The 130,758-nt window shown below is 25.2% G+C and overlaps 17 protein-coding genes across 17 annotated transcripts; 6 read left to right on the top strand and 11 right to left on the bottom strand.

Annotated features, from left to right (window-relative positions):
• Positions 1 to 4,819: 4,819 nt before the first annotated feature.
• Positions 4,820 to 10,203, bottom strand: OCT59_007945 (uncharacterized protein; the record flags this gene model as incomplete). The annotated part of the gene is made up of 24 exons (XM_025322664.2): positions 4,820 to 5,244; positions 5,317 to 5,449; positions 5,560 to 5,676; positions 5,758 to 5,952; positions 6,031 to 6,279; positions 6,360 to 6,519; positions 6,610 to 6,719; positions 6,789 to 6,897; positions 6,964 to 7,037; positions 7,113 to 7,201; positions 7,283 to 7,532; positions 7,597 to 7,658; positions 7,722 to 7,933; positions 8,020 to 8,094; positions 8,181 to 8,278; positions 8,348 to 8,446; positions 8,529 to 8,644; positions 8,729 to 8,837; positions 8,946 to 9,161; positions 9,235 to 9,343; positions 9,433 to 9,619; positions 9,720 to 9,880; positions 9,962 to 10,103; positions 10,197 to 10,203. The coding sequence occupies 24 exons, from the start codon at positions 10,201 to 10,203 to the stop codon at positions 5,126 to 5,128; spliced, it is 3,198 nt and encodes a 1,065-aa protein (XP_025165769.1). The 3' UTR covers positions 4,820 to 5,125.
• A 4,477-nt stretch (positions 10,204 to 14,680) lies between these two features.
• On the top strand, positions 14,681 to 17,295 carry OCT59_007944 (uncharacterized protein; the record flags this gene model as incomplete). Its single annotated transcript, XM_066142132.1, has 7 exons — positions 14,681 to 15,082; positions 15,144 to 15,620; positions 15,683 to 15,815; positions 16,050 to 16,189; positions 16,563 to 16,736; positions 16,801 to 16,963; positions 17,123 to 17,295. 7 exons carry the CDS (start codon positions 14,681 to 14,683, stop codon positions 17,293 to 17,295), a joined length of 1,662 nt encoding a protein of 553 aa, XP_065999040.1.
• Positions 17,296 to 21,639: 4,344 nt separating this feature from the next.
• Positions 21,640 to 22,416, top strand: OCT59_007943 (uncharacterized protein; the record flags this gene model as incomplete). The annotated part of the gene is made up of 1 exon (XM_025308724.2): positions 21,640 to 22,416. The coding sequence occupies one exon, from the start codon at positions 21,640 to 21,642 to the stop codon at positions 22,414 to 22,416; it is 777 nt and encodes a 258-aa protein (XP_025165768.2).
• A 24,104-nt stretch (positions 22,417 to 46,520) lies between these two features.
• On the bottom strand, positions 46,521 to 47,614 carry OCT59_007942 (uncharacterized protein; the record flags this gene model as incomplete). Its single annotated transcript, XM_066142131.1, has 2 exons — positions 46,521 to 46,543; positions 46,657 to 47,614. 2 exons carry the CDS (start codon positions 47,612 to 47,614, stop codon positions 46,521 to 46,523), a joined length of 981 nt encoding a protein of 326 aa, XP_065999039.1.
• Positions 47,615 to 54,478: 6,864 nt separating this feature from the next.
• Positions 54,479 to 54,718, top strand: OCT59_007941 (uncharacterized protein; the record flags this gene model as incomplete). The annotated part of the gene is made up of 1 exon (XM_066142130.1): positions 54,479 to 54,718. The coding sequence occupies one exon, from the start codon at positions 54,479 to 54,481 to the stop codon at positions 54,716 to 54,718; it is 240 nt and encodes a 79-aa protein (XP_065999038.1).
• Positions 54,719 to 56,390: 1,672 nt separating this feature from the next.
• Positions 56,391 to 62,192, bottom strand: OCT59_007940 (uncharacterized protein; the record flags this gene model as incomplete). Its single annotated transcript, XM_066142129.1, has 13 exons — positions 56,391 to 57,287; positions 57,370 to 57,864; positions 57,928 to 58,043; positions 58,245 to 58,386; positions 58,454 to 58,918; positions 58,992 to 59,465; positions 59,543 to 60,022; positions 60,101 to 60,252; positions 60,469 to 60,601; positions 60,670 to 61,143; positions 61,220 to 61,350; positions 61,591 to 61,681; positions 61,758 to 62,192. The coding sequence occupies 13 exons, from the start codon at positions 62,190 to 62,192 to the stop codon at positions 56,391 to 56,393; spliced, it is 4,485 nt and encodes a 1,494-aa protein (XP_065999037.1).
• Positions 62,193 to 63,417: 1,225 nt separating this feature from the next.
• On the bottom strand, positions 63,418 to 63,985 carry OCT59_007939 (uncharacterized protein; the record flags this gene model as incomplete). Its single annotated transcript, XM_066142128.1, has 4 exons — positions 63,418 to 63,495; positions 63,571 to 63,719; positions 63,836 to 63,908; positions 63,977 to 63,985. 4 exons carry the CDS (start codon positions 63,983 to 63,985, stop codon positions 63,418 to 63,420), a joined length of 309 nt encoding a protein of 102 aa, XP_065999036.1.
• Positions 63,986 to 66,039: 2,054 nt separating this feature from the next.
• OCT59_007938 (uncharacterized protein) lies at positions 66,040 to 71,095 on the bottom strand (the record flags this gene model as incomplete). Its single annotated transcript, XM_025329858.2, has 24 exons — positions 66,040 to 66,134; positions 66,228 to 66,360; positions 66,455 to 66,571; positions 66,641 to 66,841; positions 66,918 to 67,175; positions 67,298 to 67,448; positions 67,532 to 67,641; positions 67,715 to 67,823; positions 67,910 to 67,983; positions 68,058 to 68,146; positions 68,215 to 68,443; positions 68,518 to 68,594; positions 68,663 to 68,832; positions 68,920 to 68,997; positions 69,087 to 69,184; positions 69,255 to 69,353; positions 69,438 to 69,553; positions 69,635 to 69,743; positions 69,832 to 70,038; positions 70,128 to 70,236; positions 70,342 to 70,528; positions 70,608 to 70,774; positions 70,849 to 70,990; positions 71,089 to 71,095. 24 exons carry the CDS (start codon positions 71,093 to 71,095, stop codon positions 66,040 to 66,042), a joined length of 3,132 nt encoding a protein of 1,043 aa, XP_025166151.1.
• Positions 71,096 to 77,610: 6,515 nt separating this feature from the next.
• On the bottom strand, positions 77,611 to 79,209 carry OCT59_007937 (uncharacterized protein; the record flags this gene model as incomplete). The annotated part of the gene is made up of 4 exons (XM_025323672.2): positions 77,611 to 77,618; positions 77,839 to 78,540; positions 78,613 to 78,964; positions 79,063 to 79,209. The coding sequence occupies 4 exons, from the start codon at positions 79,207 to 79,209 to the stop codon at positions 77,611 to 77,613; spliced, it is 1,209 nt and encodes a 402-aa protein (XP_025166150.2).
• A 9,636-nt stretch (positions 79,210 to 88,845) lies between these two features.
• OCT59_007936 (uncharacterized protein) lies at positions 88,846 to 89,540 on the bottom strand (the record flags this gene model as incomplete). The annotated part of the gene is made up of 2 exons (XM_066142127.1): positions 88,846 to 89,124; positions 89,502 to 89,540. 2 exons carry the CDS (start codon positions 89,538 to 89,540, stop codon positions 88,846 to 88,848), a joined length of 318 nt encoding a protein of 105 aa, XP_065999035.1.
• A 983-nt stretch (positions 89,541 to 90,523) lies between these two features.
• Positions 90,524 to 90,736, top strand: OCT59_007935 (uncharacterized protein; the record flags this gene model as incomplete). The annotated part of the gene is made up of 1 exon (XM_066142126.1): positions 90,524 to 90,736. One exon carries the CDS (start codon positions 90,524 to 90,526, stop codon positions 90,734 to 90,736), a length of 213 nt encoding a protein of 70 aa, XP_065999034.1.
• A 3,090-nt stretch (positions 90,737 to 93,826) lies between these two features.
• On the bottom strand, positions 93,827 to 95,333 carry OCT59_007934 (uncharacterized protein; the record flags this gene model as incomplete). The annotated part of the gene is made up of 6 exons (XM_066142125.1): positions 93,827 to 93,837; positions 93,918 to 94,046; positions 94,136 to 94,435; positions 94,739 to 94,982; positions 95,062 to 95,278; positions 95,329 to 95,333. 6 exons carry the CDS (start codon positions 95,331 to 95,333, stop codon positions 93,827 to 93,829), a joined length of 906 nt encoding a protein of 301 aa, XP_065999033.1.
• A 3,398-nt stretch (positions 95,334 to 98,731) lies between these two features.
• Positions 98,732 to 99,133, bottom strand: OCT59_007933 (uncharacterized protein; the record flags this gene model as incomplete). Its single annotated transcript, XM_066142124.1, has 3 exons — positions 98,732 to 98,748; positions 98,847 to 99,029; positions 99,112 to 99,133. The coding sequence occupies 3 exons, from the start codon at positions 99,131 to 99,133 to the stop codon at positions 98,732 to 98,734; spliced, it is 222 nt and encodes a 73-aa protein (XP_065999032.1).
• Positions 99,134 to 104,468: 5,335 nt separating this feature from the next.
• On the top strand, positions 104,469 to 106,340 carry OCT59_007932 (uncharacterized protein). The gene is made up of 2 exons (XM_025322486.2): positions 104,469 to 105,574; positions 105,653 to 106,340. Exons 1-2 carry the CDS (start codon positions 104,522 to 104,524, stop codon positions 106,214 to 106,216), a joined length of 1,617 nt encoding a protein of 538 aa, XP_025166148.2. The 5' UTR covers positions 104,469 to 104,521; the 3' UTR covers positions 106,217 to 106,340.
• Positions 106,341 to 109,636: 3,296 nt separating this feature from the next.
• On the top strand, positions 109,637 to 112,213 carry OCT59_007931 (uncharacterized protein; the record flags this gene model as incomplete). Its single annotated transcript, XM_025332866.2, has 3 exons — positions 109,637 to 109,916; positions 109,993 to 110,022; positions 110,092 to 112,213. The coding sequence occupies 3 exons, from the start codon at positions 109,637 to 109,639 to the stop codon at positions 112,110 to 112,112; spliced, it is 2,331 nt and encodes a 776-aa protein (XP_025166147.2). The 3' UTR covers positions 112,113 to 112,213.
• Positions 112,214 to 118,340: 6,127 nt separating this feature from the next.
• Positions 118,341 to 120,660, bottom strand: OCT59_007930 (uncharacterized protein; the record flags this gene model as incomplete). Its single annotated transcript, XM_066142123.1, has 5 exons — positions 118,341 to 119,492; positions 119,565 to 119,916; positions 119,997 to 120,181; positions 120,257 to 120,320; positions 120,409 to 120,660. 5 exons carry the CDS (start codon positions 120,658 to 120,660, stop codon positions 118,540 to 118,542), a joined length of 1,806 nt encoding a protein of 601 aa, XP_065999031.1. The 3' UTR covers positions 118,341 to 118,539.
• Positions 120,661 to 124,181: 3,521 nt separating this feature from the next.
• OCT59_007929 (uncharacterized protein) lies at positions 124,182 to 126,053 on the bottom strand (the record flags this gene model as incomplete). Its single annotated transcript, XM_066142122.1, has 5 exons — positions 124,182 to 124,912; positions 124,993 to 125,344; positions 125,428 to 125,612; positions 125,686 to 125,749; positions 125,823 to 126,053. 5 exons carry the CDS (start codon positions 126,051 to 126,053, stop codon positions 124,182 to 124,184), a joined length of 1,563 nt encoding a protein of 520 aa, XP_065999030.1.
• Between the last annotated feature and the right edge of the window lie 4,705 nt (positions 126,054 to 130,758).

Genomic DNA, 130,758 nt, shown 5'->3' with positions numbered 1-130,758 from the left:
ATATGTTAATATTATATAAATAAGTAATAATAGAATTAAATAAATAGTAACTTACGAACTATATTAATAAATAAATTTTTAAATAAAAAATTTAGTTAGTTTAAAATATATAAATATTATATAATTAAGTAATATTAGAATTAAAATAAATAGCATATAACTTACCAACTAAACAAAATTACAAAATAATTTTTTAAACGAAAGAAGTTTAAATTATATGTAAACATTATATAAATAAGTAATAATAAAATACAATAAATAACTTATAACTTACAATCTATTAAATAAAGATGGAATTTAGTTAGTTTTAATTATGGATTTTATAAAAAATCGCCATAGCGATGTGTCGCAAGTGTCACGTGACTTTACATATGTGAATCATTTGTCACCCCGCGTCACATCCTCTAGTTTTCCATTTTTATTATTTATTCTGGGGACTTGAATTTTTTCAGTGCAAAAAATACTATTCGTCACTCCATATACATCACATGCTTAATCTCGGCCAAATTTTATAACGCTGGCCAAAATATCCTTTTTTGGAGATTTAGGTAACGTTACACAATCCAAAAAAGGCAATTTTATTTTTCAGCAAAATTCAAGTTTTTATTACACAAAACTTCCAAAAAAGGATATTTCTTTGACGATCTTTTAATTCCGGCCGGAATTATAAAATCACGTGACACTGGCGATGCATCGCCATGGCGATAAAAAACAAAACCCTTTAATTATATGTAAATATTATATAAATAATAAATAACATACTCCCTATATTATTAATTAAAAAAGAATTTAGTTAGTTCAAATTATATGTAAATATTATATAAACAAGTAATAATAGAATTAAATAAATAACTTACGAGCTATTATTGAATAAATATTTAAATAAAAAATTTAGTTAGTTTAAATTATATGCAAATATTATATAAATAAGTAATAATGGAATTAAATAAATAACTTACGAACTATATTATTAAATAATTTTTTAAATAAAGAATTTAGTTAGTTTAAATTATATGTAAATATTAAATATTATATAAATAAATATTAATAGAATCAAATAAATAACTTACGAGCTATATTATTGAATAGTTTTTTAAAGAATTTAGTTAGTTTAAATTATATGTAAATATTATATAAATAAGTAATAATGGAATTAGTAAATAAATAACTTACAAGCTATATTATTAAATAAGTTTTTAAATAAAGAACTTAGTTAGTTTAAATTGTATGTAAATATTATATAAATAATATAAATAAGTAATAATAGAATTAGTAGATAAATAACTTACGGGCTTTTTATTAAATAATTTTTTAAATAAAGAATTTAGTTAGTTTAAATTATATGTAAATATTATATAAACAAGTAATAATAGAATTAAATAAATAACTTACCAGCTATATTATTAAATAATTTTTAAATAAATAATTTAGTTAGTTTAAATTATATGTAAATATTATATAAATAAGTAATAATAAAATTAAATAAATAGCTTACAAACTATATTATTAAATAATTTTTTAATAAAGAATTAATTAATTTAAATTATATGTGAATATTATATAAAAGAGTAATAATAGAATTAAATAAATAACTTACAAACTACATTATTAAATAATTTTTAAATAAAGAATTTAGTTAGTTTAAATTAAATGTAATTATTATATAAATAAGAGTTAAATAAATAACTTACCATCTATAAAATAATTTTTAAGTAAACTCTTAGTTGGTTTAAATTATTATATTGATAGTAGAAATATAGATATAACTTACACCCTGTAGTATTATTAATTGTTAATTAATAAGATGTAACATAATACAGAAGTATTTACTGTAAATTAAATATATTACTTACAATCTAATTATTTAAATTAAGAATATAATTAATTGAATTATATAAAATTAATAATTAAATATTATGTTGTGACTTACCTACTGCAATATCATAATTAATTATTTAAATAAAGAATTTAGTTATTTGAATATTTTATAAAATAAGTAAAGTAAAGAACCAAAAATTTGAATAACTGATAACTTACCAACTACAGTATTGTTAAGCATTAAATGAATCATTTTGAAATATAATTAAAATAATAAGTAATCCCATTATTATTCAATTATAAGATAACTTTATATTATTAACTTACGAGCTAAATTATTTGATATAATTTCCATTTGTATAATATAGATAGTTTAAATCATATTTGTATATTATATAAAATATAATTATTATAGATAGTATTTAAGTGCATTTACAAATAAAATTTAATATTTTGGCTTGTTCAACATACCTTCAAATTCCTTGGTACTGTTTTCTTCAAATTTCTCAATACTTTCTTCAAATTCTTCAGAGGCACCTAGTTTTGTTATATTGAAAATTTGTTCATAATTTTAATTGTGTTAAATGTTTATGCTATATATATATGATTATTACCTTTTTTATTACTGTGAGCCATTATTATATAATTATATTTATATTAAAATTCTCTCTAACTGGAAAGATAATGTAAATATCTTTTTTTTTTATTAAACGCCTAGAAACCATTATAACGTTTATGTAAAAAAATCAAAAATAAATTTAGAAATTAAATTGTTAATCTGTATAAATCTGGAATTTAATTTGCTGATCATAATTTTGATCCCAATTTTTGGGTAATTTTTTCAAAATATGAGGTTGCTTTGTCATTATCAAATTATGGGAAAGATTTTTTAAATTTTCTTCCTGGGGAATTATATTAATATTCAATATGAAAATTAATATAAAAAAAAACTCTTTCACTAAATTTTTACAAAACATAATAATTCCGCAGTAAAATTTGTTAATGGGAGGACAAGAAGATTTAAATCCTTATCTCAAATACAGTAACTTACCTACATGAGACTTTTCCAGGTCCTTTCGAGACATCTTGCGCCTTATTCTGAATACCAATGATTTTCAATTATAAGCTCTAATTACTTTAAATTTATTATTGCAGTTTTCAGACGTTGTGATTACTGAGTGATTATAATTGCAGAAAATTTGTCCGGTTTATGTCCTGTAATGTGGTAATTTTATTTTATTAAGTGATTTGCACGGGTAACACGATTCTGAAAGCAGCGTTAATAAAGAAAAGAATTTTGGTGAAAACAAGACACATTTCTTTGAAACAATATGTCTTATGTCTTTTTATTACTTAATTGCGTAATATTTTAATCTTACCAAACTTGAAAGATAACACATAATTGTTGGCACATTAAAGAACGTTTAAAACTGTAGGGATAAATCATCAGAATCAAAAATTTATAATGGCTCCCTGGATTTTTTTGCCGATCCATTCGATGTGCTTCAACTTTGTTACCACCAGATCCATTTTGAACCATCCACAATATTACAAACACAATAGTATTATGTGTGCTTAAATTTATTGTGTTAAAAATACTTCTGGGTTATTTAATATTGCATTTCTATGCTTTCGGTATACATTAAGACATAGGCAGGATGTAATGATTTTTTTTATAAATAATTATTGGTTAAATGATTTATTTTCTTCCCGAAAATTAATTATTTTCCAATACTAAAATTTTGATTGTTTACTATGAAACATTTTTAAACCATTTTTATTAGAGAAAGTTCAATTACTAATTTAATTAATTTAAATAATTTTAATACGAAATTTATTCATATTATATGGAATAATCAGAAATTCACGATCTTTCAAAGTTGAATTACTTATTTATAGTATTTATATATAAGAATAAAAAAAAGAGTGAAAGAGCTTTCGCATTTAGGTTTCATAAAACGATATCTAATCATATCCTTTATTTATTTTCAAATAAGTTGTAAACTTGTTTTATAATAATATAATATTTTTTTAAATTTTAATAGATCAGAAAACATGATACTATTAATGTTTCTATTAAAATATATAAAATCTTGATTCAAAAGATTATATCTTAATATATGATAACAAATATTTTGAAAAATATTGTGCGAGAACTGTAATGAAGTGTATTATGTTATAAATAGTGTAAATTATGTCAATTAGAATATTTAAAAACAAATACTGTTAATTAAAAATTAGCAGCTCATTTGATATTATATTTTAATGGATACCATATGATCAGTTTAATGATATTAAAGAAATAGATAAAAGTGGTATTGCTAAAGTGTATTCAGAAATATATAAGGATGGTTCTTTATATTATAATACAAACGAAAAGACATTTTGATAAAAAAGCTGCTTTAAAATACTTACAGATTCTGGATATTTCATAAGTAGCAAATTTTAAACTCTTTTGTTATAACAGATAATATATCTAAAAGTATATTTTTAACATTTTAATTACAATATGGAAGAATTGTTTTAATGGTATAGGATTATGTGTCATACTTTTAATATGTTAGAAAAATGATTGTACAGTAGTATAACAACAAAATTATAAAATTTGGAATAGTTATTTTTGTTAAAATTTTACGATTAATAATAATTTTAAAAAGTAATTTGCTCAGTTACAAAATGATTATATTTTATATATTCTATAAAGAAAAAATTGCTACTTTATAATTAATGAAAACAAAAATATATCAAAAATTATATTATTATCTGTACATTAACACCTTATTTATTACTGGTTTGTAAATGAATATTTGAAGGTTTTGCGCTTCTAGATCGTATAATAATAAATTGACTTTAAATAATATTATATTAGAGCATTACGCCTTTCACTCAAAAAATAATATTTTGTTGTTTTAATAGATTTATTTAGGAGCTTTTATGGCAAATTGTTGATACAGTACTTTAATATAAAGAACACTTAAATCAATGAACAATTAAATAGAATTCTATAAGAAAATTTATTATAATTTTTACTACTATATATAATGTATTAATATAGTTTGACTTTATAAAGTATATTAATAATAATACGATACTTTATATATTCAATTTTTAATTTCTTAATTGCAAAAAAAAATTTCAATAATGATTTCAGATAATAAACTAAATAAATATATTAAATGCTAGTTATTATTATCATTATTATTAGTCCTATCCTTCTTGTAATAATATAAATATCATTCGTCTTACATTTAAATTAAAATAAAATGACTATAAAATATGTTCTCGATACAGTTAATTTAATAGTATATTAATTTCGAATATAAATGGCTTCTGAGCCTCTGATCCTCTCCACTTGACCTATACTATCTACATAATCAAGACCCAAATAATCTTTACTTGATAATTTAATTTCCGATATAATTATATCTAGTAAAATTAAATAAATATTAAAATTTATAACGATCGAACTAAAACATTTTAATATATATAATAACTTACTTTCATCAAATAAATACTCTGGTCTTGCATATAAGGTTCCAGGCATAATTGAAATTTTAACTTTTGAAAAATCATTTTCGCTCATACCAAGCCGTTGCCGAAGACGTACCCTAGTATCAATAAGTTTCTCACCCTAAGTTAAAAAAAAAAGAAAAAAGTACAAAATTATCAAATTTTAAATTTTTAAAATTCTTCTTGCAAATTATTCTACTTAATTAAATTTAGTAACAGTAAATAAATTACATTTTTAATAATAAATTTAAATGGAATTCCATGTAGGCTTATTGGATCCTCTTTAAAATGACATATTTGGATAATTCGATCATATTGATTTGCTACAATTTCATCCATAGGTACTTCCTTAAATTAAATGTATAATGCATATGAATAAATAATTTAATAAAAAAATAATTATTAATCCATATCATAAATATTTTCAACCTCTGCATATAATGTCGCAAATTCTTGTATACTTTCTATCGGTTCAGTTCCTGAATAATCCTTATTAATCTTATTGTGATGAACTTCAAACAATCTGATTCTAGAATTTGGTGATGATAGTGACACCTTTTTTAGAATTTCTTCTTTGAGATCGCTAATAATGGCATTCTTTTGAAGATAAATATCAATAATTTCCTGGATTTTTTTTTTAAATCAAATTTATAAATTAAAAAGTGCTTAGATAGATAGTAAATTATATTGAATGTAATAAACCTCTTCTCTAATTGTGCTTCCAAGCCAGGCGACCTTAAAGAATTTTTTTGTTTCTAGTTCTACGTCCAAAACCTCATAAAACAAAATATGAGTTGACGGTCTCAAATTTGCAGTTTGAAGCATCTCTGAAAGGATCAGAGCAGTGGTTCGTTTAATGATACTCTTTGGTGTATCAGACGTTGAAAATGCTGAGGTAAATCTTAACCTGAGAGGATCCGTACACAAGTGAGTGGCAACTGTTTTAGCCACCTATATTAGAATATTAAATGACATTAGGAATTATAAAAAAAATAAATATTATCTCAGAATTGTATGAGAATTTTATATACCATATCATACGTCCATTTTTTCCCTAAAATTAAATCAAATTCAGATTTTGGTTCTCGATCTTTAAATTTTGGCTTAAATGAGACAAGGATACGCAAAGTCAATGACTTATAAAATTGAGGAATATCATAACAACAGCCAGATGATATATATTCTCGGATTCTAAAAAAGAATATATATATATATATATAATGTTTTAATAATATAATAGAGTACAAAAAAGTGTAAATCTAGCAAAGCGTTAATACATACTCCTCTTCCGATAAATCCTTTTGTAAACAAATAATATCGCCATTTTGTATTTCTAATTGTTGGAAAGTGGATTCAAGATTCATCTTTTCAATCATAGTTGATTTAATTTCCTATATTGTTAAATAATATTTGTTAGAAGAATCGAATATATATTTTCTATAATACTTAAACATGCATACCTCATATATTTTCAAAGGAGTATCGTGTGGTAATCCCATCTTTTCGCAAAACACATGAGTATAATCACTCACTTTCTCTGAGTCATGTACATATAAGTGACCTAAACCCCTATATAATTAAATATGTTGATATTTTATTTATAATATATATACAAAGTGTAACAAATAATCTTACGCAAAAGCTTGTTTGTTAGGATCAAAATATTTAAGAAAAATCATTTTGTGATCATTTTCTTCTGGGAACCATGTCTACAAAAGTAAATTGCTATATAATATTAATAAATTTAATGAACGACCAATAATATATTAATTAAAAATATATACCTTGTCATCAATTGGTTTTTCCGCTACTTCCATATATAACATCATTTCATTCTGACGAGAAGTGAATTTTTTATGAATAACTTCCATACCTATTTATAAATGTAATAAAGTAAGAATTAATATAATTATAGTAAAGATATTAAATATAGAAAAATCAATTTATTATTTACCAATATCAAAACAAGATTCTGGTATTGGAGAATCAGGTCGAATCGTTTTATTTTGACGATTCACAAGAATCCATAATCGTATTTGTTCAGAAGGAATATTGAAATCCAGAGAGATGTTTTCTTTAAAATCGCCATATGTTTCACTTTTTAGAATACTATACGTTTGTACATCAGAAAGTGGATATTGACGATCATCAAAATTAGCAAGATCAAATCCTTGATGATTCCTGAATTTTTCAGTGGTCACAACCTATATGATATATAATATTAATAGCCTTTACTTTTTCTTTTTTATTTTTTTTTAAAAAGAATACCTTAACGGTAAGATTTTTTTTGATTTCTAATAAGGATATTAATTCCTTCAAACGTCTTTTACCTATAAATAATAATTATTAACATCCTTCAAACTAATTAATTTTAAACATATAAACATACATACATAAATGACTAGGTACATCCTCAGAGACCAAAGGAGATAACACCTCGTTAATATTTGATTTACGAATATATATTAATACATAAGCATTGGTATGCTTTATCAGAGTATGGCCAATTTTATTTGGATTATTATTTGGATTTTTACCACCATAATTATACTCTAGTACTTCATTCTCTGTAACTGGTATAACACGGTCATCATCAAATTTAAACCTATTTCATAATTTAAGAATTGTATATTATCTGTTATAGTATTTTTTTTTTTTTTTGGAAAAAAAATGAAATTATATGATATGAACCATTTGCCGTCTTTTTCAGGTTTTAGTAAAGCAAAATAATGACCTTTATGTAAATCACCACTATGAACGAGTACTCTGTTTAATAAAAAAAAGTAAATTTACTAAATTAAAAAGTTTAAAATAATTTGTCATTGCAATAGTTATAAAAGTTATAAACAAACCCGTGCAATAAATATTTATGGGAGTTTGATTTATCTGCATCCTTTGATAGAAATTCTTCTAAATCAATTTCCATTGGATATTCAAAACGATCATTAATCTAATATAATAAATTTTATAAGAAAGAGAGAAGACTTTTATCATAAAATACAAATTATAAAAATGTCACCTTAACAATCGCACCCTTTTGTATGTCATATTTGAATCTCTTAAGTTGTAAATGTAAAACTGGAGGAAAACTTTCAAATACAACACGTTTTTTAGCAACCTTTATAACATTAAAATTTGGTAAGATTATCTTTGATTAAAAGTATCTTTAATAAATAACAATAACATTACTTTCAACTTACTTGCAACCCGTAACCTACTGTTTGATACTTATTATCGCCTTCCAATATCTCCTCTTGAATATAATTCTTAAAAGAATCTCTTAAAGTCTTACAACCTTTCACATTTAGTTGAATATCTATACATAAATTGAAATCCAATATTTATTATCTCAAACAACTTTTAATGATGTATAATATTGCTATAAAGACTTTATTATTACCATAATAATTTTCAACACGAGAAGATTCATAACCCACATTAATACATTTGATGTAACTCTTCATTTTACCGACAAAAAGTTTAGTAAGTGCACCATCAGCCTTTGTACCCTAATAAGAAAATAACATATTAAATGATATAAATAATGACGTAATATAAATAAATTTACTAATAAACATGAAATAAAAAAGATTTAAATATAATTCTAAAGAAACTACCTTCATCTTTGTTTCAAGATTATCTTGCAACACCCTATTAAATTCTTGCACATCTCGATATATTAAAGTGTCAAATGAATTCCATCCAAAAGATTTTGTCAATTCTGTCGTACAAACCGTAATATTCGATGTCTGTAAATTGTGAAAAACTCGTTGCAACGCCAGAGGAACACTTTCTATTAGTTCATCATCTTCTGTGGGAATTTGGTAGACCGCCTATAATTAATAAATAAATATTAGACTTTATATAAATAGTACTTTTATATCAAATAATTTACATTAAACGAACCTTACGGAAAGAAGTTATACAATAAAGAGACTGCAGTAATGAATTTAAATAACCTGTAGCGCCTTGATTCTTCAATCCCACATATCCTGTCACCTTTTTTGAATCATAACTATATGAAAAGATTAAACACATGTACAAATTGAAGGTTAGCCATAACATAGAGAATATTCGTGATCAAATGAGGTAACGGAAATATACTTTATGAAATTATGCCATAAGACGCCTGTAGGATCTTTAAATACTCGTACAATTGCCGTGATATTAGCAGAATAATTTTCAATTATCGCACGTGTTCGGTTTTCACAAGGAACAAATAATTTATTTAATTCATAAAATCGTGTAAAGCCCCAGTCTGATTCTTCAGCAGTGAATCGATGATGAGTTTCTAAAATTCAAAATTTCAACCCGAAGGAAAATAACATTAAAAAAAAATAGTATAATAATGTGCGTATGTAGAGTGTTAAAAATTTAATCTTAATACGTACGATGCCAAATAAATTGTGTCGGATCTTCAGCATTACACAAGACTAAAGCGAATTGTACACATGAATGCCAGCCCGCTGGAGCACCCTTGGGATCAACAAAATCAAGATAAATAGAAACGGTATCTTGATTATTATTACCAAATGGGAATAATAAAATTCGCCTAAAAATTTTTATAATAATTAAATTAGTTTATTATTTATTATATTTTTTTCTTTTTTTTTTGAAAATCATTACAACACACCATTTCCAACCTCCAACTTCGAATTCTGGCCCTGTTATACTCTTATCCAAATGCTGCCAATTTTTAATATGCCATGTGTTATAATTAAATTCTTCGATTTCATAACCTAGTTCGGGCATAATTTCATATGACATAGCTTCATCTATAATATATGATTAATATTAGTAATATTTCAAATTTAATAAAAAATAACAAATGTAAATTAAACAATGATCTACTTGAATAATAAACATACAATCCATGATGGGGAATGATTTAATCGATTATTATTTTCGTCTTTTGATAAAAAAAACGTAATGATTCATTAATAGTCAAGAAGATTTTGTATAATCTTTATTATTTAAAGCTATAGTAAGTCAAATAAATCTTTTTGTCAGAAATTTGTCAAAAAAATTATAATCAGGCTATCAATTAAATTAACGAGAAAGAAAATTATATTACTGTTAATTTCGGGATTATATATAGATGATCACATGATTTGGCGCATCATGCTTTATTGAAAGATCAACATAATGCATGATGATTTACACGCGAGAAAACTAAATTAAGTTCATGTTCTTTCAATGTTTATTTGTTTATTTTCAAAAATAAGCCTCATCGTTTTTTCGTGCATTTAATTTTGGACTGCGTATGGCGTTTTTATTTTTTTTTAAAAAAAAAAAATTGGCTTAAATCCTATATTTCAATCTATTAATTTGTAAAAGCATTGAAACCTTAATAGATAACCATCATAAGAGAGATAAAATGTTAGAAATTTTCTATGTATAAATATATAAATATGACGCAAAAAGGTGTTGTACATTTATAATTAAAAAATACATCCCATTTCGAGTTTGCGCTAATTACATATTTACGATGAAATGTATCAACTATCAAGTCCTTGTATTTATAATTACCGTATTTGGATGTAAAAAAGGAATTTCATTATGTAATATTGATTGTAAAATATCACGATCTTCGGTTCTTGCCAAACCTGGTTAAATTATCATGCAGAAATCGTTACGAATTTATTCATTAAAAAAATAAATAAATAAATAAATAAAAAATAAACCAAATAATTGGTTATAATTTTGACATAATTCATATAATTAATTCACTTTAAGTATTCGTAAAAATTAAATAAAAGCCTTTTATATGCGACATAATTATATTATACTCATTTTAAAATATAAATATAAAAATATTATCAATTACTTTAAAAATTCTGCAATTTATCATTTGTTTCAAAGGTTTTTTTCAAAAAATATTTCTAATTCCTAGGGATACATAAACTTGTGGTCCATATTTCATGATATTCTGAAAAATAATTAATTATAAATTATGCTATAGGTATTCTTACAAGGCTGTACACACTTGTTGAGTTCACCTTAGTATCAAATCTCTTGTGAATAAACAATTATTTTTAAATGGAACTTGATAATTAATGGACTCAGATCAACATAAAATAAATCAAGTAATACTTCATTTATAAAATTGCATTGTCATATTTTTCCAAAAGATTGAAAGTTATATTCAAATAACGGAAGAAAGCTCATAATTATCTCCTCTATCTAGAACATGTAATTAATTGTTGATATAAATATAGAAAAAAGAAATCTGCATATAAATTAAAACATAATCTTTTCTCCAGTTTGATTTCACTCTTGTTAATTCCTTTTCAACAAACAAGTATGGTAAGAATTAATCCTATATCTTGCTATTCTTTTTTTAATGTTGAGAAGTCCTTTGATAGTTGGGTTCAAAGTCTGTGGCACAAAAAAGATTTACTAAATAGTGAATAATAATGAAGTATAAAAAGAAATACAATAACTTTTTGAAGACGTAAATGATCAACATCAAGATCCAACAAGGTTACATTAATTTCATCTTCATTATGAGCCTGTAAGATGTAGTATTATAGTAGAGGTCAAAATGGGATAGAAATTTGTTTTGAAGAGCTATTTTGCTCTGTATGTTCATCCTAATTCCTAAATACTAAAATAAAATTATCTAGTTCTGCTGATTCTCAATTTATAGTTAAAAAAATATACATCCGAACCAATTTAATAGAATCCAGAGTTCTTTTGAATATTTTCTGTTTTTTTTTCAATTAACTAGTTAATACCTCATAGTGAAAATCATATTAACAAGATTATACTGTAAATAATCTTATAGTAAAAAAGAAAAATATGCCATAATTCATCTTGTTAATCATACTATCTATTAGGCGGTATTAGCTCACAGTCTTTTTATCCATAAACTTTGATGAGATTAATATATTTTTAAGGCAACTTCCCGTTTTATTGACTTCAAGCAGTATTTAAATAGGTTACAGAAGGAAAACTACTATCAACACCTTGAAGACAGTTTCCATGCATGCACACCTTGTTATTTGCCCATTGGACAGTTGAAAACTTGGCACGAGTGATTTTTGTAATTCTGGAACCAATTTGCGTCAAATCTTAATGTTATTAATACTATACAGTTGTCAACAAACTTGCTCATGCCACTAATTGTAATTATGAAATTTTCATCATCTTAACCTGATGAAAATTATTTGCAATATTACAGATGAATGCCTGATTTTCATCAGAACATTTTATGCTCTTTATTTGTGTTATCTATTTTTCAAATCTTTATCCATTAATAAATGTACTTTGTTTATATTTGGACGTTTAGTTATTTTATAATATGTTCTTCTTCATTACACTAATACATGTTCAGTATTTGCTTGTGCATTTCTTGCATAATCCAGTTATCAAATCAAAAATGAGCAGTCATTATCACATAATTATTTTGAGTCATAATTATTATTACCTGAATAGTCACAGTGTTAAAAAGATCATTATATAAAAAATAATTTTTTTTTGTAATGTAAAAGAATTTAATTATTCTAATAAATTTTCTTTACATAATTTTTTTCTGTTTGCATATATTTTAATTTTTCAGTTCTCTTAAAAATGAAGAGGAAAATAAAAAATAATTAAGGAGGGGAAAAGGAGGAAGTTTTTATAGCCGTCTAAACAATAAATGAATTTCTCTAACCCTTTGTAACTCATAATAGAAATAATGGATTAAAAATAGATATATCATCTGATCATAGTCAGAGAATGAAAAATTGTTGTTATAAATCAATAATATAATTATTCCCACAGGAGATGTTTTATTATATTAATCATGTGATTATGCATAAAATTTCACCAAATGCACCATTATATACAAATCTTACTAACTTGAATTTTAGTTATTTAGGTTTTTTTTAGGTTAAGTATTAAAATCTTTTTATTTATCCATTGCAATATGATTATATATCATGCCAAAAGTGGTTAAATTTGATTGATTTAATTTTTGTGTAAATATGGTAAATATGTAAATATGTCATATGGTATTTAATGTTTTTACAAAAATATTATAATGACTTCATTAAAATAATTTAAGTCTTAACTCTTAATATTATTATATTAATTATTTCACAACAAAACAAATTTATATTATTTAATTACACTACTAACTGCTTTAAATGAGGTGTATTTAGAATATATCCTAATAATAATTTCACATTTTATAACCACCATTTAATCTTTTTAATGGTTTTATAATCATTAATAAAATAAGTTGATGTGGAACAAGATCACGAGCAATAATAATCATGTGATACGATTTAGGTAACGACTACCGGCGAATATGTTTATTTATTTACGAAAAATCATGAATAGAATAGTGCTCAATTTATAAGTTTAATCAATTATACTAAAATGTAGAACTGGATATACAGTATATACTAAAACAAATTAAAAATACTGTACTTCGGACCTTCTAAGATATTCTCTTCATTAGCAAATATTAAATGTATTGTAAATCATTATAAATTTAACCGAAAATATTTATAATCAAATGAATTTATTTTACATATTAATATTACATTTGAACAAAATTTTCATGAATGATTCCTGGTTTGTTTTCTCGTAAAAATAATAATTTCATTTAAAATTTCTTTTGTAACGCAATAAAATCTTATAATGTATACTCTTCTCTCTCCGAAGAACAAACTTTGTCAATCTTTATAAGCTTTACGATAACTTAGTTGTTGTTATTTATTATGAAATTTAAATAATAAATTCTTTTTTTACCTTATAAGGAATGCTGACATTATTCTTATTCGCAGATTTTGTACGAAGTCTTTATTTCATCTTTCTGATTATTATATAACTATATCAAGAATCTTGATTGATCGACACTCATTAACTACTATATGTGGACAACCATTTGCATTTCTTGGTTCTAAATATTTGGCCTTAGCCGCGTCGTCAATGTTATACAATCATCATTGATGAAAATATTTCGCAATCTTTCTATAATCCTATTGGTATTTAGAACTTTCCTAATACGTTCACGCTGCGTCAAAAAAGCAGTGACAAGAAAAAAAGTAATTAGTCAAAAAGGACTGCTTGTACCTCGAATTAGAAAAAAAAAAATGAAAACCCTTCATAAAATTTTAGTTACGTGTTATGTGATGTGATAGAACTTTTGCAAGCACGTTTGGAAAAGTTTATGTCGAGGAAATTTTTATTAAAAATGCTGTTTATTCTAATGACGGTTGTGATACTCATAAGTGAAGGTGTGATAATTTGATAAATATTTGGGTCATGTATTTTTTTTGACATTCTTATGACCTGCATTTGGTATTCATTTAAATTTGAACAAAATATTCATTTCATTTTGAATTTTTTAAATTACGTTATGAGCAATCGAACTTTATCGCAAATCTTTAAACGTAAGCTGTGTGAAAAATGCGGTAGAAGTCATATGAATAACCTGCATGATTGGTGTATACTATGTCAAATACATCAAGAAAAAGATTGTTCCAGCGGAAATGAAAAAATTGACTATTTTATTCAAAATAGGCAATTAAACTCTAATAACGAACAGGGTTCAATATTTGAATGGGTACCATATAATCAATTGATTGATATTAAAAAAATTAAGAAATATGATTTTGCTACAATATATTCAGCAAAATGGAAAGATGGTCCATTATATTGGGATAAAGATAGTGGAAAACATTTAAGAAAATTAGATGTAGGAGTTATCTTGAAATGTTTGCATAATTTACAAAATAATATTGATCAGTTTTTAGATGTGGTAAGAAATTTTTCTTTAAATTGATCCTTTTTTATCTAATAATAATCCTTTATTTTAATAGATTAAACGAAGAGTTCATGTCACTAGTGATAAGTTTTATATTTATGGAATATCTCAAAATCCAGATACAAATGATTATTTTATGATTTTTAATGATGAATATTTACAATCATATTGCGTAACATGTGGTAATTCATATGACTATCATCGATTATGTAATCCATGCCTAATAAAAGATTTTAAATTAAATTTTATAAATCGGAGTGGCAATGAAAAGGTTGATAATTTCATTCAAGGAAGGTTATCAAAATCCATACTTGATCCGGTATATATATTTGAGTGGATACCATACAATCAGTTTAATGAAATTAAGGAAATAAATAAAGATGAATGTTTTGCATTTTATTCAGCAGAATGGAAGGACGGGCCAGTATATTTTGATATGAATTATAAGAAACATTTAAGAATGTCGGATGCAAAAGTTGTCTTAAAATATTTGCATGATTCACAAAATACTATTGATCAATTTTTAAATGAGGTATGAATTTCTAAACGGATTTAATTTCAAATATTTTTCTTTTAATATAATTTCTTTTTTAGGTTAAACAATATCTGAATTATATTGATAATATGTCTTTTGATAAAGAAATAGAATTTGATGAAATTTTTGAAGAATCACTATTATATGGAATATCTCAAAATCAAGATACAAAAAATTATTTTATGATTTTTGGTAATAATTACTTTGATGCACATTGTATAATTTGTTATAAATATACAGGTGGGCTTACTAAATTGTGCAAGCAATGCCAAATAATTTATTTGAAAAAAAATTTTGTAACTTGGACCAGCAAAAATGAAAAAATTGATAATTTTATTCAAGAAAAACAGTTAGAATTTCTACCATTTGAATGGATTCCATACAATCAGTTTTATGAAGTTAAAAAAGTGAATGAAAATAATTTAGCTATAGTATATTTAGCAAAATGGAAAGAATATTTATACTGGGATGGTCCTGATGGAAAATATTCAAAAAATTTAAACACATCGGTTACTTTAAAATGTTTCCATAACTCACAAAATAATATTGATCAATTATTAAATGAGGTAGTATGAAAGTTATTCTTAATTAAAATTACTTTTTTATATACAGTAACGATAATTTTTTATTTTTTAATAGGCTGAAAAATATCCCTTTCATTATTATCATTGTATTTTTGAATTCTATGGAATTTCTCAAAAACCAGATACGAAGGATTATCTTATGGTTTTAGATGATAAATATTTTGGAACATATTGTGTTATATGTGGTGAAAAATATTCGGGTTATAAATGGTGTAATTTATGCCAAATAAATCATTTAAAAGAAAATTTTACAAATTGGAGTGGAAATGAAAAAATTAATGAAATTATTCAAGAAACGCAATTAAAAATTAATAACCCTGAGGATATGATATTTGAATGGATACCATTTAGCCAGTTTAGTAATATTAAACAAATAATTAAAAGCACAATATATTCTGCTATATGGGAGAATGGTCCATTACATTGGAATACGCAGAAAGACAAGAAATATATTAGACAACCATCAAAGAAAGTTGTTTTAAAATATTTACATAATTCGCAAAATGTTATGGATGAATTTCTAAATGAGGTATTATATTAATTTAGCTTAAATCTTTTTTTATTTTAATATGATAATAATTTTTATTTTATAGATTAAACAATATACAATTAATTTTGAAGAACGTAAAATAGTAAGTATATATGGAATATCCCAAGATAAAAATACAAATAATTATCTTGTGGTTCTTAATGATGAATATTTTCGAATGTATTGTGAAATATGTGGTGAAAAATATCCGGATGATTATACATGGTGTAAATCGTGCCATATGAGAGACCTATTTAAAGATTGGACCAGTGGAAATAAAGTAATTGATAACTTAATTCAAGAAATGCAATTAAAAATTGATAGTTCTCATGATATACTATTTGAATGGATACCGTATAATCAATTTGATGAAATTAATGAAATAGGCAAAGGTGGCTTTGCTACAGTATACTCAGCAAAATGGAAAAGTGGCCCATTAAGATTTAATAGTTATAATATTAAAAAATATGTGAGACAGCAGCCAAATATGACAGTTGCTTTAAAGTGTTTACATGACTCACAAAATATTACTAATAAACTAGTGTACTTTTGGATATAGTGAGTGAGTTTATTTTTAAAAGTATACTAATAAATTAATAAAAGATTTTTTTATAACAATATGAACCTTATTAAATGTAATTATTGTTATAAAAATCTTTTATTATCATTACTTATTATTAATATTAGTGTTACTGTGAACTAAAAAAAAATCTTACTAAAAACAATTATTAACTTCAGTTAATAAGTTAATTGTCTATTACTGATATATTGTTATTAAAAAAAATCCTAGAAAATTATTTTATACCAAACAAGAGTCCATCATTCATGAGGAGCTGTGAAATTCATAGCATTCTGTTCATTTTAGTTGGTTTTCAAAATACAGTAGTTGACTCAGTAATTTCGGCATAATTTCAGGTTCAGTTTAGGACAGCAATTCCCGAAACTGAAACTCTGCCGAAAGTCAAAATTCAGGCCGAAATTGTCTGGCCAGCACTATACATTCTGGCTTGCATTGTGAATTTTGTAATGTTTGCTTGATCAATGATAACTTGTCAAGTGATGAACCGACTGATTGGTAATTAAAATATGGGTTTGTCACATGATTGCCGATCAATGTTGCGTTTTTTTAAATTAACATTTTTTTAATTCTTTATTTAAAAATTATTTAATAGCAAGTTATTTTTAATTCTATTATTACTTACTACAAATGTTATAAGTTATTTATTTAATTCTATAATTACTTTATTTATATAATGTTTACATATAATTTAAACTAACTAAATTCTTTATTTAATAGATCGTAAGTTATAAGTTATTTATTATTGCTTATTTATATAATATTTACATGTAATTTAACTAAATTCTTTATTTAAAAAATTATTTATTTATTATTTAATTCTATTATTACTTTATTATATAATATTTACATATAGTTTAAACTAACTAAAATTAACCATGATAAAAAACGTTATTTTAACGTTACTTTAATGTTTTTTTAAATTAACTATGATAATAAAAAATGGTATATAACGTTAAATAACGTTATTTTAACATGTTTTATAATAAAAAATGGTATATGACGTTAAATAACGTTATTTTAACATGTTTTATAATAAAAAATGGTATATGACGTTAAATAACGTTATTTAACATGTTTTATAATAAAAAATGTTATACAGTATGACGTTATTTTAACATGTTTTATGATAAAAGATGTTATATGACGTTAAATAACGTTATTTTAACATGTTTTATAATAAAAGATGTTATATGGCGTTAAATAACGTTATTTTAACATGTTTTATAATAAAAGATGTTATATGATGTTAAATAACGTTAATTTAACATGTTTTATAATAAAAAATGTTATATGACGTTAAATAACGTTATTTTAACATGTTTTATAATAAAAAATGGTATATGACGTTAAATAACGTTATTTTAACATGTTTTATAATAAAAAATGGTATATGACGTTAAATAACGTTATTTTAACATGTTTTATAATAAAAAATGTTATATGACGTTAAATAACGTTATTTTAACATGTTTTATAATAAAAAATGGTATATAACGTTAAAATAACGTTATTTTAACATGTTTTACAATAAAAAAATGTTATATGACGTTAAATAACGTTATTTTAACATGTTTTACAATAAAAAAATGTTATATGACGTTAAATAACGTTATTTTAACATGGTTTACAATAAAAAAATGTTATATGGCGTTAAATAACGTTATTTTAACATGTTTTACAATAAAAAAATGTTATATGACGTTAAATAACGTTATTTAACATTATTTTAACATGTCCTATAATAAAAAAACGTAATTCTAACATGTCTTATAATGGAAAAACGTTGTATAACGTTATTTTAACGTTATTTAACATTTCTTATGATAAAAAAAACGTTATTTTAGCGTTATTTTAACATTTTTTATGATAAAAAATGTTATATAACGTTATTTTAACATGTTTTATAATAAAAGAACGTTATATAACGTTATATAATGTTATTTTAACATGTTTTATAATAAAAGAACGTTATATAACGTTATATAACGTTATTTTAACATGTTTTATAATAAAAGAACGTTATATAACGTTATATAACGTTATTTTAACATGTTTTATAATAAAAGAACGTTATATAACGTTATATAACGTTATTTTAACATGTTTTATAATAAAAGAACGTTATATAACGTTATATAACGTTATTTTAACATGTTTTATAATAAAAGAACGTTATATAACGTTATATAACGTTATTTTAACATGTTTTATAATAAAAGAACGTTATATAACGTTATATAACGTTATTTTAACATGTTTTATAATAAAAGAACGTTATATAACGTTATTTAACGTTATTTTAACATGTTTTATAATAAAAGAACGTTATATAACGTTATTTAACGTTATTTTAACATGTTTTATAATAAAAGAATGTTATATAACGTTATTTAACGTTATTTTAACATGTTTTATAATAAAAGAACGTTATATAACGTTATTTAACGTTATTTTAACATGTTTTATTGTCCGGAGCGAAGCGAAGGACTATATATGTCTACGCACTATGATGATCTATGGAAATAACGTGTAAATTTTCAATCACGTGAGTTTCTCTGTCCAGGAATTCCAAGGCGTTATGCTGCTAATCAGCAGAAAATTACCGGAATTCCAAAGCGTTATGCTGCTAATAATTAGTAGAATATCGCTACATCTTTATTTATTATACCTCGCTCCGGACTTACAACGGTTCCCGTTTCCTAGTAATAAAAGAACGTTATATAACGTTATTTAACGTTATTTTAACATGTTTTATAATAAAAGAACGTTATATAACGTTATTTAACGTTATTTTAACATGTTTTATAATAAAAGAACGTTATATAACGTTATTTAACGTTATTTTAACATGTTTTATAATAAAAGAATGTTATATAACGTTATTTAACGTTATTTTAACATGTTTTATAATAAAAGAATGTTATATAACGTTATTTAACGTTATTTTAACATGTTTTATAATAAAAGAATGTTATATAACGTTATTTAACGTTATTTTAACATGTTTTATAATAAAAGAATGTTATATAACGTTATTTAACGTTATTTTAACATGTTTTATAATAAAAGAATGTTATATAACGTTATTTAACGTTATTTTAACATGTTTTATAATAAAAGAATGTTATATAACGTTATTTAACGTTATTTTAACATGTTTTATAATAAAAGAATGTTATATAACGTTATTTAACGTTATTTTAACATGTTTTATAATAAAAGAATGTTATATAACGTTATTTAACGTTATTTTAACATGTTTTATAATAAAAGAATGTTATATAACGTTATTTAACGTTATTTTAACATGTTTTATAATAAAAGAATGTTATATAACGTTATTTGACGTTATTTTAACATGTTTTATAATAAAAGAACGTTATATAACGTTATTTGACGTTATTTTAACATGTTTTATAATAAAATTAAGAAAAATTCGCAATTCTTGCGAATTTTTCTTTTTTTTAAGGACAGCCCTTCGGGCAGATTTGTTATTTACTTGATGTTCCAATATCTACTGCGCCACCCAAAGTGCAATACAAGATCTTAGAGAATGCGAAATGAAAATAACAGCTAATACATAAAATATTTAAATGAACATGAATTTTCAATCATATTACTTAAGGGTTTTATATCTAAGAATCCTTGGATAAATTAGTTTTTAACTGTAAATAAAAATATTGGAAAAATTAAATTTTTGTTTTGTGCAAGAACAAAAATTGATTGACATAATATTAAAAAATGTGATTTATTCGTGATCTATCAAATTAACATTCATCTTTAGTAGCACAGTTAAATTCAGTGCAAAAAGTTAACATTATGATTGACTGTCTATGTACTGTACATGTACATGTACAAGTACATAAGTTATATAAAGATTTGATGGACCTTTTTTTACCAAAAAGGAAATTTTTTTCAATTTCATGGCAATTCTGCATGTGGGTAAATATCAAATTAAGAAACGATGTACATATATTCGAATTAATAAATTTGATAAATTTATAAAATGATTGACAAATGATTGACATAAAAATAACTACTTTTGTAAAAAATGCCCAACAAAAGATTATCTCTGTGTTAATTTTTGAATGAGGTATTTTTATGAATTAATTTGACTTATTTTTTAATATATTTATATTTTTTATAAATTAATAGGTTAAAGAATATTCAATAAATCAGAACGATAATAATATTCTCAAAATATATGGAATATCTTAAAATCCTAATAGTAAAGAATATATTATTGTTCTTGAATATGCAAAAGGTGGAAGTTTTGATAATTGGATGAAAAATAACTATAAAATTTTTTCTTGGGGAATTAAAATGAACGTATTACTTGGTATTAGTAATGGTCTTAAATGTATTCATCAAAAACAAATGATTCATCGTGATTTACATACAGGAAATATTTTATTTTTTGCAAATGGCATAAATTTTGATAGAAATATATTGTCTATTTCAGATATGGGATTATGCGGAAAAATTGATAATATAGATGAAACAAATGTTTATGGAGTTATGCCTTATGTAGCTTCTGAAGTATTAAGGGGAAAATCTTATACTCAAGCAGCAGATATATATAGTTTTGGTATGATTATGTATTTTGTAGCAACTGGAAAACAACCTTTTGCTGATCGTGCTCATGATGAATTTTTAGCATTAGAAATATGTAAAGGAATTAGACCTGAAATTAATGAGCTAGGAGTGCCAAAGATTTACGTTGATTTAATGAAAAAATGCTGGGATTTGAATCCGGGCAATAGACCAAACTCTATTGAAATATATGCCCAGTTTGAAGAGATAAATAGAATGCAGGGTATGCTTAACGTTACTGCAATATCAAATGAAAACAAAACTACAGAAATAAATGAAAATGAAATTACTAAAACAAATGAAAATAAAATAACAAAAGCAGATGGAAATGAGAGTATTATGAATATTAATGAGATAATTAGAAAAGCAGAAGAATTCAGAATAGCAAATCTTTCATCCATCAAAAATAACCAATTGCCCGCTTATAATCAGTATAGCTTTACATCTAAATTGCTTAATCCTTTTACGAAAGGTCTTTCCGATTGTTTAGACTGTCAAATAAAATAAAATATGCAGAAAAAAAATTTAAGTTCTATATAAAGTAAGTTATCATAATAATAATATTTTGGTATTCATTTTTTCTAGTAAGAGAATTATTTTTTTTTTTAACGAGACAATATATTTTATTTTCTTATTTTCTTTAGTGCATATTACTAATAATTAATAATGCTAAATCCTTTAAACAATTCACTTATATTTACAAATTCAGTTAATAATTTATTCTAAATATAAGGACTAATCCCGAAATATTGTTCTATTTTTCTGTTATTTCTTTATTAATCATATGTACTAAATAATAGTTAACCATATCTTTTGACAAATAGTAACATATTTTATTAACTACAATTTTATTATTTTATATTAGTATTTATATCTTTATTTAGGTTTTTTCCCAATTGGTTTTTTTTTCCAATTGGGTTTTTTCCTGGCAAACTGAAATTGCTAAATTTTAGATAATATTGTTAAATCATATTTTTTGTATTTTTTATTAATAAATTCATATTTATAAAAATTAAATCACTGTTTCTTACAATTTTAATTGTGATTGAGTATAGTTTTTTAATGAAATTGTAATTTTAAAACTTTATTGAACTGAACTAACTGATAGATTATCTCTTAAATTCAAAGACATTCTATAATAATCAAGAGAATGGGTAAATTTCTTATTTTGTAAGCACTAAATATTATTTTCACCATAAAAATTTTTTACAAGTATTATTCATACTAAAATAAAGTTAATTATACAGTATACTATAAGTATTACATAATGAAAAATACTCTATTGATTCTAGAGCCAAAAATTATGAAATTAAATAATAATTTAAATTAATTATACGCTACAAATATTAATAAACCGATAAAATCTGACTTCTTTTAACGGCTAATTTTATTTTAAAAAAAAATTTTCATGGATAAATAATTCATTAGATTTGTAATTATTAATTAAAATTGACAATACGGCACTTTTTAATGTTCAATTTTTTTTTAATTGAATGTCAACAATGACTTTTCAATATTATTATTTTCCATCGCAAAAAAAGGTGAAAAAGTTATATTTTTATTTTTATTTTTATTAAACAGTAATAGTTAGCGAATACAAATTTTATAAACATATCAAAAATGAAAAAGTAAAATAAAAAAAATGAACTAAACTATCAGAAGAATCTACTTCGACGGTGGGGCAATTAAATACGAAACTATTAAAGATATAACCAACTACACCTAAAAACCATTTCTTTAATTAACCCACTACCTCCCATACACTAGCCGAAACTTGGTAAGTTGAAGCCCACCCTGCAGAAGAAAGTAAAATTGACCCAATAAAATTATATAAATCAAGCTACTAAAATCTACGATGGTGCTACAAAGTAAGATTAGTATAAAATTCTATTATATTTTTACCAAAATAAATGTAATTCCTAACACTATCTAAAGAATCATAATGAATAATATTATTATTACTACTATTATTACTAGGTAATGAACGAACGCTTTTGAATTCTAATTTTTTCTTTTTAGTTAACCCCATAGAACGTTTAAATTCCTTCAAATGTGAACACCTCGGAATCCAAACTTCTTCAAATATTTCATTAAAAATAAACTGCCTCATTTGAATTAAAACATCGACAACATTTTTCTTTGTAGTCCAAGAACTTAACAGTTCTGTAAGTGACATAGGTATAATTCCTTTAAGAAGATCGATAAAAGTAAACATGTTAGGGTCATAAGATATATCCCATATATCAAGCGCCATAAGAGCATTGAAGTCTTGTATATTATCATTATATTCTAATATCCAAGTCAAGAGATGATTAATAGTTTTATCTCTAATGTTGTTAATAATATCATAATGACCACTACACGTCCAGACATGATTAAAGGTTTCGTCATGTAATCCACATATAGGGCACATCCAACCATCATATAAGTCAAGCAATGATTTCTTCATCTGTTCAATTGTTGGAATTTCTTCAATTAACAAGTGAACTTTTTGAGCTTTCGTTTTAGAAGAAGAAACAGAAGTTTCATTGTTATTTATATCACAATTTAAACAACTAAATGTGGATGTCCAGTCAACTTCTAACGTGCGATATTTAGAATTTCTATTTAAATTAATAAATTTCTCTAAACCTTTGTAGTTGCATATGTTTTTCAAAAATGAGCGCAGCTTATTTTCAATAATAATTCCATTCCAACAAGGAAGAACTTTCATCATACAAGCATCACGTCTAAAAACTATATAGCGATCTTGATCAGTATGCGCAATTTTTGCCAAATTATCTACATAATTATTACCCATATCATCACCATGAGCAACTACCTTAAACATTTCTACATGCAAATTCAATGTTAATATAATTCTACATAAAATAGCCCATAAGAAATTATTATTAGCCTTAAAGTATTCACGTGAGGTTTGAGAAAATCTTGATTTCTTTAATTTTTCAAATTGAGTAATTATGTTAAGCGAATCTGTGTTAATTCTAACTTTACTATTTTTTGGAACAACGCTTAATGCTAAAAGAACAGCTAATAATTCTCCTCTATATGCAGAAGGCCATTTATCAATAGTAGAATAAAATTCGACGTGAGGTATATCAAACAAATCACTAATCTGAGCGAAGGCGCAACTAATACTACACTGTTCAGTACCTAATTCAATTAAAGATCCATCAGTGTAAAATTCAAAAATATAATAATTATTGTTGTCAAAAGGAGCTAATATTCGTTGTATAGTTAACAAGTCATTTCTTGAAGTTGAAGAATCTAATAAATCCAAAATTATATTATCTTGTAATTGTAGAGAAATCACGTGATTTTGCGTTAACGCTCTTTGTAAAATATCATATTTCTTTTTTGCAAAATCAAAAATGTCAAAAATGTTAAATTCGATTAAATTTGTAGATTGAATAGATGTAAATTGAGAATCAGTCAACAATGGTACTAAACATTCCCAGTCAGCAGAAAAAGTACAAGGTGATCGTGTTGATAATGAAGCATTAGCAGCACATCCATATTCCATACATTGATATATATATATAAGTATGTGTATCAGTACATTGCGACATATCAATATGAAAATGTTTAATAACAGGTCGTTGTGTTTCATCTATTCCTTGAATTTTTCCAATAACTACAGAGTTAAATTGTGAATTATAACATGCAATTAAAGATCTATTTTTCTTAATAATATCATATGATCGAGTCTCTTCCACGTTATCAATACGAGCGCTGAATAATTGTGTTATACTATGATTCAAATGAACACTATCAAAAGTAATTAAAGTTCTAATATCTGTATACCATTTAGCAACTTTATGTCGTGAAGAGAAGGGAATATAAGCCTTAATAAGTATTTCTTTCCATAATAATAAACGAGATTTGTCACCTGAAATAATTTGATCTAAAAATAAAATTTTCTTTTCACGAAGTCTCTCCCTATGTTTAGAATAATATGCATTATCTACCACGTCTTCTAAAGATGGTCATCGGTCCTAAAGACCATTGGTCTCCCCGGTCCTACATGCAAAAAGACCGGACCGCGTAGGACCGCAGTCTTTTGCGGTCCTCGTGATCATCCAATGGATCAACAAGACTGACGGTCTTTTTTAGGACCGCAGTCTTCAAAAGACCGATCAATATTATTAATAGATCAGCTAAATTATCTGATCTATTTTTTTATTTTTTTAATCACTTTTTTTTAGGTAGTAGGAACGGGACTAGAAATGCCCCTATAAGTAGTTTCCTTAGTTACTTTGACCGTGACTAACTCTTCCTTCCTTCCTTTTTTTAGAATTGTTTTTTAGAAAGGAGGAATAGGACTAAATGCCTCGGTAAATGGATTGTTTTCTTTCTTTTTATTTTCTTTAATCATTACTAATTTTTTCTTTTTCTTTATTATTAGACTACTTTTTTTAGATAAAAAAAGTCGATTCATTTTTATATTCCATCTTTTTTCCGTAAAAGGCTCATATTTCTGGAATTAATAACCTTATATTACGGAATTTATCAAATTATTTACATTTCGTGAATGGATTCGTGAAAGACTCATTTTTATGGAGTTTTTTCAGAAATAACAGATAAATTTTTTATGGGTAGGAATGGAACTAGAAACGTCTTGGTTTCTTTAGCCGTTACTAACCCTTCCTTTCTTTTTTTTTTAGAATTGGTTTTTTTAGGAAAGACGAATGAGACTAGAAATGAAATTTTTTTCTTTTTTTTTTTAGGTTTTTTAGGAAGGGGGAATAGGACTAAATTCCTCAATTTCTTTTAGTTTCTTTGTCACTAATTCTTTCTTCTTTTCTTTTTTTTAGGGCCACTTTCTTTTAAGAACCAGGATGGGACTCCAGAGATGGGATTATAAAACAAAAGATAGAGGAAAACTTAACATTTGGAAAAAAAAAGTCTCGGTAAATGATTTTTATTCTTTTATTTTTTATAGATTCTTTAACCGTTGCTAATTCTTTCTTTTTTTTAGAATCAATTTTTTTTTTATGAAGGAGGGATAGGGTTAGAAACTCCTTGACGCAATTTCAATGTTGTATTTTATATTTTTCATAACAATATTAAATAGCATTAATAATTTGAAAGGATAATAGTAAAAACAATTATAGTATCATTAAATAAAAAAAATTAAAAATTTAGCACTAACAACAATAACAAATATTTATTGATAAGTTTTACTTTATTTAACTACACCTAAAAATTAGTAAGATAGCTAGTTATTTGAATTATTCAACCTTTCCTTGTTCTAACCATGACTTTAAACACAAACATGCCCGTGCTGTTTCTGGATGCAACTGATTTCGTGTCTGAGTTATCTGTTTTCCAGCGACCGAAAAAAATTGCTCACAAGGAACAGAGGTAGACATTATAGTTAGATAATCCCGAGCCATTTTTGCCAATACTGGAAATTCAGTTGCATGAATTTTCCACCAGTCTAATGGCATTACTTCATTACCAGGAGGATGGGAATCAAAGTAAATATCTAATTCATTTGAAACTAATTGTTGAGTTTGATTAGGCATGAATAAGTCCTGAAAATAGCTTCGTGTTTCCAATAATGATAAACTAGCAAGTCGACGTCGTACAGTAGTAGTTTGAGAAACAGGTGTAGTTAATTCTTGATAATTAGCCATTAATTCTTGAATTGGCTGAAATACTTCCTCTCGTGACATATTTCCATATGATGATTTTTTGTATCTAGGATCAAAAAATGCTGGAATATGTAAGGACTTGTTAAATTGCCCAAAATAATTATTAAAAACACGTTTCATTTCATTTATTTGGGCTTGCAACTTATAATCATCATTTCGAGATTTTTCCAAGTGATTTTTAATACCAAAAAAAAGCCATTTAACTTCCCCAATTGTTGGATAACTGGAAGCAGATATAACTTTTGTTATTAACGCAAATGGTGCTAATAATTCCAATAAATCAGCAAGAATTTCCCATTCTTCTTCAGTTGGCCAATTATTTGTTAATGTTTGGAGATTTGAAACCAAATGCGCTAAAAGTGGCTTAATTTCCAATGCCCTTTCAATCATATAATATGTATAATTCCACCTTATTACAATGTCAGGAAGTGGAGTTTTAAAATCAATATCCTCAACTCTAAAATATTCTTTTAACTTATCCATTTGTTTGGGAGAATTTCTAACTGTACTAATAAAATTACGTAACTTTTTGACAGATTGAGGTATAATATGTATTTCAAGTGCTGCACTTACAACTAAATTTAAGATGTGAGCAGCACAGCGATAATGTTGAAAAGTTGACAATTCAAGAGTTTCTTTAATTTGACGAGTTGCAGCTATCATTTTTGCTTCATTATCGCTGGTAATTCCAATTAATTGATTTGTAACTTGAAATTCATTTGTAATTTCTTAAACAGCATCTTTAATCGTGGGTGCATCATGTGGTGAAGGAATATATAAAACATCTAAAACAAAATGCTCAAATTGCCAATTATCATTGATAAAATGAATAGTTACGGCCAAAATACCTAGTGCATTAATGGAAGTCCACATATCCATTGTGAGTGAAACTTTAGATGTTAAAAGTTGAAGATTATTAGAAACTTCCTCTCTTGATTTTTTAAATTTTGAAATTATCATTTCTTTTAAAGTATGTCGTGATGGTAATTTATATCTAGGCTGAACTGCTAACATAAATTTCTGAAAACTTAGATTTTCAACGAGGGTAAATGGCTGCTGATCAATGATGACCCAATTAATCAAAAATGCGTGTTTTTCCTTTTGTTCTTCAGCTGACCATGGTTCTAAAGCTACGTCGGCAAAATTATGAAGATTTACATATACATTATTGTGTTTTGCTTTTAGGTGACGTTCAAGAGTAGTTGTAGAATTATTTGCTGAAAGAAAACATTCACCAATATTGCAATGAATATATTTTATAAGTTGTTCATCTCCCTCTTGATTTTTTTCAATTTTTTCTTTTCGTGTGAAGAACTTCCATATTGGCGAAATTATAGGGCTAGCCACCTTTATATCTGTTATGGTTTCTTCTACTTCATCTATACTTTCATCATCTTCAGGATTAAAGATAAACTCATCTTCAATAAAAATATCAGAAAAAGCTTCATTTTCACTTTCATCTATAATTTCTATTAAAGATGAATCTGCCATCTTGAAATAAAACGATGTGGCGAGATGTAAATTTTAGATCTCGTTAATCATAATATCGATAAAACTTAATTAAGTAAATGAAATTTGTCAATCATTAATTGGACAATTTTTTCCGTTCAAAAAAAGAATTGATCGATTACTTATTTATTTTGGAGCTAAATAAATTACAGCTATTTTAATATTCCCAAAATTAATTTTTGCAAATTTTTTAACTCAGATGATTGATAAATGTTTATTATATAATTCATAATTATTAAATGTAATCTAAGAAAAGAAAAAAAATTATTAGTAATCTGCTGTTGCTACAAAACATTATTATATTGAATGTTTGAAAAAAAAAAATCTCACAAAAATTACTTACTGAAACTAAGATTCTGTATGGTTTCTTAAAAAAAGAAAGGAACACCTATCAAATCAAGGCGTTTATAGTCCTAATAATTTCTAAAAGAAGAAAAGGTTAGTGATGGCTAGCTAAAGAAACAGAAAAGAAATAAGGAAACATTTACTCACAAAATCAAATTGTTTTTAGAGTACGTTCCTAAAAAGAAAAGGAAGGTTAATAAAGGTTAACGTTAAAAAAACAAAAAAAAAGTGTTTTTTAGAGTTATTAATGATTAATAATAGAAAATAAATAAATAAAATATTACCAACCAAATCAAAAAATCTTTCTACAGTTCCTAAGAAAAAAGAAAGAAGGGTTAGTAACGGTTAAAAGAAACTAAAAGAAAAAAAATTCTACTTACCGACGCAAATATTCCACTTTCCAAGGTAATTCTAGTCCCATTTCTGCTTCCTAAAAATACGAACCTAAAAATAAGAAAAAGGGTTAGTAATTGTTAAAAAATCAAAAAAAATTAAAACTAATTAAAGGTAAGACAATTAAATTTTACTTCCCTAATCACAGACGAGTGGATGTAATAAATCGAGATAATAAGAGAATGATATTCTTTTTGGCAAGTAATTAATAGTGCTTAGTGAGTTAGTTACTTAGTTTCCTTTCCAGTTCGTTGGGATTTATTTAACCCTTCTTTGTCATATTATATTATATAGTTTTATTTATTTCGCCATTATCTTTTATAGTCATTTTTAGAGTCCCGAATTGTTCTTAAAAAAAGAAAGAAAAGGATTAGTTAGTGATGGTTAAAGAAATTACTAAAAAAACAAAAAAAAATCCACTCACAAAAGCTACATATCTAAAGTCCGAATAGTTCCTAAAAAAAAACAAACGGAACTATAAAGAAATCTAAAATAAAGAAATTAAAAATATAAAAAAAAAATAGTCTGTAGGTACTAGTACCTTCTTAGTATATAATATAAATATATATATTTTTTTTGTTTAATACAAGAAACATTTACTAGAGTAAAAAAAAAAAAAAAAAAAAAATTATAAGACGGACCGATGGTCTTTTGGTCAGTCTTAGGTCGGTCCCCGAAACGGTCCTACTGCGCCACAAATAATCAGGACCGTGGTCCGGTCCTACGAAGACCAGGACCGGTTGAGACCGGACCACGTAGGACTGAGTAGGACCGTTGACCATCTTTAACGTCTTCCAAAGGAATTTTACCACCTTTAATTGTTGGAAAAGTATTAATATCTAAATTTTCTAACGAAATATTATTATCGTAGCATAATAAAAGCATATTAAGAATATAATTATTTTTTCGTGTATGCAGAACACGATTACAGTCAACTCCCTCTATAGTCACTCCCGTTATAGTCACATTCTACTATATAGTCACACCAGTTGAATGTTCAAAACACTTTATTATTAAAATCTATCCTATATAGTCACAATCTATCTATAGTCACTATCACACCTATCCTCAAAAATCTTATATTAAAAAGAACCGTTTATAATCACAGTTATATAAAGAATATATTAAATAACTTGGCATCTAATAATCGTACAAAGATGTATCATAGCTTGTTAGAATCGTCTCACTGAGACGAATCGAATGGTGGTAGTTTTATCCTTTTCCGACCACTGGCTGACGAGTTATTCAACAAAATGTTAAACATCGGCATTATAATATTTCTTGATTTACGTTTACTGCGCCATTTAACATTTTGCTAGATTTCTCAGTACCTAGTGATTGTAAAAAGACGATTTATAGCTCGTTGGAATCGCCTCATCGAGACGAATCGAATGGTGGTAAGCTCATCTCTCTGTGATCAATATTAACGGAGTTATTACTTAAAAACCATTTAATATTTTTTAATTTCGGAAATTGATCTAGTGATTGGATTTCGATGTATCTTATACCATTAGATTCGTCTCATCAAGACGAATCGAATGGTAGTAAGATCGTCTTTCTAGGATCAATATTGGCAGAGTTATTACACAAAAACCATTAATATTTTTTTAATTTCGGAAATTAATCTAGTGATTGGATTTCTATATATTTTATACCATTAGAACCGTCTCATCAAGACGAATCGAATGGCGGTAAGATCATCTCTCTACGATTAATATTGGCGAAGTTACGATACAATAAAGTTTTAAGTATAATTCTGGCTAAAATTATGTTAATTTTTGGCCGGAATTATGATATACAAATATAAGAAATTTTTTATATAGTCACATCTCTTTATAATCACCAAATATGGACTGTCCCAAATGTGTAACTATAAAGAGAGTTGACTGTATAAGGAAGTTTTTCTATTAGTGGGCGCGATGTCCATAATTGATCCTGTAAGGATTTTAAACGAATTTCAGTAACTTTTCCTAAGAGACCATTGTCGTTAAGTTGAATACAAAAATCCGTAATTTTAGCTTGAAGTTGATTGTCGTAAAAATCTCTATATCCATATATATAAGGATTATCAAGTATAGCGTTAGGCGCAGAATGAGCGAATTTTAATTTGTTTTTAAACATCCTTCTAAAAGGAATAATTAAAGTTTCTGTTTGAGTTTTTGATAAAGCCATTACTTGCGACCAGTATTCAACTCTCGGGACGATAATTCTATTAAATATATATAAAATATGTTTATCAGTAATCTTCTTCCTGTACATAAGATTAACTAAATGGTCTATTTCATTCTTGATCTTGAACATCAAATAATTTGCATCAAGTTCAATATTAAAATACACTCCCAGGATACGCATAGGTTCGTGTGGATGTTTGGCTTTAATATTAATTTCTTCACGACCAAACTTGATTGAAATTTTGTCATTGTAATTATGAGAATATTTACGCTTCTCAGTTGTAGTTCTCATCATAAGTTCAGACTTTTCTTTGTTAATTTGAATATCATTAAGGCGATAAAATGTATCAGCGATGTATAACATCTTTTCCAATTTTGATTTTTCATCAGTAATCCATTGAGTATCATCCATATACGCCATAATGGAAACATTTTGTTGATTAAGAACACCTTCATCTTGAACAACTGATTTTGATATACAAGAAATATTATATCCCAATTGTTGTTTATCAATTTCTGCTAAAAGAGGATCGTAGTAAATACACCAAAGCAACGGTGAAATTACTTCTCCTTGATCTATTCCGGTCAAAACATCATAAGGTGCAGTTTTTCTATATGCAGTGATTACTTGATTTTTTCTATCTTTAAAAAGTTCTAAAATGAGGGATGAAAAATCGTTAGGAATTTTAATTCTATCCATCGCTTTTTGAGTTGAAAGATGTTCACACGATCATAAGCCTTTCCCATATCCTGAGAGAGTATCCATAATTCATTATTATTATCAATTGAATCTTGAATAACTTCGTTCATAATCCTGATCGGTTCAAATGTAGATTGTTTAGGCAGACCCGCGAATTGGTTCACCTTTAATACGTTATTATCTTTCAAAATATTTGCTAAATGACGATTTAGCAAAGAAATAAGTGCCTTTCGAGTGGTTTCTAAAAGAGTAATAGGGCGAGAGTTTGATAATTCACAATTAAAGGGTTTAGGTTTAGCAATGGGAAAGGCTGTCGCTTCTTTCCATTGTTTTGGTAAATATCCCAATTCTATAATCTTACAAATTAAATAATATAAAATATGATTACAATCATCACTTAGATGTTTCAACATTTCATTCGACACGCCAGAAGGTCCTGTCACTTTTCCATTAGATAGTTGTCGAATAATGTCTAACCATTCATCATAAGATGGAGCGTCCATAATGCTAGAATATATATTTTCGTTAATATGAGGCTGTGGTTTATATTGTTCTTTCCATCTGCCTTGTATTGGTTTCTTTCTGTTAACAGAACCCGCCACTGTTTGAAAATGATGATTTGTTTCATCCATCACTTGATTCTCATCTGTAATTAAAACTTCATTACCATTATGATCTTTCTTATAAATTTTTTCAATTGAAATGGAAACCATTTCTTTTTCTGTAATAGATTGAATCATCCTTCCTTGATCATCTTTATAATTATCACATCGCTTCTTGATGTTAGAGATAATTTGCCCTTGTTCCATAATGTTGAGTTCAAGTTTAAAAACAATTCTCAATTGTTTCCTAATTTCATTAAGTTCATCAAGATAACTATGGAACTGATCATTATCTAAAAAGGTAAAAATAGTGTCAGAAGTAAATAACTCATACTTGTCTTTTAATTTAATTATCGTGTTTTGATAATTAATCCATTTGTCGATCATTTCCTGATTTGGATAGTTTCTTAATCCTGTAATACATGAACGGATATCTTGAATACGATTAATAATATATCTTAAGTCAATATAGACGGACAACTTTTTCTCAGGAGCACATTTGAATTTCTGTTTTATAACCTTTTTGTTTCTAATATTTTCGTTAGCAGATTTCATTATAAGTTGTCTAAGAGAATCCCACACATGATCAACATGTTTTCTTTTCGTGATCGATCGATCCATTAATTTGAGTCTTTCGATTTCATGATCCAAACCAGCACGGAAATTATCCCAAGTAAATTCATCATCTTCCTGATCCATTTCATCATATAAAAAGACAGTATAAGTTATTTTCTTTTTATTTTTATTAATCTTAGGTAAAGTTTTTCCTATAAATAATTGTGTATCAAGCGATAAAGTGACAGTATTATGATCCGTTGTAAAATGATCATTTTCTATTACAGTACTATTCAAACTTTGGCCAAGTATTGGTAATGAAGCCCAAATATAATCTATTCTTGATTTTTCATTAGAATCATTAGGCAGAATATAAGTATATATATTTTCGTCATCTTCGTTAAATATCGGAATTGTATCTAAAAGGTGTCTGTTTTCTAGCATTTTGAACAATTTGAAATACCATCTATTATTAACAAATGACATCAAGTATTTTCTATAATTAATATTGAAATCACCCATAATGATTATTTCCATATTTTTGTTTTTCGCATCATCGATAATATTTTCTATATATTGATATAGCTCCTCAATTTGTGTTCTTTCTTTTTTATTAGCATTAATGTACACCTGAATTAACCTAACATTTTTCTTTTGACTAAAATTTAAGTCCAAATATAAAACACGGCCTTTGTGACCAACCGCTGTAAACGGTCGAATATCAAGCACGAAAAGATGATAAAATTCAACCACCAAATGTAATTATTAAATATTAAGAACGAACAAATTAATCGTGGATTGGCGTAGATGGATAAATAATTAGCCGAAAAGGATAAACATTTAGGAAGAGTAATGATCTACATGATGTAATATTTATTGGATGATTGACAAGGAACCAATAGGATAAATAGAGTCGATCAATTGCGGCTTAGCAATCTTTAACAATAAGAACGATAAGAAAGAATAATTATAAGCCACAAAAGATAGATTATAAGCAAAACACATAAAGCGAATTAAAAGAACATATAAAATAATGTCAGAAAGATTAAAGAACATAAAATAATATAAAAGATAATATAAAAAGATAATACAAAGATGTTATAAAAGATAATATATATATATAAAAGATAGCATATTAAAAGATAGTGTATTTAAAATACAGATAGTATATTAGAAAGATAGTTCAAAGATAATATGTAAAAAGAACATAAAAGATAGTATATAGATAGAATAGAAAGTAGCATAAAATTTGTATAAAAAGAGAACGGAATTCAAAATAATTCCACAGTTCGCATCCACAGAACTCAATAAAAATATAAGTTTCATTTAATTATTTGTTAATGAAGTATAATTTTAATTAAAGGTAATAGGTTCGCCCTAAACTTTAATTAATGTTCGCTTAATTAAATTTAATTGAATAAAATGGAAATTTCAAGATGAATTAAATATACACTTTTGAAAAGTGATAATTCGTAGCGAGAGCTATCGAAGTTTGAAATTAAAGGTAAAAGTGGATATAATTTGGGGAAAATTTAGAGAAGTAAATTTTATTTTATATCGTTTAATGTTTTATATTACTAACGCTATTTATGTTGTGAACCAAGAATGTTGTTGTATATTGTTGTTGTGCGTTGATTGTATTATTTGTTAATTATGCCGTTGATTATTTGCTTGTTCGTTTAATTGTTCGTTCGTTCGTTTATTCGTTCGTTCGACCATGAGAATGCCTGTTCGATGTGGCAACTCTGTAAATTGATGACAGAGGGAATAGGGGGATCTCACCGCTTTATGGACAAATATATCGTATTTATCGCTAACGATAATTCCTACGCCTTGACCTTTACCCCCTTGTTGTGAATAATCAAAATAACCATGGAAACCAAATTGTTGTTGCCATATTTTCAATTGTCGATATGAAAGATTAGTCTTGGCTAATCCATATATGTCAATATCATTATATATTATTCATCACATCTAATGTAAAAATTAATTTGTCTTTACTAAGGGTACGAATATTCGTAGTAGCTATTTTCGTTATTGAAGAATTTTTTAAAGAATTTTTTGTAATAATTGGGTTGTTATTTTCTATTTGGGGGAAATTTTTTTGTTGTTGTTGAGAAGAAGAAGGGAGAAAATTATTATAATTATTCATCATTAAAAATAATTAAACGACAGAATCATCAAAAACTTCATCATTATCCCCCAATAATGATGAAGCTGAAGGGCCGCCAGATATCATATTGTAAAGAGATGAAAGTAAGGATTTAGTTTCCTGGTGATTTTGTTGTATTTGCTTTTGTTGGGCAACAATACTTTGGATATTTTGATCAGATTTTTGGAATTGTTGCGATTGAATAATAGACTTATTCGCAAGTTCATCTTCATCTTCACTTGATTCAGAATCACTTTTACAGCGTCTTTTCACTTTAACTTCTGCAATATTATCAGATTGTTGATTTTTCTTTTTCTTACTAACTGAAACTGGATGCGCTTTATCACATTTAAGCGCTTGTTGAGCCGTGACAACTTCACCAATTTGCTTGCCAGTATCGCTAATGAGTGATTCCATATTGAGCAATTTATCTTCAACCTTCCTTATGGTGTTAATAATTTGTTTCTTGAATTTTAAAAACATCGGATGGTTATTAAAATCTTCATTATCATCCTCATCATTATCATGATTGCTGCGAGCTCTTCCTTGATCACGTGATCCTGAGGGAATATTCTTATTAGACTTAGAACTATTTCTGGGCTTTTGTTTAGATTTAGCCACATTGTGACACGCCGCCCATAGGATATTAAAATAAAATATCGTATGTTGCCACCGACGTGTTGAGTTCGTATAATATCTATGCTTGGTTTAAAATAAAATTTAGTTACAAAACATTAATAAACTATTAATTAAAATAATTAATGTGGCACTTTTTACTCATAAGAAAAAGGCAAAAAGAATGTGTTGGTTTTTATTAAAGGCGAATTAAAAATTTTATTATTTTTTTTTTAAAAATTGAACTGCGGAATTTCCTATCGAAATCCACTTGTATTTATACATTTTAAGAAAATCATTTCTACTATCTACTACTCTTTCTCTCTATCAAAATTCTAAGAATAATAAGAAATAAAAGATGTATTATCATATGACTTTCTTGTTACACTAAACTAAACTATAAATATAATTTTATTGGCTAATTATTTATCCATCGGCTAAATGTTTATCCGTCACTTACTGCGCCATGTGACTTGTCACGTGACTTTTGTATTCCCAACCATTTCTTCTTGTGTAACCATATCATGTGACCTACTGCGCCACAGGATTTACTGCGTCATTTATTTATTATATTTTCAGTTATTACATTTATCCTCCTCTTAAAAAATTTATGTCCCATAAATTAAGAATCGAATTCGGGTCTCAAACTTATTATATTACTATATATGGTTCAAATATTTCTCTATCAAAATATTCCTTTAATAATTCTCCATTTACTGGTCTTCTTAAAATTCTTCCATTTAATTCTTTAATTTTGTACGATCCATTTATTATTACTTCATGTATATAATACGGTCCCTTCCATTTTTCTTCTAGTTTTCCTGTATGTGTTTTGTATTTCGCCGCATCAAAGTATAATACTTTATCTCCTATTTGAAAGTTTTGTTTTCGTTTTCCAATTTTGTCATGATATTTCTTTTGTTGTTCTTGTGCTTTTTCAATATTCTTCTTTGCTTCATGTCTTTTTATTGGTAATTCTTCTATTATATGTTCTATTCTTTTAATCATTGTAATTCCTTTAACTTCTTCATCATTCGGTAATATTACTCTTCTTCCATAAGTCAAATAAAATGGTGTCATTTTACTTGATTTCTGTATTTTACTTCTATATGCAAACAATATTGGTGCTATTCTTTGATCCCAATTTTTATCTTCATATTCTCTATTTCTATATATCGTTAACTTTTCTTTTACTAATTTCGCCAATGATTCTATTAATGTTTTATTAAATCGTTCTACTAATCCATTTGTTTTAGGGTGATAAGGAGTCGAGAATTTATGTTGAACATTAAATTTTTCTGTAAGATTTTTAGTTAATTGATTATTAAATTCCGATCCATTATCTGTAAGTATTTTCTTTGGACATCCATGTCGACAAATTATTTCTTCATAAATGAATTTTGATATTTCTTTTGCATTTGCTTCTTTTATTGCTTTTGCTTCTGGCCATTTCGTAAAGAAATCTATTGCTACTACTATATATTTATTTCCTTCTTCTGTTCTTGGTAATGGTCCTATTACATCTATTCCAATCATATGAAAAGGTTCTTTTACTTCTATTGGATGTAATTCATGTAACCCTTGTGGATTATTTCTTCTTTGACAATTATCACAACTTTTTACATATTTTTCTACATCTCGTTTCATATTCTTCCACCAATATTTTTCCTTTACTTTTTCATATGTAGCTTGAATCCCAAAATGTGCTGATAATTCATGATCATGCATCATATACATTATTCCTTCTAATTCAAATCTTCTTATTACTCTAAATTTATTTTCATCTTTAATTTTATATAAAACTCCATTTTCTTGTACGTATTTTTCTTCTTTTTCTATATTCTTTACAATTTTATCATATTCTTTTTCATCCATTTGTTAATAAATTTTCTATTTCGTTTTCAAATGGTAAAATAAATTTTATTTCTTTATCTTCAAATAATATGCAATGATAATTTATATTTGTATGAATTATAAATATATATATTTCTAATCCTATTCTTTCAACCATTTTTTAATTTTATTTATCTCGTTATTCATTACTATTTATTATTTTCTAAACTTTTATCTTTCTCATATTAACCTTGACATCGCATCAGCATTCTTATTTTCTTTTCCTGGTCTATGTATTATCTCAAAATCATATTGTTGTAATTCCATCATCCATCATCCTCTTCTTCCTTTAGGAACTTTTGATGTACTTATAAATCCTTTTAATGCTGCATGGTCTGTTATTACTTTAAATTTTCTTCCAAATAAATATTTATAAAAATATTTTATTCCCCAAAATACTGCTAAACATTCTAATTCTGTTATCGGATATCTCTTTTCTGCATTTACTAAACTTCTACTTGCATAACTAATAACTATTTCTCTATTATTTTCATCTAATTGTTCTAATATAGCTCCTAATCCTTCTCCTGATGCATCTGTTATTAATATAAATTCTTTTTCAAAATTTGGATGTTGTAATATCGGATAATTTATTAATTTTTCTTTTAATTCTTCTAATGCTTTTTGTTGTTTATCTGTCCATACAAAAGGAACATTCTTTCTCGTTAATTCCATTATTGGTTTTACTATTTTTGAATATCCTTTCACAAATTTTCTATAATATGAACATAATCCATTTATTTCTCTTATTTGTTTGATATTCTTTGGCAGTTTTAAATTTTTAATCTTCTCTATTTTCTTATTATTTGGTTTTAATCCATCTGTTCCTACTATATGTCCTAAATATTCTACATTCTTTTTCGCCCATTCACATTTCTTTAATTTTAACATCATATCCGCTTTTCTTAATTCTTCTAATACTATCTTTATATGTTGTAAATGTTCGTTCCAATTTTTCGAATATATTATAATATCATCTATATATACGTTCATAAATTTATCTAAGTATTCTTTAAATATTTTATTCATTGTTCTTTGAAATATTGCCGGTGCATTTTTTAATCCAAACGGCATAACATTAAATTCGTATAGTCCTTGACTACAAATAAATGCTGTCTTTTCTTTATCTTCTCCTTTCATCTCTATTTGCCAATATCCACTTGCTAAATCAATTGTTGTAAACCATTTTGCTACTCTAAATTTTTCTAATAAGTCGTCTATCCTTGGCAAAGGGTATGCGTCTGTTATAGTCATTTGATTTATTTTTCTAAAATCTATACAAAATCTTTTATCTCCTGTCTTCTTATTTACTATTACTACTGGTGACGACCATGGACTACATGATTCTTGTATTATTCCTTCTTTTAACATTTTATCTATTTCTCTTTTTATTATTTCTCTATTTTCTGTACTTTCTCTATATGCTTTTTGATTTATTGGCGTTTCATCTTTCAATCTTATATTACATTCTATTATATTTGTTTTACTTATTTTCTTATCCCCATATATACAAATATCTTCGTATTCTTTAACTAAATCTTTTAATTCTTTCTCTTGTAATTTCTCTAAATCTTTATATTTTATTTCGTCTGTCCAATCTTTGTGCATCTTTAATGTCTCTCCATTATTATGGCCAAGACCTAGTAGTTTTCCTCTATAATATGTCCTTTTTCTTCATTATTTATTAAATATATTTCTCGTTCACTTGTTTCTTCATATTCATTTTCACTATCATCATCTTCACTATCATCACTATCATTATCGTCATTAATATTTTCGTCATTATTTTCATATTCTATTGGTATTTCAATATCTTTTCCATCTTCTCTTAATATTAATATCTTTTCATTATAATCTATTATTCCTTTCTTTTCTCTTAACACATCATTTCCTAATATTAATTCTTTTTCTACTGATTCAATTACGTCCATAATTATTTTCATTTTTGTATTTTCATTTATTTCTATTGTTATTTCTATTTTTCCTTTTGATGCAACTCTTGTTCCATTAGCCATTATAAATCTAATATCACTCTTTTCTATTATTGGAATATTTAATTCTTTTCTTAATCTATCTGATATTAAACTAACTGATGCTCCTGAATCTATTATTATTGATACTAATTTTCCTTTTATTATAACTTCGCTTCTCATTGCTCTGGTTTCACTTTTATTATCTGCACTTTTTATTTGTTGGTCCGAGTGTAGTCATGCATTATCATCTTCATTATAATTTCTAGCTATTCTTCTAAATTTTGGATTTTCATTGTAAATTTGTCCATATGTTATATTCGCTTTTTCATTATACATATCCATTACATATTTTTCTGGTGGTACATTAACTCGTACTCTAATATTTTTATTTCCTCTTTTCATTCCTGGGTTTGGACATTCTCTTATAAAATGACCTGTTACTCCACATCTTTCACATCGGTTATGTCTTCTTCTTGATTGATATGCTTTATCTCTATCTTCTTTATTAGAAAATCCTCCTTTTCTTTCACCATCAATATCCATTTTCATATCATATTCTCTTTTTGGTGGTATTGGGACATCTTCAATTTCCATTTCATTATAATCATTATCTAAATCTCTTCCATATTTTCTACCACTTCTTAAAGTTGGAAATATTTCTTTTTCATAATTATATATTTCGTGATTATTATAATATTCATTATCATTATATCTATTATTATCATAATATCTTTCATGATCCATTAAATTTATATTTCTATTATTATTATTATTATTTCTTCTTTCATTATTATTCCTATTAAAATTATTTTGCGTTCTATAATTATTTCTTTGTCTTAATTGTGGACATTCTGGTCTTATATGACCTACTTCATTGCATTCATAGCATCTCATGATCCTTGCATTTCTTGTATTTGTATTTCTATTTATATTTCTTCTTTGTTGATTTTTTATTTCATTTAACGTTTCTTCCATAGCTATTTTTTCTGCTCTGAACTGTTCTAACGCTTTACTTAATTCATCAATATCTTTTTCATTAACTGGTTTTTGCATTTTCTTATATATTTCATTCTCTTCTTTTTTATTCGTTTCTTCTTTTAAAATTTCTTCTATATTCTTTTCCTGTCTTATTTGTTCTATATTTACACCTGTTGTTTTCATTATCAATTCATTTTTAGCTTCTTCTTCTCTTCTTGCTGTATTAATTGCATCATTTAAATTCGTTGGACTACTTCTTCTAACTTGGTACCCTAATGTAGGTTCTAACCCTTGAATATAATAATTTACTTGATACATATCATGTAATGCTTGACCTCTAGTTGCAATTCTTAATATTGATCTAAATCTTCTAGTATACTCTTCAACACTTTCATTTTTTTCTTGTTTAATTCTTGTCAATTCCATCATTTTTCTTCTTTTAACATCTTCTCTAGTAAATCTATTAATTAATTTGTTTTTCAAATTTCTATCATCGTTATGATCACACCAGTTTACTAAATTAGCTGCTACTCTTTCTTTTTCTTCATTATACCATTGTAATGCGGTTCCTCTTAAACATGTTATTGCTACATTTGCTTTATTTTGACTACATACACCTCCTCCAACATTTCCTTCTGTTCTTCCACTTACTGTAAATGCTACTTCAAATTGTCTAATCCAATCGTTAACATCTTCATCTTCTTTTCCACTAAAAGTTGGCATACCTACTATTCCTCCCATTCCTGCAGTTTGAATTCTATCTAATAAAGTTTGTCCTGCTCCTAATGCATTATCTAATGCATTAGGTGCGAGTCCTGTAGCATTTTCTACTATTCTTCTTATTTGTGCTTCTGTTGCCATATTTAATAATATATTTTCTTGAAATAAATCTTGTAAATTATAATCAGATATTTCACTTTCGTTATCAGAATCTTTAATATTCAATGAATTATTCGAATCTGAATTTTGATTCAAACCAAAACCTCCTGTATTTATAACATTTTCATTTTCATTCTCAAATTCATTTTTATTAAAATCTTCAGTATTTTCTTCCCAAATCTCATATTCTTCTGGATCTAATATTTCTCCAATCTTTTCCGAATTATCTGTATCATCATTTTCTTCTTCAACTTCTTCTTCACTTTCTTCAATTTCAAATTTCTTTAAATATTCGTCTAATATTCTCTTTATTTCTTTTTCTGATTCATTTTTATATTCTTGAAATTTTCTTATAAAGTCTGCACTTAATATATCAACATTTCTATATCCCATACTCATTAATCTTAATAATTCTCCATCGGAAACTTCAATTTCTAAAACTTTGATTAGATTTTTTAACTGTTCTAGTCTTTTCTCTATTTCTGTTTCATCATCTAATTCATTCTCGTCTTTTACATTTTCTAATTCTTTTTCATAACAACTTTTACATATTCTTTCTATAAATTCTTTGTTGTATTCTACCGCTTCTATTGCTTCTTTCTTTAATATTATTTTATTACACGTTGGACATTCTATTGTATACATATAATGCCATATTCTTAATTCTTCTTCTATTCCTTTATCATCTAATTCTTCAATAGTTTTGTAAAAACTCATAAATTCTTTAGTTTTTATTATTTCATATTCTACTTTAAAATTTATTATTCGTCTTATTTCTTCAATATCAATTTCATAACCATTCTCTAACCAATAATTTCTGTATATTCTTTCTATATGTTCATCTCCTTCATTTGAACTTGATTCTCCTAAATCATCTGAACTTTCTAGTTCTCCTACGTCACTTTGTTCTTCAACAAAACCTTTTGTTTCTACAATTTTCTCTATTATCTTATCTGTTAAATCATCATTCATCCATGGTCTTGGATATTTATTTCCATCCCACCATTGATATGTTATACTTTTCTGAAACTTCTTGATTTTCTCTCTATTTTCTTCTTCTGCAATATTTTCTTCTAAATGTAATATTTCTTTAAAATTTTTCATAGTACCATATCCTTTATTCTTAATAGTTACTGATTCTATTTTTTCTAACCATTCTTCAAATTTTGCAAATCTTATATCTAATTCGTTATCTTCTATAATATATCTATATGTTAACAATTCCTTATTTCCTAATAAATTTTCTTCTGTTCGGTCGTCTAATATATACTCATTATCTTCACTCAGTATGTAATGTTCACATATTACTTTTATTACCGATATAATTCCTATTTTTCTATAATCTGATTTATTCCTATACCTAATTGACCTTACAACTATATCTAACAGTTTTTCTCCTTCTTTTCTTATTTTCTCAAATTCTTTATTTCTTTTCTTTCTACTAGATGGATAACTTTCTTCCTCATCCTTTTTTGTTAGTACTATGTACTCCATTAATTTCATATATGTATTTCTGTTATAACTCATCGCTTCTAATATTACCTTTTGAAAAATCTTCCAAAATCTTTTAAACCAATCTCCTATCTCTATTTCATCAGTACTATAACATTTTATACATGAAGGGTCCACTTGATATTCTTTTCTTAATTCATTATGTTTCTCTATTTCATGTCTATTCTTAATCTCTTCTAACTCATCGTATATATCAGACATTTTTTTATTTACTTAAACATTTCATAATTTCACTTTTATTTATATTTTATAAAATTTTATCATCATTTAGATTACTATTTTATCTTTTACTTCTTTTAAAATACAATTTAAATTTTAATATTTTCAAAGTTCCAGCTTTGATTCTATACTTTCTTTATACATTCTATAATATAATTTATAATTTATAATCGCGATTTTATTTATAAACTTTCTATATCTTGCGCAAATAAACTGTGATCAAGGCTAGGGATTATTTATAACTGGGGCCACCCAGTATCAGACTAATATGATCACTAACAAAGGCTTATTTATACTGGGTCCTCCCAGTGTGCTCTTATTTATACTGGGGTTCTCCCAGTTTTATATACGAAATTAAACTTTTTAATAACTCTTAATCTTTTTCTTATATTAACTTCTAAAATATTTATTTCAACTCTATTTCATATTATTTTACTTCTCGCATTTCATTTTATAATTCATTAATATTTTCTTATTATAATTGGATAGCCACGGATTTTTAAGCGATCAACGTACTAAAATTTCTGTTGACATAACGCCCCTGGTGACACAACTATTTCTTCTATTATATTCTTATTCATTTATATTTTTATTAATCAGTCACCTCTGCCCAAGGGGCAGCTATATATTTCTTTTACTGCGCTTCATCACGTGATTTACATTATTCACGTGATTTGTACAACATTTTATTTCGTTTACGCAACATGCTTACACAATTTCTTTTATTATATCATTTTATTTCATATTATTCATTATTATCTTTTACAATCTTTCATATCATTCTTTTATTGTAATAAAATTATTTTTCGTATATTAAATAATAACATTTCTATATTTCTTATATTTACAATATCGTTTAATTTTCTTTTTCATTTAGTAACCTATACCGGGCTTGCCTTTACCTTCTTCATAGAAGTATAGTAGTTTACGGGTTTGTCACTAATAACTTTTCTTTTCTTATAATACTTTTCAAATTTTTCAATCATTTATTAACTTTTTATTATTCACAAAATTCATTCTCATTATAAATTTTTATTTTCATTCAATTTTTAAATCTTTTTCTTTTTATCTTGAATATTTCATTCATCTTTTTGATATATACTTTTTCAATATATCGTATATTTCATTTCTCATATATTCCGTAATATTCCTTTTTCATAATATTACTTTTACTATATCCTTTTTCATATATAGTAACATTTTTCTCATATTTCAGATAAGTCTTCCTTATCTTATCATTTCTTTGATGATTTTACATATCATCCTTCCTTTCTTATATTTCTTTGATGATTTCTCATATCATCTTTCCTTTCTTATCAATTTTACAAATTTTTTCTTTCATTTTCTCATATACTTTTCTTTTATTTCTTATTTAGATTTTGTATGAAGACAACAATCTTTTATTTTCTCGTGAGCATGCACCAAAAATGTGACACGCCGCCCATAGGATATTAAAATAAAATATCGTATGTTGCCACCGACGTGTTGAGTTCGTATAATATCTATGCTTGGTTTAAAATAAAATTTAGTTACAAAACATTAATAAACCATTAATTAAAATAATTAATGTGGCACTTTTTACTCATAAGAAAAAGGCAAAAAGAATGTGTTGGTTTTTATTAAAGGCGAATTAAAAATTTTATTATTTTTTTTTTTAAAAATTGAACTGCGGAATTTCCTATCGAAATCCACTTGTATTTATACATTTTAAGAAAATCATTTCTACTATCTACTACTCTTTCTCTCTATCAAAATTCTAAGAATAATAAGAAATAAAAGATGTATTATCATATGACTTTCTTGTTACACTAAACTAAACTATAAATATAATTTTATTGGCTAATTATTTATCCATCGGCTAAATGTTTATCCGTCACTTACTGCGCCATGTGACTTGTCACGTGACTTTTGTATTCCCAACCATTTCTTCTTGTGTAACCATATCATGTGACCTACTGCGCCACAGGATTTACTGCGTCATTTATTTATTATATTTTCAGTTATTACAACATCCGCATACGACTTTTTTAAATTTTTCCAATTATCAGTACCACTAACAAACAGTTTAGAATGAGATTTGTTAATATCTTTGTTAGTACAGTCTTTGGCCATATGAGTGGGATTACCGCAAATATTACAAATGCGATCTTCCTCTTTACTCCAATATAATTGTCGAGTACCAGCATTGCCCTTTTTGAATTCAATATTCATTTGTCTGGCTACCACCAAATCATCTCGTGAAGAAAAATGAATGTAAGCATATCGACATCTTTGGTATTTACCACGAATCATAACAGCTGGGATGAAACAAGTTTTCCCTTTACATTGTGTCATAACTTCCTTAAGATCATAACCACTAGTTTGATAATGTAAACCTGATAATCTTAACGAGAATTGCTTCCTATTCTCGCGTTCCTCCTTACTCAATAACAGGGGTAAGACTCTAACTATGTCTTTATTAATATGATAGCTCCATTGCTCCTTAAAGTAATCAATAGAAGTAGCATCCTTATACGTAATGAAAGCAACTTGGTAAAGACCAGCACCTCTTGTATAAATTTTCTCAATTTCTCCAAGATCTTCAAAGGACTCACGAATTTCGCGTACCTGTCGAAATGCAGGAATATCGATCACTTGAATTGTACGACTATTGGAATTTTGTGATGTGTCATTACTATTGTCATTTGTAGTAGCCACCTTTTCAGGCTTTAATGGGGTAGGTTGGAGTTTCACATTAAACACTTCACCCGAATCACCTTCTTTTTGCTCCTGAATAACAAGTTCCATTTTAAGAAATTGGTCAAATTTTTCTTTGTCCAAAAATGATACCTTGGCCCCTTGTTTCCCCAACGGGGTGACTGGAAGTTGTTTGTTATACTGGATATTATAGGTTTGTAGTGCCTTTTTAATTTTAGTAGTTTTCAGACCTTTTCCTCCAATAAGCTTACCAAATGGAACAAGTGCAATGAGTTCTTTTACTTTTTCTATAGTAATGATCGATGGGTCTTTGTTAGAAATACTAGGATCAACATCCATGGGCTGGGAGCCTTGATCGGCTTGCAGATTAATCTTATCCTGATTAGGCAAAACAACAGATTGTTGTTGATCCTTATGCGGAGTTGAAATAATTTCTTTGTTAAGAGTCGGAACCTTATTGGTTCCATTCACATTGTTTACAATATTCTGCGGAGGTAAGGGAGGGTCACGTGACAATTCTTTCGCAACTGCCTTGGACTTTTCAGTAGCTTTCCCTTTGTCGTTACCAGAAGAAGATTTAGAGTTAGGACCATAAGTATCCTGAACAATATTTTTTTCCATGTCCATAGCACGTTCAGCTTCCATGGCTTCTGTCATCTTTTTATCAGAAGTTGGCTGTGGCTTTTTCTGATAGGTGTTCCAAATACTCTCATGATGAGAAGCAGTTTCCTTCGGTGCACTGAAGGTAAACTGGTTTTCAGGACTAGTTGGCCTACTTCCACCTGCTTGGGAATTACAGCTTGAGCTACGTGTTTGTCTACCACCTCTACCACCTCGTTTAGCATTTCCAGACATTTTCTATAAATTGTTAGATATTTACTGCAGATTTTAAGCGATTTTAACAATTTGCAAGAAGTGATTTTTTAACCGGTGAAAAAGTTATATTTTTATTTTTATTTTTATTAATGGGTTCCAGTTAGAAACCTAACATGGACGCGATTATAAGTAGAAAATTACATATAAGTCAAAATTGACAAAAATACTAACTAAACTACACGCGAAAATAATCTACTCAAACCGGTGGGCAATTAACAGGAAGAAGGTATAATGTGAGATACTAAATTAGACCCCATAACACAAAAACCCAGATAACGCCACTGCCTCCCATACTCTCGCTTAGGTAAACCTAAGTTTCGGTAAGTTGAAGCCCATACCCCGCAGATTATCAAACTGAACCGCCAGCCCCTGGTTGGAAAAATCCCCCATACTGGTCGATAAAAATAAATTCTCCAAGTGACTATATTACCTGAGTTAACAAACTACCTAAGAGTAAACTAAAGGGGAACTTTTTAGTGTCATGCAATTCCCGAAAGGACACCCACCTCATTTCGAACGATCCCTCCAATCTAAACTAAACCGCAGTAAAAACTTATGATAGTCCAAACATGTGCCACCTTGACCTCACCTGACCAAAAACTGATCACCAAGATCTGCATCCCCCTTAAATTACACCCAACTCTCTCAAAAGAAAAGATCTACAAACCACCTGATGTCGATCAATTTTGGGATACCCCCCTACCCCCAGAAAAACTCCAAAAAGCAGAAGGCAAAAAAGAAAGACGAGAAAAATTCACCAAAAAAATAAGAAAAATTCATAACCCTAGGAAAACCAACCCAAAGGAGTAAAAACCTAGGTAAAGAGGGAAATTTCACCAAACTATCACCAGGAACAACCCCTTATTATTAAGAAAGCGAACTTTCACCACTGAGCGAAATGGAAATTTCTTCCTTCCAGTTTGGAATCTTCAACCTTATAACCAAAGTCGTTCAAAACATATGAACAAGTGCCGCTGGACCCAATAGAGACAAGTAGCGGAAACCAAGTTGGTGTTTTAACCAGGTATTTAGGGCAACTTCTTTAAATACGAGTATTTTAAAATGAGTGAAATATTATTTCCATTAAGAAAAGTGAGAGAAAGGAGAGAGAGTTCTTCTCGGTGAAAAAGTTATATTAACACCCAAGTAGGATTTTAAGGCGATTTTTTACTTTAAAAGGCAAAAATTTTGGTTGATCATTTCATTTCAGTCAGATTTTCACCAAAATTTTCTATTCCGTTTTTGAAAATCATCCACATGCATAGTTGCCATGGATACAAAAAAAATTTCCTTTTTCGTAAAAAACTCTCAGTTTAATCTTAAATATTAGTACAGTACTGTACATGTATATGTACAAGTACAAGAGCAAGAACATGAACATGTACATGTACATGTACAGAGAAAGTGAACATTCACTATGGAAACTTTTTGCGCTGAGTTTGACTGTGCTGCTCAAAAAGAATGTTAACTTGACAGATCATGAAATAGTATGTTGATCATTTTTTATTAAAATGTGAAAATTTTTTTTTTTAATTAAAAATGTCAAAAACTTGATTAAAAAACAAAAAAAAATTAAATTTTTTAATTAAAAAAGTCAGACTTGACGTTTTTTGTTATTAAAAATCAAAAAAAAAAATGATTTTATTAATCAAAAATGTCAGACTTGACGTTTTTTGTTATTAAAATCAAAAAAAATGATTTTTTTTTAATTAAAAACGTCAGACTTGACGTTTTTTGTTATTAAAAATCAAAAAAAAAATATATTTTTTAATTAAAAACGTCAGACTTGACGTTTTTTGTTATTAAAAATCAAAAAAAAATATTTTTTTTAATTAAAAACGTCAGACTTGACGTTTTTTGTTATTAAAAATCAAAAAAAATATTTTTTTTAATTATAAACGTCAGACTTGACGTTTTTTGTTATTAAAAATCAAAAAAAATATTTTTTTTAATTAAAAACGTCAGACTTGACGTTTTTTGTTATTAAAAATCAAAAAAAAATATTTTTTTTAATTAAAAACGTCAGACTTGACGTTTTTTGTTATTAAAAATCAAAAAAAAGTGATTTTTTTAATTAAAAACGTCAGACTTGACGTTTTTTGTTATTAAAAATCAAAAAAAAGTGATTTTTTTAATTAAAAACGTCAGACTTGACGTTTTTTGTTATTAAAAATCAAAAAAAAGTGATTTTTTTATTAAAAACGTCAGACTTGACGTTTTTTGTTATTAAAAATCAAAAAAAATATTTTTTTTAATTAAAAACGTCAGACTCGACGTTTTTTGTTATTAAAAATCAAAAAAAAGTGATTTTTTTAATTAAAAACGTCAGACTTGACGTTTTTTGTTATTAAAAATCAAAAAAAAGTGATTTTTTTAATTAAAAACGTCAGACTTGACGTTTTTTGTTATTAAAAATCAAAAAAAAGTGATTTTTTTAATTAAAAACGTCAGACTTGACGTTTTTTGTTATTAAAAATCAAAAAAAAGTGATTTTTTTATTAAAAACGTCAGACTTGACGTTTTTTGTTATTAAAAATCAAAAAAAAATATTTTTTTTAATTAAAAACGTCAGACTTGACGTTTTTTGTTATTAAAAATCAAAAAAAATATTTTTTTAATTAAAAACGTCAGACTCGACGTTTTTTGTTATTAAAAATCAAAAAAAAAGTGATTTTTTTAATTAAAAACGTCAGACTTGACGTTTTTTGTTATTAAAAATCAAAAAAAAATATTTTTTTAATTAAAAACGTCAGACTTGACGTTTTTTGTTATTAAAAATCAAAAAAAAATATTTTTTTAATTAAAAACGTCAGACTTGACGTTTTTGTTATTAAAAATTAAAAAAAAAATGATTTTTTTTTTAATTATATTAGTGTACTTTTGGATATAATGGGTGAGTTTATTTTAAAAGCATACTAATACTACTAATAAATTAATAAAAGATGTTTTTATAACAATAGATTGTGTTTAGTGAGATTTATGAAAAAATTTTATGAAATTTTTTTTAATAAGAATAGCTTTGTATAAAAAATTTTCTAGAATTTTTTTTTAATAACGATATATCAGCATAGTAGTAATAGTACAATAGGGTTAACTATACAATAAATAGATGTAATAAATTTTTTGGAATTTTTTTTTAATAACAGTAAATTGGTATCATATAATAGATGATATAATAAATTTTTTTTGGAATTCTTCCTTAATAACAATATATTGGTATAGCACAATAGATAGATATAATAAAAATTTTCTGTGATTTATTTTTTAATTACAATAGATTGGTAACTTATTAACGGAAGTTAATAATTTTTTTACAGTTCACAGTAACACTAATATTACTTTTTTTTTTTTAATCGCAGCGCATTTGCAGTTTTATTAAAGTAGAAAAATAAAGAATATGTATACATAGTATGATTCTAAAAGCTACTCTAATATAATTAAACTACAAACCACTCGTCATACGTATAGTACCCCACGTGTGCACTGTCGAGTGATCGTTAGACTCAGTAGGTAGACAACATTTGTAATGCGTTATCTTAGCCAGACGGCCCTATCTTCAACATAGTAACACTAATATTACTAATAAGTAATGATAATAAAAGATTTTAATTACATTTAATAAGGTTAATAAAAAAATTTTTTGAGATATAATAGAATGGTATAGTACAATAGATAGATATAATAAAATTTTCTGGGATCTATTTTAATAATAACAGATTGGTATAATACAATGTATAGATATAAAAAAATATTTCTGAATTCTTTTTTTTAATAATAGATTGATATGAATATATTTTCTGTGATTTTTTTTAGCAATAAGTCATTATATCAGTATAAAATTTTCTGGATTTTTTTTAATAACAATAGATCAGTATGGTATAATGGATAGAAATAAAAAATTTTAAGGATTTTTTTTTAATAACAATACTAGATTGGTATAGTACAATAGTTACTAGATATAAAATTTTCTGGGATTATTTTAATAACAATAGATAGGTATAGTACAATGGACTAATTTAATAAATTTTTTTGTGATTTTTTTTAATAACAATAGATTGGTAATAGACAACTGATTATTAATTTGTTCAATTAATAATTGTTTTTTAGTAAGATTTTTTCCAGTAATACTACTACTAATAGGTATTAATAGTTAGTTTAATGAGTTAATAAAAGATTTTTTATAAATAGATTATATTTAATGACATATAAAAAAAATTTTGGGAGATTTTTTTTAATAACAATAGATCAATACAAAAAATTTACTGAGACTTTTTTTAATAACAATAGATTGGTATAGTACAATAAATAGATATAAAAAAATTTTAACTTTTTTTTTAATAATAGATTGATATAAATATATTTTCTGAATTTTTTTTTAACAATAGAGTCAATAAATCAATATAAAAAATTTTTTTGATAACAACAGATCAGTACTATATTATAATGGAGAGATATAAAAAATTTTTTAGATTTTTTATTAATATAATAGATCAGTTTCTGGAATTTTTTTATGACAAATTAGTATAGTACAATATATAAAATTTTCTGGGATTTATTTAAATAACAATAGATATGATAAAATTTTTGGTGATTTTTTTTTTAGTAGCAATAGATTGGTAATAGACAATTATTACTGTGACCAAAACTGATCTGATTTACCAATTCATTATCAGTTCAGTTTTTAATGTTTTCACAACATTTTTTATAGTCTATTACCAATCTATTGTTACTAAAAAAAATAATCACCAAAAATTTATCATACCTATTGTTATTAAAATAAATCTCAGAAAATTTTTTTATTAACCTTATTAAATGTAATCTATTGTTATAAAAATCTTTCATTTATATTACTTACTAGTAATATTAGTGTTACTGTGAACTATAAAAAAATCTTACTAAAAAACAATTATTAACAAGTTAATTGTCTACTATCAACATATTGTTATTAAAAAAAATCCCAGAAAATTTTTTTATACCAAACTATTACTAAAAAGAAATCTCATTAAATTTTTTATAAATCTCACTAAACACAATCTATTGTTATAAAAAAATCTTTTATTAATTTATTAGTAGTATTAGTATAAAACTCACTCACTATATCCAAAAGTACACTAGTTATAATTTAATATTTAGTTCTTTTTAACATGTGCTGTACCAACACGATGTATATAAACTATTTTTGCAATTAATATTTTTTACAAAATAAAAAAGTACTTTTATATAACCAGTTGATTAATGACGCGGTTTTATTAATTATAATATACTAAAATTTGAAACAATATGTCATTATCTACCGCTGAGAGAATAATAGAATTAGATAATATCAAGCGTTCTTTCATAAATAGGATTATATCTTGCGGAAGTTATTATAAAAGAATTCCGTAATTTATCAATTTGTCTATCTTTAATGACATTTTTGTAATCACATTTTGTAGTTTAATATTTGGAATAAGTTATTTTTGGTTTCACATATAAAAATATTTGAATATTTATTAAATTATGGGTGTCAAATTTCGCGTCTTATTTGAAAATTAAGGACTTTAATCATAACATTCACTGTAATATGACAGGATGTCTAATTTATATTTTGAACCGAGATTCCATAGTTGATCAATATTGAACCAGGATCACGACATCATCAGTTACGCAAACAAATTTCGAAAAAAGTTCAAAATAAACCGCAGTTATTATAACTAAAGATTTATTAGAAAACATTTACGAAATCATTAGGAAATAATGATTAATGAAAACTAATTTTATTACTTTGAGTCACCTTATCTTTAAATAAATCATTAACTTTTACTATTCTGTACGAAATACTTGTACTTGAAATATTTATCATTTAATTATATATGTTTAACTTAACTTATCAGTTAAAGACTTATATTCGAAAATTAATTTACCCTTTTTGGTTTTAAATATCACATAAAGAAGGGAGTTCCATCACCAGATCCCGGACCTGTACTCCTGTAGAAATGATGAAACAAGCTATTTCTTTAGTAGTATAATCAAGGAATGATTCTAGTTGAGTTTATTTGGTGATCAACACTTGGTATTTTTCATAGGTGACATTCTCACTTCTAGCTGAATTTGAACATATAGTCCAAAACTAGGAGTTCACAATTAATCGACCTATAAGTGTAAAGATCTTGCATAACGAGAAATCCTTCTAGAAATTTATTAGAATAGAAAGTATATAAGTAATAACTAGGAAAACGGAAACTGTTTAAGTCCTTCGCGTTGCAGCCGTTGCATAACTCGGAAATGTTACGTGACCTACGTGTCATTTATTTATTTGGCATATTTCAGGGGTCAAATAGGTAGTGTTACATAAATCGTGATACATATTCAAAAAAAGAAAATAAAATTGTAGGGGAGTAACGTAAATTGACCTAAAATAGTAATTTTATGTTAGCCAATTTCCGTTACTCACTTACTATCTGCCAGAATTTTATTAACTGTATGGTGACATTAAGAAATACTGTATTGTATGGACTTTTTTGAGTATCAGAGTAATAAAATCTTTTTTTAGTATTTTTGCTTAATGTTTTAAAACGTGTTTAAAACATGTTTTAAAAAGCCAAAATTGATTTAAACGTTTTTTGAACATTCGCGATAAATTTTATTAATAAGAGCATCAATAAGGTTATTATGGCTTATATTAAGTCTAGTTTTTTTTGTCTATATTTTCTGTATAGTTTTTAGCGAGTTTTCATTAAAAATTTTTTTTCTTGTGACACATATGTATATACAGTATATGTTTGTGTATTTATAATCAACGACTCCCCAGTTTTTTTTTTTAACGCGATTTTCTATCTTCCTCGCGGAATATTTTGTTTAAGCATGATGTCTACACAATCAGCTTTCATCCTCAAGGCTTTTTATGAAGAAGCCGCAATCGGAGACTGGACGTGTAGAATATTACCGTCTAAATCAGAACAAAAAGATAGGAAAAAGATTCTGCTGGACTGCATAAAAAAAGATCCTGAAGAAGTGGAAGTGTCTGATTCTTTTGACATAAATAAAAAAAGGAAAGCTAGAGAAATTCTTGATGATTGGAAGGTATGTTTATTAATGAGATAGGGGCTTAAACAAATGCTTAGCTTTGAACTGCTCATTTGGCTTGAATGAGTTAAGAACTTAGTTTAACTGCTCATTCGAAACTTAGCGCAAGCTGGGACTGCGATGAACTGCTCGATCGATGCTTGGTGCAAGCTGGAACTGCTCGTTTGAAGGATAGTTCCTAGTTCGATGCTATATTATTATTGGAAATGATTGTTATCTGAAATGATTCTTTGTAATTATTAATTATATATACATACTAATTATATATTACGTTTTCAAAGAATTGGGCTGCACGACTGAACCTGTAAAAATGACCCACTACAGAAATATTAAATTTTTTCTATGGTAATTATTCGATAACTAAGTAATTTCGCAAAATAGACGAGTTATTCAAACTTCCTTAAAGTGGTATTATTTAACCAGTATAAACAGAACTATATCAAAAATTTAGTGACATTACTTTGATTGAATCAAAAACCCATTTTATTGATTGAATCAAACTAACCATTTAAATTCAGTATATTCTTAGTTTGCTATATCATCAGTATATTAATTATTAATTATTTTACCGTAACCTTCAGTTATTGAATAGTTGCATTATAATTATTTATGATTGCTGAAAATTCATGTATACTTAGATTGCAATTATCTTAATAATGTGGTTGCCATTAGAACTTTTGAGTAGTATTGTTATGAATAATTATAACATATCTTACATAATTTATGGCAACGCGTTTTAAAGTTCTTGATTCAAGTTCTTTATTTTCATTTCACCTTTTGCTTTGTACCTGCATGTAATTAATTAATCAATCCTTAAATAAAATAAGATAAAATAAAATAAAATAAGTTCAAGTTTCATCATCGGTGCCATACTCCTGGTAAATATCTAGAATCTTCAAATAAATTTTATTCAAATAAAATAATCATTACAAATTACGTTTTTTGGCTTAAACATTATAGTTTTGCTCTGCTCAAATTTGTGTATATATACACATATATATACCAATTTAGCTAGTGTCTCATTTATTGTTATAAAATATAATCAATAATTATAAAATGTCATTATAACTATCATATCTGTGCAATCTTTGGAAGTAGCCGAAAGTAGAGAAATTTTAGATAAGATTCTGATAGTGCAAACACAATTTTATAAAAAAAACCTTTATAAAAATGAAAAAAATAAAGTATAAAAGCATAAGTTTTATGTAGCTATATTAAGAATTACAACATATATCATAATATGCTTCATTTAAATATTCTAAAATAAACATAATCATTTCAACTACCCTATAAAAAAAATTCTAATAAATGATCGTTTTTCTAGTTTTTATTCGGAAGAAATTCATACACGTAATCATTTTTCTGAAAAATTTTTTATAGGGCTAATACATGCATTAGCTCATTTGTAATCATGTATTATTTATTTTTTTAATAATAACTTACAGTATTTTCATGATTAAATCATATTTGCAATGTTGTTAATGATAAATGAGTATACTTTGTTTTGTTTGTAATAATTAAAAGTAATTTGCTCAATTACAAACTGATTTTATTATGCAAAAGAAATAATTTTACATGCTACTCTATAATCAGTGTTGAACAAAATGAAAAGAAAAAAAATACTATAATTTAAATACTAATATCCTACTTATCTGCTATAAGAATAATGTATCTTAGTAAAATAAATCATTTATTTTATCTCACAGGATAAACATTCAGAATTATTATCATTATATTTTGGAAGTTCTTTGGTAAAAGAATTAAGCAATCGGGATATATAAATTGCTTGTGGATGAATAGTTGATTGATCATTTTCATTTGATAATTGGTTAACTATTCTATATGATTCCACTTCCTCAAATTGTTTTTTTATTTCTATTTCTTCATCATTTATTACTGTAATTAAAATATTCCCTTTATACGCCTTGTGAAATTGTAAAAATGATTTATATATTATAGTAGAATTTGGTCTATTTTTTGGATCTGAATCCCAACACTTTTTCATTAAATCAATATAGCATTTTGGTGCTTCTTGCTCATTAATTTCAGGTCTAATTTCATTGCATATATCTAATGCTAGAAGCTTATCATGAGCACAATTAGTAAAAGGTTGTCTCCCAGTTGCTGCAAAATACATAATCATACCAAAACTGTATATATCTGCTGATTGACTATATGGTATTCCTCTTAGTACTTCTGGTGCAACATAGGGCATAACTCCATAAATCTTTGTTTTATCTGTATTATCAACTTCGCCACATAATCCCATATCTGATATAAATATATTATCACCAAAAATGTTGATACTGCTTATACTGTTTGTAAAAAACAATATATTTTCTGAATGTAAATCACGATGAAATATTCGTTTTTGATGAATCTCTTTGAGGCCATTACTGATATTAAGTAATGTAATTATTTTGTATGGCCAAGAAAAATTTTTAAAATTATTATTCATCCATTTATTAAAATTTCCACCTTCTGCATATTCAAGGACTATTATATATTCTTTTGTAATCGGATTTTGAGATAATCCATATATTTTAAGGATATTACTACCATGCTTATCTATTGAATATTCTTTGATCTACCAAATACAAAAAAAAAGCATTATATATATATTATATATTAAAAAAGGATTTAAATTAAAAATTATAAATAATTCTTACCTCATTTAAAAATTCATTAGTAATATTTTGTGAATTATATAAGCATTTTAAAGCAACTTTTTTATCATTGTTTCTTATATATTTCTTTTCATTATTATTATAGTATAAAGGACCATACTTCCACATTGCTGAATACACTGTAGCAAAACCACCTTTATCTATCTCTTTAATATCATTAAACTGGTCATATGATATCCACTCAAATATAATATTAAATGGGTTACTAATTTTTAATTGCATTTCTTGAATGAAATTATCAATTTTTTTATTACCATTACTGCTGGTTTTCAAATATTCTAATTGACATAATTTACACCATTTATAATAAATATACATTTTATTACAGTTCTCACAATATTTTTCTAAATATTTGTCATTATAAATTAAAATATAATCCTTTGAATCAAGATTTTGAGATATTCCATATATTTTAATAGTAACATTAGTAGTATTATGCTTATTTGATTGCTCTTCATTTATTGAATATTTTCTGGCCTATTAAAATTTAGAAATATTATTATAAAATAATTCAAGAAATAAAGATATAAAGAAATTTACCTCATTTAAAAGTTCATCCGTATTTTGTAAACATTTTAAAATGACATTTATATCTTGATGCCTTTTGTATATTCTAGAATTTTTGTCCCAATGAAATGGACCATTCTTCCATTTTGCTGAATATATTGTAGAAAAATCATCTTTATTATTTACTTTATTAATGTTAAAAAATTGATTGTATAATATCCACTCAAATATTGTATCTGATGGGTTATTAATTTCTGATTGTTTTTCTTGAATAAAGTTATCAATTATTTCATTTCCACTGGTCCAATTTATAAAAGTTTTTTTTATATCTTCCATTTGACATGATTTACACCATTTAGAATTTTTATGTAAATATATGTTACTACAACATTTTGTAGGATAATCTAATTGATTTAAAATCATAATATAATCATTTGTATCTGAATTTTGAGATATTCCATGTATTTTAAGATTGATTGAATGTGCTTTAACCTATTAAGTATAATGAAAAATTATTATTGCATTAAAAATAAACTTAGTTTATAGGAAAATTTTATACCTTATTTAGAAATTCTTCAATATTTTGTAAATTATGTAAATATTTCAAAGTAACACTGTTATGACATTTTTTGTATTTTTTACTATGCTTATCCCAATATAATCTATTCTTCTGCATTGCTGAATATACTGTAAAATCGTCATTATTATCTACTTCATTAATGTCATAAAATTGATCATATGGTATCCACTCAGATATTATACTCTTTGAGTCATTAATTTTCAATTGTTTTTCTTGAATAAAATTATCTATTTTTTCATCTCCACTGGTCCAATTTACAAAATCTTTTTTAAAATTATTTATTTGACATTGTCTGCACCATTTACTTTTTACATCTGTATAACCTTTATTACATTTTATACAGTAATTTCCATAATTGAAATCTATTAAAACTAAAATATAAACTTCAGTATTTGGAAATTGAGATATTCCATATACTTTAAAATTGGTTGAATGTACTTTAACCTATTAAATATAAATAAATAAATTATTGTATATTCAAATTAAAAATGATTTAAGTTTATAGAAAACTTTATACCTCATTTAGAAATTCTTCAATATTTTGTAAATTGTGTAAATATTTCAAAGTAACTTCATTATTTTTGTTATCTTGATGCCTTTTGTATTTTCTACAATTTTCGTCCCAATGTAATGGACCATTCTTCCATTTTGCTGAATATACTATAGACAGGTCATCATTATTTACTTCATTAATGTCAGAAAATTGATCATATAGTATCCACTCAAGTATTGTACTCTGTGGGCCATTAATTTCCAATTGTTTTTCTTTAATAAAATTATCTATTTTTTCATTTTCACTAGTCCAATTTATAAAATTTTTTCTTAAATTGTTTGTTTGACATTGTTTACACCACTTACAAGTAATATTTGTATAAGCTTCATTACATTTTATACAATAACCTTTATCTTGTAAAACTATAATGTAATCATCTATATTTGGCATTGGAGATATTCCATATATATTAAATTTGGTTGAAGTTGAATGTATAACCTGTTAAGTATAAATAAATTAGTTACCATTATATATTCAGATTAAAAAATGATTTAAGTTTATAGAAAACTTTATACCTCATTTAGAAATTCTTCGATATTTTGTAAATTATGTAAATATTTCAATGCAACTTCATTATTTTTGTTATCTTGATGCCTTTTGTATTTTTTACTATGCTTATCCCAATCTAATGGACCATTCTTCCATATTGCTGAATATACTGTAAATGAATCATTATTATCTACTTCATTAATTTCAGAAAATTGATCATATGGTACCCACTTAAGTATTGTACTCTGTGGGCTATCAATTTCCAATTGTTTTTCTCGAATAAAATTATCTATTCTTTTATCTCCACTAGTCCAATTTATAAAATCTTTTTTTAAATTATTTATTTGACATTGCCTGCACCATTTACTTTTTACATCTGTATAACCTTTATTACATTTTATACAGTAATTTCCATGATTAAAATCTATTAAAACTAGAATATAATCTTTAGTATCTGAATCTTGAGATATTCCATATACATCAAAATTGTTTGAATGCATTTTAACCTATTAAATGAAGTATAGATAAATAAGTTATTGTATGATCAAATTAAAAATGATTTAAGTTTATAGAAAACTTTATACCTCATTTAGAAATTCTTCAATATTTTGAAAATTTTGTAAATTATGTAAATATTTCATAGTAACTTCATTATTTTTGTTATCTTGATGCCTTTTGTATTTTCTACAATTTTCGTCCCAATGTAATGGACTATTCTTCCGTTTTGCTGAATATACTATAGAAAAGTCATTATTATCTATTTCATTAATTTCAGAAAATTGATCATATAGTATCCACTCAAATATTATACTCTGTGGGCTATCAATTTCCAATTGTTTTTCTTGAATAAAATTATCTATTTTTTTATTTCCACTGGTCCAATTTACAAAATCTTTTCTAAAATTATTTATTTGACATTTCCTGCACCATTTGCCAATTATATCTGTATAACCTTTATTACATTTTATACAGTAATTTCCATACATAAAATCTTCTATTAAAACTAAAATATAATCTTTAGTATCTTTAGTATTTGGAATTTGAGATATTCCATGTAATTTAAGATTGATTGAATGTATCATAACCTATTAAGTATAATAAAAGAATTATTATTGTATTAAAAATAAATTAAGCTTATAGGAAAATTTTATACCTCATTTATAAATTCTTCAATATTTTGTAAGTTACGTAAATATTTCAAAGTAACTTCGTTATTTTTGTTATTTTGATAATTTTTGTATTCTTTAATATTTTTATCCCAATATATTGGTCCATTCTTCCATTTTGCTGAATATATTATAGACAAGTTATCATTATTTACTTCATTAATGTCAGAAAATTGATCATATGGTATCCACTTAAGTATTATACTCTGTGGGCTATTAATTTCCAATTGTTTTTCTTTAATAAAATTATCTATTTTTTCACTTCCACTAGTCCAATTTATAAAATCTTTTTTTAAATTGTTTGTTTGACATTGTTTACACCATTTGCAAGTAATATTTGTATAAGCTTTATTACATTTTATACAATAACAATATCTATCTTGTAAAACTATAATGTAATCTTTTATATCCGGAAATTGGGATATTCCATATATTTTAAAATTGATTGAATGTACTTTAACCTGTTAAGTAAAAATAAATAAGTTACTATTGTATATTTAAATTAAATATGATTTAAGTCTATAGAAAACTTTATACCTCATTTAGAAATTCTTCATTATTTTGTAAATTATGTAAATATTTCAAAGTAATTTTATTATTTTGATAACTTTTGTATACTTTAATATTTTCATCCAAAATACGATCATTCTTCCATTTTGCTGAATACACTGTAGACAAGTTATCATTATTTACTTCATTAATGTCAGAAAATTGATCATATGGTATCCACTTAAGTATTATACTCTGTGGGCTATCAATTTCCAATTGTTTTTCTTGTATAAAAGTATCTATTTTTTTATCTCCACTAGTCCAATTTATAAAATCTTTTTTTAAATTATTTATTCGACATTGTTTACACCATTTATAAGTAATATTTGTATAAACTTTATTACAATTTATACAATTACAATATCTATCTTGTAAAACTATAATGTAATCTTTTATATTTGGAAATTGAGATATTCCATATATTTTAAAATTGATTGAATGTACTTTAACCTGTTAAGTATAAATAAATAAGTTATTATTGTATATTCAAATTAAAAATGATTTAAGTCTATAGAAAACTTTATACCTCATTTAGAAATTCTTCAATATTTTGTAAATTATGTAAATGTTTCAAAGTAATTTCATTATTTTGATAATTAATATCTTTTTTAATATATTTATCCCAATATATTGGTCCACTCTTCCATTTTGCTGAATATACTGTAGACAAGTCATCATTATTTACTTCATTAATGTCAGAAAATTGTTCATATGGTATCCACTTAAGTAATGTACTCTGTGGGCTATCAATTTCCAATTGTTTTTCTTGAATAAAATTATCTATTTTTTCATTTCCACTAGTCCAATTTATAAAATTCTTTCTTAAATTGTTTGTTTGACATTGTTTGCACCATTTATTCCATACATCTGTATAACCTTTATTGCATTTTATACAATAATCTTGTAAAACCATAATATATTCTTCACTATTTGAATTTTGAGATATTCCATATACTACCATATTGATTGAATTTACCTTAACCTATTAAGTATTAATAAATAAATTACTATTGTATATTTGTATTAAAAACTATTTAAGTTTATAGAAAACTTTATACCTCATTTAGAAATTCTTCAATATTTTGTAAATTGTGTAAATATTTTAAAGTGATTTTAAGTGAATCTCTTCTACTATATTCCACATCTTCGGAATCCCAATATAATGGACCATTCTTCCATAATGTTGAATATACTGTAGACAAGTCATCATTATTTACTTCATTAATGTCAGAAAATTGTTCATATGGTATCCATTCAAGTATTTTACTCTGTGGGCTATCAATTTCCAATTGTCTTTCTTGAATAAAATTATCTATTTTTTCATTTCCACTAGTCCACTTTGTAAATTTTTTTTTCAAATCCTTTATTTGGCACTGTTTACACCAATTAAGGTCTATATCTGTGTATAATTCATTACATTTTTTACATTTATCATATGACATGATGATGTATTGTAAATGAAGACTGAAAACGAAAACAATAATGGAATACGTTAAATAATGAAAACTGGAAATATTAGAAAAATAGAAAATATTGAAGGCGCAGTAGATTTTAATTTATTAGAAATAGTGAAAATAAAGACGAAACAGAAGTGTTTAAATTTGCCGCATTATTTGTTGCACGAATTTTTTAAATGTTTATCTCAAAATGAATTTGTGCTACATTTTGTGTAAATTAGATCGGCATAAATTTAATATTACCTCCATGCATAATGCTGGCAAGCATTATTCCATATAAAAATTTTTTCAGAAAAATGATCACGTGTCTGAGTTTTTTCGGAATGAAAACTAGTAAAATGATAATTTATCAAAGTTTTTCCGATTTTTTTTTATAGGGATTCAAAAAGTAAAAATCTATGAAAATCATATTACTGTTGTCTGTACTACCCTGACGCGCCGTACATCAGAAAGAAATACGTACTTAACAAAGAAAAAATAATATAATAAATAAATAATATGCATATTTAAGAGAAGAGTGGCATACGATTGATTTTTTGTCAATAAATTAATTATTGCCATTGGACACAAGATGTACAAAGTTCGATAAGAATTTTATGTTTAATCAATCCAAAAATAGTAAGAAAACGGTAATTTCTAGCCAATCCGTATATCCAACACTGTATACATCAGATTTTTTGATAAATTCGTAACCTTGATCATTCAACTTTTTTGGGTCAATAAAAGGTATTACACCGAATATTTTTGATGTGTTACTTGACGTTGATACTTTATCTTTTTCTGATGTATAAGTACATTATCAGCATGCTATATTACGCAATAAAATAAAATCATTCAACGCATTTAATAAAAATTTAGATATGATGAAAAGTAGATTATTACCAAGACACGATGAATAACATCACATTCGTGTAAAAATGCTACTGCACTTGCTAGTTGAAATGATAATTGATATTTTTCGTTCCAATTTAGCTTGTTAAATCGCTTGCTCAAGTAAGTTTTTAATGTACCATTATCAGCATATTCTAAAACTAGCAAATATTTTTTTTTCTAAATACAACATATTAAATAAAAATGAACGATTAAACAAACAACGTCTGGTATATCTTACTTAATACATATTACATGTCAATATTATTTTACTTACCAGTTTCTATCTTTGTGATACCATAAAATCGTAAAATATTTTCATTAGCAATCGATTCTTTATGTAATTTTATCTATAAAATGAATTTTATAAAATAACATTAATAAAATTAAGACCTAATATTAATTTATTATAAATTACATGCCTCATTAGTAATATTTTAAGCGTTGTTTTATCATTATTGGGTCTTAAAGCGAAAATTCCATCAATATATTCCAATTAGTACGAAAGACTCTTCCATATGAACCATTTCCCAACAGTTTAAAATTCTTAAATCCTGAGTAATTGTAGTAATTGATGTATTCGTCGTAATTGATTTCTCTAACCAATTAATATAAATATTTGATTCTTTAAGGTCGGTTTCTTACGTTTCTTTTGACATTCTTATATTCTTTTATCATAGTTTATTGTAAATTTTATAAATTGAAGCTTTTATTAAGCTAAAATACATATGTAACTTCCTTGTGCTACTTTAGAATATTCCGTGACGACGTGACGTTATAATACAACATACAGTGTGTAACGAAGAAGTTATACAAACATTTTGCCACGATTTGAATTTTGGACTAATTAAAATTCTTTTCTTTTCATTTTTCCCCTTCTCTTTCATTTTCCCTTTCCTTTTCATTTCCCTTTCGTTTTCCCTTTTCTCTTCGTTCTCTGCTTTTCGTTTTCCCTTTCCCTTTAGTATTCCCCTTTCTCTTTTTTTTTCTTTTCACTTTCGCCGCTTCCTCCTTCCCTTCCCTTCCCCTCCCTTTCCCCTCTCTTGTTTTCCTCTTTCCGTCTTTTCCTTTCCCTTCTTTCCCCCTCTCTCCCAATGATCAATGTTGCTGCACTTCAACGTGGTGATCAGGTGACAACAAGTTTTCTAAAAGACTAGGCTAAGTTAGCTATGAATAACAATTGCATATTACATAAGCCATAATTCGATTTGTTCACTTTGTTATAATAACTAAATAAATAATTTGATATATCTAATTTCATAAAACTATTTGATTTGAATTATTGTGCAAAGATTTTTCGTGATAAACATTCTTTTTAATATTTATATTAATTAAACATCTAAAATTTTTTCGCCACTTTTTTTATTTTATATTTTAATTTAATAATATTATTGTTACAATTTTTATTTGATTACCTAACTGAGTTAATATCAATTATATTTGGGTTTTGGTTTTGCATAATTAGAAACAAATTTTATTCGTTTTTTTTATATAAAATTAATTTTTTAATTATCATTTTTGCAATTGTTGATTATTATTAATTTGATTTTTTGATGGAAAAAAAAAATGATTGTACCTTTGATAAAAAAATTTTAGATAATTATTTATTATTATTAATTATTAGATATGTTAATTTTGCAAAAAAAAAAATTTATCAATTTTATTAATAAAGATAAAGAAGAATTTATTCTATTGTATTATCAAATCATTCAAAAAAATCATGATATTTATACTAATAACAAATTCTATTTAGATATTTTCGGAGATTAGATTGACGTGTGACCATCTTATTAAATTGCAGTTTATGATTATATAATACATAAAATACATAAAATAATATTCACATTAATAATTAATATTCTCTGTATAAATATATATTGTGTATTAATTATTAATAATAATATTTAATAAAAGAACTTTTGACTTTCAGTATTTTATTGATTATTTGGAATGACAAAAAAAGATAATCTGCTGAAAAAATACATATGTATTTCAATGTCTCATCATTTCCTGTTGTTCCAGTTTATGAATATTACAATCCAAGAAGAAACTTTCTAACAGAGCCGTAAAATTTTTATCATATTTGTGGTTATTGCAAAGAGAATGTTCTTCGCATTGTAAATTGGATCGACAAACATCAAATTTTTCTTCTACGTATTTTTAAAGTTACAGTAATAATTTAAATTGATTTATTTTAATTATGCTTCAATTATTTATTTATTATAATGAACTGATGAAACTTAATTTCTTTTAACGGTCAAAAAAAAATTTTTTTTTTTTTTAATAGATAGATGTCAACAATGAATCAGATAATAGAATAAATACACTAAATATTTAAGAAACATTAATTTTTATTTTTAATAATTATTCATTTTTAACAACTTGTAATAATATAGTAATCAAATCGTATTTATTATATTTAAATAAAAAAAGAAATCAACTAATGACTGTAGATAATTATGATAATATATCGGCTATTAATTAAATCAGCTTCTGTACTTCTAACTTTACCCGTTTATCCACATAATCAAGACCAAGAAATTCTTCATTTGACAATTTTTCTGATAAAATTATATCTAATAAATTAAATAAAATTAAAAAAAATTTAAATGATTGAATTTATTTTATTAAGATTTTAGGAATAAAATTTCGTATTGTTTTTAGCTTACCATCATTATAAAAATATTCTGGTTTTGTATATAAAGTTTCGGATATAATTGAAATTTTAATTTTTGAAAAATCTTTTTCGTTCATACCAAGTCGTTGCCGAAGACGTACTTTAGTATCAGCAAGTTTCTCTCCCTAATTTAAAAGAAAGTTTAAAATTATCCAGAGATTTAGAATTCTTTAAAAACTATTATATTTAATTAAAACTTAACAATTATAAATTAATTACATTTTTAATAACGAATTTAAATGGAATTCCGTGTAATCGTACTGGATCATTTGTGAAATGGCATACTTGAATAATTTGATCATATTGATTGATAACAATTTCATCCAGAGGTATTTCCTGTAAAAATTATATACAACATATGAGTGAAATAATTTAATGAAAAAGTAATTATTCAATTCATACTACCTCTGCATATAGTGTCTCAAATTCTTGTATACTCTCTATCAGTTCACTTCCTGTAAAATTCTTTTGAATCTTATTGTAACGAACTTCAAATAATCTAATTCTAGAACTTGGTGACGATAATGTCACCTTTTTTGAAATTTCTTCTATAAGATCATTAATGATAGCATTTTCTTGAAGATGAATACCAATTTCTTTTACTTCCTGAAATTTTTTATATTAAATCAGAATATTTTTATGCTAAATTTGTAAAATAAAAAAGTATGTAAAAATACTATACCTTCTCTTTAACTATGTTTCCAAGCCAATAAACTTTGAAAAACTTCTTTGCTTCTGGTTCTATAGTATTTAGTTCCAGTATCTCATAGAATAAAACATAAGCTGATGGATTCAAATATGAAGTTTGAAGCATCTTTGAAAGTGTTTGAGTAGTGGTTTGCTTAATAACGCTCTTTGGTATACCAGATGATGAAAATGCCGAGGTAAATCGTAATTTAAGAGGATCTGTACTTAAATGAGCGGCAACTGATTCAGCAATCTATAATAATAAGTATTTAAAAATATTAGTAATTTGAAACGGGATAAATTTGGTTTAGATTTTTTTTTTTATTCCTATCCTTTAATTTTTCGATGTAACCAAGTTGATTGTATTCTACATACCATATTGTACATACATTTTTTCCCTAAAACTAAATCAAATTTTGATTTTTGTTCCTGAGTTTTAAATTTTGGTTTAAATGAAACAATGATTAAGGATTTATAAAAATCAGGAATATCAACATAACGGCCTGCTACTCTATGTTCATGGATTCTAAAAAGATACAAATTATCTTTAATAGTATTAAATTATATAAAAAAACATATAAATATATACAATATAATGTTAATACCTACTCATTTACTGTTAAAACCTTTTGGAAACAAATTATACCACCATCTTTCACTTCTAATTTTTGGAAAGTAAGTTCAGGACTTATCTTTACAATCATATCTTGTTTGATTTCCTGTAATATAATATGTTAAAAAATTATAAATTTGAACATATATTTGATTAACATAATAGTTGAATATACATGCTTCATATATTTTCAAAAGTGTGTCTGGTGGAAGTTTCTTTTTCTCACAGAAAATGCGAGCATAATCACCCACTTTACTAAACTTTTGTATATATAAATGACCTAAACCTCTATATAATTTATGTAATTAAATATGTTAAATATTTTTTTTTACTGATAATATACGTGCAAAATTTCAATAAAAAAGGTTTCTTACTCAAAAGCTTGTTTGTCAGGATCAAAATATTTAAGAAAAACTATTATGTGATCATTTCCTTCTGGAAACCATATCTGTATAAATAATTCGTAATATAAGATTTTAAATTTAAAAAGTAAAATTTCAAATAATTAATAATATAACAAACCGTGTCATTAAATGGTTTGTCTGCTACCTCCATATATAACTTCATTTCATTCTGATGGGAAGTCATTCTTTTATGTACTTCTTCCATGCCTATTTATTATAATAAAGTAAGAATTTATATATACAGTAAAAATTTTAAATATAGAAATTTAATTTACTAGTATTGGAATAAGATTCTGGTATTAGAAAGTCAGGTCGAATGGTTTTATTTCGACGATTCACAAAAATCCAGAATCGTAATCGTTCAGGAAGGATATTAAATTCTTGAGAAATCTTTTCTTTAAAAGCCCCATATGTTTCGCCTTTTTGAATCATATATTTGTGTGCTCCATCAAAATTGGCAAGATCAAATCCTTGATAATTTTTGAGTTTTTCAGTTGTCACAACCTATATTAAATAAATAAATATAAATCAACAGTAAAAACAATTTCCTTTCTTTCTTTTTTTTTTTAATAAAATACCTTTATAGTAAGATTTTCCTCTATCTTTTCCTTCTTTTGTTCTTCTATGACCATTTTCTCTTCCATACATATTCTCCCTTTTAAATAGAATAAATGAATTACAATCAACTTTAAATTAATTAATTAATTATATTAGAATGCATACGTAAATGAAAAGGTATGTCCTCAGGAACCACAGGAGATAATATCTCGTCTACATTTGATTCACGAATATATATTAATATATAAGCATTGGTGAAATGTAATCCACCATAATTATCTTCAAGTACTTGTTTATCTATAACAGGTATAACTTGGTCATCATCAAATTTAAACCTATTTTACAATATAATTTAAAAATTCGTACATATATAAAGATAGATTATTTTTTAATAAAAAAAAGAAACCTTAAACGATATGAACCATTTGCCGTCCTTTTCGGGTTTTAGTATAGCAAAACAATGACCTTTATTCATAGCACCACCACTAAAAACGAGTACTCTATAATAATAAAAAGTAAAATATGTAATATTGAAAAAAATATAAAATAATTGATAATGAAGTGATTAATGGAAAAATTATAAACTAACCCGTGTAATAAATATTTATGGGAGTTTGATCTATCCGCATCTTCTGAAAGAAATTCTTCTAAATCAATCTCCATTGGGTATTCAAAGCGATCATTGATCTAATATATTTAAGGTTGGTAAGAAAAAGAGAAGATTCCGACATCAAATATACTATTTAAAATTCATCACCTTAACCATCGTGTCCTTTATTATATCATATTCAAACCTTTTAAGTTGTAAATGTAAAATTGGAGGAAAACTTTCAAATATAACACCCTTTTTGACATCCTTCATAATATTAAAATCGGGTTATGAAATATCTTAAATGGAAGAAACATCGAATAAAAAAATTAGATAAATTAGATAACATACTTGTAACCCGTGACCTTCTACTTCATATTTATCATCACCTTCCAATATTTCCTCTTGAATATAATTTTTGAGAGAATCACTTAAAGTTTTACAACCTTTCACATTCAGTTCAATATCTAATAATAATTTTAAATTTAAAATATTTATTAATATAAACAATTATTGTTAATGTAAAAAAAACATCCCTTTATTATTACCATAATAATCTTCAACATGAGAAGACTCATAATCCAAATTGATACATTTGATATATTTCTTAATTTTACCAACAAAAAGTTTAGTATGTGTACCATCAACCTTCGTACCCTAATAAGAAAATTAATAATAAAGATATAATTGTATTGTAAAGACGTTACTGATTGATAAAAAATAGATATAATTTTAGCAAAACTACCTTCATTTCGATTTTAAGTATATCTTGTAATATCATGCTAAATTCTTGCAAATCAAGTTGCTTATAATACTCAAATCCCAAAGATTCTATTAATTCTCTTGTTACAACCGGCATGTCTGATATCTGTAAATTGTAAAAAATTCGTTGCAAAGCCAAGGGAACACTTTTTGTTGGTTCATCATCTTCTGTAGGGATTTGATAGATCGCCTATGATTTCAAATAAATATTAGACTTGCAATACATTTTGTCGTTCGATAAAAAAAATTACTTATTAAATAATTGTACAAGAAATCAACCTTACGAAAATAAGTTATACAATAAAGTAACTGCAGAAATGTGTTCATATAACCTGTAGTGCCTTGATTGATCAATCCTACATATCCTGTCTCCTTTTTTGAATCATAGCTATACGTAAGATAAAACAAAAAATTACAAATTGAACGATAACCGTAGCAAAGAGAATATTTGTGGATCAAGCTTTGAATGATAATAAAAAATGAGATAATATACTTGTTGAGATTGTGCCACAAGACGCCTGTGGGGTCCTTAAATACTCGTATAAAAGCAGTGATATTGGTTGAATCATTTTTAATTAACGCATGTGGTCGGTTTTCACAAGGAGTAAATAATTTTTGTGAAGAATAAAATCGTGTAAAGCCCCAATCTTGTTCTTCAGCAGTAAATCGATGATGAGCATCTAAAATTCAAAAATATTCAATATAATAATATGTGTATGCATTGACAATTTGACATGAAAAATAGATCTTTATACATACGATAAGAAATATATTGTGTTGGGTCTTCAGGATTCCACAAGACTAAAGCGAATTGTGCACATGAATGCCAACCAGGTGGAGCATTCTTAATATCAACAAAATCAAGATAAATAGAAACTACATCTTGGTTACCACTGCCATTACCAAAAGGAAATAGCAAAATCCGCCTAAAAAAATATTTGAATATTAAGTAAATTTGTTATTCATTTTTTTTTTTTAAAAAAAAAAAGTCACAACACACCATTTCCAACTTCCAACTTCAAATTCTGGTCCCGTTATTCTTTTTTCCAAATTCCGCCAATTTGTTACATGCCAAGTGTTATATTTAAAGTCTTCGATCTCTTGGCCTAGTTCAGGCATAATTTTATTTGCCATAGCTTCGTCTATGATATATAAATTAACATTAGTAATATTTCAAATTAAACAAAGAATATTGAAATGTCAATTAAACAACAAAACAAATAATCGAATAATAACATACAATCCATGATTGGAAATAGTGTTATATCCTTAGTAATTATTTGATCAATATTATTATTATTCCGTCCTATGACACTAATGACTTATGTAGTAAAAATTATATGAAAAATTTGAATTAATTATGTTCAAACAAATCTAGTTTTACCGAAATTTTAAAAAAAGGTAAAACTACTATCGACGTAAATTCGGAGAAAAATAACAAATTGCCGATCGGAAGTATTATCAATTATATACTAATGATCACATGATTTGTGCAATACAAATCCAAATATAGTTTTCCTGTGCCATAGAGTGTATTATCAAATGCCAATTTAAATAAAATTTACTAAATTTGTATGGATAGTTTATTGTATTAAAAAGAAATTCTAATGCTAGATAAATTAATAATGCACACTATTTTATTTGTACATAATTTGTTTGAACCCTAGAAATTTTTTATAAATTTATTTTATTTTTAAATCGTAATAAAAATTATTGTCATTGAATTAATTCCGTTACATTTCTGAAAAAAAAAAATTCAGTTCTGTATTTTGATGTATTTCAATTAAGTGCACAATATTCTAATATAACAGTTATAATGAATTAATTTCATATTTAAATCATACGCTTGCTTCGACATGGTACTATATAAATGAAATGTCAGCAATGGCTTTGGATAATAAACATTAAATACCACATAATATGAAGTTAAAAATCAATCATAAAACAAATATGGAAAAAAAATTATAAGAATTTTTTATTAAATTTATATTTTCAGTTGGTTGATTATGAAAATGATTTCTTTTTTAATAATCATTCCAACTATTTTTTATTTTACATCGGTATAATATCAATCAAAAAGCGTAAAAAACATGAATTCTTGAAGGAGAAACTTTAACGTGAAAATGTAATTATAAACCATCGGTATTGGACTTTTAAATTATTTATTCCATTGTGGATTAGCTTCTAGATGACAAATATTTGATATAAAACAAAATAATTGATTTGTTAATTCTTGATTAATGCCAAATCTAATGCAAGCCTCAATAAAATATTCTTGAATCATATCGAATACTTTTATTGTTATTTTCCCCCTTTTAATTGAAATTTATACTATCCATCTGTAAACGAATTCATCTCCTCCGATTATTAAATAATTCTCTACATATTTATTATGTACAGTACGTAAAGAAGAAAGTCTCAATTTCCAAAAATTGAATAGTAGTGCTACATATACATAATCAAAATATGATGGTTTTTTTTATTAGAGATTATCATTCTTAATTGAGAATTTCAAAAATAAATTTTGCTTCATTGTGGATGATGAACAGCACGTATACAAATTAATTTTTCATCGCATAATCCTTATCCCGATAATCAAGCAAGCCTAAAAAATAAAAATAAAAAAGAAAAATAAAAAAAAAGAAAAAACTCAAACTTGCTCGAGATATAAATAACAGGACATGTAAAATAAAACAATAAATTGAGTTCTTATCTAATAAATATTTCATTAAGTGGTGATAATGAACAACCACTCATTCTAGTAGGCTGACATTACAAATAATTTTTCTAAAACCATGTACGTTGATTAACTTCTGTTCAAATTGAAGAGTTCGTTTTCAATCATTTTTTTTTGCAAACAAATCAATAATTTGTGCATCTAGTAGAGAAGGACATTGTAATGTATGAGGTGGTTTTCTTTCTCAAAAAATGTGGTGACAATACTTATCACATGTGAAATCACGTGTTAATATTGTGATGTAATAATCTTTCGTCATGCTAAAAAAGTTCATTATAAAAAAGGAATAACTTTATTTTATAAATAAATACTAAAATTACTACTCCTAAGTGTAGATCTTGTCTATTTTATATAGTTATCAGGTATAATTGTTTATGGTTTCACTTTAAATTTTTACTGAGCTGTTATTTTTCTACAGTTACTTTAATAATTCATTCAAGAATTTAATAGTACAAATAAGAAATATTTTTATTGAAATTTGTAATCTATGCATTCTGCAAGATTTCTAAAACAAATAAATTTCTTTTTCCTTTTAATTTATAAAGTGCAGTAAAATTAGAATGCTAATTATTCGAACCTATTAATTACATATTATTACAAATAAAGTTTTAAATAATATATTTAATGTATATTCTATTATTTCATCAATGAATCTGCTAAATTAATATTTGATGTGTATCTGAATATTCTATATTTATAAAAAATATATAATACATAATGAAAATTTTTATTACAATATATCCTTTTAATTGATTAATTTATTTAATTGATTTTGAGCTTTTTGATGTCCTTGTTCAGCAGATTTTGTATACCAATAAATTGCTTGATTTATGTCCTTTTTAACTCCATATCCTTTTTTATACGCAACAGCAAGGAAATATTGAGCTTCATCAGGAAGTCACGGGAAAAATGTTCATCAAATGTATATCGGTCACTTGATGTACATCATAAAGAAACGCTGAACATCGGACCCTGCAATGTACTACCGATGTCACAATATTCGATGTGCATCACCTAATTTTAATGTCCATTAACGATGTACATTATTTTAAAGATAATAAACATCATATCGAATTTATATAAATTATGTTAATGATATGACAATACTAAATATTACTGAATTTATTTTATTAAAATACACTATAACAATCTATTCTATTATAACCGTAAAAGAAAACAAAAAAAAAGACAGTAGGCCTCGTTAAATTAACCAAATACTCTGGGAGACCTACAAAAAAAGTTTCGAAGTTATTCTTCGAAACTTTGTCCAGGAAGTACAACCTAACAATAAAAAGTTAAAAAGAGTATTAATAAAAAATTAATTTAAAAAAAAATTTTAAAAAAGTTTCGAAGTGAAGTGAAACTTCGAAACTTACCAATCCGTTCCGTTAAGATTCGTACTTATGAATCTTGTTCTTCTTTTTTCACTCTTCGGAAATCCACCCGAGACCTAAAAAAAAGAAAAAGAACGGTTAGTAACCGTTCCATAATATTAAAAAAAAAATAATAATAATAAATAACCAAGATTCGTACTCACGAATCTTGGTTCCGCTTTATCCAAAGATTGGAGGCCCACCCGAAACCTATAAAATAAAATATAAAGAACGGTTAGAACCGTTCATAGTATTAAAAAAAAATAAATCTAAGGTTCGTAATATAATACTTACGAACCTTAGTTTCTCCTTTTTCTGTTCTTCGGAAATCCACCCGATCCTCTAAAAAAAAGAAAGAACGGTTAATAAACCGTTCGTAATATTAAAAAAAATCTAAGGTTCGTAGTAAAATACTTACGATACCTCAGTTTATTGTTTTCCGTTCTTCGGAAGACCACCGAACCTATAAAAAATAAAGAAAAAGAACGGTTAGTAACCGTTCGTAATATTAAAAAATATAAAAAAAAACCCAAAAGATTCGTACTCGTACTTATGAATCTTTAGGTTTTTCCATTCTTCAGAAGCCCTCCCGAGACACCGAACCTATAAAAAAAAGAAAGGAACGGTTAGTAAACCGTTCCATAAAATAAAAAATAAAAAATAAAAAAAGATTCGTACTTACGAATCTTTGGGTTTCCGTTCTTCGGAACTCGGAAGCCCACCCGAACCTAAACAAAAAAAAAGAACAGTTATTAGTAACCGTTCCAAAATAATAAAAATAGATAAATAAAACCAAGATTCTTATGAATCTTGGTTCCTCTTTGCAAAATCCCCTTCTTCCATCCTTCCATCCCCCTTTCCCAGTTTTTTACCTTAAAATCCAATGTATTATTTCCTTATCGATATTTTACGATGCAATCACTCTATCTTGTGTAAAAATACTACGCCAATTAATAATAAAAAGGGCCTGAAATTTTTTTTTAAAAGCCTTTTGTTGTTTATTTAACCTATATTAATTAAAGCCAGCGTCCTACAAAAAAAAAATGAAAAAGAAACGTTAGATCATTTCTTAACTTCAAAATATTAAAAATTCCCTTTCACCATTTTTTACCTTAAACAAGTCCGGTTTCGTGAACAAGCCGGCATCCTCTTAGTACGCGACCTACGAAAAAAAAACAATGAAAAGAAACGTTAGTTCGTTTCTTAAATTTAAAATCACCCTTCCCCCGTTTCTTACCTTAAAGTCCAGTTTCGTATTCAAGCCGGCATTTTCCTACGTGTCCTACAAAATAAAATAATGAAAAGAAACGTTAGTTCATTTCTTAAATTAGTAAAAATAACAAAATCCTGTTTCTCACTACCTTAAAGTCCAGTTTCGTAGTATTCAAGCCGGCGTCCTCCGTCCTACAAAAAAAAACAACGAAAAGAAACGTTAGTTCATTTCTTAAATTTAAAATCACCCTTCCCCCGTTTCTTACCTTAAAGTCCGGTTTCGTATTTAAGCCAGCATTTTCCTACGCGTCCTACAAAATAAAATAATGAAAAGAAACGTTAGTTCATTTCTTAAATTAGTAAAAATAACAAAAATCCCGTTTCTCACTACCTTAAAGTCCAGTTTCGTAGTATTCAAGCTGGCGTCCTCCTAGTCCTACAAAAAATAAAATAACAAAAAGAAACGTTAGTTCGTTTCTTAAATTTAAAATATCCCCTTTCCAGTTTCTTACTACCTTAAAGTCCGGTTTCGTAGTATTCAAGCCGGCGTCCTCCTAGTAAACGTCCTACAAAAAATAAAATAATGAAAAGAAACGAAAAAAAAAGATAAAATTAAAAAAAATAAATAAATAAAAAAAAAATAAATTAAAAAAAAATAAATTAAAAAAAAATAAATTAAAAAAAAAGTAACGAAACTTACAGGTGTGAGAAAAGGGGAGAACGAAAAGGAAGGGAAGGACGAAAGGAAAGGGAAGGATATAGGAGAAGGACGAAAGGATAAGGGGACGAAGGGAAGTGAAAGAAAGGGAAAGAAAGAAGTTTAAAGTTTTTTATTAAACTTTTTTTTATCAAAAAAAAAAAAGATCGATCGGCAAACTGATCACGTGATACCGATCAATACTAACTGCCCTATAAAAAAATTGGGATACGTTTTTTATAAAGTTTTTATACGATTTTTTTCCTTAGAAATAACGTATCATAATAGGATACGGAAAAATGCACAATTCCGTATCACAAAAAATATGGTTTGGATACGGAATTTGCACGGAATTCATATGGAATTTACATGATTTGATTCACGAAATTTATACGATTTGGTCACTGAATTTACTATTTGTATTACAGTTTACTATAATTATATTTACATAAATCTAATTTTACTTTATTAAATTAAATAAAAAATAAAAAATAAACAAAATACAAATACATTATGAAAATTCCCTCCTTATTAAAACCACCTATTGCAACCAAAATTATCTATAAGTTCAGGTTCATTTGGAGTCAAACAACAAAAAAAGAAACATAAGAATGTCTAGCTTAATTGGAAACAAACCCCCCCCTTCATATAGTATCTGCAATCGTCCAAGTCACCAAAGGTCAGCATTCCTACAAAAAAAGAAAGAGAACTCCAGAATGTCTGACCTACATAAATGAAAAGAATTATGAAGCATCTGATGAAAAAGAAACCAAAACAACAAAATAAATCCAAAACTGACCTACAAAAAAAGAAGACTCTGAAGCAACAAACTGAAACAACCTACAAAAAGAAAAGAATCTGAACCCAACTTACAAAAAAAAAAAAAAGAAAATTTGAACTGACCTAAAAAAAGAAAAAAATCCTAAACAATCCTACAAAAAGGAAAGGACTCCCAAACTGATCTACAAAAAAGAAAAAAGAAACTGAATCTTCTCACAAAAAAAAATCTGCTGGCCTATGAAATAAAAAAAGGGATATATATAAATAAAAAAGAAAGGGGAATAAAGAATAAATCAAAAAAAATATTTTTTTAAAAAGAGGGTAACGAAGTTAGGAAAGTTAAAAAAAATTTTTTTTTTTTTAAAGGGAGGACGTCAAAGTTAGAAAAATAAAAAATTTTTTATAAAGAGGAAATAGAAATAGAAAGAAGAAAATTTTTTTTAAAAAAAAGAAGAGTGGGAATAGTGGGAATAAAAGAATAAAATCAAAAAAAATTTTTTTTTTAAGGGAGTGACGAAAAAAAAAATTTTTAAAGTGAGGTACGAAAAAAAAAATTTTTTTTTTAAAAGGGGGGTGACGAAAAAAGAAGAAAAATTTAGAAAAAATAACAAAAATAAAACAAAAGAAAAGAGAAGGAAGGGAAAGACAGAAAGGAAGATCGGAAGATCAAACTCATCAAAGTAAGGGTTTATATAAAAAACAAAAAACAAAACAATAAACAATCACGTGATCTCGTGTTATGATACGAGATTTTTGTAAAATTATTTTCTAAAAATATTAAGTTTAAAAATTCCGTATACATTCCGTATGATTAATTTTTTCCGTATACATTTCGTATACATTAGTTTTTTTAAAAAATGTTCAAAAATGAATTGCTTATTAAATATACGGAATTTGTATACGGAATCTATAGAAACGTACATAAAATGTATACAAAACGTTTCCTTTCCGTATACATATTTCTTATAGGGCTGTAGTTAACTGAAATTTACTTGTTAGTAATATTATAGCAAAGATATGTACATTGAATATTTATTATTAAATGCTGCACATCATGATAAAAATCTCATTAATGATGTTCATTAATGTTAAATATTACATGTACATTTAAAATAATGAAAATTGCGATGTAAATGATTTGCAAAAATATACATGTAATGAACATTTTTCCCGTGACTTCCTGATGTTTACAATGTCCTAAATTTGCAGCATTTTGAAATAGTCCAAATGCTTTTTGCTTATCAACATTGGTTCCAACTCCATTGTTATAACAGTATCCTAGATTACATATTCCACGTGCATTTCCTAAATTTGCTGCCTTTTTATATAATTCAAATGCTTTTTGTTCATTAACATTGGTTCCCATTCCTGTTTCATAACAATATCCTAAACTAATTATTCCAGATACATTTTCTGAATTTGCTGCATTTTGATATAATTCAAATGCTTTTTGTTCATTAATATTAATTTGAATTCCAAAATGATTAAATATTCCAAGTAAAAAAAGAGAATTTGAGTTATTTTGATTATTCAATAAACAATTATAAATTTCTTGTGAAGTTATATTATGATTATTAAGATAATTAACAATTTCATGTTTTCTCCTTACCATTTCTGTCTTTTCATGAAGAAGAATTATTTCCCTAACCATAATATCAAAATTATTTTCTGATGATATTGAAGTATCCATTCCTTCTGTATTCATATTATTAAAATTTTGAATAAATTGAGACATTTCTCCATGCAGTGAATTATTAATAATATTTCTAGGAGCTTCAACAATATTCTGCTGTTCACTTGATAATTGGTCACTTTCTTCTAAAATAATTGCATTTAATTTTGCAACAACTTGGTTGATAGTTGGACGATTATCTGGTTCATTATTCCAGCAATCTAAATACAAAATAAACTTGCAATTAATAAATGTAATTATTATGAACATGATTAAAATTTATTTTTATTTACCAGTGTATATTTTTATATAATCTTCAGATGTATTGGGAATGGGTTTCTCTCTAAGTCCATGTAATATTTCCATAGCCAAACCAAGATCATATGGTTTATCACAAAAAGGCGGCCTCCCACTAGATATTTCCCATAAGAGTACACCAATACTGTAAACATCACTCTTTTTATTTAATGAATATATTTGAACTTTATTGTTGTTATCTCTTTTTCTATTAAATATTTGTGGATCAACATAAGTAATCATTCCAAATAATTTTGATTGAATATTGGATGATTCATCAATCCTTTTTGATAATCCAAAATCAGCTAATTTAATGGTATCCTTGTGAACTAATACGTTATTGGAGTGCTATTATTGATTAAAATGATAATAGCGATAATATTAGGTACAATACATAATTTTACAAACACTATACTTTAATAAAATATCAAAAGTAAATAACCTACCAAATCACGATGAACAATCCCTTCATCGTGCAAGAATAATATAGCATTAGCTAACTGAAATGCTAGATTTAATTTGTCATTCCAAGTAAGATTTTTAAAACATTCATTTAGATAGTTTCGAAGAGTACCATTATTGGCATATTCCATCACCAAAAAATATTTTTTTGAATTGTTGCTCTGGTTTTCTTTTGAGAAAAAAATAAAAATTTTAGATTTTTTCATTTTATTAAAATAATGATTAAAATATTTATAATACCTGTTGTAATGCCATAAAAACGAATTATATTTTCATGAAAATCAATTTCATGCTGAAGTTTAAGCTAAACCAAAATATAAATTGATAAATTAGGAACATAATTTATGTCAACATATCATAAAGACAATATATAATAGTTACTTCGTTAACAATTTCTTTAGCCATGACATTGAAATTATAAAAAGATTTCAATGCTAAATAACTACTACGAGAACTTTTTCAATTTGCACGATAAACTTTTCCAAACCCACCAGAACCAACTTCTTGTTTTTTTATTTTTATTTTTATTAATGGGTTCCAGTTAGAAACCTAACATGGACGCGATTATAAGTAGAAAATTACATATAAGTCAAAATTGACAAAAATACTAACTAAACTACACGCGAAAATAATCTACTCAAACCGGTGGGCAATTAACAGGAAGAAGGTATAATGTGAGATACTAAAATTAGACCCCACGACACAAAAACCCAGATAACGCCACTGCCTCCCATACTCTCGCCTAGGTAAACCTAAGTTTTGGTAAGTTGAAGCCCGTACCCCGCAGATTATCAAACTGAACCGCCAGCCCCTGGTTGGAAAAATCCCCCCACACTGGTCGATAAAAATAAATTCTCCAAGTGACTATATTACCAGAGTTAACAAACTACCTAAGAGTAAACTAAAGGGGAACTTTTTAGTGTCATGCAATCCCCGAAAGGACACCCACCTCATTTCGAACGATCCCTCCAATCTAAACTAAATCGCAGTAAAAACTCATGATAGTCCAAACATGTGCCACCTTGACCTCACCTGACCAAAAACTGATCACCAAGATCTGCACCCCCCTTAAATTACACCCAACTCTCTCAAAAGAAAAGATCTACAAACCACCTGATGTCGATCAATTTTGGGATACCCCCCTACCCCCAGAAAAACTCCAAAAAGCAGAAGGCAAAAAAGAAAGACGAGAAAAATTCACCAAAAAAATAAGAAAAATTCATAACCCTAGGAAAACCAACCCAAAGGAGTAAAAACCTAGGTAAAGAGGAGAACCAACTTCTTGTTAACACCCAAGTAGGATTTTAAGGCGATTTTTTACTTTAAAAGGCAAAAATTTTGGTTGATCATTTCATTTCAGTCAGATTTTCACCAAAATTTTCTATTCCGTTTTTGAAAATCATCCACATGCATAGTTGCCATGGATACAAAAAAAATTGCCTTTTTCGTAAAAAACTCTCAGTTTAATCTTAAATATTAGTACAGTACTGTACATGTACATGTACAAGTACAAGAGCAAGAACATGAACATGTACATGTACATGTACAGAGAAAGTGAACATTCACTATGGAAACTTTTTGCGCTGAGTTTAACTGTGCTGCTCAAAAAGAATGTTAACTTGACAGATCATGAAATAGTATGTTGATCATTTTTTATTAAAATGTGAAAAATTTTTTTTTTTAATTAAAAATGTCAAAAACTTGATTAAAAAACAAAAAAAAATTAAATTTTTTAATTAAAAAAGTCAGACTTGACGTTTTTTGTTATTAAAAATCAAAAAAAAATGATTTTATTAATCAAAAATGTCAGACTTGACGTTTTTTGTTATTAAAATCAAAAAAAATGATTTTTTTTTAATTAAAAACGTCAGACTTGACGTTTTTTATTATTAAAAATCAAAAAAAAAATATTTTTTTTAATTAAAAACGTCAGACTTGACGTTTTTTGTTATTAAAAATCAAAAAAAAAATATTTTTTTTAATTAAAAACGTCAGACTTGACGTTTTTTGTTATTAAAAATCAAAAAAAAATGATTTTATTAATCAAAAATGTCAGACTTGACGTTTTTTGTTATTAAAATCAAAAAAAATGATTTTTTTTTTAATTAAAAACGTCAGACTTGACGTTTTTTGTTATTAAAAATCAAAAAAAATGATTTTATTAATCAAAAATGTCAGACTTGACGTTTTTTGTTATTAAAATCAAAAAAAATGATTTTTTTTTAATTAAAAACGTCAGACTTGACGTTTTTTGTTATTAAAAATCAAAAAAAAATGATTTTTTTTAATTATAAACGTCAGACTTGACGTTTTTTGTTATTAAAAATCAAAAAAAATATTTTTTTTAATTAAAAACGTCAGACTTGACGTTTTTTGTTATTAAAAATCAAAAAAAATATTTTTTTTAATTAAAAACGTCAAACTTGACGTTTTTTGTTATTAAAAATCAAAAAAAATATTTTTTTTAATTAAAAACGTCAAACTTGACGTTTTTTGTTATTAAAAATCAAAAAAAAGTGATTTTTTTAATTAAAAACGTCAGACTTGACGTTTTTTGTTATTAAAAATCAAAAAAAAATATTTTTTTTAATTAAAAACATCAGACTTGACGTTTTTTGTTATTAAAAATCAAAAAAAAATATATATTTTAATTAAAAACGTCAAACTTGACGTTTTTTGTTATTAAAAATCAAAAAAATATTTTTTTTAATTAAAAACGTCAGATTTGATGTTTTTTGTTATTAAAAATCAAAAAAAAAGTGATTTTTTTAATTAAAAACGTCAGACTTGACGTTTTTAGTTATTAAAAATCAAAAAAAAATATTTTTTTAATTAAAAACGTCAGACTTGACGTTTTTTGTTATTAAAAATCAAAAAAAAATATTTTTTTAATTAAAAACGTCAGACTTGACGTTTTTGTTATTAAAAATTAAAAAAAAAATGATTTTTTTTTAATTATATTAGTGTACTTTTGGATATAATGGGTGAGTTTATTTTAAAAGCATACTAATACTACTAATAAATTAATAAAAGATTTTTTTATAACAAGATTGTGTTTAGTGAGATTTATGAAAAAATTTTATGAAATTTTTTTTAATAAGAATAGCTTTGTATAAAAAATTTTCTAGAATTTTTTTTTAATAACGATATATCAGCATAGTAGTAATAGTACAATAAGGTTAACTATACAATAAATAGATGTAATAAATTTTTTGGAATTTTTTTTTAATAACAGTAAATTGGTATCATATAATAGATGATATAATAAAATTTTTTTGGAATTCTTCCTTAATAACAATATATTGGTATAGCACAATAGATAGATATAATAAAAATTTTCTTTGATTTATTTTTTAATTTCAATAGATTGGTAACTTATTAACGGAAGTTAATAATTTTTTTACAGTTCACAGTAACACTAATATTACTTTTTTTTTTTTAATCGCAGCGCATTTGCAGTTTTATTAAAGTAGAAAAATAAAAGAATATGTATACATAGTATGATTCTAAAAGCTACTCTAATATAATTAAACTACAAACCACTCGTCATACGTATAGTACCCCACGTGTGCACTGTCGAGTGATCGTTAGACTCAGTAGGTAGACAACATTTGTAATGCGTTATCTTAGCCAGACGGCCCTATCTTCAACATAGTAACACTAATATTACTAATAAGTAATGATAATAAAAGATTTTAATTACATTTAATAAGGTTAATAAAAAAATTTTTTGAGATACTGTATAATAGAATGGTATAGTACAATAGATAGATATAATAAAATTTTCTGGGATCTATTTTAATAATAACAGATTGGTATAATACAATGTATAGATATAAAAAAATATTTCTGAATTCTTTTTTTTTAATAATAGATTGATATGAATATATTTTCTGGGATTTTTTTTTAGCAATAAGTCATTATATCAGTATAAAATTTTCTGGATTTTTTTTAATAACAATAGATCAGTATGGTATAATGGATAGAAATAAAAAATTTTAAGGATTTTTTTTTAATAACAATACTAGATTGGTATAGTACAATAGTTACTAGATATAAAATTTTCTGGGATTATTTTAATAACAATAGATAGGTATAGTACAATGGACTAATTTAATAAATTTTTTTGTGATTTTTTTTAATAACAATAGATTGGTAATAGACAACTGATTATTAATTTGTTCAATTAATAATTGTTTTTTAGTAAGATTTTTTCCAGTAATACTACTACTAATAGGTATTAATAGTTAGTTTAATGAGTTAATAAAAGATTTTTTATAAATAGATTATATTTAATGACATATAAAAAAATTTTGGGAGATTTTTTTTAATAACAATAGATCAATACAAAAAATTTACTGAGACTTTTTTTAATAACAATAGATTGGTATAGTACAATGAATAGATATAAAAAAATTTTAACTTTTTTTTTAATAATAGATTGATATAAATATATTTTCTGAATTTTTTTTTAACAATAGAGTCAATAAATCAATATAAAAAATTTTTTTGATAACAACAGATCAGTACTATATTATAATGGAGAGATATAAAAAATTTTTTAGATTTTTTATTAATATAATAGATCAGTTTCTGGAATTTTTTTTATGACAAATTAGTATAGTACAATATATAAAATTTTCTGGGATTTATTTAAATAACAATAGATATGATAAAATTTTTGGTGATTTTTTTTTTAATAGCAATAGATTGGTAATAGACAATTATTACTGCGACCAAAACTGATCTGATTTACCAATTCATTATCAGTTCAGTTTTTAATGTTTTCACAACATTTTTTATTGTCTATTACCAATCTATTGTTACTAAAAAAAATAATCACCAAAAATTTATCATACCTATTGTTATTAAAATAAATCTCAGAAAATTTTTTTATTAACCTTATTAAATGTAATCTATTGTTATAAAAATCTTTCATTTATATTACTTACTAGTAATATTAGTGTTACTGTGAACTATAAAAAAATCTTACTAAAAAACAATTATTAACAAGTTAATTGTCTACTATCAACATATTGTTATTAAAAAAAAATCCCAGAAAATTTTTTTATACCAAACTATTACTAAAAAGAAATCTCATTAAATTTTTTATAAATCTCACTAAACACAATCTATTGTTATAAAAAAATCTTTTATTAATTTATTAGTAGTATTAGTATAAAACTCACTCACTATATCCAAAAGTACACTAGTATATTATTAAAATGATTATAGTCATAATATTTAATTTGTTTTTTCGCAATAGATTCTTCAATCCAATTAATCCACTCATTTGAATTATCAGTCATTTTAAGTTCAGTGCTATTAGACATTGTTATTACTGCGGTAGTTAGTTTTTACTGTGGGAGTTAATTTTACGTTGAAAAAATTTAAAAAAAGAGAAAGAAAAAAATTTTTGTACTATTTATAGAAATTTGGTGTCACGAAATAAGATACAAAATTTGTGTAGTTCGCAAATCATGTCCATGCAGCAAAAAAAAATAATTTTAATAAGAAGTAATTCTGCTGTCCCACGTTAGACTGTTTGTCAAAATCAATAAATAATTTTAGGGTACGCAGGAAACGCAGGAAACATGTAGTGTACGGTGTGCTTTGTACGTCTGTATGGTGTCGCGTATACGTTGTACACGGGCGTGACTCTTTCACGTGACTATGCATTAAAGTAAAACTACCCCAACGGCACCCAGAAAATTATTCGAACTCGGCCGGCGTTATGCACTGACACATGATCGAAGAATTTAGGATGTGATGAATAAAACGTGACAAATAGAATTTCATCTACTTGAAAAAATCTAAGTCCCTCAGATGAATATAAACAGTGAAACTTCGGACGATGTGATAAATAAAAACAGATCACGTGATCGAAGAATTTTTTGGGTTATATATTAAAGTAAGGGTGTGTCACATATATTTATCACGTGATCGGGAGTGTTGTTTAGTTTCCACGTCACATAGCTCACCGTACGCTACATGTTTTCTATATGATCGTCTACATACTACGTAAGGTTTTTATGTGTCGATCGTAAGCAAATTCTTTAGTTATTGAAAAAGCTTCAATGTACGATAGATTTTTGAAATTATATTTAAAAATTAATTTTTGAATGATTTATCATCAATTAAACATTGCTAAAATTTATTCGATATCTCAAAATGCAATTGATTTTTTTTTAAAAAAAAGCGATGCTAAGACGTATCACATATTTTAAAAAAAATGAGAAAATGCACTCTCTAATATGTTGCAACTGTGGATTAATTATTAATGAAAAACATTACAATTTATAATTAAATTTATATTTGAGAATAGGCAAATAGGTAAAAATGGGTGGTAATATCTATATTGTACTCATTTTAAATGTTTTTTTTTGTTTTTTTTTGTAATTTATGATTTGAATCAAACAAAATTATACCAAAATAAAGTTTTAACTAAGACAATTCTAATGATACTAAAAATAAAATATTATTGACAAGGAGTTAAAAAAGTAACATACTCCCAGTTCCCTCTCAGATTTTAAATAATAAAATTTACTACCTAACGTTAAAATAATAATGATAAAATTTTAAATTCTTTTAAAAAAAAAATAAACATAAATAAACAAACCAATTTTGATTAAAGTTCTAAGCTTTTACGATTTTTCAACCTTTACTACATGTAAAACTTTTACCCTGTCGATCCGTTTTTATACTCCATCTTTTTTCCGTAAAAAGCTCATATTTCCGGAATTAATACCTTATATCACGGAATTTATCAAATTATCTACATTTTCCGTGTATTTTTACGGAGTTTTTTACAGAAATAGCGAATAAAATTTTTTATAGAGTATTTAACACATATATGAAAGTCTTCCGATATACGAATTATAAGATGATTAAGTTGTTGTTGAACATTTTCAATTAAATTAAATTGAAATAATTGGTAAATAATCCGACCAAATCCATAAAAATCAAAAAATTTTATATTTTTACAATATTTTGTAATCAATTATAATTCAAATCTAAACCAAAAAATTTTCTAAATAACCAGATTTTTGTAATAATAATCGTAGTGATTCAATTTGTAATATCTCGCCCATAAATAAAGATTTTAATTTAAATAGTTTAGTTAAAGTGAATAAAACTATTATTTAAAGAATAACAATAAACAATAACCTTGTTCATTTCCGGTCGGTCGCATTTTTCGGTCTGATTTTGTTATACAAAAATTATCAAATAAAATTTTTTTATTTTCGATCGCAAATTGAACTTGAAATCTCCTTATATTGATATAATTATATTAGCCTTGTCACGTGAAGAGATGACGATTCAAGAAATTATCTAATTTTGGTTGGTTATTTTTTGGCGTTCGACCAAAAAACCTGGCTAAAAGTTCGAAAAATGGTTGCGTTGTACAAAACTTACAGCTGTTTTCATAAGTCCTGGGACAAACTAAATTTTTGAACCCGATCCGCCGATCCGGTATTTTAGCTGGGCACGTGATCCTGATTTGATAGTAAAATAAATAACTGACGGATCGGTGGGTCGGCGGTCGGGTTCAAAAATTTATTTTGTCCAAGGTCTTATGAAAACAGCTGTAAATCCAACCACAGGGCTAATATGAACAGATTCTAAAACATTTAATTGTTCAAACTTCAGATACTTTATCTTGATTAATACTATTTTAAGATTGATGTAATAGAAATGATTGTATTTAAGTATTTGAACAATTATAATCTTTTGATAATAATGATTGATATAAAGATATATTTTTAGATTTTGATATGAATTGGTTATTTGTGATATTAAGATCTTCGGTTATATAAAGACATGTAGAATTACTAATAATATGTGGGATCTCAATTTCAAGGGTATGTAAATTTACTTCATTTCAATAAATATTTTAAGAAAATGTTAAAATGTCACCGTTAGTGATTGTCACCGCTGGTGATTTTTGCTGGCCTGATTTTTTTAAGATTAATATTAAATTAAATAATTGACTACACATATTAAATAGTTATCCTATATACTGTATATATATCAAATAACTTATGAATTATATGAATTATAGTATTTTTAAATGATTCAAATTCTATAAAGTATATGAATAATGAAAATATTAGGAGTATGAACCAGTTAACTAATAAAGTCTCCATATTTTGTAATTTATTCTTTAATATACTAGAAAATTATAATGCAATTGCTGTTTCAAAATAGACATATAATAGTAGACAACTTTCCTTGGCCAGATTGAACTGAATTTTTGATTTTTAAAGTTTGTAAAAATGTTCTTAAGAACCGATGAACATGTCCATAATTGTTAAAAATAATGTTATATTGTGTAAATGCGGTGTCTATTAGGGATGGCAACGGTCGGTCATGGTCGGTCATCGGTCGGTCATAACCGGTCAAGAACCTTTGACCGACCGACCGACCGTTTGACCGACCGGTCTGACCGACCGGTTAACCGACCGTTTGACCGACTGGTTAACCGATCCTGAAAACGTTTGCGAAACGTAATTTAATTGAAATACTTAATAAAAAACGTTTTCGCAACGTTTTCTATTAAAATAATTAAAAAAACGTTTGCGAAACATTTTTTTTATTAAATTACGTTTCGCAAACGTTTTCAGGATCGGTTAAACGGTCGGTCAAACGGTCGGTTAACCGGTCGGTCAGACCGGTCGGTCAAACGGTCGGTCAGAGGTCTTTGACCGACCGATATCGGTCACGGTCATGACCGGTCATAACCGGTTAATGACCGTGACCGTTGCCATCCCTAGTGTCTATAACCTGAAATTTTCTATTTTGACAAAGTTTAGGCTGGCATTATGAATTTGGCCAGAGTTAAGAAAATTCCGACCAGAATTATGATTAGAAGATCGTCAATTTTAATCATTTGTAATTTTAGATAATGTATTGTATTTAAGTTTTATGACATTTCCGCTGACTGATAATTTTATTACATATATATATATATTAATTTAAAATTCACAACGAATTTAACATAATTATATCAGATTAACCTGCATAAATAATTTTGAATTACGCGACGTTGATTCATCTGCGCCTGATATATTACATAATATTATTATGGTTAATGAAATTTTAATCGGATATTTTTTTTTTTTTTTGGCTTTTAATTTATCTTACCAATCATGTTTCATTTTCGGCCATTCTCAATTTGTCCTAGATTTTTTAATATGATTGAACTACAATTTGTTAAATAGTATCCATCATCGATTATAAGATAATTGAGACTTTGTTTAATATTTTCAATTAATTTGATCATTCGATGAGTAGAAATCTCACTTTTATATGCAAAAAAATAATGAAAATTGATATTATCACGATATTTTAATAATTGAGATATGTCATGACATAAATAAATTTCATACCCGCGAAATTCTCTAAATTATTACCAAATTTTTGCAATAATTGTTGCAATGTTTCAATTTTTGATGACCTATTTAAAATTAAAGATTTTAATTTAAATGGTTTAGTTAAATTAATAATTTGTTGAATAAAATTACTATTAAAGAAGGAACAATCAACAATATGAACAGATTCTAAAACATTTAATTGCTCAAATACTTTATCAAGATTATTAATTAATTCAAATTGGAACTGATATTAAGGTATTTGAACAATTATAATCTTTTGATAATAATAATGATTGATTTAAAGGTAAATCACAATAACTAATTAAAATTTTTTTTAGATTTTGATGCAAATGAATTATTTGCGATACATGGTTATTAAATACCGTATTTTCTTCATAATTGAAGATATGAAGTTCCAAATTTCCAATATTGTGAATAAAATTTTGATTTTGTAAAATTAACTCGAGTATTATTAAGATATGTTTTATAATCATAACGATGATAACCTAAGCTCTCAATTTCAAGAGTATGTAAATTTACTTCATTTTCAATAAAAATTTTAAATATTGACATATGAACTAATCCTCTAAAATTTTGTTCAAAATCATCTGTTATAATTTCGGGTTTTGTACTAATAGCAGCATTAAACCAATTCTCAACAGACGAAATAAACTTATTTATATATATTCAAATATTTTAAAAATTTAGATAATTAAACATTGTATTCTTTGATGATAATGAATTATTAATAATTTTATATTCATTTAATTTTGTTTTAAAATCATCATTTGAATTATGCAAATAAATTTCAATCATTTTATGGTTTCTGTTAGGAATTAAAAATGGATTTTTCCATAATAATGGAATTGCTAAACGACACCATAATCTGTTAACTAAAATACATGAATGTAAAGATTCTGAAAATATTTTATAATTTCATAAGTTAATCTCCTAAAATGACATGTTGTAATTGAAGGGAAGTATCAATTATGTCGAGCAGGGTAAATTAACTATAACACTAATGTGTCAATTCAAGTCATACTGCCTACTTTGGTATAAAAACATAGTAACATTCCCATATTAGTCATAATGTATATTTACTAAAGATTATGACATGCAAATTTGATTATTTATTTATAATGAATAAATCACGTTGACTACATATTACAAACCGCAATTACATTATTAGTCAGCAATGATTTTATTTTGACCAATTATTACTCTAATTTTAACTGTTGCATTTCAGTCAAATTCAGTCATATATTATTTGAATTTACTCACCTGATTTTTATGATTAATAGTTTGTTTTGATATATTAATTAATATAATAAAAATATCAAATCAAAATAAGTCATCTTTAAAGTAATCAATTACTAACACCACGTGTCAAAACAATCAACAATTCTGATTTTGAATAATCATTTTTTTCCTAATAAAAGAAAAGCCTAAAATGGTAAGTTAATTATATTTCCACAAAATAGCAACAATTGACGTAGTTAATCATTTTTTGTAATAATGGCTCAGACTAACAAAAGTTGCTATAAATCATATGACTCATAAGTCATCAAAATAGGTGTATAAATTTATTGATGGTTCAAACTGAAAAAAGTTAGTTGCTATAAATTATATGACTCATAAGTCATCAAAATATGCATATAAGGTGTATAAATTCATTTAAGTTAATTATTTTTTGTATTAATGTGCTTTGACTGACAAAGTTACTGTCATTAAAATATGCATTAAGGTGTATAAATTTATTGAGGTTAATCATTTTTTGTAATAATGGCTCAAACTGACAAAAGTTGATTTATTTGTACTGCTTAATTTTGTAACAATATATCAGTTTAAGTCATATCATTTTTTTGTATTTAAGATGTCTAATTTCTAGTTTTGGTTTTAGAAATTCTTTGCTTTTAGAAATAATATATTATTTTTTTTCTTATTTTTTTTTAAATACTTTTAATATATTTTTGTGAACATATTAATTATGAATACAACTGAATAATATATTATTTTTTTTTTATTTTTTTTTAAATACTTTTATATATTTTTGTGAATTAACATATTAATTATGAATACAACTGAAGATTATATTGGACATGAAGCTCTTGTTTCATACTTAAATGAACCAGGAAATAAGTCTTATCATAGATTTTTGAATCTTGACCGAGATATTATTATTGCTTCACTAACTCAACTAACTCATTCTTCATTAACATTAACCAAATGGCAAATCTTTGACATTACCTGGCATAAGCGCTTTTTGTGTAAAGCAAAAGAATAGAACCAAATAGGTTTATTACAGTGAAAAAAAAAAGTATGTTTTATTTTTATTTTGCAAAGTATGGGTAACTCCTAATACTGGTCGTAGTCACTTAGTGAGAATTACTGGGTTTGTTCGTCTGGTAACCACCCCAGGCTCTCAATTCAGGTGTCCTTACTTTGTTGTTGGTAAAGTCTGCTAATTCTGGAGGAGGAATTGGCTATGTACCTTCTTTACTACTAAATAAAAATTTGGCATACAACTAACAACCTGCTTTCTTATAACAGGTAAATACAGAATACTCACAACGTAAAAAGGATTTGCAAATATTCTGGCAAGAAGTTATTAAAAAAAATACTTAGTCTATTGGTACACTTCCAAAAAGTGATGTTGATCTTTCTGAAACTTTACAACCAGATGCATTACATCCAAAACAGTCAGATAATACTGTTAAAAATCTTTCTGAAATTTCACAATCAAATGCATTACTTCTAATAGAGATAGAACCAGAATTACCTAAAAAAAATACTAATCTTATTGACTTTGTTGTGATATTCTTTATGAACTACAAATATTCTGAGAAGAATATTAAAAACAAGGTTATAAAATTTCCAATGAATTTATTTACTATAAATTTAAAATAAAAAAATTAAAAAATAATCAATATATACACAGATTATTTAAATGATCCATTTATTCTGGATGGCACACATTAACTTTGACTCAAATTAACTCAAGTTAACTTGATTTGAGTCCTGACTCAACATCAGGAGATTAAATTGTGCGATTATATGCGTAGATTTATCAAATATGTGTAATATCAAAAATAATTTGATGATCTGACCCGACCCGAATCTACACCTTAAAAAAAAGAGTAAATACTCAATTATGTGTAATTTACACCTTAAAACATAGTTTCAGTAATCTACATCTTAAAAGTTTACATAAAATCACATAAATAGGTATTTTCAGTATTTTGCAATTTTAAAAAAAAGTGTGAATACACAATTTCATGTAGTTTACACATGAAATTATAGTTTCAGTAATTTTAACTTTCAAGAGTTTACGTGAAATCATATAAATGGGTATTTTAGGCAATTTACACTTTAAAAAATTGTGTAAATAAACAATTTTAAGTAATTTACATATAAATATATTGACCAAAATACTCTTAGTATTTTGTATTTTAAAAAATTATATGTATTTTATATGAATAGAAAATTTCGACAATTTACACCTTAAAAAATTGTGTAAATACACGATTTTATGTAATTTAAACCTAATTTTTATTATATATATTAAAATAAATATAAAATATAATATGTAAAATTAAAAAAAAAGTTAAATAGTATAGTGGTTAGGTCATGAGCTATGGTATATTAGTAGGACCCCAAAATATATATAGAAAGGTCAGAGGTAGCCAAAAAATTTTTACTAATAGCTGTACGCATTCTTTCAGGGCCAGAATTATGATAATTTTGGTGAGTGACCAAAAAAGGAAATATCTTTTCACCGGGAATTATCTAAAAAAGGAAAGATTTTCATGTTTTTTTGGGCTGGTTGTATGCAAACTCAGATCTGACCTTTTTATGTATATTTTGGGGTCCTACATTAGTGGTAAGGTATTCGGTTCGGTTCTCAAGGTATGTGAAATAAATTGAAATTAATTTTATTAAAAAATATGGAATTTTTTGTTATTAAAAAAATGCGAGAATTTTCATTATTAAAAAATATTTGCAAATTTGCAGCTTCGTATACCCATCATAGGTGTGATTCAACATGTTGATTTATATGTGTATAGTTTTGTAAATTCACACCCTATTTAAACTCCTAATGAAGTCATGGACTTAAGTACTCTTCAAGTCAAAAAAATTCTTGATTCATTTTACTTGAGTTGACTCATCCTGACTTGAGTCTAAGCCGATGATGGATATGGATGGGAATTGACAGATTAGAATACTAGTCTGAACATCACACAGAAATCCATCCAGAAAACCAGCTGTTCAATTTGATCCATGAAAATACGAGCAGTAATCCCGCACCCGTGATAAAAATAGTTTACTATTTTTAGTCATGTATTTTGTCAGGTAAGAAATTATTTACATTCTCTCATACAGGTGATTAATAATACTCCTTTACTGGATCTAAATTCTGAAGAATCTCCTACAAATCCACTCTTTAACCCTAATCTTAATCAAACCCTAGCATATTCCTAATGGTTGGAAGTCAGAGCTCAAAATTGAAAATAAAAACGGAAAATTGCAAGTATATTTTCCCATTATTTACTTACTTTTTTTTTTACTTTTAAAAATGAAATTTATAACTGCATGCATTTAGAGGTAACATAATAATTATTATATTATAATTTTTTTAATTTGATATATTTAATATATACTATGTATTGTAAGTACCTAATCCCTGGTTTGAATAATAGTGTTTCAGAATAGATTTTTTACGGATAAACATAATTGGTATAGTTAAATGTAAAGAATTTTCATTATTTTCAGCTAAATTTGCAATGTAGTTATTATATTTAGCAATAAACTAATATATACTTATACATTTTAACATGCACAAATGTACTTGTACATTATAATATTAGCAGGTTTGGGTTTATCAAGAAAAATAGCTGATACATCATTTAATCCAGCAGATTTTCTTGGCCAATGTATTTAAATAAAAGTTAACAATATAAATTAAAAATAATTAGCTATTGAAATAAGTACAAAAAATTGTACATAATTTAATTTTAATTTTATGCATTGGAAATAGTTTTATACACTTATATTATTATTTGAATAATCAATATTTAATACTAATTGGAGAAGTTAGATTTATTTAAATTACAAACTAAGAAATTTGTAAAATATTTACTACTCTAGCCCTAGTGTTTAAATAATTCTAAGAGAATACATATATTTAATATTTGAATAGAATATAAATAAAGGAATTATTTAAATTACAAACTAAGAATCTTTAAAATAATTTACTACTCTAGCTTAGTGTTAAAATAAATCCAATAGAATAAAATAAGAACAATTTTTGTTGAATGTATGATATCAAAAATCAACTTAAAAAGACTATAAATCATTTTAAAACACATATAATTTGTTAATTTTCATCTGTTTTAACATAATAAAATAAAATTAATTTTATATAACTAATTTGCAAAATTAAATTATATATGTACTATATTGCATACCTAATGACTTCAAATCTTTAATCATATAATCATTTAAATTTTCACTTACTAGCATTTCATTTACTTTTACACTAGCTTGTGAATCTTCGTTTTCAAGAATTTCATTCAAATTTTCACTAGTATTTTCATCTGCTTTAATATCAAAATAATCAAATAAGTAAATTATTTTCACATAAATAATTTGCAAAATTAAATTTTATATGCACTTTATTGCATACCTAATGATTTCAAATCTTTAATAATATAATTATCCAAATTTTCACTTTCAAGAATTTCATTCAATTTCTTACTAGTGAAATCAAGCAAGCGGCTTGTATAACATGCTTTAGGATGAGATTCAATAGCAAGATCATTATGCTGCCCAATTGGTACATTTATAAATTCCATAATGTCGTTTTTTAATTTTTCACTGACTTCATTATTATAAGGTCGGAAAATCCATTTTTTAACAATATTTATTACTTCTTTAGAAGATGGCCTTTCTGATGGATCTTCATTCCAACACTTTTTCATTAAATCTATATAGCATTGTGGAGTATTTTCAATAATTTCAGGACGTTCACCTTTACAAATACTTAAACTAAGTTGAATATCATGTGCTCTATTATTAAATGGTGGTACCCCAGATGTAAGTTCCCACATAATCATAGAAAAACTATATATATCACTAGCTGAAGTATAAGATTTGCCTCTTAAAACTTCAGGAGCCATAAATGGTATAATACCATGAATATCATACTCTTTCAAAAATGATTTTATAGGTTGACATAATCCTAAATCACTAATATAAATTTTATTCTCATTATGATTTAAAATATTACCATCATGAAAATCACAATGAATAAGTTTTTCTTCATGTATCCTACTAAGTCCAGAAATAATTCCGTACAGCATATATAATCTTTGATTCCAATTATTTTTGACTATTCTTGTTAAATTTTCTCTTAAAGCACCTTTATTTGCATAATCCATTACTACCATATATTTTGAAGTATTTGGATCTTCTGTAAATCCATAAAAATATATAATATCATCTGAACTTAAAACGCTTGTATGATATTCCCACTATAAGAAATAATAACAATTTATTAATACAAATAAATCTTAATTTAGATTAGAAATAGAAAATAATATACTATCATACTTCTTTTAAAAATTCATTTAAATTTTCATTTAAATTCTTATGGCATTTAAGAATTACTTCTTTATCTTCATTATTCTTTAACCAAATAGCTTTGTATATAGTACCAAATCCTCCTTCATTATGATATTCAACATTTTTAAATTTGTTATAGGGAATCCATTTTAATCCATATTTAAGAATAAAATCATCTATAATTGTATTTCCACTTTTTCCAAATCTATAAATTTAAAAAATTAAAATTATATTATAGATTGTATTATAATTTACATCATAGCAAATTATGACTTACTCTAAAAATTAAATAGGATTTAATGTAATATACTAAGTCTTAATTTTTGGATAAATATATATAATAACCTATAATTTACAACTTACCAACTAAAGTAACAGATATTTTTTAAATGAAAAAATTCAGTTAACAAATAAATATAATAATAATAAGTAATAATAGAATTAAATAAATAACTTACAATCTATAAAATAATTTTTAAATAAAGAAAAAAGTTAGTTTAAATTATATGTAAATATTATAACAATAAGTAATAATAGAATTAAATACCATCTATAAAATAATTTTTTAAATAAAGAAATTAGTTTAAATTATATGTAAATATTATGATAACAATAAGTAATAATAGAATTAAATACCATCTATAAAATAATTTTTTAAATAAATAAATTAGTTAGTTTAAATTATATGTAAATATTATAACAATAAGTAATAATAAAATTAAATAAATAACTTACTCTCTATATTATTTAATAATTTTTTAAATAAATAAATTAGTTAGTTTAAATTATGTATAAATATTATAACAATAAGTAATAATAGAATTAAATAAATAACTTACTCCCTATATTATTTAATAATTTTTAAATAAAGAAATTAGTTACTAGTACATTAGTAATATTATAACAATAAGTAATAATAGAATTAAATACCATCTATAAAATAATTTATTAAATAAAGAAATTAATTAGTTTAAATTATATGTAAATAAGTAATAATAGAATTAAATAAATTACATACGAGCTATATTATTTAATATTTTTTAAATAAAGAAATTAGTTAGTTTAAATTATATGTAAATATTATATAACAATAAGTAATAATAGAATTAAATAAATAACTTACACCCTGTATTATTTAATAATTTTTTAAATTATATGTAAATATTATAACAATAAGTAATAATAGAATCAAATATATAACTTATAACTTACGATCTATTAAAAAAATAAAGAAATTAGTTAGTTTAAATTATATGTAAATATTATAACAATAAGTAATAATAGAATTAAATAAATAACTTATGACTTACCAACTAAAATGAATTACAAAATAATTTTTTAAATAAAGAAATTAGTTAGTTTAAATTATATGTAAATATTATAATAGAATTAAATAAATAACTTATAACTTACAATCTATTAAATAAATAAATTAGTTAGTTTAAATTATATGTAAATATTATAACAATAAGTAATAATAAAATTAAATAAATAACTTACTCCCTATATTATTTAAAATAAAATAATTAGTTAGTTCAAATTATATGTAAATATTATAACAATAAGTAATAATAGAATTAAATAAATAACTTACCATCTATAAGATAATTTTTTAAATAAAGAAATTAGTTAATTTAAATTATATGTAAATATTAATATTAATAAGTAATAATAGAATTAAATAAATAACTTACTCCCTATATATTTAAATAAAAAATTAGTTAGTTTAAGTTATATGTAAATATTATAACAATAAGTAATAATAGAATTAAATGAATAACTTACACCCTATATTATTTAATAGTTTTTTAAATAAAGCAATTAGTTAGTTTAAATTATATGTAAATATTATAACAATAATTAATAATAGAATTAAATAAATAACTTACTCCCTATATTATTTAATAATTTTTTAAATAAAGTAATTAGTTAGTTTAAATTATATGTAAATATTATAACTATTAATAAGTAATAATAGAATTAAATAAATAACTTACGAGCTATATTATTTAATAATTTTTTAAATTATAAGTAAATATTATAACTATTAATAAGTAATAATAGAATTTAATAGTAGTAATGAATTAAATAAATAACTTACCATCTATAAAATAATTTTTTAAATAAAAAAATTAGTTACTAATTTAAATTATATGTAAATATTATAACTATTAATAAGTAATAATAGAATTAAATAAATAACTTACACCCTATATATTTAATAATTTTTTAAATAGAGAAATTAGTTAGTTTAAGTCATATGTAAATATTATAACAATAAGTAATAATAGAATTAAATAAATAACTTACTCCCTATTTTTTTTAATAATTTTTTAAATAAAGTAATTAGTTAGTTTAAATTATATGTAAATATTATAACAATAAGTAATAATAGAATTAAAATACCATCTATAAAATAATTTTTTAAAATAATTAGTTTAAATTATATGTAAATTTATAACAATAAGTAATAGTAGAATTAAATAAATAACTTACGAGCTATATTATTTATTAATTTTTAAATAAGGAAATTAGTTAGTTTAAATTATATAAAATATTATAACAATAAGTAATAATAGAATTAAATAAATAACTTATGACTTACCAACTAAAATAAATTTTAAAAAAATTAGTTAGTGTAAATATTATAACAATAAGTAATAATAGATTTAAAAAATAACTTACACTCTATTAAATAATTTTAAATAAAGAAACTAGTTAGTTTAAATTATATGAAATATTATAACAATAAGTAATAATAGAATTAAATAAATGACTTACGCCCTATATTATTAAATAATTTTTAAATAAAGAAATTAGTTAGTTTACGTTATATGTAAATATTATAACAATAAGTAATAATAGAATTAAATAAATAACTTACACCCTATATTAAGTAATAATTTTTTAATTAGTTAGTTTAAATTATATGTAAATATTATAACAATAAGTAATAATAGAAATTAGAAATAAATAAATAGCTTACCATCTATAAAATAATTTTTTAAATAAAGTAATTTGTTAGTTTAAATTATATGTAAATACAACAATAGTAATAATAGAATTAAATAAATAACTTACCATCTATAAAATAATTTTTTAAATAATGAAATTACTTAGTTTAAATTATATGTAAATATTATAACAATAAGTAATAATAGAATTAAATAAATAACTTACCAACTATATTATTTAATAATTTTTTTAAATAAAGAAATTAGTTAGTTTGAATTATACAATAATATAAATACAGTTATCATATAACTTACACCCTGTAGTATTATTAATTATTAATTAGTTAGATATGGAGATAATATAAAAGTAATTACTACTGTAAATTATATATTACTTACAATCTAATTATTTAAATTAAGAGTATAATTAGTTAAATTATGTAAAATATTAAACAAATAAATATAATATATATATTGTAACTTACCATCTGTAATATAATTAATTATTAAATAGTAATTTAAACAAAGAATTTAATTATTTAATTGTTATATAGAATAAATAAAGTAAAGGATTAAAGATTTAAATAACTGATAACTTACCAACTACAGTATTATTAATTAAATTAAATAGATTATTTAATATATATATATATATATATATATATATTAGTTATATGGAATACAATAAAATAATGAGTAATTCATTATACTAACTTACGAGCTAAATATTTAATATAAATTTTACATAATATAATTAGTCTAAATTATATTTGCATATTATATGGGATATAATTAAATATTTCAGTTTGTTTGATATACCTTTAGATTTTCCAGTGCCACTTGCTTCAAATTCTCTGGAAACTAGTTTGTTATATTGTAAATTTGGTTTAATTATATTTGATGAATATTTACAATTAAATTTTTTTAATAAATAAAAACCTAATAATTCAACTTTGTTTTGTATATTATATTTACCTTCAGGTTTGTTGGTATCATACAAAACTAGTTTTATTATATTGCAAGTCTGTTTAAATAATTTTATAATTTTGAATAATTCTAATTTATATTATTATTTATGCTTTACCTTTACCAATATGTTGGTCCATTACTATATTAAATTCTTCCTAATTGTAAAAGATAAAAAAATATCTTTTTTTTTATTATTATTAAATGCCTTTACTAGTGTAATAAATATGGTAACAATATTTATGCAAAATGCATTATGTGCAAAAACATTGATCACTAGTACAAGCATTGCATCATTGCATATATGACAAACAAACTGGAATGTAGATCAATTATTACAAAATCGCAGGCGTCTAATTGGTTAATCATTTTGTCTTAGGTAATTATTAAGCACCAATGAAATGATTATCTATGGGCACGCTGATGTGGACAGATTGGTATTTTTTTAATATCAACTTCCACTATTTAAATAATACTAGCTTATGTATTTTAAAAATTACTGATTTTGCCTAAAATGGAAATTCCTTTTACAGTGACACCTCTATAAGTGCACCCTCTATAAGTGCACGCACTATATAAATTCTCTTTAAGTGCACGGTGGCCCTGGTCCCAACTTATAAGAGCTCTTAATATTTTACTCTCTGTAAATGCACACCCTCTCTAAGTGCACATTCTACTATTTTTTTACTATGGTCCCAAGGAGGGTGCACTTAGAGAGGTGTCACTGTATTATTATTTGACAGATTCATATTTATTTATACCAAATTCTTCTAGTAATTAAGTATTACAACTCTAGTAATCTTAAAATTAGCAGATCTTTTTTCTTTAATAGACAGATTCATATACATTATGCGCCAATTTCTAGAATTTGGCTTTTGCATCAAACAAACCAACTTTATCACGTAAGTGCAAATTACCAGGTGCACAAAAATAATAGATCAATATCAGCTGATGTGAATAAAATTGATTGTCATATGATTTTTTATTTTTTTTTAATAGAACATCAATAAAATTTAAAAAATCGGAATAAAATTATTGTGATTAAATTTAAATAACTTGACGTATATGTGTGCTAGACGTATGAATTTATATTCATCTGAAAGAGGAAACAAAGGCCTATCTAATGAATCTAAAATCACATGAATTAAATTACTAGTTGTTGAGTAAATGCGTTCAATATAATTATTTTTAATTTTTAATTTTGATCGCTAATATCTCCACATCTAGTGACTCAACCTGAATGATCTTTAATTATTAAGATAGATTACGTTCCCACCTTTCAAATGAATATAAAATTATTTGATTAGCATACATGGATGCTGAGATATTAACGAACATGTCAATTGCATAAAACCTGATATAAATAAATTTTTAAAGTTACATGTTTTACCAGAAAATTATTTTCTTGAATAATTGTTGCCTTATTTAATGGTAATTATTCGTTATTTAAGGTTTTAATTGAATAAAACTATTAAAATAAATATCAAAAAATGGAAGACAATTAGTACAAAATTAGTTTAATAAAAAATAAAAAAAAAACTTTCAAAAATCCTATAATAGTTTATATTTTAATTTAAGAGTATTGCTAATCTTAACCAGGGGGATAATTCCTCCCTCCCTTAAGAATTTAAAAAAAATAAACTTTTCTTATGAAATATATAAAATAAATATAATTGGATATTAATCGCATAAAAATTTGACAATTCTTGGTTTAAAAAAAAAATTTTTATCATGAAAAATACAATTTAACTATAAAAATCAAAATTATATACTTTTCACAAAAACCATCTGAACAACTACCTCTTTTAACTTAATAAAACCTTTTCTTCTCATAAATTTACATATAATCTTATTCTTAGATTACTATGCAAGTCAATATTTTAATTAAAAATTGAAATAAAGGGAGAGGGGAGGAAAATTCCCCCAGGTTAAGTTTAGTAATTCTCTTAATTTAATATTTATTTTACAGAAAAAAAGGGAGGAACTAAAGTTAAAAACAAATAAAAAAAATTTTTCTTATAAATAAAAAATATTTATTTATTATTCTTTTACTTAGTACTGTTTAAAAATAACCACTTTATAGTATGTTTACAAACTTTTTTAACTCACTTAACGAAAAAGTGATTGAAAAGTGATTGTTAGTGATTGAAAAGTGGTCAAAAAAAGAAGCAGTCATTATCATTGTTTTTGAATATAATTTAAAAAAAATTTTTTATTTTCTGATAAATTCGGATCATCGGAACATGTAACACATATTTAATTTGGGTTTGTGGAGCACAATTCTTAAATGAATAAATTTTTACAAAAATCTTAATTTTGGCTAATTCCACAGTACCACCTTCACTATCACTGCATTTTTTTATTACTACTGGGTAATCTGAAACTAAAATATTTTGGATTGCTAAAATTCTGAAACCATAATTCAAGATTCCAAAATCTGAAATTCCAAAATTCAAAATTCTGGAAAAAAGGAGATTGTTGTATCCGTTTTGGCTGGAATTATAATTTTTGGCTAGAATTACTGACTTACATATGGGCCAATTCAATGTATAAAATGGATTTGAACATTATTGGATATTTTAAGGGGAAATTTAGCTAAAATTACGGTATTTTCAGCCAAAATTATGGCATGTCCAACAGGTGGACAACAGGTTTTTGAGGAGACGATAGATGATTATTATTATAATAACTTTATACTATCTTGCCAAAAATGATAATTTTGTAACTAAAGTAAATTTGTTACTCTTTACCATTATTGTTATTAAAAAAAAATATTTATTGAAATTTTTAAACAATAATTTTAATAAATAACAAATTTACTACTTAATGCATCAAATCAGCCTATATGTCTGAAATTATGAATTAATTCTGGCCGGAATTATGAATTTGGCTGAAATTATGAATTAATTTTGGCAGAATTTCAGATTTTAAATTTTAGGAACAATTTTGGAGCCTATAGATATAATATTATTAAACAAAACATTGGTCAAATTTTTTAATTTTAGTCAAATATAGGCCAAATTTTACTAAAGCTGAATATTCCTTTTTCAACTAGTGATAATCTTAGTAATCAGTTAAAAAGAATTCTTTAGAAGTTTTCAGAACCTTTAGAATTTAAGAATATTTTAGAATAGTTTAATTGGTGAAACTTCAAAATATATAAAGGAGGGATTTTGGACTTAAATAGCTTGTCTCAGAATAAGATACTAGTAGATTACTAGGAATTATGAAAATGAATTATTTTGTCAAAGTAAGTAATGTTTAAAATATTATTGCTATGTTTAATTTAATATTTAATATTATGAGATTAAGTTACAGGAAAAATGTACATTACATGTACATTTATTATGCAAGTCATATACATTGCAATATTCATTCTTTTTAATGTACAAGTAATATTTATTGACAATATCCATCATCTGCAACATCTAGTAATGAACATTCGCTGTACATAATACTGATGTTGAGTGATGTACATTATAATATAATTATACTATAAGTAATTTTATTTTTATTTTTATTTTTAAATCACAAAGTGAACCGAGTTACAGTAAAAACATTACAAGGATCCTATCTACTATAATGAACAGTCCTATATTTTTGAAATTCATAACTACTATAATAAAAATACAGTAATTATAAAAATGAATGTATAAAAATTAATTACAATGTAAAAATTTCTTTATATAAAATAAAACTTATTTAAGTATATTTAAACTATATATATTATTTCAATTATTATTTTTAATTTTTACGTACGTATTATTACTTATATACCACTAAAAGATTTGTTGATTGATGTGAATATGAAAAAGGCATAAACCAAAGACAATAAAATTTGCATTACATAATCAATAAAATCAGCATCCTAAAGGAAATTGATAAAGGGCAAAAATTTATTGGACTACTGAACTAGCAAAATTTGTTTTAACTCCCCTGTCACAATCGACAATTTTATTTCCTTTTTTGAATATGCATCATATGATCACGATTTATGACCTCTGACTTGTGAGTTATGCAATGCGAAGGACTTAAACGGCTTCTGTTTTGCTAGTGTATATGTATACGTATACATATATGGTAGTATAGTACATTACTTGGCCTGATGACGCACCCCTGCCACCCGCTGAATACACACATATAGATTTATTTTTCTTTGCAAAAATTGTGGGAGTGATTTTAAGCTAATTCTAAAAAGTTAACCAGACGAACAAAAATTACTAAATCTAAAAAAGTTTTTTTTTTATTTTAAAATTTGTTGGTTAGTCCCAGAACCTCTTAATTTAGTTAATTATTTTACAACTAGAGGAGGATAAATAAACGACAACACGCTAATTATCCGCGTTATGCCCATCTGCTATACAATATACAATAATTTATATTAAAATAACATGGTAAATTTTTCATCCGAAAAAAAAAAATCGAAAATTTACCCTGCCGCTCGGGAAAGAAATTAATTTTCAAAAAAAATCTAGCTGATTTTAATAATGATTGGCAGATTTGATAAACCTTTTTGCGGTGAAAAAAAAAAATTATTTTATTGGACAAATTCTGAAATCACATGATCAAATAAATATTCCATGACGTAACACAACCATAAAGTCTTATCAAAAATTTATTTATATGTTTTTCTTATATTGAAAGATTTTCCGATTATCAAACGTTAAATAATTTAATTAAAAATGTCACTACTTTTAATATTAATTTTTTAATGTAAAGAAGAACAATGGTTATATAATTTAATAATAAAAGACTAAGCCAGGGATTGACCCTTTAGCACCCAGGAGTCTAATTAATATTATAAAGATTTATAAATTATAAATTTCTTCTTGCTTTAATTATCGGTTAAATTTAAATCGGAACCATTGTTTATCCTTTTCTTATAATATTAATTACTTGTTTTACATAAATGGTTTTGACCAATGAAAATATATAAGTTCATCCGACATATCATGCATTTAATCGTCATCATAATCCATTTGCATATTTCACATGCTCATTACATATTAGATATCGGCAACTTATTACCGTATTTCCGAGAATGGCTTATTAGTTATTCCGTAAGAATTATTTATTCATGATTATGAAAGATTAATCAAAAAAAAGCTTATATTTTATGTAATCATAAATAATTTCATGTCGCACAAATTGTTTACTGCATCGGCATAACGTGAATTAATTTTAGGGGTAAATCTATGTTGATTAAATACTATTCGTTACCTTTTTGTAGGACATTCATAATCTGGTTAGGCCAGGGTAATTTATTTATTTAAGAAATCTAGGATATGAACTTTTCAATATGTTCGGTTAAAAGTAGTGGCGAATTAACTTTAATCGAATTTTTTTTCAAGACGTCCAATAACCACTCACCATTAACAAAGTTTTTTTATTGGAAACGGAGAAATTTTTTATCTTTACCGTGTGGTAAAAAAAATTAATATAAATATATCATTTGACTCGTTATATCGGAAAAAAAAAAGATAAAAAAAAAATATTTTTTTTATTAAAAAATCAAATTATTATCAAATATGATTTCAAAATTATTCGAAAATTTCGATTACTTTTCTTTGATAGGGATCACAATAATATTTTATGTAACGTATTATTATTATAAATATTTTAATCGTATAAATCCTTTACCTGGACCATTCCCAATCCCATACTTTGGAAATTTACATCAATTATTTATTTTGCATGGTGGAAATTTCAAAAATTTTTTCAATTCTAATCATAAAAAATATGGTGACTTATTTGAGATATATCTTGATAAACGAATTATAATTTTAAATAGAACAGAACATATTGAAAAACTTTTATCAGCCTCAACAAAAAATCCATATATTATGAAATTGTCTGAAGATGACAGTAAAGGATATCATGAATTAGGAATTATGGGAAAAGGATTAGTATTAAATCAAGAATTTAAATCATGGAGATATAATCGTCATTTTTTTACACAAGCAATTTTATCACCAAAATTTGTTCATGAAACTACTTATTGGACAAGTAAACTTTTTGAAGAATTGGAAAGTTATTGGGATAAATTATATCTTAGAGGAGATAATAAAAAAGTATTAGATTTCTCTTTATGGTCTAATCAATTTACAAATGATATGATTATTACTTTATTAACTGGTGAAAGATCTTATACAATGGCAGGTTATTTTAATGAACTTAGTGATAGTGAAAAAGCTGAACGTCCATCTGCATTAATTGATGAAACTGTAAAATTTGTTCATGCAATTCGTAAACATATTTTGGGTTTTTTATTATTTCAAATAATATCTCCTTTTTTACGACATTACTTTCCATATTTTAAGAATAAATCAGATGATATGAAAGAAAATATGAAATATTTGAATCGAAGATTTGATTCAATTATTAAGAAACGTAGACAAGAAATTGAAAATACTCCTTTAGATAAACCTTTGTCAAATGATATGTTGACATCAGTAATTATTGCGAATACACCTCGTGATGTTAATTATGATAAAAATATTAATGATAAAGCTATGAGACCTATGACTGATATTGAAGTTCGTGGTATTATATTTGATGGAATTATTGCTGGTACTGATACAGTGAGTAAAATTCTTTTATAATCATATTATAAATTTGGTTATTATTTTTTTTTAACGTTTTATTTTTATTTTCATTAGACTGCGAATACAATTTCATACATTATCTATTATCTTGCACATAATCCAGATGTTAAAAAGAAACTGTTGGATGAAATCGATAGAACCTTTCAGGATGATAAAATACGTCCAATTACTGAAAGTGATTTACATAATTTAAAATATTGTGAAGCTATTGTAAAAGAAGTATCTCGCATCTTCTCTGTTGTAAATTCGTTTACAAGATGTCTTGAAAGACCTGAAGAAATAGCAGGTTATCAATGGCCAGCTAATACACATATTCGAATTAATATTGATGCCATTCATCATAATAGTGAATATTGGGTAGAACCAGAAAAATTTAATCCTGATAGATGGTTGAATGAAGATTTTGAACCAAAGAAAAATTCATTTATTACATTTGGTGGAGGATTGAGAGTCTGCCCAGGAAGAAAGTTGGCAATTACTGAATTAGTTTGTTTAACGACTTTATTATATAGGAAGTATGAAATTGATTTGGTAAATAAGGAAGCTTCTTTAAGAACCGTATCCTCTGTTATAACAGCTTGCACTGAATTATTAGTAGAAATTAGACCAAGAAATTAATATAGTAATTTCGCTTTTATATAATTTTTTGTTATATATATTTTTTCACACACATATAGATATGATATTTTTTTGATTTTTGATTTCTCTAACGGGAAAGATGACGTTTAATAAAAATCACGTTAAAAACTAAAATGTATATTCCCTCGTGTAAGGACTGTTTTGCGTTTGTAATCTGCTAATATGTTGCAACCTCTTAATTATGTGTTTTTAATTAACTTTGTATAGTATAAATAAGGTTGAAAGTTAATTCTTTGTTAAAATTTGATTGCTGATTCGTCTGACACTATGCAAATTCTGACAAAGTTTTCAGAATATTTATTCAAGATAATTAAACAAAAATGATTATCAGTTACTTGAAACAACTAAACAGAATTTATCATACAACACTATTAATCAACAAATCTAGAATTTTTTGTAATTATTTGTAATCATCCGGACCCATATCTTCTGCCGTCATTACATGGCGAGCTAATTCCACATCAGATCCAATAGAGACCTGGGGCGAAAATTATTAGTATAGACCATCGGATATTTTTTTTTTTTGCTATTAACGAATGAAAGTTTAATTGTCTTACTAATTATACAAGCATTCCCATCCTCTCAGGATAATTTGTTCGGTCGCAACAGATCACATTACCAAAACTATTTAGGGTACACTGTTAGAATACTTCTGAGCATTTTATTCGAAGCCATTTTGATATCTTGACTGTGTAGAAATTCTTATTTTCATTCCAATTCCATTTGATTCAGGGACTTGTACTTTTTCTACTTTATTTTTGACATGATAATCAAATCATTCAACTTCCAATTCCTCTGAACATTGATTTTGTACCTGCACACTTTATATTATTCTTTGAATCTTCTTCTCTATCATTTATCCAATTGGAAACATCATATTTAAATAAATGTTATTGTCGTTGTTTATCAAAGAATACATATTTTCTTGATTTTAATGTAGATTTATGGATTTGTTTAAAAGTGTGTTCTCACTTTCCATCAATAAATAACCTTACTTTAAGTATTATTGTACAAGATTATGAAAATAATTAGATGAAGTTCTTAATCGGCGCGTGATATATTTTATCGTTATACCAAAAGTTCTTTCATCAGGTTTTTTATATTTATGTAGTAATATTTTTATGAGTAAAAAATAAATTTTCAGTGTTAAAAATTAAATATCGGAATGAATTTGAAAAGTTTAGATGTATATATAAAATAAATTCTTATTATAACTGAATATGATATAATATGATATTGTTGCTTCATTAAAAGAAAAATCTAAGTACAATGCGCGTTAATATTTACCATCTGAATACAACCATGACGGATGACGCATGATTAAATTTTTACAAACGTTCTATCAATGAAAGAATCAAAGTTATCATCCGTCAAGTCTCAAAATTCGATAAATATTTATTTTTTGTCAATTGTCAGACGTAAAAGAAAGAACCATGATATTTATAAAAAGTAGAACATTTTAATCAGATTCTGGTTGATCTCATACCATCATCACGTCAACAAATAATAGCAGAATTTACATAAAGATTGAATTGTATTTAACGATGTAAAGTCAAAATTTATAATTAATTGATTTTTGTATTATTGTACAATTTATGTTCTATTGTTCATTTATAAATTGACCCAACAGCTAAGAGACGTCCATATTCCTGTATCACAATAAATAAACACAACTTTGTAATCGTGCAAAACAGCAATACTTCAATTAGATGAATTTATTTTAACTATTAATAAGCATTTTGGAATTTTAAATCTATTCCTATTTTCTACCGAACGTATATCAAGATATCCCTTATGGTTATATTAAATAGTTTATCGTAAGTATAATAAATTCTAAAGTCAAAATCAGTATTGGCAGTAAAATATGAAGTAAATTAAAATAAGTAAATTAAATAATTATGAGTGTACTTTCATAATTAATATCCGTATTTGATTCAATTTATTATGAAATAAAAAATAGCTTTAAAAAAGGCATTAAACGTAAATATCAATATCAGATATAAAATCACGAAATCGAAATTATTATTTTCAATTGAGAGAACCTCATGAGCGAAATGTTCTCGATCTGTCATTTGTTTTATATAAGCGTTAGTATTATTGAGATGAAGATATAATAAAGTAGATAAATAAGAATAAATGACGGCAAAGATCAAAGTTTGTTAGCTATAATTTATCAGATATCACCATCTGACGGCGGATAGTTTTTCAATAATATACCCGTTGAATAACTTTATTATATAATTATTTAGATTAAAGACTAACTTACCATCAGGAATTTCCAATTCATCCTGTTCTTTTAAATGAAGATTTATATTTCATCATTATCTAGTGAAAATAAATAATTAAAATAGCATAAAAATTATGTAAAATTTTTACCTACCATAGATATTTAATACTTTGTCTTTTATTTATTGTTGAATTATTTCTTTTTTTCATTTTCTAAATTTAAATAAGAATCGCAATGGAAAACATGGGAATTATGGATTGCATGGTGAATGATATAGAAGTAGAACTGAATATTTGTCTTGCCTGTATTTATTTTTTTTTATCGCTTGCATATATTAATAAAGTACCGTGAAGAATCTTCACGCTTATAACCTGATATGTAAAAAGTAATGAATGACCACGAGTCACGATCTCAAAGTTTAGCTTTTTATATATGTATTGTAAAGTCGTGTAACTTATTAATTGATGACATAATGAAGTTTTTTAAGTGTTTCGTCACAAAAAATTTCCTGATGGAGTCTGATCAATTTGTGCGACAATCGGTTTCATATATATCTCTCTCCTAATTCCCAAATTCCCATTATGTAAGAAACTCTCAAACTTGTACTATTATAACTATCCAAATCTATAAAGCAATCATGTCGGAAACCGCTTCTACTTCTAAAGTAAACGACATATATCAAGAAATTTATAGGCTTGGATTGACTGATGATGAAAAAACCACTTTATACGCATTCTTCACTAATAATCCTGATAAGAAAAGCGAGGCAGAAAAAGCTTTTACTTACTTTCAGGATGAAGTGAAAGTTGACATATTGAGAAATTTATTACCTCCTAGTATGTTCTTTCATTCTCATCCAGACCGTGTCATATTCGTCAATAATACCGAATACTTACATAATCTTATACTTTCTTTCCTGCTTCTTATCGTCAAACCCGACAAAAAACCACATTCACGTTGTCATAGCGCAACCCGCTGCTGGTAAGTGGATCGTTTATTCAACGCGAGTGAACGTGTCTTGGCTTGATCTTCCACAATAATTCGAATTCACAAATCTATACTGATTTCATTTCATTTATTATGCTCTTTCGTCCTATTAAACAGCTGGTATCCCAGGAATCAAGTTTCAAGGTAATTAATTGTTGTGGTCCATACACGAGTCTTATTATGAAATGTTGGAATACTCTTTACTCACATTCTATCTAGCTGCAAAAATAGACAAGGCAATATGGGTCCATTATAATGAGAAACGTGTCTTTTTCTCGAGAGCTAATCTAGAAGAAAATGAAATATTTGACGTAATTGGTTTGAAAAATTTGATCAAAGCTCGGTTTCGTATATCGAAGGATGTCACTATTCGTAGTGAGAATGGCAACTTAGATGACAGTGAACTTGTCACTGGATTCTATAATACTCAATATAATGCATTAGAGGTTATTGTCGAAGGAAATGGTATGCATAAAATAGTTGTTTTAAAATTTTATTCCTCAAATATTGATTTCTAAAATTTTCTCACTTATCTACTTAGATGATGAAGGCTCTACAGAAGGAAAAAAAAGTAAGAATATATAATAGAAATCTTTTTGATGTATTATTAAACAACTGTTTATCTTATAATTTTTTGCAGGTGTGAGAGATATTAAATTAGTTCAAGTTGAAAAAGCATTTCAAATCGAATACCAAGGAACAACTCTGGACATATTCCATTCACGGTTGTTACAATTTCATGATGAATGGCTCGAACAGATAAATCCGTACGCCCCTTATTTGGCAATCATCCAATGCTCCGGTTCCGGTAAATCACGGCTCGTGGGGGAACTGAGAACCAAGAAGATCTTCATCCTGTATATTTGTAAACGTAATGAGACTAGTACCGGATACCCTGCCTCAACACCTTGCGTTCAACAAATTTTTGAAGCAATTCGTGGTAATAAATTTGGTACTCTTTTATCTCTAGCAATCAAACAAATTAAGGCCAGAAATTGGGACGAGGAAGAGTTTTGGAGTATTCAAACAGAGGTTGAACATAAAAATGAATGTAGAGATTTTTGGAATAGTATCTTTGAATTGTTAGGGCAGCAAGTTGAGCCTTCGTCAGATTGCAGTAATAAAAATTTTGTAACACACTTATTTCCTGGTAGAAGAATCTCTGTAGTTTGTTGCATTGATGAAGCACACGAGTTGCTTGCAGAACGTATTGATAATGAAACCCATTTTGTTCAATGGAGGCGACAAATTCGGAAAATATCGTGGTGTAGATTCTTTAATATTCTCCTCAGCACAAACGGGAAGATTGGTAATTTTCTCCCTCCAACAGCAAAAAACACTATATCTGCCAGATCGCATAATTTCGAAGTATTTCCCGCATATTTGGATGTTAATACCATGGATGCATTGGTACCACTTGCTGGAAATGCTAATAAGAATTATAATCCCGATAGAACTGCATATCTAGGAATTCCCCTTTGGGGTTCTCTTGCTCAAGCGGGTGTTAGTCTTACAGACCTTATTCATCTTGCTTCACAAAAGATCCGCAATTTTAGCAAAAACAAGAGAGATTATCTTGCCAACACTGCATGTACAGCCTGCACCCTAGCTCTTGAAGTTTCCCCTCGAATTGCAGAAGTAGATAGCCTGATAGCATCTCATATGGCAACTGCTATAGGAGTTTCACTTGATCGCACAAGTATCCTTTGCACATATCCCTCTGATCCCATTCTTGCATCGGGAGCACTGAAAGGAATTATTAAGGTTGGTTGGGATAACAGCTTGGACACACTGTTGGAACTGTTTAGTCGTGGGGTAGTAGAAGTGGGAGAAAGAGGAGAACTTGTCAATCGCATCTTGTTTTTGAAAGCATATGTTGATGCTGTAAATAAACATTTTTCTGGAAAAGAATCGCGTACATATTTGGATAAGGTTCCTTTGGAATTATTTTTAGATTCTTTGTTATGTAATGAAATAAAGGGTCTTGCACAGTTTCTTCAAGATATGCAAATAAGGGACGCAGAAATCGGCTTTAACCATTGGACATCTTTGTTAGCTACCAATAAAGATTATGTGAAATCGGGGGGGAATAAGTTCCTATCAGAGAAACTTGTCGTGGAAGCCTACCACCGCCAATCTGCACTTAAGATGCCATTGGGATTTAAAGATATTGATCATATAATTCCTTTCAAACACTCCACTGGTTATGGTATCATTTCAATTCAAAATAAGAATATGAAAAAAACTACCTTTAATAATACTACAGATATTACTTCTTTGGCAGATCCGCAAACTGCTTTTGGTAAGAAAATCACGGGCGGTTATAAGGTTATAGGTATATATATTGATCTTGGTTTAGATGATGTATCTGCGGAAATAAAGAGTAAAGATATTGTGGAATTACGAAGTAATATTAATAATCAACAAAAAGGTAAAAAGCATATTATCTATATTCAAGGCGTCGGGTCTTTCAAATGTTGTAATGATGAAATTGGTGAAAGACTATCTAAAATACTTTTTACTCGTCCTTGGCCACTTCACACTCAATGGAGTATGTTTGACGAAGATACAGATTTAGAAAGGGAGGATGTGATCAAGTCATTTTTACCTCTTGTCTTTGAACAGAAGGAGTCTTTTGTTAACAAATGGCAATTAATGTGATATGAAATCTATTCTAGTAATTATTGACAAATGTAATATTAATACTTAAACAGCTGTAAGGCTTAATAAAGTCGTATAATAAAGAATTAGTTTGTTCGCCTAATTGTGCTTATATTTTTTTTACGTTTTTTACATTTTCCAATGCAAAGCCTAGTATTTACAATATGATTATATATTTTTTATTTTTGATATACAGTACAAATTGCATACCAGTAACACCACATCATATGCGTATTTTAAAAAATCTAAATTATTTGGGGAATGTATAAGCTAATCATCAAGATTTGAAAGGGAATGGAGAAATGCAGTACGTAGTAATTGCTAATTGAAGATCCATCCAGTGATCGCTAGTTCCTGCGGAAATTCAAAGCACTATGATATTAACAGTTTTTTTTCGTTTATAGCTTCCCAAAGACCAGGTATTACAGGATGTCTCTATCCAGCATTCGAAACCTCGCTTACAGCATCCTAAAGAAACTATATCATGAAATTTTTAGTTAGATCGGTCCACGTAATTACATATGGATTAGTTCAGGAATATGTGGAATTCCATGTACGACTCCTACGTGGATCTACGTAGAATTTTGTGGATCTACATTAGTGCTCTACATGAGTCGAACAAGCTCATAAGCTTTTCAAGCCGAGCCAAGCCAAGCCATGATTAAATTGGCTTGGTGGCTCACGAGCCGGCTTGGAAGAGCTCGAGCCAGTTATTAGACTCGGCTCAAAAAGCTCGAGCCTGTAACGGACTTAGTTAATGTAAAAATGTTGCGCAAACGTTATTTTTACATTAATTTAATTAAAAATAACGTTTCGCAACGTTATTTTTAATAATTTGAAGTAAAAACGTTGCAAAAACGTTGACACCATATACAGATCACGCTATATAGTTAATGATATCAGGTGATCTTCATTTTAATAGTGATATTCCTTGTGATTGGTTGTTCTGCTAATTGTGCTATCCTGGAAAGGAAGGAAAATTTTACTAATTTGGTTAGCTCTTATGCGCTAAGTATAGGGTACGTTTTTTATATTATTGATATTGATATTGATATTGATATTGATATTGAATTGAAATTGAATTGAAATTGAATTGATATTGATATTGATATTGATATTGAGTTGATATTGAGTTCAATATTACGAACAATGGTTGTTTATATAAAAAAAAAAAAAATTGATCATGATCTGCAGCATGATCAAATCCAAGAGCTAACCATATATTGACATCAAGGAATTATGAATTGACTGGCCAAATATCTAAGAGCTAACTATATATTAACATCAAGGAAATATTTATTATTCGTATACATTGTTCAGGAGGCTAATTCTTGTAATTATAATAGGAATTGAAGGTCGAAATATATATATATATATATAAATAGGGAAAATGTAATTGGCAACCCGGGTCAGCATGATGACCCCTGATTATGTAATAAATTTATATTTTTTTATTGGCTACACAAACATGATCATCATGTCATCTGATAAATGACTTTTTTTTAAGGCAATTTTTTTTGTTTTTTTTCGTTATTTTATTGTATTTAATGACTCTTTACTTTATTATTAACGCTAACTTTATTTTTTCTTTAGATAATGGGATGGCTTCTTTTTATTTAATGTATGTCTTTCTTTATTACTTTTTATATCTTTCTGTTTTTATTACTTTTTCATTTTATTTGAAATAATACTAACCAGTCATTTCTTTGTTCCTTTTTTTATGGGTGGTGGTTTTGATTATTTTTTCTTCACTTTTTTTCGCCTTTCTATCGTTCTTTTCACTTCTTTTTTTACCCTTTATTATTTTATTTCTTTCTCCTTTTTACTTCTTTTTTTATTCTCCATCATCCTTTTATTTCTTTTATTTTTCATTATTATTTTCACTTTCTTTTCTTTTCCTATCACCCTTACACTTCCTTCTCACTTTCTTTTCACTTCATTTTTGTTCACCATCATCTTTCTCACTTCTTTTTCGTCTTCTATTATCCTTTTTTACTCCCTTCCCACTTCATTTTCGTTCACCATCATCTTTCTCACTTTCTTTTCATCTTCTAACACCCTTTTACTTCCTTCTCACTTCATTTTCGTTCACTATCATCTTTCTCACTTCCTTTTCATCTCCTATCATCCTTTTTACCTCCTTCTCACTTCATTTTCGTTCACTATCATCTTTCTCACTTTCTTTTCATCTTCTAACACCCTTTTCACTTCTTTTACATTTCCCTTTCACTTCCCTTTCATCCTTATCATCTTATTACACTTTCTTTTGTCCTTATTATCCTTTTTACACTTTTTTTCATTTTTTTTCTTTTCATCCCACGTCATTTCTTTTTGTTTCCTTTTTTCTTTCATAATTATTAACGTTATATCTTCTATTTCCTTTTTTTGCTTATTTATTAGCATTTTTTTCATTTTATTATTGTAATTTTTCTTTTTTTTTATCACTATTTGCCATTATTGTTAGTTTTTATTTCTCTAATCAATAAAATATAATCCACTAAGTGTATAATTTTATAGTTTTAATATTGTATTTTAACAAATAAAATTTTACTATAAATAAAATATTCTTTAAAAATTAACCGATCAAAAATGAATCAGCCAATTAAAATTTATTAAGTCATGTGATAGAGTCGCCATGGCGACAGGTCGCCAAATAATGTTACCCAAATATATATATCCGAATTAAAAATAAATATATTTGAATTTTATTAAAATATATAATATATATATCCAAATTTTATTAATATATCCGAATTTTATTTTGTTAAAAAAAATACATATACCCGAATTTATTAAATTTATTTATTAAAAAAATATTATACAAATTTATTTTAAAAAAAAACATTATATAAATTTATTTATTAAAAAAAACATTATATAAATTTATTTATTAAAGAACAAAAGCATTATATAAAAACATTATACAAATTTAATTATTAAAAAAAATTAACGAGTTTACTTATTAAAATATATATTACATGAATTGATTTATTAAAAAAATTATATACCCGAATTTATTAAATTTTTTTACTAAAAAAATATTATACAAATTTATTTTAAAAAAAACATTACATGAATTTATTAAAAAAAACATTATATGAATTTATTTATTAAAATAAAAGCATTATACAGTATATTAAAAAAAAATTATTTATTAAAAAACATTATATGAGTTTATTTATTTAAAAAGCATTATATGATACAAATTTAGTTTAAAAAACATTATATGAATTTAATTATCAAAAAAAAGTTATATGAATTTACTTATTAAAATATATATTACATAAATTGATTTATTAAAAAAAATTATATATATTACACAAATAAAAAAAAAATGTGGACATAGAATCATCCAAATTTGATTCGTGTGAAATAAATTTTATTGAATAATTTTATTTTGAATATGAATATAAATTATAATATACGTTTTATATAAAATTTTTAAAAAGTTTACTACAGCATGGTTAGAAACTGAAAAATTTTTTTAAAAAAAAATTGTTAAATGTTTTTTATAAATTAAAAAATTCATAATATTTCTTCTTTTAAAGCCAATTACAAGATTATTAAATCAAAATGCAAAAAACAATAAATTAAATTATTTTAGATGGAAAAAAAATAAAAAATTATTTATTTATTTCAAATAAAAATTAAATTATATAATGTATTTATTACCAATATTATTGTTTCTGCAAATAAGTGTTAAAATTTATGGTATATATCCTACTCTTAGTAAGGGCCGGTCACCGGCCCTAGAGTATGACTCTAGTTTATATAATTAAAAAATAACGTTTCGCAACGTTATTTTTAATAATTTGAAGTAAAAACGTTGGCCACCCGGTTATATTTTTTTACTTTTTTTTGCAGTTTAAAATCATTTTGAAGTGGTTTCTTCTTAAAAAGAAATTATTTTTTTTTTAAAAAAAAATTTTTTTGAAAAAATTATTTTGTTTTTTCTTAAAAGATTTCTTTAAACTGTTATGTTTTATCTTGTTATCACTTCAAAAGCAATGTATAATTGTATATATATTTGAATAAATAAATTGCCTTTCGGAAAATCATTATTTTTTTTTTATCTGTTTTATTTTCTTTTTTTTTTGTTTCTTTTTTTTAGGATCTGGAATTTGGTGAAATGGTAGTAGATTAGAGGGGTGAGTTGTGTTTTTTTACACTCTCCAGACCTGGATTTCAAACTGGATTTCCGAGAACTAGAACAACACAGACAATAAATAAACGATAGGAATGACGAAAAGAACCCAAATGAATAATACTAAATGAATCAAAAGCTAGTTCATTCTTTTTTTTCATTGTTTTTATTTTAGGGATGTAATTTCATGTTGCCTTTCTTGTTTTTAGATATGGCAAACTTTGAAACGGGGAAATGGGTGATAAACTGGGGGTTCTTTTTATTGGTTTTTTGCTTTAGGAATTTTTCTAATGTTCGTTTATCTTTAAGACACTCACTTTGTTTCCTAGACTTTGAAATAATGTGGTAAGTCTAGATTTTTTCCTACTTTTTTAGGTGTTTATTAATATTCTATGATGTATAATTAGGAAAATAACCTTTTTTTTCAATAACTTTACAATGGCAGATTTAGATTATAATTTTTTTAAAAGAACCATAAATTTAACTGAATACCGCATTAGTTTATAATTGTAAATTTATGGTCAATATTTTTAAATTGTTTAATACGTTAACAAATATATAAATTACATTTTATTAACTTTTTTTAAAAAAAAGTTTTATTGATTAAAGAAATAATTTCTTTTTAAAATTATTATTATTTTATTATTATTATTATTATTATTTAATCATATATATTTTGAAATTTTATGGTTATAAAGTAATAAGTCACATCTAGAGAATTTTTCGGTAAATCAGATGTGAATCGTTTTTTTTTTTTGTAGATAAGGAATTCTGGTTCGGGTCTAGGCCGAATTGTTTCGATACAAATTGGAAAATCGGTGGCATTGATTTATACCATTAAGGAAATTTTGGAATTTTGAAAAACAAAATAAAGATTTCAACTTTCATGGCTTTGTTACTTTGTTTCCAACGCTACACCACACGAATTAATCTGTTAATTATATGATCTGAAAATTTACTTCATAATTTTTTTGTTTTTTGTGAGGTTACAAACTGGTGACAAATAATTAAACCTATGCTTCCCTCGTATATTTAGTTGTCATTGACATGACATGACTGATCATAGTTAAGTTCCATTTTATTTTTCGTTATTTTTTTAGGCTAATTTATTCCAGTAATTTGGTCTATTGACTACAATTTGGCACTGGGCAATATGCAGGTCAGTAAACCATATCAATGTAATACCGTAATAGATATAAAATATATTTTAACATTGTTCTTTAATGTTTCATTCTTGCTAAGTTTTATTTCAAACAATATATATTTAAATAGTTAGACTCAATTCTCAACTTTTATCAAAAAAAAAAAGTCATTTATATAAGTTTTTTAAGGCAAATATTTTATTGGGCAAATGGAAATAATAAAATTATATTATATCACTTAATTATGATCATTAAAATTGAAGGTTTGAATTATGGAAATAAAATAATAAAATTTTTTCTGGGAAAATTTTTTAAAAACATGAAATTTGAAAATTTTGAGAAATTTATGTACTTTTTCATGTTTGGAATAAACACCTGCTAGTACAGACTTGCTGCAATAGTAGCAATAGATTTGTTACATCATTCTTTTAACAACTTAAATATAAAATTATATCTCAGATATTATTATAATTAACTTATTATTACATTTCTTTCAAAATTCTCACTTTTATACGGTTAAATGAATATTTATTTTCAAATAAATGTTATTATTCATTAAATACATTTAATGAAATAATTCACTTCATAAAACTGTACCTGTGAAAATAGATTTGTATTACATAAAAAGAGATTATTTTGCATTAAGATATTAATTATTATAAAAATAATAAAATAAAGTCACTATTTTTAATGCATACTTTATCCATTTTATACAATTTATTATCAAATGTATATATAATTATTCATTATTTTTATTTATAATTGAAAAGAGTTAAGTTAATCTTATTAGTAATTGAGTTACTATTATTAAAAAACTTTTAAACAATAAGAAAAATTAAATTCAATTATTTTTATTAAAATCATAATTTATGTACTTCGCATATATGTAAATTGCAAAATGCTAATAATTAGTAAACTTATCATTTTATCACTACTTTTTGTTTGATTTATGAAATTTTAATTAATAAAATTTTATTTGGTAGTATAACCATACATTTAATAAATTTCCTCTATTTATTTCTTCAATAAGTTTGTTATATTCAGTAAAATTGATACTTGCCATGAAATGATGAGGTTGTAAATTATCTGGATGATATTGTATATTTATAGAAGAATATGAATACATGATAAAAATTTATTATTACAGTATATTCTTTTTATCAATTAATTTATCTAATTCATCTTGAGCTTCTTGATATTCCCGTTCAGCAGATTTCGTATACCAATAAATTGCTTGATTTATGTCTTTTTTAACTCCATTACCATCTTTATACATATTTGCAAGATTATATTGAGCTTTAGAATCTCCTAAATTTGCAGCCTTTTGATATAATTCAAATGCTTTTTGTTTATAAACATTGGTTCCAATTCCAGAATAATAACAATTTCCCAAATTATTCACTCCACGTGCATGTCCTAAATTTGCTGCTTTTTGATATAGTTCAAATGCCTTTTGATTGTCAATACTAGTTCCAATTCCTTTTTCATAACAACATCCTAGATTACTCATTCCACGTGCATTTCCTAAATTTGCTGCCTTTTGATATAGTTCAAATGCTTTTTGTTTATCAACATTGGTTCCAATTCCGTCTACATAGAAATATCCTAAACTAGCTATTCCAGATGTATTTTCTGAATTTGCTGCATTTTGATATAATTCAAATGCTTTTTGTTCATTAACAATAATTTCAATTCCAAAATGATTAAATACTCCAAGTAAAAAAACAGAATTCGAATTATTTTGATTATTCAATAACCAATTATAAATTTCATTTGAAGTTATATTATGGTTATTAATATAATTAACAACTACATGCTTTTTCCTTACCATTTCTGTATTTTCAAGAAGGAGAATTATTTCATTAACAATTATGTCAAAATAATTCTTTGATGATATTGAAGTTTCTATTTCTTCTGTATTCATATTATTAAAATTTTGAATAGATCGAGACATCTCTCCATGCAATGAATTATTAATAATATTTCTAGGACGTTCACTTGATAATTGGACATTTTCTTTTAAAATAATTGTATTTAATTTTGAAACAACCTGGTTGATAGTTGGACGATTATCTGGTTCATTATTCCAGCAATCTAAATATAAAATAAACTTTTAATTAATAAATGTAATTATTATGTATTTAGTTAAAATTTTGTTATATTTACCGGTATATATATTTATGTAATCTTCAGGTGTATTGGAAATGGGTTTCTCTCTAAGACCATGTAATATTTCCACAGCCAAACCGGCATCATATGGTTCATTACAAAAAGGTGGGCGCCCGCTAGATATTTCCCATAAGAGCACGCCAATACTGTAAACATCACTTTTTTTATTTAATGAATATAATTGTATTTGGTTATTGCTATCTCTTTTTCTATTAAATATTTGTAGATCAACATAAGTAACCATTCCAAATAATCTTGATTGAATATTGGATGATTCATCAATCCTTTTTGATAATCCAAAATCAGCTAATTTAATAGTATCCTTATGAACTAATATGTTATTTGAGTGCTATTATTGGTTAAAATGATAATAATTGTTAGGTAATAATCGTAGTATATTTTAATAAATATTAAAAGTAAATATCCTACCAAATCGCGATGCACAATTCCTTCGTGATGTAAGAATAATATAGTATTAACTAGCTGAGATGCTAGATTTAATTTATTAATCCAAGTAAGATTTTTAAAACAACTGCCTAAATAGTTTCGAAGAGTACCATTATTGGCGTATTCCATCACTAACAAATATTTCTTTGAATCGTTGCTTTGATTTTCTTTTTTTAAGAAAAAAATAAAATTTATTTAGAATTTTTTATTTTATTAAAATAATATTTAAATATTTATAATACCTGTTGTAATGCCATAAAATCGAATTATATTTTCATGAAAATCAATTTCACGCTGAAGTTTAAGCTAACAAAATAAAAATGATAAATTAGGAATATAATTTATGTTAACGTACTGTATCAAGACAATCATGGGTATATTATATAATAGTTACTTCGTTAACAATTTCTTTGGCCATGGCATTAAAATTAAAAAAAGATTTCAATGCTAAATGACCATGATAACTTTTCCAATTTGTTCGATAAACTTTTCCAAAATTTCCAAAACCAATTTCTTGTATATTATTAAAATGATTATAATCATAATATTTAATTTGTTTTTTCGCAATAGATTCTTCAATTAAATTAATCCATTCATTTGAATTATCAGTAATTGTAAGTTCAGTGCTATTAGAGTAATTAGACATTGTTATTACTGCGGCAGTTATTTTTACTATGGGAGTTATTTTACGTTGAAAAAGTTCGAGAAAAAAAAGAATTTTGGACTATTTATAGAAAAAAAAATGTGTAATTTGTAAATCATGCTGCGGCAAAAAAAAATAAATTTAGTAAGGAGCAGCTCTGTCCTACGTTTAGACTTACCACCGTACACGTGACTGACGCGTTCGCGCGTTGTTTATATTTATCTCAGAATTTTTTTGTAGTCTGATCTCTATTTGTCACCTGCATAATATTTCACCTGTGTTACCATAAACATATATATAGCCGAGGGACCTGTTCATCAAAGCCAATTACTAATTATTTAACGTTACATGACGTCACAAAATGTCTCTTGTGATATCATTAAAATTTTTCTTTTATGTATATAATTTATTAGATTCCCATTTTTTATTAAATATTTTACGAGCCTATATAAGTCTACATGAGTTTATTACGTAAGATCGTAAATAAATTCTTTAATTATTTAAAAACTCCCTCTGAAACCAATTAAAAATTTAAAATTAAAAAAAAAGTGATGCGATATATAATAAAAAAATAAAAAATTACACCCAATAATAAGTCTTTACAATTAAATTTATATCTGAGAGTAATCAGGTTCTTGAATAAAAATAGGATAATAATTTCTATTTTGTACCTATTTTATATTTATATACAATCTAGACAATTTACGGTCAATTAGCGAATTTTGAATTATGAATATTTCAAATAATTAAATTTATATAGGTGTATTTATTTTCAAAATAAATCAGATTTTATTGAACATTCGAATATGATTGCATAAAAATGCTTAATTAACATTGGCTGAAATTATTTGTGCAATTAAAGCAAAACAAATATTGAAAACGTCATTAAAGCTGAATAATGGGTTTTATGACGTTATATAACGTCGTGATTATAGTATTTTATCTTTATATGAAGCGAGGTTTTTAATTATATTTATTTTTTTTAAGAATATTTACATATTTCCATATAAATTTATACATTAGGTTAATTTAATCGTAATTCAAAGAAATTTGCTACAATGACAATAATAATTGTTCATATTATATGATTTTGTTAGATAAGCAGAAGTCATATGGTCTGAAAATTTACTTCGTAATTTCCTTGTTTTTATGAGATGAATACTTTTTGGATCATATATTCAGATGACATCATTATATTACTGATCATTCATCATTATTTGACTCTATTTGGAAAAAAACTGCATTTTTCAAAACTTGATCATTATTTTTTCGTGCTACTTTATGATCTGAAAACTGTAATTTGGCGTTGAAACTTGAAATATGTAATAGATCATTTTTAATCAGTAAATTTTGTTTCAAACGATCGTAATTTATAAAAAGTTAGACTTAATTGTAAACTTTTATCAAAAAAAAGTAGAAGTTATTATTTAAGTTTTTTAAAGCACATACTGTTTTGAATAAAAAATAAAATACTAGAATTATATTTTTGTCTCCTTATTGTCATTAGAATTGAAGAATTGAATGGTGGAAATTTTTTGTGAAATTTTCTAAATTTTCTAAATTTAATCTGCAACTGTACAACAGCAGCAGATCTGTTATAGAATTGAGAAATGTCTTCTGTTATATTCTTTCATAAAGTTTATAAGGATTCTAATTTTATATGATCAAGATTTAATCTGGAACTTTATGATATTATTTTTCATAAAGGTTTAGTTCATACAATTTACACTCCTATGTCATATTTTTTTTTATTGAATATTGTGAATAAGATGAAAGTTTAAATTTAAGCAAATGTGTTTGCGTCATCAAATAGTTATGTCAATCTAAAATAAGTACTCGCATAAACATTTTTTTCAGAATCTTCAGTTCAAACTTTAAAGGTAACAAATAACAATGTGACATGTAATTGAATTTTGTAAGTCAAAATATTTATTTTGTTACATCATTTCTTTAGAAACTTAAATATATTAATTGCCGGTCGGTACAAAATCTATAATTAATTTCGACGGACTTTTATATATTAAATACTATTGCTCTGGAATGGTGTTTGCACTATATTAAAAACACTTCACAACAATATAAATACTTCAAAAATTTGCTAGAAAAGGGTATTACATTACCTGGGTGTGTTTTCCAAAACCGGTAGGACCAAAAAAAAAAATAAAAATAAAAAAAAATATTTTTTTTTTTTTGTTATTTTGTTAATTTGGTAAAGAAAATAATATATATTTTTCAATAGTGTGAAAAAAACCTCGTAAATTCGTGTATAAGAAATCTCAACTTAACTAAAATACAAGGTGAAATGGTAACTTCCTCCAAGGTAAACTTGTTAAATTTTATATCGAACGATAAAAAATTTTTTTTGTGTGGCTTATTCATGTTTAATGTTATTGATTGGTGACGTAATTCATATAAAATCTGTGCCGGATCTACAAATTAATTTTGTGCCGTTGAGTGACGGACCGCAATTAAATTATATATCAAATATTAGAATTATTCCATTCCTTTATATTCTATCAATATGAATATATATATATATATTTTTTGAATAAACATTAATTGATTTATTTGTTCCCCTTTTACATTTAATGGAATTGTCCACTTCATGAAACCGTACCATGATAATAAATTAGCTCTTATATTATGCTACATAAAAAGGAATATTTACAATTAATTATTATGGGATGCATTTATTTCACCAAAAATTGTCTCACTGATAATCAACTTACTGACAGTCATTTCACCAACAGGGTCATTTCACCTACAGTTGTTTAGTTGATGATCATTTCACCAACAGGGCCAGGGTCGTTTCAATGACAATTAAAAATATTAATAAATAAAAATAAAAAAATAGATTTATTTAGCTGTTTTCTATATTTAATATACAATTTCATGACTATATTTAATGCTTAGGTAATTAAATACTTATATATATATCTTGGAAATTCCATCATAGCATAAACGAACACTAATAAAATCTTATGCTTAATGCTTTTAATACATAAAATGAATAAAATATATAAATTAGTTAAAATGAATGTTGTGAGCTATTCCTCGAAGAAAGCCCAATAATGGCCTTCTTTATTAGAGTATTTGGCATCTCACTTTATTTATGTGAGAGGCAAAAACAATTCAAACAATAAATAAAAAATTAACATTTTATTATATTCATATTACATAACATTTCTTTTATGTGTATATTAACAAAATTCTACACAATAAATAATTAGTAACTAATAATTGCGTAATTGTGACTATGTTATCAATTATCAAATTACAGTAAAAAATTAAATTCGGTGAAAGAACCCAATTATTATATAAAGATAATCAAATAAAGTCACTAGTATTTAAAATTTATTAATTAAAATTTTATAAATATATTTAATATTCAATAATTCTAATAATTCTACTATCATATTATGATCAGTAAAATTGATAAAATTATAAATTATCTGAATATTTATATTTATAGAAAAATATGGAATACATGATAAAAACATATTACAGTATTACAGTACACTCTTTTAATTAATTAAAGTATTTAACTTATTTTGAGCTTCTTGATATCCTTGTTCAGCAGATTTTGTATACCAATAAATTGCTTTATTTATGTCCTTTTTAACTCCACTTCCATTTTTAAACATATTTGCAAGATTATATTGAGATGTAAAATTTCCTAAATTTGCAGCTTTTTGATATAATTCAAATGCTTTTTGTTTATCAATATTGGTCCCTATTCCATATTCATAACAAGTTCCTAAATTAATTATTTCACGTGCATTTTCTGAATTTGCAGCTATTTGATATAATTCAAATGCTTTTTGTTTATCAACATTAATTTCAATTCCAAAATGATTAAATATTCCAAGTAAAAAAACAGAATTCGAATTATTCTGATTATTCAACAACCAATTATAAATTTCTTGTGAAGTTATATTATGATTATTAAGATAATTAACAATTTCATGTTTCCTCCTTTCCATAACTGTATTTTCAAAAAGAAGAATTATTTCATTAACCATAATATCAAAATTATTCTCTGATGATATTGTAGTATCCATTTCTTTTGTATTCATATTATTAAAATTTTGAATAAGTTGAGACATTTCTCCATGCAATGAATTATTAATAATATTTCTAGGAGTTTTCTGCTGTTCGCTTGATAATTGGACATTTTCATTTAAAATAATTGTATTTAATTTTGCAACAACTTGGTTGATAGTTGGACGATTATCTGGTTCATTATTCCAACAATCTAAATATAAAATAAACTTATAATTAATAAATATAATTATTACAGTATGAACATGATGATTAAAATTTATTTGTATTTACCAGTATATATTTTTATATAATCTTCAGGTGTATTGGGAATGGGTTTCTCTCTAAGACCATGTAATATTTCCATAGCCAAACCAACATCATATAGTTCATTACAAAAAGGTGGGCGCCCACACGATATTTCCCATAAGAGTACACCAATACTATAAACATCACTCTTTTTATTTAATGAATATATTTGAACTTGATTGTTGTTATCTCTTTTTCTATTAAATATTTGTGGATCAACATAAGTAACCATTCCAAATAATCTTGATTGAATATTGGATGATTCATCAATCCTTTTTGATAATCCAAAATCAGCTAATTTAATAGTATCCTTATGAACTAATATGTTATTAGAGTGCTATCATTATTGGTTAAAATGATAATAATTGTTAGGTAATAATCTTAGTATATTTTAATAAATATTAAAAGTAAATATCCTACCAAATCGCGATGCACCATTCCTTCATCATGTAAGAATGATATAGTATTAACTAACTGAGATGCTAGATTTAATTTATTAATCCAAGTAAGATTTTTAAAACATCTGCCTAAATAGTTTCGAAGAGTACCATTATTGGCGTATTCCATCACTAACAAATATTTCTTTGAATCGTTGCTTTGATTTTCTTTTTTTAAGAAAAAAATTAAATTTATTTAGAATTTTTTATTTTTAAAATAATATTTAAATATTTATAATACCTGTTGTAATGCCATAAAATCGAATTATATTTTCATGAAAATCAATTTCATGCTGAAGTTTAAGCTAAACAAATATAGAATTAATAAATCAAGAATAATAGTTTATTATAAAGTAAGACAATATATATAATTATTACTTCATTAACAATTTCTTTGGCCATGTCATTGAAATTAAAAAAAGATTTCAATGCTAAATGACCATGATAACTTTTCCAATTTGTTCGATAAACTTTTCCAAAATTTCCAAACCCGATTTCTTGTATATTATTAAAATGATTATAGTCATAATATTTAATTCGTTCTTTCGCAATAGAATCTTCAATCCAATTAATCCACTCATTTGAATTATCAGTAGCGTTATTAGACATTATTTTAAATACAGAATTGTTATTGCTGCGGTAGTAAGTTTTTTAACGGGAGAGTTAATTTATATATTGAAAAAATTTAAGAAAGAAAAAAAAAAGAATTTTGCACTATTTATAGAAGTTTGGTGTTACGAAATAAGATACAAAAATTTGTGATCACGCTCATGCAGCAAAAAAAATAATTTTAGTGAGAAGGCGCTCTGTCCTACATTTGACTTCGCTAAAATCAATAACGTGACAATCGTGACATGACGTCTGACGACTCTGACGTTAACAAAATTTTAGGGCACGTGACACAACTAGTAAATTTTATCATTTCAAGTGAGATTCTATTTTTATACAAGTCTGCATCACTTTTTTAAAATTTTGGATGTTTAAAGAAATTGGTTTCAGAGTAATACGATCTTACGATCTACACGTAATAAACTACACTACCTACTCAAAAGTTTAGGACCACCCTATATTTTGCAATTTTATAATAATTAAATGCATTTATTCAACTTAAAATGTTTTAATTAAAATTTAATAGTAATATTTATCATTAAATGTATATTTTTTTATATTTTTTTATATTATTAATATAAATATAAATTTAAGTAAATTACCAGTCTACTTTTATAATTAACAATTAATAAAAATTTAACTGTAAATAAGATTGTTAAAAAGAATAATTTTAATAAAACTACACTAGATTCAATTTCTCCTAGTTAAGAGGATCAAAATAAGCTAAAGTTTGTTGAAATCGGTGCAGTAGATAAGGAGAAATTGACTGTTTATGACTAATCATTTATATATAAAAATTAAATGTAGATCATTTTATATATGTAAAATATCCTAAAATGTCAATATTTAGCAATCAATTTCTCCTTATCTACTGCATCGATTTCAATAAACTTTAGCTTATTTTGATCCTCTTAACTAGGAGAAATTGAATCTGGTGTAGTTTTATTAAAATTATTTTTCTTACCAATCTTATTTACAGTCAAATTTTTATTAATTGTTAATTATGAAAGTAGACTGGTAATTTACTCAAATTTATATTTATATTAATAATATAAAAAAATATAAAAAAATGTACATTTAATGTTAAATATTACTATTAAATTTTAATTGAAACATTTTAAGTTGAATAAATGCATTTAATTATTATAAAATTGCAAAATATAGGGTGGTCCTAAACTTTTGAGTAGGTAGTGTACATTGAACTTATGCGATAAAATCAAAAAAAAAATAAAATAAAATAAAAATAATTCCTCTTTATATAATGAGCATTATCAATTAAAAAAAAACCATTACAATTTAATTTACATCCGAGAATAGGCAGATTCTTATAAATATAATTTCAACTAATGTTAATTATGCACTTTGTGTATAAGAAATATAAAATAGGCACAAAAATAGATGTTATATATCATCCTAGTATTTTTATTCAGATATGTCATATTCAAGTAATGCAAATGTTAATATTAATAACGTCATATGCATATGTAGAGTGAATTATACTTTCTTTTTAAAAGTTAAACATATGTTCAAAATAGGATATAAAAGATATTAAAATTGTAAAACAAAACGCTTACTAAGTACTACGTATTAAAAAAAAAAATTCTAAATTTTTAGAAAGCCTCATTTAGTATCCTACAAACTGTTTCTTATTACATTACTTTTTGATAATTCATATTATATTCTATTAAATCCATCCATCCGCTATATTTAACTTTTATTATTAACTATAAATTAACTGTTATGAGTGTTATCCATTAATCATTCAGATCTGAATAACTCGATCTAGTCCAATTTTAAATTTTAATCTATAATTTTTATAGGTTTTTTTTTTGAAAAAAATAAAACATTATTTACTGGCTCCAGTTTTATTTGATGTTTTTAACTCCAAATTTTGAAGCTTGCGAAAATTATTTGTTTATGATTTTTTTTTTTATTAAGTTTTGCAACTAAAAGTTGTGAAACTTTAATTTTTTTATTTAATTTTTTTTATTTAGAAATATCTTATTTTTATTTTTTTTGCGGATTTTGGGCACAGTTTACTAGAAGATTAGTAAGTTCAGCAAAAGAACTACAACTTTTTTTTTTATTTCGTTTAATTAGAAACATTTGCTAATATTTTTCTTGTTTTTTTATAGGTTCTAGATTCAGAATGTTGGAAATGATGGTTACGTTTTATCTTGAAACCTGAGAGGTTTGCAAACATTTAAATGTCAACTACGGGTATCAAATATCTTATACCGAGGGGTCCTATTTCTTGAAGATCTGATTTAATATAGAATATGAAAGAGCAAGGATTAATCATGTGAATTCTTTTCACATTGATGTGAAAAAAGTGGATTCAGTTTGTGTGATCCTCATGTACGTAAAAGACAATTTTGGAATTAAAATTGTAAGTTTTCACTTTCGAATACCTTAAAAAAAATATTTTTTTATTGATTTTTTATTTATTTATTTATTATTTTTTTTTGTAGGATTCTGACTCAAATTTTGTAATTAGAATCCTAGTAATTTTCAAACAATTTTTGAAAACTTAAAAGAAATATTTTTTATGAACTTTTTTCATTCTTCGTTTTTGTAGGACTTGGCTTCAGATTTGCTTGAATGGTAAGTTTCGAAGATATTACAGAATTTTGTTATTTTTTTAAAAATGATTTTTCAGAACCGGTTCTTTAAGGTATGTTGATGTAGGAGTTGGGATTTCACAATTAACCTTTTAAAACATTTGCTTCTTCATTTTTTAGGGCATTGGTTTACTTCTTTATTATGGATATGTAGGAAGGGATTTGGTTTTTTTTATCTAGAAACACTACTTATGTTCTTTTCTACCATTTTTTTAGGATAAACTTTTGAATTTAACTTCTTTCCTTTATTCAAGAATGAATGGACTCTTGGATGTAATTTTCATCTTAAACTTTGAAATCGTAAGTAGAAATTCTTTTTCACATGTTTTTTATTTTGATTAGAAACACTATTAACGTCCTTTTCTTTTATAATTTTATTGTGGACTTTAAAATAATCTAAAGTAGATAGTAGAACATTGATATATAACATGTACTAATAGCATGTGCTTTTAGCAATAGAATCTTCGATGTAATAAATAATTAACAATAGAACAATTAAAATTTATATCAATTAAAAAAATTACAACATTTACATATTTTTAATTATTACATAAAACATATTATTTATCGGCTAGCTTCTATTAAAATATCACAATTATTACTGATTTTTCTTTTGACGAACATATTAAACATGTATGTTACTTGACCTGAAAACACATGACTTAAGTCTGAAGAACCGGTTACATGGGACGGAGTTCCTTGCTAATAATAAACGACATTTCTAGTCATTTGAATAATATTACTATACTGCAACGTGTCAAGTTTATGGTAATAGAGTAAATATCAGATATAATTCTAATAATTGCAAAAATATTTTAGCCTCTAATTGAAATAGTCTTTACGGGATCCTCCTGAAATCCCGACAACCATAATCCCGATGTAATAAAATCTTGACACTCCTATTCCCGACTAAGATAATATCCTGAATGATTAAAATACTGAAAGTATTATATCCCGAATAGTCCAAAATCTGGAATTCAAAATTCCCGAAAGTTCAAGTTACTGATGAGTCAAAATCCCGACACAATAATAACTCCTTAAGAAAAAAAATTTTTTCATGTAACCATTTATGTAATAATATCGTAGTGATTGCACAATTGCAAGGAGTTATTATGTCAATTACTACTGCGTGATCTCACTATTAATCTGATCAGAATTAACTTTTAATCCTGATCATAAAGTCTCCTTTGTTTTAGACAAAAACTTTCCTCATTGTAAAACACTTTTCATAAACCTTAATTTTCTTCATTATAATTTAACCATATAACTTCTTGTAATAATGGATGAGGTTTGTGATATTGTACCTTCAAATAAGGGAAATAATAAAATCAATGTTCGAGGTTATTTGATGGTAAAGGAACGGAACCGTGAGACAATATTTTACTGGTGTTGTGCAAAAAGAAAATCAGAAGGGTGTAAAGGCCGTGCTGTAACAACCTTATGTAATAACTTGCATTATCTTCGAAGTTGTACTGATCATAATCACGCACCTCAAGCAAGTGATGCTGGAGTCGCAAAACTTACTGCTCAGATCAAGCGTCAAGCTTCTGAAACAAGAGATAAACCCGCAAAAATAATTCAAGATAATATTATTAGTATTCCAGAAGAAATTCATCCTTACATCCCATCACCTAATGCTCTTCGTAGAACAATTAGCCGTGTTAGAAAATCAGAAATGCCACCTCAGCCACAAAATATTACTGAAATAAACATACCAGAATCACTTTGTCATACATTGCATGGAAATATTTTCCTAGTTAAAGATTATATGGTTGGTCAAGAACGAATCCTTCTATTTACTACAAGAGAAAATATCCAGCACTTAGCTAATGCATTATTTTGGATTATGGACGGAACATTTAAGACTGTTCCTACCATATTCCATCAAATGTACACAATACACGCACCTGTTGGTGCTGAAGACAATTCTAGGATTCTTCCACTGGTGTATGCACTTATGACTCGTAAATCTGAGGTGCTATACAGGTGGTTATTTGAAAATTTAATTGAGTTTGCCGAAGATAATGATATTGAATTAAAGCCACAAAGTATCATTACTGATTTTGAGTTGGCAGCAATTAATG

Source organism: Rhizophagus irregularis, chromosome 16, assembly GCF_026210795.1.
Source record: "Rhizophagus irregularis chromosome 16, complete sequence".
NCBI lineage: Eukaryota > Fungi > Glomeromycota > Glomeromycetes > Glomerales > Glomeraceae > Rhizophagus > Rhizophagus irregularis.
Note: the sequence above shows the minus strand (reverse complement) of the source record. Positions and strands in the feature narration are given on the sequence as shown.

Coding starts and splice junctions, on each gene's coding strand:
- OCT59_007932 (XM_025322486.2), top strand. CDS start 104,522: ATGATTTCAAAATTATTCGAAAATTTCGATTACTTTTCTTTGATAGGG. Junction 105,575..105,652: donor TTATTGCTGGTACTGATACA/GTGAGTAAAATT, acceptor TATTTTCATTAG/ACTGCGAATACAATTTCATA.